Below are 144179 nucleotides of genomic sequence, written 5' to 3'. Positions count from 1 at the left end.
GCCATAAGCAGCCAATACAAGGTATGCACAATAACACACAAGGTAGCAGCTGATCCCCTACTGGAAAATTAGACCTGGGTTTAGGTACTAAAATTTTTTAGAGAGACTTAATTCATTCTGCAACCTGACTTGAAATTTTTTTAATCAAATTTGGATTTAAATTAGGGCAGTCAGTGGAACTACACTGATTTCTGCCAGCTGAGGTACTATGTTTTAATACTACATTTTTGTTCCTGTGCAAGAATAAACAGGCAAGATTTCAAACCCAAAGAAGCAAAATACTATTCAATGCCAAGTAAAAACATGTGTACTGAATCCAGAAACCTCCAATTGAAAAAAAAAAAAGACAAAACAGAGCTGATTTTCTCAGTGTGGAAGTCTACAGAATTCAGCAGAAGGCCTTCAAGCCCCAGCAAAAAGAGATGCTTATATCTAAAGCCAGTCAAAATCATCCACATGGTGTTTCCACCTTCAGCCCTGTGTAAACACCAGTCTTGATTCTTGGATTCCTTTAGCTGACACCTCTACAAGCAACAAAATCATTCATAGCTAAGCTGTATAAATGGTAACTGTTCATCCCCATTATCTGGGAATGGTACATTGCTTCACAGAAATGCAGTTCCTTTACAATACTTTCAGTCCTAGCAATGACTGGCAATCCTTTTCTTCAAATACCCTTCCTCAACACAGCTGTCATGCAGAGGAGAAAACAGTGTGTTAAACTTATTAGAGTCCATTTGATCTGAATTCACAGCAAGGCTAATTTCTAGAGACCCCCATTTAAAAGCAATTTCACTCTAGAGTTTCATGGTTTCTGGAAGCCTTGAAGCTGGGCATGCTCTGAACAAATTTGCATCTGGACAAGAACACTCCAACACAGATAAAATGGTGGGGTTTCTGTCACATGGAGAGTCCAGTAGTAACTTGTTTTCAGCTAGTGATGTGTCCAGAAGAAGCAAATGCTGGAAGACCTTGATAAACCTTATGCTGTTTGCCTTCTAAGGATAAAGAGCCAATCCACTAAACTCATTAGGACATTGATCTAAAGATTTACATTGCAATTCAGCCCCTATTTACATTTTGCACAGGACTAAACAGTATAGTCCCTCAACAAGAAAGTCATTACCAAGCATATTCTTACACAGAAAAAAAAAATTAAGTTAACATTTGAAAGGAAAGAAGTCAGCATGCAAAATTCAGTCTGCTCTCCCAATATCAATCTCCCTTTAGATATACAATTCAAATGAAGCCCAAAACACAAGCAATACAGAATTCCTAAATGGGAACAGTGGAGAAGTAGAAAAAACGTATTTCAGTCTTTTTTCTAGAGGAACATGAAGGGATTTCAGAGAGAACTTGAAGCAATTAAATTGTACCTAAAGAAGAAAGATGCTTCAGCAAACAAAAATTTAGTCAATTGATTTAATGCCTTATTCTACCGCAGCACAAACAGATACATTTCATGTAATAGTGCACCTAGAATTCCCTGTTAGCCTAAATATAGGGAAGGAATAGCAACTAGGTAAGATCAATACAGCAATTTCCTCTTAAAGGGAAATTTCTTTCTCGCATACACCAGAAATGCCAGCCAAGACACTCAGCTGGTAAATCTGTATTCTGATGCATTGATTAGAAAGGGTTGTTTTCTGACAAACAGCAAAGAAAAGTTCTGCCTGAATTGATTGCCCAGAAAACAATCAGACGCTCACCTTCAGCCAATGTGTTACCTGTTGAGGATACTTCCTTAGATACACAATTTGCTGTTTTCTAAGTAGCAGCTCCATTTTGGAGCTCACCTGGGAATATGGAGAGGAGCCATTAGGCCATGGAGCTGGTTTTTCCTCACTTGTCATTAGGGATTCAGAAAGGAAACATTACAGAAGAAAAGTAGTTGAGCTTTTTTGTCCACACCTCTGAAAAGAATTACTACAAATTTAGGGGATGTACTCATAAAGGATCCATTGTTCAGTTTTGCCTTGCCAGGAATTTTGGGGACAGCAACCTTAGGGGGGTTATTGTATTTTAATGCTTTTCTGGTACTCCATTAAAATGTACCTTCATGAAGAAACGTGTGTTTTTAACATCCTGTGACTCCCTCCCAGCAAATATGGGAAGTTCTTGTGCAGCAGCAACTAGAAAAATTTCAAGCAGACATCTGCATTTTCCTGACACAGTTCCCAAATAAAAACAAATAACTCTTCAGTCAGTGACTTAAAGAAAAAAATGGGGTGATACTGGAGTATCTACATTTTTCACATATTTGTAAAAATTATTTGAATAAAACCTGAATTAAGAGACAAGTAAAGGTCTATAGACATTCTTTCACTTACTTATATGAAAAGTAAGTGTCAGTGCATTCTTGGTAATGCATTAAAATGAAATTCTGCAATATTGAAACTAAACCTTCTGCTTTGAATCCCTGCCTCATTAGCTTTATCCTTAACCCATAAGGAAAATAAATCTTCTGGAATGAACAGCTAAGAATATAGTTTAAAATCTACTCTACTAGTTACTCAGATCACATTTTACCTGTTATGCTTGTAACAAGTCTTTTTTATCTCCAATTTACACTTCATTCTTGTTTTACTCAAAAAATTGTACAGTTCATTCATAACCAGTAGCAGGTATGCACACTCAGTAGTGGGCCAGATTTACACCTAGAGAGTGAATATGCCATCTCTGGGGCACCTAAGGCCTCTATTGACCCAAAGATCAAGCAGCACAATGCCATTTTTCAGCTTGGAAATCTTTGAGTACAAGTATTGCTGAGCCCCTGGCATTTTAGCATTTAGCTGATCATTCACAAGGATCATAAATGCATACCTTAAAACATAGGTGGGGAGAAGTAGAGGAGATGAAGGTGTACAGTTAAGATGTAGCAAAAAAAACTGAGGAAACACATTTAGAATAGAAGTTAAATAGGAATGTGAAATATTTAGAGTAACCAGTCAAGCACAAAGCACCACAACTTGTGCTCCTAACCCAACAGAAAGGCTGGCATTAGACTTGGGGGCCTGGGAGAAGGCACGATTCATGTACTAGCTAATGTATATTGTAATAGCATCCTGAAACTACTGGCAACAGCAGAAGCACAACAAAACAAGCAAGACCACTCAGCTAAATATGCCATTACAATGCATGCACAGTTGTTTTATTATACACAGGCCAGCAGATTAGTACTTATCACCTAACAACATATGATTAGGTTCACTTCAGAAGCAGATACAGACAGGCAAGGTGGATGCCCACTGAAGCTACACAAAGCAAGGAAAAGCTGCGTGCATGGGAAAACTGCAAACTTTGGCCTCTGACAGATGATGTGTGTGGATAAAGGCAGCCTGATATTTCCCCTCACCACATGTCAGGGGATAAAAGGTGTTATAAAATCTTCCATTCCTTGATTACACACAGACATAAATGACAGCATGTTTTAATTACAGGGATGGAACATCAGCATTTAACAAGGTTTAGAAAAACTGCTTATGAGAGAACTTCCATTCACCTTCTGTAATATGACACTTACAACAATGCACATTCCCCCACACCACATGTGAAGCTCATGTTTCTCAGCACTGCTATTTGGGGCTCCCAGCATATTTGAAGTTCCACATAAACTAAAATAGTGAGCAAGAGGATACAATGCTTTCCTCAGTTACCTGCCCACAGACTCATTGCACCCCATTTACTTCTGTGGTGTTGCACTCACTGCCTCTGAGAAATTCTGTCTAAAATGGTTCCCCTAGAGCAGAATAAAAGATAATTTTTTTCATATCTGAAGGAAGCTGTTGCTAGTCACCAGCCTGGCTGTAAATATTTGTTGTCCTTATTTAACAGCATTGATGATCATTTCCTTCCATAATTGTCTTCATTATGTGAGCCCGTTCTCATGCCCTCAGTCCACCATTAAAGTTTCTCATGAGTTCAGATGGAAAACACTTTTTTCCTCTACTTTGTTTTCTTCAATTAATGGTTTTGGGTGTTTGAAAATGCTAATAAATGTGAAGAGATTAATTTTACAGTATAATTTGGTTCACACTCTTCAAAAGCAATTTTGATATAGCTAATAGAAGCAGACAGAGACCAAATGAAATAGCTGATTATTTTAAATATTTTTTAAAAATAAAAATAATAATTTAAAAAAATCTAATAAGACAATTTTTACAAATTGACCAGGGGCTGTGAGCCAGGTCTTTTGCAGCTGGTACAATAAGTATAGTGTCACAAATGTTCAAAGAAACAAAAATTACGATTCATGTTTCCAACAATCAAGAAGCAGTTGGAAATGTCATCACTGTTCACATGACTTGGGATATGTTTTTTTGACTGCTTGAACCTTTTTTTTTTTCCAAACTTCTTCCCAAAAAACTAAACCAAAAATCTCTGCTGCCACCTTGAAATAAGTGGAAAGGGATTAACATCAGATACTAAGATTCAAGATGAAAGCTGAAAATCTGGAAACACCAGCTCTTCCTTGTAAGAGCGAGAGAGATGAACCTACTGAAAACAGCCCATGGTAACATTTCTGCAGTCAGCAAGTAACATGTTTTCCACCTGGTACTCTGAAGATGCAATTAGGAGCCAAATCTTCAAGTATCAACTCCCACTCTACCCTTCATTTCAGGCATTTCACCGGGGTTTAAACAGCAAGTACAAAACAGAGTAACTGCTACTATGCAATGTAGCTTACAAAGTCCAACCACCTGCAAGAATGAAGTTTTACTTGACAAATGACACAGGCCTCCCCCACTCGCCGTGAAAATTTGGCAGATATGTTGCCAGGCAAAAGAGAGAGAGAGAGAGAGAAAGAGAGAGAGGGGGAAAGAAAAAAAAAAAATGAGAAAGAGAGGGATCTCACCATCCACAGATCCAGCAGCGCCCGGAGATCTTTCTTCAGGGAGGTGATCCTGTTCCAGATGGGGCAAAGGGTGCAGGGTGGTGGGTCAGTGGTGGACAACAACCAATGTACACTTTGGTGTTCCTTCTATAAACCGTTTCCCACCACTCTCAAGGTTAATTCAGGTCCCAGGAATTTCACCTCTCTGGGGGTCCCCTCACCCCACAGAAAAGGCCATTGCTGTCCCTCCCATGGTCATTAGCAGTCGTTATCACTCATTTGCCTGTTTGCTGGCTCCACCTGGGTGAGAAATTTCACCAACATTTTCAGTCAATATGAGTCTATGCCCTAATATTCCACTTGCCATATTGTCATTTGAGACAGGAGAATTCAAAAATTCCACTTGAATGGAACCTTACAGTAACAAAATACACAAACCTGGCAGCCAGCAACCAGACCTTCACCATTAACCAAGTGAGCAGTCTTGCTTTTTCCCTAACCTCAACCCATACACAATTGAGATTTAACCATAACAGCATAATAGTTTTGGGAATCTCTGAGCCCTTAGCCTCAGTGCTTGTGGCAATGAGTTCTGTAAATTAACAGCAGGAGTGAGGTAAATCAATTACCTACCTCATATAGTCAATCTTGCTTATGTGTACATAAGTATGTGCATATATATACAGAAATACTTTGGCATGGCCTTCATCATAAGCCACAAATTACTGAGAACTCGGTGCAATGAAAGGAGTGTAGTCATGATGCTGTAGCACGTTAGAGCAGCCCCAGATTCCTGAAGCACATCAGCCTGGAATGACAGCCCAAGGCTGTACACAAGACACATTGGTACAAAGTATGTACCTTCTTCTTGTCCATAAACTCTCCTTTTAGCTCCTGACATTCAACCACTGCCCTGCAGAGCCCAGAGGGCAGCTGCAGTTATACTCACCAGCTCAAACACCTGCTGAGTTTATATTTCTTCAATACACTCTTGAAATAGAAAAAAGAAGAATGAAAAAAATTAAAAGCATACACACATTGGGATAAAGTTGAAAACAACTAAAAGCAACAGCAGGCAGGAACTGCTAGGTTCTTTCTGCAATTCCATCATCAGCATTCATTCCTGCCTTTCCTTCTAAATCAGACGCATGGTTATTTAAATGCATTTATTTAATTTAGCTATGTACTGCTCCTTCCTCTTACAAGGTAGATAAAAATCAAGTTGATAGTGATCAAAGACTTTAAAAGATCAGCAGTCAGAAGAACAGGCTATTTTTTCCTCCCTTCTCTCCACCCCTTCTAGAATAAATTGTAGAGACTTACTGAGATAAGTAACTCCTAGGAGAACCAGAGGAAACTGGGACCCTCCAGTTTCTTCTGACCTCTTGATTGGAGCAGCAGAGTAGAGCTAAATAAACCCTGCTTTCTATCTTTATGATCTTTGATTTCTGACACTGCAACACACTCTGAAGAAACACTTTAATAAGAAAATTCCTAATCTGAGGGAGGAAAAAATGAGTCTCATTTTCCCCTTCTGCTTCTGGCACATTCGTTTGTTTAGAGATGAGAATTTGTGACATTTCTGTTCAAGAAACAATGTCCCTTTCAATTGTGATGGGTATTGGGTACTTCATATTACACTCTTACTCTGTAGTAACTAAGGGTATCTTCTGAGTCTGAAAAAAGTTCTTTCCAAATGTCTCTGAAACAGTTGTATTACATGTAGTGAGCAACATGTTCTCATTTTCTTAATTAAAAAAAGAGTTCTAATTGACTCAAGAAAAACTATGCAATAAAATATTAGAGGAATAATATGCTTTAAAATATTACTAATGGTAATTTAAATGGTTCTATTTCTCTTCTACTTAATTTTGATGTAGTCTTGTAAAGATTTTTAGGTTCATTTTTAAACTGAAAACTCCTGTTTTTTCTGAAAATTCTTTAAATGTAAGAAAAAAAAATAATCCAGCTAGATTAAATCACTGAATAGGATCCAAATTTGTCACAGTTTTAGTTAATATAGTTGGATTTTTTAGTAGATTTTATGGTTTTCAAAAGCAAGTCAGTCCACTTAATACAGCTCTTTATATAGACTTATTTGCAGACTCTGCTGCAACCTGCAGACATTTTTTTTTTAGCCTCTGTTCTGTTTGCATAAAATCTCTGTATCAGAGAAAACTTTGAGGCAGATCTTCAAGTTGGTATAAACCAAAAGGACTCCACTACCTGGTACATTTATGCTGCAGGGAGATTCTGGTGCTTCATATCACCAGCAGGTACTTCTGTTGTGATTAGTTTAGAAAATAAATTCTGTAGAAAATTATAATATTTATAATTATAGTTGTTTAAATAAACATTTTAAATTGTAAAGAGCTGTTTATAATTATTAGCTGTTTTAAAAATAGAGCTAAAATTATCTCTTGAAATTCTTCCAAGTGTACTAATCCTTCACTAATTCTTCATTTTCATCAGGAAGTGTGTGGTCCTTGTTTGTATACTGGAGACTCAAGCATAAACATCAATGAATGGGCCAAACCCAGAGCTAACAGCAGAACTAGAGGTACCAGGAGAATATAATATGGATCAATAATCTTATTCTTCTCTCTTCTTTCCTTCATGCAAATCTTTACCTATGATGCATTTTCAGAAGCTAATTTTTAAGATATATTTTTTACATTACGTAAGGCATCTTTATTGGCAATATACTGGATGAATAACAGTAAAGCATCACTTCTCACAGGGCCATCCAATAAACAGCCGTTTTCATCCAAAGAAAAGCCCTTCATTCCTCTCAACAACACAATAAAACCTCCCTGAAGAGCTTCATGCTACTTTGCAGTGTGTCTAAAAAAAAGAGGAATTGCAGTTAACTTAATCTCTCGGCTCTCCATTGTTATCAGCACCCAAGTTCTTTCTTTACCCATTTTCCTCTCACCTTTTGGTATTTATATTTACTCAGATGGAATTTCCTTGGGTTTTTTAAGAATGGAGAGACCTATCTAGTTCATGAGCTTTCCAGAGGTAGAAATAAAAAAATTCATAGAAAAGTAATTTTAATTTTTACATGTTACTGTAACTTGAAGACACTTTTCTTCTGTATACCTATAGTTGCATTTTATAATAGACAGACTCATGGCATAGGAGTAAAGTTTTGTGTAATTACTCTCCCTACTGCTTGTTCCCCATGAAGCCCTGAGTGATGCATTTACTCTGTGTCTCATACACACCTTATTCTCCCAAGTTGCCAGACACCTTAGGCTTTTTTTTATTAATATCCAGTCTCTGCCCACTCTGAAATGCTAAAATGAAGCAGGTGAATCTCAGTTTTCACTGGTTAAAACCAAAGCTCATACTCCGTTATAATTTTTTAGACACAACTTAATTATTCCCATTTAAAAATCACAGTTGTGTTGATAATGCTTTCAAAGAAATAGTAAAATAAAACAAAAGTCACAAATCCTTTAATTTGTCTATAGGTTGCATTTAAATTCAGGTATAGTGGGATTTAATGTAGACTGAATATCTCTGCTCTCTCACCAAACTCTCAGCTGAGATACTGGCTGCTGCAAAGTAATTGCATAGTCTAAATAACTAAAAAATGGTTAAAGAAAGGACTGTTAGGTGCCAAAAAAAATTATCTGCTCCGAAAGAAATGTTTCTGCAGCCTGAATGACCAATTCTTTCCAAGTCCAAAACAAAAATTGTCTAGATGCACTTTGCTGCTGGCATCTGACACATACTACATTTTCACCTTTGTAAAAATACAAGATCAAAAGAGCATAGCCAAGGGGTATAATTTTCTCCTCCTTTGTCACATCCCAAAATGTTAAGTACATGTTCTTTTCCAGCAACTCCCATACAAAAGGATAAAATGAACAGCAGTGAACTTCAGTCTATTAAATGTCACCCCAAAATAGGTAATTACCATTTGAACATTAAACTGATGTACTCCTCTCCTTACAAGGTTCCTTTTTACTGCCTACAGATATTACCAGACCTTAATTGGTGTAGCAATGAAATGTCTTGGAGCTGCAATTTGAAGACCTCCAAAATTTCACCCACAAAATTATTCAAAACAGTCTTGACAAATTTGGGCAAAAATAAACCTAAAAAAAACCCACCCCATAAGTTAGAGCTAGAACTGCATGTAGAATTTCTGAGTTCCTGTCTAGGCATATGATCTACATGAGTCATTTCTCAGCCAGGAATTGCTGGTCTGTTCCTCTACAGAAAGGCTTTCTTCACCCCGGTTGGTGTCCTCACCTGTGAGCTTCATGTGAAATACGGATAGACAAGCATCAGTGTCTTGTAGGCTACAGGAATATTTGGTATCGGCACCAGACATCAGCTGAAGAGTTCAAACAAAAAACTACAAACTTAGAGTGGACATGAATCTATCACTTGTGTTATTCATTAAGGGGAAGAGAAGAAAAGAATGCTTTCTTTTTTCTTTTTTTTTTTTTTTTAATTCCTGTTTAGAATTTAGAGACATTTGGTTACAATATGGTTTAGCTTTGTCCCAAAGAAATACTTAAGAGTGATTCTCTTTTCTTTAATATTTCCTTCACCAGATCTTTCCTAAAATACAGAAAAAGAGACAGAAGCCTCAGAGCAGTTGACAAGGACCATGAGCATGGTTGCATTCATGATACATCAAGGACAGCCATGAGAAAAATCTTAGAATTACATATTAAAGGAGAAAGAATGCCCAGACAGTCCAAAGTACAACACACCACATTATTTTAGTTCCAGGTGTCCTAGACAGTTTTGATTCTGTACAAACTGACAAAACCTCATTTTTCTGCTCATATAGTACATAAAGTAGAGGGTCCGTGTAAAAATACACACAGATGTATGAGAGATACATCTCTCATGCTGAGAGACACACACAGATGCTGAGAGGCTAAACAAACCCTGGCATGTTTGAGTGGATGATCTGCATTAACTTTCAAATATTCATCTACATGCTTCCCAAGATAAAGCAACTGATGTTTATCATGAACCAAGAATTTATTTTTTTTCTAGAGGAGTTGAAGAATCTGAGAAGTTTCTTCAAAAGGAAGAAAACATCTGAAAAAACACATAAATGGTCGGTGGTTTTGAGATTGTGTCATTGCTGATCAGTCCATGTAATCAACATGGAGAAGTCACAACTGAAAATACACTACCATCTTTCTGAAAAGGTCTCTAATAAATCTCTAATAACATCCTTCCATGGAATAAGCAGTGTCTTTGATGCTCAATATTCAAAACCTATTGCTTGTAAAATTATTCCCACCAAGCCCACAACTTTCTGCTTAACTACAAATTTTCCTTAATAAGTGCCTGTGAGCACCACTGTGATCACACTGAGAAATGTGTTTCCTTGCTTCCTCACAGCAGATTCTCATGTAAGAAAAACCACTACAGCCCAAAAACTGGGGAAAACAGGGAACGATGCATGTCATAAAGCTGCACCTCTCCAAAAGCTTTCACCACAAAAGTGAGCATTCATATTTCTATGCCAATTTGACAGCTATTTTCTCCATTTGTGTCAAAAGAGGAGTCTCTTCCACAGTCTCATGGCAGACCCAGTCCAACTGGCACTGTTAAGCTCACACAGGCTTGATGTACTCAGCTACCAACTCTGACATGAGATACTGTCTCTGCTCTACAGACCTGCCAGAGGAGCAGGACTAAAAAAAAAAAACCCAAAAAAACCAAAAACAACAAAAAAACCAACAAAAAAAAAACCCCAAAAAACAAAAAAAAAAAAAAAAACGGGGCACCAGACTGCTTGTAAGGGTTTTCTTTTCCATTCCTCAGTATTTGACACCTAGGCATTTATTTGTTGGGACATTCACTGATATCATCCTGTTAAACTGATGGAAAACTGGGATTGCTGATTTATACCCCCTGCAGAAAGATTCAAGAGCAGCAAGCATCACACCATACAGCTGAACAGCAGCACATAACTTCTGCACCCAGAACTTTATAGAGAACATCATCTCATCCCACCTCCCTCCCAGATGCCACAGATCTCCCCTCTCCAAGCTCTCTGTGGGCTCCTGGGCCCCAGCTCCCTTCCATCTGCTCAAGCCTGTGGGAGGCTTGGAAGTCAACCCTGAAGCAGCACAGATCTCATGAGCACTATTTCCATACAAAGTTTTACAGCTGCTCTGCAGGATCTTGGCCACAACTCATGGTCTGATTCATCTGAGAAGATACCTTGCCTGCTCCTCCACTTAATTCTGACTGAGGAGAGCAGCAGCAATAAAAAAAAGTCAAGTCTATCACTGTTCAGAATGCACACGCTGAAATAATTTTTGCAAGAGTTAGCATAGAAAGTAAAAAAATTCCCTGATCCAGGAAGCTGGCAAAGAAAATTATTCCCTCTATCAATATGTTGGCAAGGAATGTTTTTTTTCCCCTCACACCAATGTTTTCAGATTGGAAATTTTTCCTTGCATCAGGATGCTGGCCAGTCTAACAGCCCACAGGAACACTGAAGTTATTTCAGCACCAGCTTCATTACCTGAGCTAGGCATTGGTAAGGATTACAAGCAATATATGTATCTTCACCTCCCTCACCATCACCTGCATACAGACAGATTTTTATGAATAGGAGCCATTTCACCATGAGGTTATGAGCTAGCTAAGAGAACACAGGGAGTACTTTTGTGCTTGCACAGAGAGATTAATTGGGTACAGTATCTGTCACTCACTCATGCTGTCTCTTCAGATCAAATTTCTTCTCCAATCCAGAGCACAACCTTAATTTTGAAGCAAAAGTATTTTCAGTTTTGCTACTAACATGCTACAAGCCAACAGGCTCAGGGAAAAATAACCTCCACCTATAATTATTTCTTTTAAAAAGGATGATTTGAAAGAGGTGATTTTCACACTCCTTAGACATTGCCTGGCACAATAGACACAGCTCCACATTTATAGCACATACTTGCTGCAGCATTAGGGAAGTTGCAGTGGAAGAAGGAACTAGCCTACAATTTTACTTTTCTTAGACCCAGAAACTGAAACTCCTGGAGCCTGCCCACAGCTCCAGAGACTCCATATCCACAATACCACACCCCTAAAGTGTGTTGTGCACTACTTCCCAGCAGGGTTTATTGGCTTAGGTTCATTATCAACTCCCAGATCAAAACATGGATTTTAAACAGAAGTTTTGGGACATGGCTACAGAGCCTTATGCATCTGGCCCTATTAACTGATACCTGTTTTTATAAGCTTTGCACATGGCAGTATCTACCAAGTGCCTCTTTTGACTTCAGGCAGAACAAAGTCATGGTGAGTTTAGCAGCAGCATTTCACAGTCAAGGTCTTCATAAACAGTTATTTTCTGTATGATGAAAGCAAGACTCCCTGGACAGCAAGTAGCTGGCTTCCTGCAAAGTTAGTGCTCTATGCTCTTCAGATTAGGGAAATTGCAATTTGTTTTCATTATGAGAAATAAACTGATTAGCAGATGGCTATTAATTTTTCCCTCCTCTGTCAACTCTAATATAATATAAATGGAAATCTTACTTCAATGAATGTTCAAAGAGCTCTCAGAAAAATCAAAATTCCTGGACATGAAGTGTATGGTTTTTGCAAATGAAGTAAATTAGTCTTTTAAAAACGAAGTTTGCTTTTACATTTGACTGATAGCATGCAATATGATTAAAATATATTGATCTGCAAGCTTTAAACAGATGATTGAAGATTAACTTAGACATTAGACCCACTTAGCTACGTTTTACACACTGAGTAGATATTCTTCAAGCTGTGAAAATGCCCTTTGTGGTCTTTATTTCAAGTCAGTATCCTTATCAACATGGCAAACCAAACTAGGGTGTTAAAGGATGAAGACTCAAGCAAGAAAATGCCACTTTCAACTTGCCTGCAACTTGCCACTTCAACCTTCAAGGCCAAAAAAAAGTCAGAAGTTTTTGCCTAGACTTTAGTTCCACATCTATGCAGTGTACAGTGGAACACGCAGAAAGCAGCTTGTTCAGGAGGCACAGAATCATATGCAGGGAGGCCTGAGCCCATGGCTGGAGGGGAAGGTGGAGGTGACCTGTCACCCTGGATATGCCATTCCACATGTCTTTGTCTTCAACCATTTCTCTGCCTGCTCTATTTTGGTTACAAACCCTTGATTGGGGATGTTCCCTCAGTGGGTCCTCATAATAGCCCAGGGAGATCTTGGCTGCAAGGGGCTGCCCAAGCACAGCATGACGTAAAAAAAAGAAAATTCTGGAGGAGATTTACAGGACTATAACAATACAGGAGAATGCTTTATTTCCTCAAAGCTATTGTTCAGAAATCACTGCAAAGACCAATGTCACCATTACACTGGTGCCCTCCATTACCCGTTCAGCAGATGCTGCTTTAATAACAATGTTATCCAGCCCTGACATTCCATCATACAAGAAATACCACAGCATTTTAGTGTATTGCTATCATGCTTTCATATAATTTATGCCTCCTTGATCCCCTCTGTCACCTGTCCAAGGACTTGCCATCAGCAAATACATTCTCCCAGATCCAGGGAGATTAGGGAAAGTGATGCTGCATTGCTTACAAGTTTCCTTCTCTTGCCTGGATCCAGCAGTCAGAGCAGTATTATGTCAGGCTCCAACACACCAATCAGAAAAGTATCACATACTAGTAGCAAATACAAATCTGGGCCAAATAGAAGACCTATGGAGCAATGCATAAAGTCAATGAGTGCTTGCCTCTCACTGGGAATATACCCCTAGTCAACAAAGCACTTAAACATATGTGCAAGTTACATCACAGTCAGTGAGCCTTAAAATAATTAAGTGTTTTCCTGAACAAGAGCTTATAGAGGAAATACAGCATTCTCCTGTATTTTTATAGTTTGTTTCAGAAGAAGGTCCCTAGACTGAAATAATACTGTTTTCCTTGTAACTATTTGGCTCACAGCTTGAATTTCTGCCATATAGACTTTCTCCAGAGAACACCTGGAAATAATGAAATAAAGATGTGTCTTAATCATAGAATGATTTGGGTTGGAAAGGACCTTAAGGATCACCTAGTTCCAACTACCCCTGCCATGGGCAGGGACACCTCCCACTAGACCAGGATACTCAAAGCTCCATCCAACCTGGCCTTGAAAACTTCCAGGGAGGGGGCATCCACAACTTCCCTGAGCAACCTGTGCCAGTGTCTCACCATACTCATACTTAAGAATTTCCTCTAATCTAAATTTCTCTCTAATTTAATCTACCCTCTTTCAGATTAAAACCATTACCCCTTGTCCTCCCACCACAAGCCCTTTTAAAAAGTCCTTCCCACCTCTCCTGTAGGCCCCCTTCAGGTACTGAAAGGCAGCTAGTGTTGGTAGAGCCTCCTCCTCTCCAGGCTGAACAATCCCAACTCTCTCAGCCCGTCTTCACAGGAAAGGTGCATCCAGACCTCTGATCATCTCTGTGGACCTGCTCTGGACTTGCTTCAACAACTCCATGACCTTCCTGTTGTGACTCCAGAACTGGACACATTACTCAAAATGAGGTCTCATGAGCGTGGAGTAGAGTGGGAGAATCATCTTCCTCAGCCTGCTGACCATGCTTCTTTTGATGCATCCCAGGATAAGGTTGGCTTTCTGGGCTGCAAGCACACATCACTGGATCATGTTGAGCTTTTCATCAACCAACACCCCTAAATCCTTTTACTCATGGCTGTTCTCAATCCATTCTCCACCCAGCATGTAATGCTTGGGATTGCCCTGACTCACATGCAGGACCTTGCATTTGGCCTTATTGTGGAATGGGCTCACCTCCCAAGTACTTTAAGAACTTCTTAGTTATTTCACACTAAGTTAAACAATTTTAAAGCTAAGAGATCAGATTTTTACTGTGTGAAATGAATTCAACCAAACTCAGCCATCCAGTGGAATCCCGAGACCTCTTTAAATGAGCCCCTACAGCAGATAATCTCTTCTTAATCAGCTTGATGCTCTGATAAATCGGCTCCTGTTTCCTAGCAGGGAGAGAAAAGGAGCAACTGAGTCGATGTTTGTTTTTAACATGGGATATTTTGAGACAGGGCCTATTTGTATATGTAAATGCCATAAAGCCTCTAATTCAGAAACAAAGGCAATTAATTTCTATTCCAACTCCACAAGTCTGTGCTTTTTCAATCCTGAGATATTTTGAGAGATTTAATTTTTTTTTCCATGTGCATATCATTCCACTTGCCTGCACAGCAAAATTTGCTTGAGTACACAAAACATATAGCAACTTGTTGGGCTGAGTAATAGTAATAATCCATCTAATCACAGTCAATTCAGCTGCTGGTTGCTTATGGGCATCTTCTACACATTAATTTAAAGACTGAATAAGCAAGATCAGAGCAGCTATTTAACAAAAGTGTACTCATAAAGCTCCTCTAAGCACCCAATACTCATTTTCAGAGGCTTGTGATCTGGGAGCATGCTTTTAAAATAAGTTTGCCAGCTTTAGCGTTTCTGCCTGTCATCAGAAAAACTCTCTCAAGTAAGGGAATTTTAATTCATTTATTACTAAATAAAATACATTTCTTGTCACTAACTTGGGCACTGAGAAAAAGGACACAGATACACAATCATGCAGTGGGGTGTTTGGTTTTGTTTGCTTTGGATGGGGCAGGGGGGTTTTGTTGTTGTTGAGGTTTTTTACATAAAAAATTTCTTGTGTCCATTCCCTACTCTCAACTTGCCTTATTTTCTGGGAATTACATTTAGTCAAAATTATGCCAGTGAAGCAACAGGCAGCACAAGAGGTCTTGCTGGCACAAACAGTTTCTTTGTTAAGAAATGTTTCTTGTTTAAATATGTTTGAGTAGGGATACCATATGCTCTGTCTGAGGTTGTGCTTCATGATGGGGTTGCCACTGCTGTTCCCAGCTTCTTCAGACCTGGCTGGCAGCAGTGGTGACCACCACAGTGCAGTTCATGCCTACTCAAACAGGTCACCACTACAAGGCCTCACTACATAAGCTTGTAAACTTTCCCTCTTGTGTCCTTGTGCAACACCAGGGAGATTTAGTTCACTAGCTTGAGGCTTCAAGGATGAATGTGGAAGAGCTAAGGGTCAAATTCTATCAAACTGGGTGGACATTCCTGCATGGAACAAGCACTCCCTGGCAAGTGGTATTGCAGACATTCCAGGAGGAACATCAACAGTGAATTGGAAGTTGGTTTCATGAAGGCAGCCGTGGTCTGTGAAGACATTGCCCCCTACAAGGGGAAAAGAAGCACTTGTATCCACTGAGAAAGAAATCTCCATATATAAGAAGCAAGAACAACTCTTCCAGAGAAGTTAGTTCTGGTTTGGGTTTTTTTGTTGGTTTGGGTTTTTTTTCTGTTCTGTTTTGGGTTTTGGGTTTTTTTGGGTTTTTTTGGTTTTTTTGGGTTTTTTTTGCTTGAAAGGCAGAAACAGTGAGTGCAGATGAAAATTCTGATGATGAAAAACAAATACTTGCCAAAAAGGAAGTAGTGAAAGTGTCAGTGACCACAGATGTGTCTATTTCTGCAGGAAAGTAGGTCTTCTGAAGAGTGCCTGGAACAAAACCAACAAAAACCATTAAAACCATTTAAGAATTAGACTTTCTGGAAATAAAACTGTACCAGTCAATACTGTGCTTCTCTACAAACCAGGTGATTCAGGGAAAGCACAGGTCAATAGAAGCCATGGTATTAAAAATTAATGAGTGGTGATTTGGGTTTTTTTTAGTGGAGTATTTGACATGACAGGTAGGTATGCATGGTGAGGTCACTGGCTCAGCTCCAATATCACATAAAGATCCTAAATTTCAGAATTTCATTTGGAAGGTGCAGTTGTATATATTACCTTTACCCCTTCTTCTAACTAGAAAAGAGATAGTATAAAGATCCCCAGTACTTTTAGAACACCACCTTTCTTTAATAGCCCTTATGTACACATGACTAAGGATGGGCTAAGTCCTTGACTATGCACGTGGTTATTATAAATTTGACTTGTCAATGCAGAATTCACACTGTTGGCTTATGAAGCAGAAAAGTCTCTGGGCAATGAACTCTGTTGGTACTGGCTACAAAATTTTCATGCACAATTAGAATTTTCTAAAAGTAATCACTTTTGTTACCCCATGCACTAATCACCATTGTTACATCATTCCATGGCATATTGCACCCAGGTTTCTCAAGGTGGCTTACTAATCTCATAAGCTTCATAATACTCCAGTTTGATGTATTTATGGTATACATACATTGCAGAAGTAAACAGAGATTAAGAAGCTACATTTCTTGTCCTCAGATCCCTTAAAGAGTCTGTGGCAGATTCAACGTTTTCTTTATAACAATGAAATAGAAGGCTGCTTAATAGCTAAGCAGCAGATTGATACTTGGGAGATCTTAAGTTACTTCTTTCCCACACACCTTTTGTTTTGTGGCTAGCATGTTTCCATATATCTCCAGATTCATCCCTTGTAGAAGTGGGTGAAACTAATTAGAGAGGAGCAAGATCTGGGACTCCTTAGATAAGAACAGAAAGTATTAAAGTAAGGAAGCCATACGCCGTGGGAGCAACTAACACTGTTTTCCATATGGGAAAAATCTCACTCCTCTGAGTTGCCAACTTCTTAGCCTTAGACAATAGAAGCTAAAGTACATGTTAATCCAAGGAGATTACACACCACCCACAGTGCAGGTACACCTTACACAAAGCAGCTTATTCCACCTTTCCTTTCAAAGTATAAAATGACTTTACATCATGGCAGTCTTGGAGAACATGGGTAGGCTTATGCTCGTGCACTGTAGCCCTACATCACATCTTACTGCTTTTGCCCATCAGTGCCTTATAGGCTATTCCACCATTCTCTATTTCATGGCAGTGAGGCATCCAGGTACACAAGTAATAAAACAGAATACTGGGGAAAAAATTAAAAATGCCCATGTGACTCACAACTAACCTCTGTCAGTGAAGAATAGAGAGGCTATGGGGTAAGTACCCATTCCTGTGTGCTTCAGCCCCAGTGCTGCCATTCCATCTCACATTAACTGGGAGGAAACAGTGACGGCAATTTACAGAAGCAGCAATATAGATCCAAGTCTTATGGAATTAAAGATATCATAGCAGAGACACAATAAACAGATGTTGGCTTTGAATTCATAATTCCTTTGGTTCTGTGCTTCAATACTCTTATTTGCAAACTTGCTTAATGCAACACACCTCATGCATATGGGGTATATGTGTTGGTTTCAGCCTTTTTTTGATGTGTTCCCAGTGCCACCACAGTAAATAATAATTCATATAACACATTAGCTTCAACCTTTTCATTCAATCAGCTGTCAAATACCTACTGTATCTTTAAATGTCTTCCACTCTCTGCAAGAAAGTAAAATTCAGGATTAACAGAAAAGATCCCTGAGTCAGAAAAAAGAAAGTTAGAAAAAAGGTACAGAAAAGAATTGACTTTCCTCTACAGCCTGTAAATGTTCTTCCACAGTTCTCTTAGTATCAATAAATCTGTTCATCTCAGGGGAATTACATTTGATAGCATATTTAGTTCACAGGACTAGCAAAGTTACATTAAACAGAGGATGCTAATAAAACATTACATCTGCCTCCCCCCGGCACTCCATTTGCCACGATGTAAAAGGCAGACACCCCATAGAGAAATTAATCAGAAAGAAGGAGAATGAATGTAAGGAGTGAAAATTAAAGACCCCATGACATCTACATCCATCTACTACATCCAGATGAAATGGTGTCCCAAAACTCAAGGATGTATTAAGATCCTTCTGAGAGATGGAGGTGGTATAGAATTCAGCATATTATCATCAATATAAATTACAGTTATTTAAATGGAAATATTTCTCTTTGCTCATCACTGAAGCTCCATAGAGAACACAATGTCTTTTAGAGGAAAGAACACCTGTATTGCTTTGCAAAGTGATGAAAATACTTACAGCTTCCAGACAGATCCTGTAGAGGCAGTGCCAGTCTGACTTCAGTAAAGCCATGCTGCTTTACTTCTAGTAAGGGTACAGCCTAAGAATCTATATTTCTCTCATAAAGGGCAATCTTAAGAAGTGCCTGTGTTTGTAGAAAGACACATAACTGGGTTTTCCCCAAATCTCAGTTCTTCCCCAGTTGTTCTGACAGCTCTCAAAGCTTTCCAGGACCAGAACAATTTCAACATAAGGAGTGCCTAAAACTGTCTTAGGACATTTCCATTTAACCCTTAACCAAACACTCATCTCTCGGCATACCTACAAAAAAATGTTTGCAGAATGTGTTGAGGCTGTATATGGGAAAGACCCCAAATGTCTGATTTGGATCCCAAATTTAGCTGAAATGGATTAATCTGCTTAAAATGCAAAAGAAGCAATTTGGCTCTGAGCACACATGTACTACTCTGAGCTTTATAGACTTGTGGTGCAGAGAAAAGCTTTGACCAACAAGGGAAATAGTAAGATGTGGGGTAAGTGCATTATGCTGCATGTTGTAAACAACCACGCAGACGTGCAGGTTTTGCAACACTCTAAATGATGGGATTTAAATCCCATGTGAGCAAAAGTATATGCAAGAAAAACCTCATGAACCTTAGCTCTTACAGACAGTAGTAGACTTATGAAGCAATAGCCAGAGTAGAGCTTCCTCAAAAAGGAATTTAGTTGAGCAGGACATGAAAAGCTACCTTTAAATCTGTAATACCGGATTCAGGTAGAAGATCCGAACTTGGAGTGGTGAACCAGGAGAGATAAAGACTATTAAGTAAATTCCATTCTTCCACAATACAGAAAAGAGAGTAAACACAATATCCTTACTGCAAAAGTTAAGCTACATGATTTCAGGATTTTGCAGATGAATAAATCTGAATCCAACATGCAAGTGTAGGCTTTTTACCAAAGGCCTTGTTTTTTAACAAAATAAAAGCTTAACTTTATTTTAAATTTAAACTCACTTCTTCTAGACACACTTAGAAATCTTAAATCACCTAAAGGGAGACTGCAGAAATCCCAACAGGACAATAATTTTAAGTAGAAAGCTGCTTCTACTCTCAAACAGACATTATTCTGATCATGACAGCTTTGGATCAGAGATAGCAACTGGGTCTTGAGAGATTGTTAAACAAGAATTAGAGTAAGATGAGGACTGTATTACATACTCATGCTAGACAGTCTGATACTTCCTATGTCAAAGGAAGGATATTTCTTTTCATCAAGTGGCTGTACACAAGAAGTGAGGAAATGGTAAATTTAGCAAGAGCTGACTTTCAAAATGCCCATCATAACTGAGACTGAATGGAAGAAGATTTTCCTCATGCTCATGTGGACTGCTGAGTTGTAGAGAACAATGACCTCACCTCCTCTTCAGGACTGATGGTAGAATCATACTGTTTGAAGGTGGGAAGGACCTTCCCATGTATTTAGAAGTCCTGACACCAAAGTACCAGCAGGCAATTACTTTGCTACAAAATACAAATCTGCCTTTCTCACTTTGTTCCTCCTAAGTCTCCTTCTATTTCCTCTGTCTTCACAACAGGATACTTACCTTTCACTATTTTATATGCAAAAGAAAGCTAAAAACTACCTAGTTGCCCAGGCCCTGTATTTTCCAGAAAAGTCCCTCTGAGCCTCTCAGCTCACAAGGAGTGCTCTGCCCAGTGCCCAAGCAGCCTCTTATTATTTCAGCTCCAGTAAAAGAATGCTACAGATATTTCATTTAACAAATGTCACTAGATCATAGAATTATTTAGTTTGGAAAAGACTTTTAAGATCATCAAGTCCAACTGTAAAACTAACACTGCCAAGTTCACCACCAAACCATGTCCCTAAGCACCATATCTACATATCTTTTAAATACTTCCAGGGATGGCAACTCAACCACTTCCCTGAGCAGCCTTTTTCAGTGTCTGACAACCCTTTCAGTGAAGAAATTTTTCCTACTATCCAACCTAAACCTCACCTGGCACAACTTGAGGCCATTTTCTCTTGTCCTATTGCTTGTAATTTGGGAGAAGAGGCCAACACCCCCTTACTCCAACTTTCTTTCAAGTAGTTGTAGAGAGCAATAATGTCTCTTCTCAGCCTCCTTTTCCCAGACTTAACAATCCTAGTTCCCTCAGTTGTTCCTCATAAGGGCTTGTTCTCCACAGTGATTTGTTCACCAGCTTTTTTGCCCTTTTTAGAACTCCATCCAACATCTCAATGTCTTTCTTGTAGTGAGGGTCCCATAATCCAAGACAGTACTTGAAGTGCTGCCTCATCAGCACTGAGTACGGCACTGCCCCTGATGGCCACACTATTCCTCATACAAGCCAGGATGTTGGTGGCCTTGGCCACAATGGGAACATTGCTGGCTCATAGCCAGCCAGCTGTAAAAGACCCCAAGTCTATTGTTCCTGTCAGCTTTTCAGCCACTCTTTGCCAAGCTTGTAGCATTGCACTGGGTTGTTGTGACCCAGTTGCAGGACCCAGCACTCAGCCTTGTTGAACATCATACAGTTGACTTTGGCTCAGACCTACAGCCTGTCCAGATCCCTCCGCAGACCTTTCCTACCCTCAGGCAGACAAACACTCCCACCCAACTTGGTGTCATCTGCAAACTTACTAAGAGCATACTTGATCTTTGCACCCAAATTATCAATAAAGATATTAAACAGAGCAGGAATACTACTTGCTTATAGTTCAGATGCTTGATGATAACATTCCTCCCAGACTTCCAACAACACCATCAATAGAATAACAGTAAACCACATGAAAGTACCATGGCTATGCCAAACACTGTCCCAGTATTTCCTTTTCTAAGCAATTAAATTTTTTAAATTAAGTTCATTTAATTTAAAAAATTAAATTTCTCTTGAGCTGTGGCAACATCTGTGATACGAAGTTATCTCATTCCCACACTACAGTGAGAGAGTAAGGTGCTATCATGGTTACATGATAGGAAAGAACAAGTACAAAAAGAGTGTTTAAGTAACATGATTTAGTAAAATTATTTATGCTGCAATGCCTTCTGGGAGTTAAGAAACATTCTCAAATACATCCTGTAAACCTTATAGTGCCATCTTCATAAGAGATAGGAAGGAAAAAGATGAGAAGATTTTGTTACAATTGTTTCATGACAGATTACATCAAGATGACCATCTATACTTAAATGTTATTTGGAGGATGTTTCATTTAGCTGGTAAAATCTCAGAATGGATCAGCACTAAACATACAAACACTCTGCAAAATATTAACTAGGTGAAATAAAGTGAGTTCAAAGTTGCCATGTGATTCTGATTTTGAGTAATGACAGATTTTTTGTAAATTAACTCACATTGGCTTACCCTTGCCATTTCCCTTTATTATTTTCCACTACACCCTTATGAAAAAATAGACTTTACTTCATTACTATGTTTAATACTGTAGTTTCCTCTCTTCTTAGGATACCATCACAAGAATAGTAGAAGGAGGACTATTCCCTATACCTTGTAAGAAAAAGGTCTGGCCCCATAGGCTGAATAGAAATGTATATTTTTGCCATTGGCACATTAAACCATTCCCTAATACAGCAGGCAAATAATAATAAAGGCCTGGGTATAATAATAACTTTCACTATATGTTAGATGGAAGTCAAGGGTAACTTCACTCAAGAGTTAATAATCTGCCCAGTGCTGAGGCCTTTGTAATGTCAGGGTTTATCTGAAGCTGTAAGGGACATTTGTTCTAGCTTTCAACACCAGCAAATAAAACACCTTATTTTAACAAGTTCACAAGCAAAGTAATGCAATTTTCTTGCTACCACAGTTTTCTGCCTGGATGTGTTTCTGTGCATGTAATAAAATGAATCATTTAGTCCACATCAGTTTTCCCCAGGAATGTGACAATATTCAATTGTAAAAATATCGGTAAATTCCTACCTGAGGCAAGTTTAGAAGAACTCAGATTTGCTAGTTTTACAGTGGCAGAACAAGTATCCTTTTCTCAGAAGCACATTTTTGTACTGTAAATAACATTTGAGCATTCAATTCAAGATGTTTGGGCAGGTCTGGACATTATTAGACTCCGGTAGCTCTGGGATTCCTCACAGCCCAAGTAAGGAACAAGGAGCCAAGTCTACTACCCACTACTCCCACTGACTTGTGTGCTTTTGGTCTTCCTCAGTTTACCCTCAACAGCACCCTTCTAATAATAGCCTCTTACAGTGTTTGCAAAATATACTGAGCACTAGGCACTATGCACCTAAATACATATACTAATTTTTCTTCTTCACAGCAGGGTGCTCAGCTCTAAAAATGAAGTATTTTGGCATAAAACAGAAACATGAGAAAAGGCTTAACTGAAAACCTTTTCTAAGGGTAAATGCTTCAGTTCAGACCAACAATTTACAGTGAAAGAATTGACATCCACTTCAGGCTAAATTGTATTTCAAACATAACTTTTTGCACCTCTGTGAGAACATGCAAGCTCTAGTAGGAAATGTACAGGTCAGCACTTTCTTCTCCCTTTAAGCACAGGGCAGACTTTGAAGTAGCAACAAATGAGAACAGGTGTATTTTGTAAACAAAATTTTACATCAGCTTGCAAGATTACCATGCAAAGTGATTAAAAGACTTACCATATTCCTAACTGTAGAATAACATAAATTATCATTTTTTTCCCAAAGATATTAGGTTGACCAATTAAGCCAATTGCAGAAAAACTTATATTAGTCTGATCAGTCTCAGCTTAAATTCAGACACAGATGCCTCACTTCGCAAGACTTCAAAGGCTGCATTCACCAAAAATATTGGATTATGCATACTTAAGACAATACCTACCATTTACCCTCCCCACAGCAGATGGCCCATACAATTAGTGACTTCAAAAAATTCTCACTAGAAGTCTTCCAAAGCTGAGACACGTCTGCCCCCCCTTCTAGAGACAAAGGTATGTGCAAGCCATATTTTCAAATGTCCTCCTCACATCAGGACAGAACACACAAGTCAAGAAAGCTATTAAATCCATTTACACAGAGGTGCAAGTCAAAATACAGTGCTTTCATGTTCCCAAAGGAGTCACCCATATGGCTACTAGCAGTATGGGAGAGGCAGAATAACAATAATAACAGAGGCTTGGAAGCAAAAAAAAATCCACATCTCATCCTCATAATGCTCTAGCCAGCACAAACAAGGGAGAAAGCCAGGACTCAGAGACATAAAATGGCTCATTATCCACCCCAGAAGACACAGCACTGCCAATGCTGCTCTTTATCAAGTCCTTAACAGGTGTAAAATTAGCACTTGTTATTAAAGACAATGGAGTTACATGTATTGCCAGCAGCTGAAGAAATGTGCTAGAATTGTTTTCACCTCCAGTTAATTCTCTACCGTTCAATAATGCACACAAAGCCTATAAATTAGAAAAATACTTTCTGAACCATGGCAGTGAGTTAAGCCCATGTGTAAGCATCCTTTCCAAACACAGGTGCTTTCATGAATGAAGGCCTGAGGACCAAATCACTGACATGAATTCAGACAAACTAAATCTACCTGGGTGTACTCTCAAGTAAAGCTGTGCTGATATAATCTGTAACCAAAATCTGGAGCCATAAGAAATCCTTGTAAGCAAATTCCAGAACAATGTTGTTTTCAGCTTTTCTAATCCCACTGAACACAGATCCACTGGCTGCTCAAATATCCTCTCTTATCAACTACTTAAAATTAAGTCCCAAAAGCAGAGATGGGTGTTACTTAGTGAGAAAGCAAAACCCTATTTCAGATGTATCTCATTATGAGAGATGACCTCAGGTTTAATACTAGAAGTCACTGCATTACTCAGGAGTGTGTAGCTTCATTTCCTATCTGTCTGTTTTAATACCATGCTCAGCTTTGAAACCAAATTATTTAGTTTTGTACTGCACATAGGAACTCCTGTAACCGCTGAGCCACTGTACAAATCACCACTCGTCCCCTTATCCCCAGTAACTGGGAGGAGGCTTGTCTGACATCAAACAAATCTGACCAAGGGCAGAAATCTCCATGATAATTACATTCCCACGGGGTTTCACTGGCAGTGAGATAGGGGAGGAAATTAACTCCTCCACTATGGGAAGGGCGGATGCAAGTCAGGCATCAGGCAGGCCCCGTGGCAGCAATTGGCCAGGCAGCCAGCACAAGCATCGCTCAGCACCTGCTCCAGCACACACGCTGCCTTTTGTCTGCTGGGGCTGTCACTGGGAATGTGTCAGGAGCTAGACTTCAGTGGGAGGGGATGGAGGTATTCATAAGTCCATGAGAAATCATGCTTCACTGCTGCTCCTGACACACACTATGCATGGCCTGAAGTGTGAACCGTGGACTAAAACTCTCTTGCATTAACATATTCTGTTGTTGGTGTGTGCAGGACTGGTACTGGTCTAAGGAAGAACAATAAACTCAGAGATAGTTGCTAAAAGCCACACGTTCTCTCCTATTAAAGTTTTTCTGTACTTCTCCTGTTGTCGTTTTTTGATGCAGTCAGAACATGTCTGAATCACCCAGTATAAAAAGTAAAATGCTTCTATTCAAAAGCCTCTCAACATGTTCAAGTTTGGAAAAAATGAGGGGGGAAAAAAAAAAAGAAAACATTGTTTGTTAAGGTATGAAACATCTTACCACTCTCCTTGGTTCATCATGCATCTTAGACAAGGCAAAAATAAACATGAAGCAAATAAAAAGAGCAATTTGCCTTCATACAGAGCAAATCTCCAGCTCTGTTGGATTGAGAGGTGTGGTGAGGCACAAGCACACTGCCAAGGCTGTCAAGACATCACTTAAGCTGGCTACAGTACAAAACTGTATCCATGTGGTCACCATTCCCCTCACTGTGTGCAGAAGAGCTGCAAAACAGGACTACAGCCTTTCCACTCCTTATCCCAAACTCACAGTGCAATCTGTTATTTCATTACGGGTCAATCTCACGTCCCCCTGGGCAATGGGAGTGACTGTAATCTGATGCATGTAAATGCTAACAAACTCATGTTTTGACATTAAGTTGTTTAAAACTTAAGGTATGAGAAATAGCAAATGCAATAAGGAAAAAAAATTGGACAAGTTCCTGGTGGTCCACAGGGCCCTGTGACACTGGCACCAACATCTGTGACATGGCTAAAACTGGACCTAGTGCTTTTCAAAGACTGTGAACTAGTAGGACAACTTGAATCACAGTCTGGTTGCCACAGATATTTGGGTCAACCAGTGGAGTTGCTCAGTCATGCACTGACCCTCTCCCCAGCCTACACATGTGCACTCCAGAAACGAAAAGCAGCAACAGGTCCCTTAGAAGAGTTATGTGCCAATGTGCTGCAGGCAGGAAAAACACATCAGTCATTTACTCTGATAAGATGATAGCACAATAAAGGCAAGGCTGATGCAACACATTTGTAAACACAAAGCCACACTGGCTTTGTTGAACTATTGCCACATTTTAAACTTACATACAAATAGCAGTACTGCCTGTGCAGCTTGTTGTGGGAGATTACAGCTAAATCACCCCTTGCAAAGAATCTGGAGCTCTGTGTAAACAGCAACACAGTGGGAGCCACTTGAAATGCATGCAACAACTTGCATGGATCTTAGAGTGCCGGGAGCAGTCCCCACATCTTCTCAGTTACCATCAGCTGGAAAATTATTAACTAAGGGGCAGAGAGAGGATTTTGCCAGAGAAGGAAAGGCAGGGCACTAGCATTTTCAAAGGTTCCCAGCTAGTTTGCATATGGTGCAGTCAGACTGCTGTGCTCATTTCCAACCTGATTATTAACACTGCTAATGGAGAAGGGCCTTGGAGGGTGAGGACTGCACAGCTGCATGCCTGGTGCATACAGAGCTGGAATTCCTGGCCATATTCCAAACATACACAGACCTATCTATTATATTAACTGATCTTATAACATCAATGACTCAGATACCACATCAATATCATGAGCACCATGGAGTGGTAAACTTCATGAATCTTTCAAACCTGCATTTACAATTTACAAGCCTCAAAAGGTATCTTTGGTCCCTACGACAAACCAGTCAGTGTGTTGTCAGTACATCTAGAAGTCCCTCTTGACAGAGTTAATCAGAAGAGCTTCCCTAGTTTCTGATCTTAAGGAAAAAGTAAATGAGGTGTGTCTCTGAAGACAATGTTTCCACGCTATTTCACAGCTTGGCTTTTGTCTGGTCTGTTTTCTATCAAGCACAATCCCATCAAGTAACTTCAACTGAAGAAGGGAATGTTTCCAAAGTCATGGCCTTTTGAAGGCTGTGGGGCACCCCAAAAACGTACCAGATCTTTGTTGTTCCACTGCATTTGTGGTTTTTTCCAAAGAATAGATTAGTAAAGCAGCATAGTAAGCTCTGAACATGTAAGCCAAGACAAATAATTGGTTTCCACATTCAGAATTTCCCCCAGTAGCCTACTGAATATCTTATAAATCCCATACAAATGAGGAACTTGTCTCTTTGGAGTACGGATATTTGGTGCATTCACATTATTTCATTAGCTGTCTAAAATATAATCTTAAAAAATCTTAGCAGTGTGACATTCTACCTTTTGAACTTTGATTTTTTAAATGATTATGGCTTATTGTCAATACCCAAGAGTGTGATGAAAATATGACAAAAATCTGAGCAGTTCTCAGTTCCAGTTGAAATACAAGCATAGCTCAGTAAAGCTCAGGCAGAAGAAATTTTAGGCCTAATATACAGGAAGATGATGAAGAAATGTCTCAGCTGTGCATATCAGTATTGCTGGTCCAATTCTAAACATAACCTCACTGGTCCCAACACAGCTGAGTTGGAGACATCCTAGAAATGACCATTCCCATTTTTCTACCAGGCAGCTTTTGGTTACCCGACCATTCTTATGCTGTATCCTCTCCTGGCAGATGCCAGCTCACATAGCACAACACGTAATGGCAAACTGCATTCACAACAAGAATATTTGTAAAGAAGAGATGGAAGAAAGGTGGAGATACTTTCTCTGACAGCAAATCAGAGACTGAGCAAGGCCTCCAAAGAGGCAACAGCAAGAAGACTAAACAATGCCCTACAGAATACTAAGAACTGGGAAAAGAAGAAATCAGGGAAGCCTGAATCAGGTGCATTTCTGAAAGTGTTTTATAAAATTGCTACATCAAAGCTATACATAGGGGTTTTGTAAATTATTTGTCTGGGAAGAGGCTAAGCAGATATGGGACCGAGGATATGAAAAGGGGAAGGATGGCAGGTACAGCACATGGCTGCCCTTGGTCTGTGCCATCCCTTTGTGTCTGCCTAGAATGTGCAGCTTTTGCAATGACAGAGTCCAGGCATTTTCTCTCTTTATGAATATATTTGTATATATTATCAGTTTTTCCTCTTCCTGTTTCTCTCCCTAAAACCTGAAAGGAAGCCTTTGTTTTCCCTCATTTCCTGTCATAAAAGTAAATAACATGCCTCGACTGTGAAAACTGAGCACTTTGAAAATGGCATCCTGCCGGAGCCTGTCTGCAGGGTTTCAGCTGCTGTATCTGAAGGTTTTGCTCTGTACTCAGCAAAGGACTTTGCGAGAGGCATAATTTTAAGAACTGTTAACATGTTCAGTTCCGAGTCCACTTTGTCCTTCCCCCCCATACCCTCTCTATTGAGGCTAAAAAATTGTATTTCTACAGCACTTAGCCCCATGCGACTGAAGCCTTTAGGTACAAATGTAACTCATTTAAATGGTAATGTACAACAAAATGAGTGGCACCCTTCAAAACAAGGGGCATTTGTAAGTGTATCTGTGCCAGGGGCTGACAAATGGAGTCTCCTTGTTCCAGGACCAGGGAAAGGTCTCGGTGAGCCAATATTTAAAAGTCAGTTTTTCCAGTCAAAGGCCAAACTCTGAAATGTCTGCTTATTTCTCTACTTCCTGTGCCCTGGGGCACTATGCCTGCCTCCCAGAGAGCAGCACATTAGGACTTTAAAGGTATTTCCCATACAAGGTCAGATCAATTAAAATGTGCTTTTATAATACAGTCACGTGAGCTCAACAGCCCTGATTAGGTCCCTGACTCTCTGAAGGGCAGAATCTGAAGCAATCTCCTGACCTGGGGTAGGAGAAGCAGATAACAAGGGAGCATGCACCTGCTTTTATGTGCCACCCTGGGACTGAAGGCTTTGCCTCCTCCTGGCCAGGCAATATTACTGTAACACCAGCGATGCCAGAAGTTAAGTAATGGCCTGCTTCTTCCCCAACTGAAGTACACAGCAGAGATCCATTTAGTTTCAGTAAAAGACAGCACTGTGCTTTCAAAATTCAGGACAAGCTTTTTCAGCCATCCCAGAGAGACCAGGCAGTACAGTGTCTGCTACTGCCTTCCTTTGCCAGAAATAATAAGAAGCTCCCTCAGAAATGTTTATAATAAAGAAGTGAAGCAAAACCTTTGTAGAATAATAAAGTTGTAGTGGCTCACACCAGGGCCTGGGATATCTACTTGGAAGGCAAATCAATTTAAAAAAAAAAAAAACTGTCTCAGAGAGACCTCGTTACCACCATCATCCGAATAAGGTCCTCATCACCATAGAATATATTTATATAACAGTATAAGTGACCTATGCTACTGCATAACTGTTGCTGCAATAGATGGAAAGCAGAAATGTTACTTGTATTTGCTATATGAGCATCTCATCACTGTCCATCGCCCCGTGAGATTTAGTCAAGTGACAGCCACTCCTCCCTCTCACCTGGGTGTTCCAGGAATATACCCAGAAATTACCCATCTCAAGGTGCATGCAACAGTCAGAAGCAAAAGACATATAAAACCAGGCCACTGAGGTGTACATCACCCACAGTCCCTGCATGGGATAGTCTCAAATATTCCCCTCCTTTTGACACCACACGTATCCTACCCACCACAGATTGTGGGGAGAGTCTCAGGAAGGGAAACAATAAGTGAAAGAATGGGCTCCTATGGAAGCTGTGGTAAGGCTACTGCTGCCAAACACCCGATCACCAGGCAGTTCCTCTGCAGGTCTGATAAGAATATTCTCTGGAGATTTACACTGTCAAGAGTTATGTCTTATTCTATGTATTCCACAGACAGATTTCTGCAAGTCAAATTCTCCATAAAACCATAAGATGCTACATAGGGGAGCAGCCTAGGAAGCAGCTTCTGCTTTCTAATGTGTATTCATAATCACACTGCATGTTGAGAGTATTAGTTGTTCCCTTTTCCCGAATACCAGTGATGAGCAAAGTATTTGCAGCAGGATCTTTACCTGGTGAATGTCAGGATAGCTCCACTGAACCACTGCTGAAGCAGTTCACACCACCTGAAGCACTGGAGAAACAAAGAAAATCCAAGTTAATCGAAGCAAAAACTGGAGAGTTTTGGTGGATACAAACCAGATTTACTTACTTGCTTAAACAGGTGCCTAATTATTCTAGTGAATTGGGGCCCAAATACAGCACCATTTTTTATTTGTGTTCACTTCTGTCAGCTTGGACATCTGATACAGATGTCATCTTATAGCTAACATTTTTGCCTTAAACCCTGCCTATAGCCACCATATGAACAGCTGCCTATCGCATTAGGTTCCACACATAATTTTAAAAATAAAATGCAAGTGACTGGAAAACATGGGTTTATAACTAGGAACAGAATACATGGTTACCTTGAAATAGAAATAAATGAAACACTTTCTGCATGCTGAGAAAAGACCACATAATCTATTTTTATTGCATACTCTTTTTACACTAACATTTCAATGCTGCAGTTAGAGTGTCCCAGAAATGCCTTAGCTGGAACTGGTTAGACCAGAGGCACTGTAAGGGAAAAGGCTTTACACATACACGAAATGAGTTTTTGCCTACACACCACCTGATTTCTCTACAGGGAATCTGAATTTGTAAGAACTGCATTCCAAAAACACTCCTAGTCATGTAGCAATGTCCCCATAGATGCACACTGCTTGGTACATAGCTAGCAACAGCACAGCTTACAGGAGGGGCTGTTGATGCAATCGATCCAATGAGCAAACTCTGATGAGTTGAACTCCCAAGTCCCAGGAGTAGTTTTATATATTGGACCATGACCACTGGGTGAGAAAAATGCTAAAGTAAGCTTGGAGGCCATGTCCAGAATGCAAGGTTCTCCTCACTTTCCCGAGGACACCAGGTAAGAGTCCTGCTTTCTCACTTGGTTTCTGCTCCAGTCCATACGTCATTTCTTCCTGAAAGGTGCCTGATCTCCTGATTGAGGTAGCTGCAAACTCTCCTCTTCCTTCACCCGTGGCCTCATGGTGAGAGGTGGTGTTTGAGGAAAAGGGAATATATATCCTATTTCCTGACCTTTAGGCTTTATTTAGAGTCACCATTGGTCTAAAAAAACAGCAACTGTCAATACATTTTTTCCAGCTCCCAGGAAGTGTGACGTGAGCTGCCTGGTAGACTGTGTCACCATATGACCTATATGGTCTTTGGCCCAGCAAGGAGAAGGTGAAGGATTTCATGAGAAAACCTGCAACCAAGGGAGAAATAATTTTAGTGTGAATGAGCTCTGGCAAAAGAAACTCAGTTATTCAACACTACTGAGTTTCTAAGGTTTTATTTGATACCATAACAAACCTGACAAGATCAGTTCTTCAAGTGTGCAATAGCTCTCTTAAATCATTAAATCTCAGGAGAAAATCAATGAAATATAGCATTCAGATTCATTTTTCAATTGTAATTTGTAACCTTATAAAGTTAAGCCTTCTGCAAAATAGGCTTGAATAATAAGCTGAGCATATATTTGTATGAATTTTAACAAGACAGAACTGCAAAAGGAACACAAGAAAAAGGAATATTGCAGACTCTGAGGTCCTGAGATATGAAAAATAATTTACTTTTCACAACTACTAATGAAAAACAGAATTTGCATTGGGAAAAGTCTGCTATTTCATTTATCAGTGTCTCACCTTACTTTGCCTCCCAGGTTTGGTTTGTGTCATCAAGCCAGAGGCTAAATGGATCTGCTAGGTGTGCTACTGCCTTCTTGCCATGGAACTAAGGAGGAGCCCTAAAACATCTCTTTTTGGTACTTCGCGGCAAGAAACCATAGTTGGAACCTAACGAGAAAGTTGCAAATGATGCAAGACTGATCAGCAAAAACTACAAAGAAGAATATTTAAACAAATTGTCAGATTTACAAAATGGGTGATGCATAATTACTGGCTTGATGTTTGGATTAAAAATTGCCAGTGGAGGAGAAAAAACCTCTGAGGAGAGGATGAAGTGGCTAGCAAATGAGAGAAACAAGAGGGAGGTACAAGTTACCTTAAAAAGTCTGTAAGCCCAGCTCCACTGTGCCCAGGGCATGGAGGCTGCCACAGATCCACCCACCTTGCAGCACCACTAAGATGTGCATCTCCAGATGACCACGCAATGGCAGCCGTGAAAAGCCCAACACCACAGTGTAAAGCTCCCCATAAATTTGGAGGCTTTCCAGTTTTCTGAGAAATACTCTTCTCTCAGCTTGCTGCTGCTTTTTGTATTTCAATTGCATTTATCTATATATGTCAGATAATTACATGATCCTTGCTCTGAAAAAGGCCCTTGACATACTGAAACACTCCACAGTTTTGATTCAATCTTTGGAGGAACTAAATTTCTGCACACACAGAGGATGTAAACATAGAAGCAATCTACAATAAATACATCTGGTATTCAAGAGTATCAGCAAGAGGACCCTGCAGAAATTCTAGATGCTGCATTCCCCAGCATACAACCCAGCACAGAACCAAATGTCAGGAAGCAAGCAAGATTCATGCTGTTCCAGGGATAAATCACAGAGTGGTAATTAAGAGCAGAGCATCCTTTGTAACCTATGCAAAGTCACAAAGGTATTTCAGCATCAAAATCTTTCCCTTTCCTATTCTCTACCTGCAGAAGAAGGAAAGCACTTTCCCCCTCTCACAGGCCTCTTCTGGGAATAACAGGATTTGGTGCTTTTAGGGATATGTAAGGAGAGAAAAAGGAGGGGGAAAATTCACACGTAACAGGACATTTGGCCAAGTAGCTGGAAAATACTCAAGATGGTGTCACAAGAAGCACTAACAACATTCAGTCTGCCTGGACTTGGTTCACCTGGAATCAGAGAGGCAAGGACCAGGAATGGCTACTGTCTAACCAGAAAGCAAATGCAGCAGTGTCAGAGAACTTAATGAACTCATTGGCCATGATGGACTTTGAGGGCACAAGTTTTGATTCCAGTTCCCAAAGTTTTCTTGTGTTTCTAGACCCACTTTTAATTGCTTTTTCTCATCGGGGAAAACAAGTCTGTGAACTTGTCTTTGTTCTTTAAACTATGAAGTGCTAAGAGAATATAAGTATTATCATTGCTATTTATTTTACCCTTTGGTGCTCTGTCTCTCTTTCCTGACTGGTTTATGATAACTGATGTCAAAACCCTGTTCCCAGTTATGTCTCTTGGGGAAAGAAATAACATAATATTACATTTAATACAGTGTACCACAGGCCATCCTCTCTTCCAGATATTGAAAGCATGTAGCAAGGAGCAATCATTAGCAATAGATGTATCTTTTATTCACAGATAAAAACTGAAGCAAGCTGTTATAATACATATTTGTACAAAGGATTCGAAAAAACCATAAAAAGGAAGATGATTAGAAAATATGAATCATTATGAAATGTGGTATTACATACACTATTAAACCTTTTCAAAAGTATTTGTTTGGCAACAATTTATCAATAGTTTCCACACTTAAGTGGCCTCCTTCAAAAAAGCACAAATCCCATGCAGCATGTATAAACTTGATCCTGAGGGTTTGCCTTCCTTAGAAAAACTGTAAAAAGATATACTATTTGTCTTAAAAGTTCAAAATGCAAATGCTATATTTATAGTCAAAACTATATAAAAATATGGACCTAACTTAACATTTACAAAAACTTTTTGTTCCTTTTTTTTTTGCTTGTTTTATGGTTTTGGTAATAAACATAATTCTCAATTCCTGCAGTCAGAGAGGAAAAAAAAAAAAAAAAAAAGCACAGTGCCCTTTGTAGACTTCCTCACAGTAAGTTTACAACTCCAAAAAGACCAGGTCTGTGATAAGTGAGGTTAGTAACCAAGAAGTAGGTAAGTGATTAATATATATCTATATATGCACATATAAATCAGAAAACAAACATTTATTTTGATCTGAAAAAGTAATAATACAAAACTTGAAGGTAAAACAATAATCTCAAAATGCCATAATACACCTTTTCAATAGATAAATGTTCATAAAAATATCTTGAACCCTAACCAAGAAAACAATTATAATACAATTTTAACTCTGCTACATAAAACAGCTTTTCTATGAAACAAGAAGGCAAGTTCAGGTATGAAAACATAATTTACTTATTGCTTTTGCTACAATGTTGTTTGTTTTTTACATATAGTCATAAATACACTATACAGTATAAAATTTTTTTTGCAGGAATACATTTTGTGGTCTGCTTAGGTTTGCTGGCTTTAATTCTAGCACCAAATACAAAAATGAAAATCAAATCAACTTTAAAGGCACTTCCATGTATGTTCTTTTCTTAATTAATATCTTGGTTTGTAGTAAATTTCTTCACTTCCCGCTGGTAGAAGCAAGATTTGATCCTACTTATATCTTTGTACAGTTCAGGTCACGTTGAGGCACCAAATGATTTATGAACATTCCCAACCATTTCTTTCTCTTACAACACTTGTTGCTTTTTACTCTTCACCTTTCCTCCTTCACTTCCCAGCTACTCAGTCTTTTTACTTCTCCATGTCAGACGATCCAGCTTCACTTCCTTCAGTCCCTTGAAAAACCTCTCTTCAAACCTCCACTTCCCTTACTCCATCTTGTGCATCTGTTATTCCAATATCAAAACACGTCACTATCATGATATGTGACTTGCAGAGATTAACACACTGCTCCAGTTCCTCTGTCACTTGTTCCAGTGCCTCCAGGTACTCCTGTGACTCCTTATCAAGATCAGGATCCACTTCAACTGTCAGACAAAAAATTAGTGAGTAAGGAAAAAAGCTCATAGCAAAACATTATTCTACCACAAGGGAGACAATGACATGGAGTATTAATTGTATTTCTCTTAAAAATTAGCGAGAGAAAAAGCTCATAGAAAACATTACTCTATCACAAGGGAGCCAATGACATAGAGTATTAATTGTATTTCTCTTAAACCAACAGGGTTTTTTTATTTCATTCAGCAGATGCAAAAATTCTACCTTGAGGCTCCAGTTAAGCACAGCACTCAGTCTAGGAACAAATCTCATGCCTGTTTCCCAGCTATAACGTGGATATGGAAACATTTTTTTTTCCTTCTTTGGAAAGAAGGAAAATTAACTGTTATCCAAATTTTTAATGTTAACATATATCACAGTGAGACTCTCCATTGTTTTTATATTCTCCTCTGATTGGAGGGGTTCTTTTGTTCATTTCCTGTACTATTCAGCAGTGAATAAATCCCCTACCACAAAAACATAAATAGAGTCAGAGTATTCTAGGGCTCATTTCAGCAAAGTACCTTAGCAAGAGCTTAACTTTTTCAAGGGAACCACTCACGTGCTGAGAATTTGTTAAATGCTTATCATATTGCTATTTTTGTAGAGTACTTACAGTCTTCTTTCCACTTATTTGGATCCATCATCAATCTGCACTTTGTCTCTTCCAACTCTTCCTTCAAAAATTCATGCTTTGCCTTCACTTCTCTGATGCGCTGCTGGCGCCTTTCTAGTATCTTCAGATTGGTATGGAAATACATCAGACCCTTTTAAGACAAAGACCATTTTTTTGGTTTTGTTGTGCTGGGTTTTTTTACCTCAGGTTTCCATTAATGGATTCTAATCTAGAGTAAGAGCATGCTGACTCACTCGAGCATTTGTTGCACTTCTCTGAATTAGCAAACCTCTCTAATACATTCTAAAATTACTACTGTTTGTAGAGGATATTTTTTTTCCACCAGTGAAAATTATAAACTCAGCCTAATAATAATTTGTGAGCTATCTTTAATCCTAAAGCATGTCAATTCTTATTTTCTTAAAAGCATTCCTACTTTCCCAGCATCCTGGAAAGGCTATTATGAATGAAATGGGGAAAAGGCATCAAAAGAATATCAAATTCTGGTCTCCAAAAGAGAATTAGTTGGAAGTGTTTTCTAATTAACTCAGTGCATCCCTGATTTAATAGAATTCTGTAATTTACATAAAGAGTTAATGGCCCTATAGATGAGGGAGGTTGTAAGGTTTCATCAGCCAAGCTAAGATTATAAAGTCTTCTCATAATGTATTCATTGGTAACTTCCATTTACACCATCAGTCATGTTAGACACAATTAATTTTAGACAGTAATCATTTTCATTTTCTATGTTAAGCATACCCCAACATATGAATTGTAAAATTAATAATTATAGTGCTTTAATTACAATCAATTTCCTGAACACCATTCCAGCATTCAAGCAAGGATTCTGTCTGTATACTGTAATTTAAGTTGTCTACAGTTGTTGTAATATATGTGCTGACCTCAGTTTCCTCTTGTCTGTGTCGCTGTAATCGTTCCACATCATCTATCTCATAAACCTTAATTTCAAATGGCTCTTTTAAAGTGCCTGGCAAAGGTGGTAGATCAACCCATTGGCCAGCGACGCTGGGTTTTCTTCCTAGGGAGGCAGCATCTGGCAGTGGAGCAGGGATCAGTCTACGACGCTGGAGACCTAAAATACAAACAACAAGCCTTCCTCAGATTCCAAGAGACTATCCTAAAAGAAAATACTTTCTTATAGAAAGATCTAGGTTTTCAGGATAGTTAGGAAGAAATGCTTTTCTTGATCTTTTCCTTTTAGTAGAATACCCCCAGGCTGCTGAGTAACCGCCTTGCCAAAGTAAGCTCCACTTGGTTCACAGATTAGTAGTTCCTCATCCAAAGCAGATGTCTGAACATCTATTATCTCTACTATCTCCTTGCAAAAAATATTTTGCCTGGATTAATTTTAATTTGGTGAGCTAAAATTGTATTCATTACCTAGCAATGGAAATGAGATAATGAGGAATTTTGAACCACTAATGACAGTGGCAGAAGACTGGAAATCTCCTGCTCTTCCTGTTAAAGCCAAGCAAGGCTATCTAAAATCCCTGTCCTTATATTACCTCTTTGCAAAGAGCACACAATTCTCTCCAGAACTACTACCAATGCTTTAAAGATGCTAAATACCAGCAGTTTTCAATGGATTTGTGCAATTAGAAGGTATTCAAAAGGTAGCAACCAACCAAGCTGCAACCTGAGCATTGCACCTCTAATTTCGAGGGCTGTCACCACCCATTTACATCAGTACTCAGAAGCTCAGAGCATGACAAACCTCATCAATTCCTCAACAGCAGGGCACCCAGATTTACAAACAGCATACTATCACCTTAATGCACAAACCAGGGCTCAAGTTTTATGAAGCAGAGCCTTACTCGTGTCCTCCGAAAATGCTAGTGCCTTTGTATGGAACGGTTGGTACTTTGGTGGCCAGCATTTTTTTTTTTGCAATTTAAAGCCTCTCTTCATTCCCGAGAAGGCTGATCTTTCCACTACACATGTCAAGCATGAGTACAAGGCAATGTTAAGGCTGCAGACAAATCCCTAGTAAACAGAAGGGCTGAAAGCCACAAGAAACAAGCTACACTACATGGTAGCTTTAAGTATAAGCAGTATAATTGCATCCTTGCTAATTTCTAAGTAACAAGGGAAGGGGAAGACTACTTCTACAACACCTGTTTGCTATTCTCGCAACCCCAGTTTATTTAGCCTGAATCACCACTATAGCCCTGCCTGATGAAATCTCCTGCCATAATTGTGTTCCTCTAACCACTTTGATGAAAGCAGGGTCCCTCTGAAGAGGACAATGAACACATGCAGTTAAACACATATACTAAGCAGAAAAATTTCATATCCTTCCACTGTATAAGCCAGGGTCAACATCATTGCTCCATACATGAAGTTAAATGATAAGGGGACAAGGTTTTCAGTGACATATATAAGACTCAGATCTGTCCTTAAATTCAGTGACTTCATAACTCCAATACAGTTTAGAGCAACATAAGCTACTCCAGGAATCTTAACACTTTGCAAAAATTACAGCAAATACTGGGCCAATTAGGTCTGCATGAAACATTTCTTATAAGAAATATTTCATGAACTTCCTAGGAAACTTCATTTCATGTATAAAACATTATTGTCTCAAAGTCTACAGCACTCAAAAAAAGTAATGCATTTACTGATATAGAGCAATTTCAATTGGAAAAAAATAGGTTGTCATTTTTAAAGACCTTACAAGCATTTCCTGGGGCAAAACCAAATACAAATCCATCATTGGGTAATGCCTTCTCAATATGTGCAACTTGCACAGCTGTTAACATTGATTTGTAGGAAAGGTTTAAAAGGTTGATATGCTGTGGGAAGACAACTGCAGCAAATATTGCACTAAATTTCAAAAATTATTTATCACCTGCTGAAGCAACTCAGTTGCTTTGACCAGAAAGCACCATGAGATCTCCATCACTTTAACTCATTTGGTTTTACTGTCAGAATCAAGCATTATGGGTGCGTGTCTACAGGGATTACAATAATTACCACTTTCCAAGCAAAAGCTCAGATTCAGCACATTGCTGGTATTAGGTTTTACTATATTTTCAACAGTGTGCTTAGGTTGCTGAATGAGACTGCTGGTCACTAGCTACATGGCACTGATTGCCATTAGCTACATGGCACTAATTCTTTACAATACTACAGGACTTCAACTTAGATCACTAAAAACTAATACTGTAACAGTAGCCACATGGGCCTGATTTTGAAGCTAGCTACAACTAGCAGCACTTATGTGAGCAGCACCTGCTAATGCAATAAGAAAAAGCACTGGAGCACAGGAAAGAGACCAGGTTCTTGTATGCCCACTTTTGTATGGCATGGTTGGACATCTTTGCCTTGGCACAGTATGTGAGTGAGAGCAGCCTCTTCTGAGTGACTCCCTCAGTCATTTTTCTATTGTTTACAGTATCCACATAAACACACAATATTTCTTTATAAAACTGCTATTAAAGTGCAATACAATAAATTTGCAATTAGCTGGCAGCGTTATCGTAAGAGTCACCGCATCTTACATATGTGCTCTTCTGTTTTACCCCTAAGACTTACCTTTGGGTAATTAACCCACATTTAGCAATCCTCATTAATTCATCAATGCTATTCTGCCCTCCAGGCCTATTCCCTTGTTTCCAAACTACAGTCCCAGCTTGTTTCACTGAAATTCCCTCACAGATCCCTGGCAGCAGAGCTCCTCCTCTCCTCATCTGTCTTTCCTGACACTCACTTAATCCTCACAAAAACTCACCAGCGCCCACTCAGCACCCTCACTCTTCTCAACCCACCTATAACACTCTCCTGTTTTGGGCCACCGTGGCACTACACCCACTGCCAACGCTGCTGATGGAAGAAGGAGCATCCCCCTCTCTGCCAGCGGCCATCTGCTGCCTCCTCCCTCACATCGAGATTGCCCCCGGGGGACCCAGCACCTCTCCTGCCCTCTCCACTGCAGCACCTGTGTCACACCTGCAGCTTTGAAGTGAAATAAATGACATGTAGCTGCTGTCACAGCGATACAGGTGTACACACAAGCGCAGGCAGGCAGTCCCCCTCCCTGCTTTGAGTTTCCCCCAGATTTCCTCTCTCTATCTCTCAGAGACACCATGAAACACACGCCCTTCCTCAGGGACAGCGGAGCCCCAGCAGACACCAGGTCACCTTCCCCTCCATTTCTTACCAGTTGATCGTTTCTTGGGGGACTTGAGGCTCCTCATACGGCCCGGTGAAGACATCCCACTTTCACTCATGGAGTCGTGCGCTGAGGAGGCACTGCCAGTGGCCTCGCTGTCCCGAATCATGCTCTCGTAGCCACTGCTGCCCCCGCTGTGGTAAAACAGAGCCGTCCTCCCCATGGCTGGCGGCAGCTCCCCACTGAGGACGCTGCTGTTGTCACTGCCGTGCCCGCTGCTGTACCGCTGAGGCCGCCGTGGTGCAGTTATCTTGCTGTATGGAGACGGCAGCACAGGGATCTGCGACTTCTCATCACTGAGGTTAATGCCGCTGTCATTGCCACTGTCAGAGTCAGTGGAGCCTCGGAAGTGGCCCACCTTGCCAGAGCCACCTGACACCAGCTCGTTCACGCGGCTGTTGGCTGCTCTCAGGGCCTGCTTGGTCCCCATGATGGTCCCTCGGCCAGGTTTGCTGCTGACAGGCTGCACAGAGCGGGGGGCTGCCTTCCCAACAGGCGCCATGCCAGAGCCCTTCCCTGCAGGCTGCACCAGGGACTTCATGGAAGAACTGAGAGACTTTGACCCGCTGGCAGAAAGGCCCCGGTTTTTACTCCCATTTGCTTGTACCTTCTGGTTAGCTGTGGGTTTTGCCTGGCTGTTTTTACCAGGCACAGGGGAAGCGAAAGGCGGTGGTAAACCTACACCAGAGGCAACAGGGGGGACCCCCAGCCTGGGGACAGAACGCCCTGTCCGGCTGCTGCTGGTACTGCTGTTCTCCCTCACCATGCTTGCTTTAGATCCAACCGAGGTCAGGCTGTCACACCTCTCCAGGGACATGTGGCTCCCATAACGGTGCACAGCTTCGCTCTTTGAGGATTTCACCTTTAAGCTGGATGTCATCTTGGGAAGAGAGTGGTCACCTTTCAAGTTTATTTTGCTGCTGGTACTTTCACTGAAGTAAGACCCGACTTTCAACCGGGCATCTGCTTCGTCTTCAGCTTTTGGCATGACAGCTCTGGCACAGTCCATGCCCGAGGCTTTTCCCCCACCATTGCCCAGACCAACAGGTTTCTGCTCCAGGCTTGACTTGCGTATAGGAGGTGTTGGAGGTGTCGGACCACCTGTCTTGGGCAACACGGTAGATTTCTGTGGTGTGCTCTTCTTTCCCAGTGATGACTTCAAACTGCCCGTGGCCAAGGGGGTATCCAAACTCCCTCGAGTCGCAGCCTCTGACAAAGTACTGTTAGCATGTGACACTGGCATCACTCCCAGTGTGGTGGCTCCTCTTTTCAGCTGTGGTATCTTCATTGCAGCTTCTGACTTCTTTGCAGCTCCACTGGAGGATTTGCAGGCCATTTCACAGCCATCCACAACCCTCTGTGAACAGGTGAGCATAGTCTGTGACTTTGTTGGCCTGGAGGCCGCATCAAAATACTGGGCAGCTTTTCCTGGCTGCTTCTCAGTACCAAATGTGTGAGATTTTGGAGACAGCAGGGAGTCTGCAGGTTTTGCTTCCAACTGATAATCAGTGCGCAACAGCCAGGGATCTTCAAATACACCATGTGGATTCTGTAGCTCTCTATAGCTGAGGACAGTATTATCATGGATTGGAGACGAGGTAGTTTTTGTTTTCCTAGGAAGACTAGAATGTATTGTTTCTATCACAGGCATATCACGAGAATTACTAAATTTTATTTTTACGGGCTGATCAGTGACACAAAAAGCATTTTGTATCTGAGATGCTTTGGTACTTTCAGAGGTCTGAGGGCTTTTGCTGATGCCTGAGGACAGCTTGCTGGAACTCAAGCTCTCATTCTCCAGTTCAGAGAAGCAAAATCCACTGTCATTCAAAGCGCTTTTCAGGGGAATGGAGAAATGTGAGGTGTCCAAGTTGAAGGGTTCCTCAGACTTATTACAGCTGTAAGATGACTGTGCGATAAAACTGTCACTGGACTGGGCTCCGTCACTTTCAATTGTACAGATGCTGACTTCACTAAGCCATGAACTGATGGAGGAACGTCTGCTGCTGGTAAAGGGATCCTTAGCAAAGGGCACAACAATATCAATATTTACACCAGTAGAAGTCTCCTGTGAGGTATAAGCATCAAACTCATCATTTATGCTGCTGATAATACTGACCGGCCTCGAACCCGAGGCAAGTGCCTGAAGGGAGCAATCACTGTTAAAGCTAATGATACTGGAAGGTCTTCCATTATCCATAATCCCGCTAATGGATAGTTCTTCCACTACAGTGAAAACAAGCTCATCCTCTCCGTTCAGCTCAACAGGCTGCTGCAAAGTCACTGTGGTGGTTAGTATATCCCGATCAAAACATTTCCCTCTGAATGCTGACCTGAAGCTGTGTACCTCTATCCCACCTGGCTGATTCTGGGCATTGCTACCAACCAGGAATGTGCTTCCTACTGGACTTTGCTCAGGTTTGTTTCCCATCTGCTTGCTCATTCCCACAGGAGGAGTTCGAACTGCACTGCTATTGTTTAGCTCCAAATTCTCAGCTCTGGAGCTCGGTGTGTGCTCTTTCTGCTGTGGAGGTGGAGGTGCTGGACTTGGCAAGGGTCTCTTCATGTGCAAGGACTTTTCCTTAATGACACATTCAGGTGTGGCCTTATTCTGTTCTGGATTTCTTGAAGCACTACACCTTGAGGGTTGCAGGGGATCGGTGATTGTCTCTCTCTCTCCTTCCACTATTAAGTCCATTGTTTTGTTGTCAGCTCTGCTCTGTGGCTTGGAAAACTCTGTCTTCAAGTGAGGTGTGTTCTTTTCATGACAACTGCCATTGCCAACCCTTGGTGCAACAGCCTGGAAAGGAGGGTTATGTCCTTTTTTGGGAGATGAAGTTTCTTGGGGAACCGGTTTCTTAAATCCTCCAGAAGGAGAAGATACTTTTTCCTTTACCAGCTTAGACTGTGTATTTTCTGTACCTCCAGGGACTGGACTACAATTGGACACAAGAGAGATTTCTCCACAAGCAAATTTGACGGGTTCCTCACTTCCATCAATGCACTCTAACCTTTCTTGCAGTTCAGCAAAAGTGTTGCATTTAAAATGGTCCTTGTCAGAACTCCTACCAATAGCAGAATTGTCTTTACTTCTCTTCTTGTTTAGGGATGGAATTATGGGAACAAACTCTGGAGGACCTTCATTATCTGTCAATTCCCTGTCAGACAAAGCTGCACCATTGGGACCAACATAGATGACAGTATCACAAGACTGTTCACTGCTGGATGAATAATCAGGATCACTAGATATACTCAAGACAGGAATGTCAGGATCAAGGGCAACAGTTCGTGGGTGGAATGGTCGCAAATGGGGTGGTCTTCGGACATGTCCTTCTTCACATGAACTCTCTCCTCCAGACGAGCTGGAAGCATACTGCAAATGATCAATTAAGGAAAAGTTTTTATCATTGATAGATATATGTGTATGTGTATGTACATATAATTGATTAAAAGGTGAGGTTTGCTATATATTCTGTTCCTTGTGTATACTATCACAACTACATCTAGTGGAAAAATTTTAGTGTGAATTAAAATAATAAGGTCATGCGATGTGGATTTTACTGTATTAGGAGTAATATAACAACTACACCTTTTCAGATAACTTCCATTAAATATTATGCATTGTACTTCTCCTCAACAGTTTTCTGTTCCTTCCTTGTTGTTTTTAAATTAATATAAATAGGAGGTTTTGAGATAGGTCCACATATAAGCAAAGGAATAATACGTGTTTGGAACAAAAAGAAGGGAATTTCAGGATTAAGGATTGGAGGTGGGACGATGGCTCAGTGCCAAGTCATTAGTCAGTTCCTCTCCTGAGGTTTTATGCATTTTGTATTACTTCTTACCGCCAAGAAATCCCATGGTCCCCCAGCAAGAGGTCAGGAAAACTCATTTTCAAATGAATTAATTTCTGCTTGATTGTGAACCAACCTTGGATTTCTTCTTTCTCATTCGGTGGATTCGTGATGCGAGCTGAATGGTGGTAAGAGTTTCTGCATAATTGGCTGGAGAGTCAGAAATATGTGCAATCATAGTAGTTCTGCAGTTGATGTTCCCAAGTGATTCCCTCAACAACATTGTCAACTTGTTGTCCCTGTGTAACAAATGAGAATATTAGGACGGTTTAAAGAAATCTCAATCTTTTCTACAAGATTTTTACACCACAAGCTGTTTTTTCACTCTCAGGACATATGCATGCATGGCACACGTAGATAAGAAATACGCTCTTATTATTTGATGACACTTAAAAAGTGTCTAAATGTACACATACAAAGATACCAATATTTTAATTATTTATCTGGCTTTTTATTTGCAGTATGATGAGTCATGTTATTTGTTACTTAGACAATTGTAAAATGATTGATAACTAGTCTAGTTATCTCAGGTTTAGCTCTTATTACCCAAAATGCTCATGAGCACTGTATTTTTAGTTAAGCAGGCTTAGTACATGGATAGATGAACTCTGTGAGCAATATACAAACAATTCTGATAATGAGAAAAAAATCAGCTAGAAGAAATGGTAAGAAAACTCTGAGTAAATATCACAATGTTAGATATCAGAAATATATTATCAGTGACACCCCAGCTAAATTGCTCACATTCTGCCTGCTGTGCTCTGCTGCTCTGACATAGCAAACAGGAAGCAGAATTTGTCTCTGAAGACTTTCCCGGTGATGTCCCGGTCCTCCACCATGGACAGCGAAGCTGACAAGACAGGTGACATTTTGTCCTTCACTGGTCTCCAAGATACCTCTCCCCAGGGCTCCCTGTAGGCTGCTTCCTTCACCACCTTGAGCTGGCCCAACATGTCAGGAACCACTGTCATATCTGCTCACTAAACCATGGTAGGTGACAAAGTTGAGGATCTGGTCTTCCCTATTCCAACCCATCCATCCTCTACTTCATCTACAAACCTAGCATCTACCCTGATGAAATTATTTTTCTGTCTAATATATAAAGGAAGAACACCTCTTCTGGATGCAGCTCGAGATAAATATGTGAAAGGATACGACTGATTACAACAACAAAGTTAGAAATTAAAGGCAAGCAGATATTATATTTAAGGACTGAAGGCAAAGTTCTGGTAAGGATGTTTACAACATGGCTGTTTTCTTTAAGATGGACTCCCCACACGTGTGTTTAACATAATATTATCGTAAAGTACACTCCACAAAAGAATACACCTAAATATTCGACTGTGCTAAACAAATGTACAAAAAGATGGTCAGTTGTTGGTGGGGGTTTTTTATTGAAAAGATGCATTGTCCAAAAGGCACAGAGAAATAACAACCTTTGATGATGATAGCAGATTAAGTCTCTAGCATTTTCTGAAATTTCAATTAAATTTTTAGATTTTGAAAAAGGAGAGAAAATCCTATCAAATTTTGATGAAATTGTTTACTGATGTACAGCTGGCTGAGATCAGTCTGGATTCCAGATCAGGGAAACAACGAGGAGACAGAAAGAAAGAAAGAAAACATGTAGGCCATTTTCACATTTTTTTCAACAATCAATCAAACATTTCACCTAACTTAAGTATATACCAATCTGTATATGATTTCTGGCCATGTAGGTAAGAACGTCTGTTGCTATGTGATGTTTAAAAAGTTATATAGAAAAAACATTATGTAGAAAAAAGTTATATAGATGTATAGACAGGTAGATGAATAGATATATGTATCTTTAGTATAGAAGGGACCTTAAAAGAAGACAGACCCCTCTCTGACAAAACTTCCTTTATAACTTCATATTAGGTAAAGAGTCAATTGTTGATAGAATTCATTGCTAACACCAGCTACAAATTTAAGATAATGGAGAGGATAATTCACTTACTTATATGGCACATGCTTAGCACCATTAATTAAGGCCAAAATTACATTGCCCAGGGCAGAAAGAGACAGACACAGAGAGCCTCCTCCTTCTCGGCTTTTGCTCAGCACTTTTTCACAGCTCCCAAGATCAATGAGATGCAAACGGCTGCGTCCTCCAGACACTGAAACAAAAAGGGGAAAAACAGTTGTATATCACATTATTGCATGGACTCAAGCCAACCTTGGTATTCAGAATGTATTCAAATGTGGAAAATAATGAATACAGCATGGGATAATGAGCAAATTAAATATTGATAGTAAGGAATCCAGATATTAGCCACAGCTACCAAAGTTAAAGGTGACTTGCCTGGCTTGAGGGTTCAATTCATTTTTTATTTTGAATTTTATTGAAAATTATTGTTTAACTCAACAATAAGTCATTTAAAAATAAACAATATGGTAAGAAGATTCATACTTCCTCCTTTGCCACTCTTCTCCATGCGATACTGGTATATGTGAAGGGTAAAGAGCATATGTGAATTCCTCCTATCTTCTTCCTCGCACTCAGGTTTGCTGGTACTTCTGGCAGCAATTGCAGCATCAAGGAAAAAGGCAGCTTTCTCTGCTGTAGGGGCCCTTAGCTCACTTTGGTTTTGAAGCTTGAATATAAACAAGAAAATTACTAATTAGGACAGGGGCATTTTTTTATTATTTTTTGCTGAACTGGCTAAATCTCTAGGGCACTAAAAGAAACAAATATGTGCACAATGGGAGAAGAGCTTATAAATGAAAAGCAATGGGTTTTTTTACTGTCTTAAAAGTTGGCATGGTTGTTGTAAGATAAAAGGAAATAAAAAGCAGAAAAAACATCAGGCTTAGAAAAATCTATGCTGTGATATCCATTATACCTGGGTTCCACATATTGGATCTTCTCTCAGATAAACCCCGGGAGACTGGCCATCCTGAAGACTGCCAGTGGCTACTTCAGCTAACAAGTCCTTAAGGTTTTCATCTTTGCCACTGATCTCCACAGCAGATACTCTAATAGAGAAACGAGTCCCCGTTTTTTCTTTACGTTCATTGATTAATTTGAAGAGCCAAGAAATTGCACAGGGGATGATACCGAGGCTTTGTGTGGAGTTATCTTTCCCAATCATGGTAAAAGATTTTCCTGGAATGAACAGAAAAACATGAACTTAATTCACCTTTCTTGTACAAGACAACATTTCTTCATATCACTGCTGTACATTACATGCAATGCCATGTGCTACACAGATAATGGGAAAGAGATGCAAAAATGCAAAGTATTTAATTATTAATTCATTATTATTCATTCAATTAGTTTTGCAATTTTTGTAACTCAGACCTACAGCAAATTAATGTTAAAAACATCTCTGATCTTTTGATTTTCATCATAATGCACCTATATAAACTTGCTCTTGAATATGTTAATCTGATGTTACATTTTACCTTTTCAAATTAAAATTTACAATTCCAGTGTAGAAATAAACCATGATAAGTTTGCAAAGCTAATTAAAAAGAAATTCCAATCTATTCATATGCTCCAGGTTTATTGTTCCAGGAGCTGACAGCATGTAATTACCAGACTGACATAGTAATTAACTGTAACGAATTTGGGAGCTCACCAAGCTTGACATGACCAAAGCAAAATATGCAACCATCTGCACCATTCACAACAGACTGGATTACTTCTGCTACTGTTCCAGAGCATACCTCAGCCTGAAAGAAAGATTGGAGACAAACAACTAAACGAGCATATACTGCTATGTTTTTTTCTATTCTTCTGTAATGAAATGAATGACTCATTATTTTTTGAGGTGCAATATTCTCCCCATTTTTATGGCACCAGTCCTATTATTTTAGTAACTATGCTATCTTTAAAAATAATAAAATATGGTACTACAGTCTAAAATAGTTCTCAATTCTATTAAGCCAATTCTCTTGGAATATTGATTCTATGACTAATGTAGCAAACTGAATGCTATCCAACCAGGCTTCCTGCTGGTATAATAGCTTTGACAAGGCTATTCAGCAATAGTAGCAACTCCACTGAAATTAAGCTGCTCAAGAGTGCTCACAGGAATTAAAAAGACATTTATATTGGAGAAAATGCATTAAGATTCCTGAATAAAATTTCATAGTATCAAATTTTCTTTTTCCAGAGGCAACACCATCATCAATAAAGAGAACTTTCTAAATAGCTGAGTGTACTAAAACCAGTTTATCCATGTCAGTGACGGTTTCAAAATATGCCATAAGATGATCTATTAAGTATGACAATAGGGGGCAGGGGAGGGGGTTGGTGTAAATATGTAACTACAGTGAAACCATAAGACTCTGTTTGCAGGTTCATGGCTGCAAACTTGGCTCAAGCAACGACATCAGCACAGACAGCACGGTGCTGGCCAAAGTCACCCAGAAACACCAGAAACAGCCCACCCAAAAGGCCCACCACAAGGACCTGGAAGTGCCTAACCCAAACCAAGGGTCAACCAGCTGAAGGACTGATGCCAAAACTGAGGGAGAATTAGCCTGTGAACAACCACCTTGAAGAAAGGCTGGCAACAGAAGTAAGACAAAGCCACATCCAGTCCTGGACTGATGTTGAGATAAAAGTTGTATATTTCAGCACAAAAATGCCATTTGAGCTTATGCAGAATCTTAAAACGACTCTCCTGTCATGGTTACCACTGCTGTAGTCACTGATCTGTAGGGGAGGTTATTCTCCATCTTTAGTGCTTGGCTAGAATTTGGACCTAATAAATACTTTCATAACTCTAGTGGAAGCCAAAAAATTAAACAGAATCCTATCGGAAGATCTCAGCATAGGATTCTGATCTAGATTTTGACATGGTTCCTCAAAATTAATATATCATTTTCACCTTGAATGCCTTGTGTTTTATTTTCCCTTTATCAAAACCTGTATTTTTTCAGGCAGTTCAAAAGTGAAGTAGTTCTTCATCTTCTGGTTAGTACTTTTCCCCTTTTTAAAGCAGTTCTAGGATTTTTTTTCGGAACCCAAGGTTTTTCCGAGAAGGAAATTTCTCATGTCCAGTCTCACCAAATAAGGTGCAGCCCACAATCCTCTCAAACAGCAGCCACCCATCCTACCTGTGTATCAGATTTCAGGTCTTAAGACTACTTCTGTATAAATACATTCTTTTGCAGGACAACAGAAGAGCATGCCCCACCAGCATATATAAAAAATAATCATCAAATAGAGTCTAAACATATGGCAAAAGGCAAGGAAAATATAAAAGCTCCCTAACTGTTTCAGTATAGGAATCCTACGAGGTTATATGCATTTCTTCTCCTAACAACAGCATTTAGTTTAACATTAAGCACATGTTTATTTCCCACTGAAAGCAGTGGGGAAGGACTTCCAGTGACATCAAATGTGTTAAAACCTAACTGGATGGAAAAGTGAATTGGCTGTGTGTCTTTCTCTAACAAGAGAAAATGCAAGAAGATAATTTAGTCAGCAAAAACATCTCCCCAGCTATTACTCCTTAATTTTATATCTCAACTGAAATGAAAATGTAAGAATTTACCCACTTGTCTATTAATTACCATGCTTTTCCAGGCATTAAGGCAACTCATTCAAATAAAATTCCCCAGAAACCAAAAGAACTCTTCAGGCAATCAAATGCTGCTGCCATGAGAAGACTCAGGAGGTTTATGTGAGTGACTCCAGTACCTGTGAAGCATCCTGGGGGAAAACTGCATCAAAGGCAAACATCTTTGGGACAGCAACAATGCCTCTCCTGTGACCTGCATTGGAAGGCCCACTTGCCGCTGGATCATAAAATGTGATTTGCTTTTTTCGCGGGTCTACCTTTAAGAAGGACATGGATTCAGATGTTTCATGTGCTCCTTGAGAGGGACAAATCCTCACCATCACTTTCACCTGCAAGAATTCAGAAGAAAGCAACGACTTGAGTTAACAGCTACAGATAGACACATGCAGAGCATTCCTCCCAAACCCACTCCCCTTCCCATGACACATTCATTTGTAATATTTAGGTGTGTCTGAACAACCGTGGGACAAAACTAGAGCCAGATTTTCCAGCCTGGCTTGCACCCTCAGGTCTTTACTCAAGTAAATTTTTAAGTTGCACTTTGTCCCTTCAACTGACTCTGTTCCAGTTTCAGCATTTCATTTTATAAATGTCTAATCTGCAGGTATAGTACACTGCAGGTGTAACACCAGTCCTAAAGACAAGGAAACTCCTACCTTTCAAGTACTTATTGTGACCAAAAGTGCAAACCAATCTGCTCTGAAAATCAGAGTCTAAGTAATGGAAGTCTCAAACAGCTAGTGCATTCAAACTGAACTAAATCAAGAAACTTTAAGTTCCTGGTTCACATTCTAATAAAAAGCTGCTTCTCATATAGCTTTTCCAGATGGACACCTTAGTGCTGCCATTGCTAGGTTCTTTGGTGATTATTTGCAAATTTAATCAGGAAGAAGGGGAAAAAAAAGAAAAAAAAAGAAACCAACCCAGTATTAAAAGGTCAAAAAAAATGAAAAGAAACTACTCATAAAGCACATTTCTATTCCTCCATTGCAAATGTCAATTTCCTGCACATGGCATTTTATGACAGCATTTTTAGAGAGCTCAGACATGTTGGCTGTGATTTCCAAAGCAGCTTATAGAGCCAAGTGACGGTGTGTCACTAAAGTTCAGCAAAGGCTGCACACCTGCTTCTTTTAAGCTTCCTGGAAATCATACTCTTCCCTTGAAAAACTGAAATACTGCCTCACACCCACTTATGACCATTTATCCTTATGAAATGCTTCCAGCTCCAAACCAGTGTGTTTTATGCACCTTGCACTGAACTAAATGACTTATACAGGCACAGTGAATCACTTTATCCATCTTCAGTTCTTCACTGCTTAGCAGACCAAACTTAGAAGAGAGGCAGTGCTCAGCCCAAGTGATCTTCCATGGCCAATATGAAATGTTTCAATAATAACCTGAACAACAGCATCTCCTTATTCAACTTCTGAAAAACTTTCACAGCTCTAGTGTTAACCATCAAGCCTCAGCAGGTAAAGAGCCTCCATGCCTGTAATGCAAAATAGCCTGTAGAGCTGCAACAATTTAGACTCAGACTCCCCAGAGCACCCATCATGAGTTTCATTTTCTGCAATGGAACTACTGAACCACAAAAACACCCACTCCTTTCACAGCACTTGTAATTGTTTTGGAAGGGGAGTGACAGATAGCAACCTCTGCTGCAAATCACCAGGTGAACCCTCCAAACACAGAGCACACTGTGCTGATCTGAGTCAGGCACACCTCTAGCCCTGAGCTGAATGCTGCATGGGGAAGCTGAGGGGCTTTTTTTACAAAATAATGCACTCGGCAGTCAGCTTTGCCCTGTCGCTCCTCTATATCCAAAGGAAGAACCAAAACTAAAAAGCTACTTCAGCAAAGATCACCATTGGAAACGTAGGAAATGAACACAGATCAGAGCAGGCAGAGCCATTCTTTAGGGCTGCCCTTAATATCAGGCAGGATGACAAGGTGACAGCACACACAACTGCACCCAGTGCGTGTAAGTGAAATGTGGAGTCCAAGCCATGATGATGATCCACAGCAGATGGGTGGGTGCAGCAGCAAGCGCCATGCTGCATTGTCCCTGCCTTTAAATTGCCCACCTCCTCTCACTGATTAAGATTTCATTTAACTCCTAAACCATTTCATTTTTCCAGCTTCTACCTTTTACAGGGGCTAAGTTGCACACTCAATTAAGCATCCTCATAGAAGATATTTTCCAGAAAGTGGCTATAAAACCTCTACCCCAACATTTTTTCCAAACAATGGGGTTAAGAAACCACCAACCCCTCCAGCAGACACTGCAGGAGACTCCAAAGGCAGGAGGAAATTCTTCCACTTACAAATTTCAAACTCAGTACTGAATCAGTCCCCTGGTTTCAGCGCTTTCTTTTCTTTCCCCTTTCATCGTGATATGAATATGTAAATACAGTCTCAGAACATAAGTGAACCTTGGAATAAATGAAACAGCTGCTTCAAAAGCAAAGTGCATCAGAGGTGACACACTCAAGGCTGTTTCCCCATAAAAGCTCCATGAAGCCAGCTTTGTGTATTAGCCTGCTAGCTCAACCTTGACATGCTACCAAAGTGCTCAGAAAAATAATCTCCCTCAGGAAAAATAAAAAAATGAAAATAAAAATAAAAACAAAACAAACAAAACAAATCCCACACAAAACAAAACCCCAACTAAATATATATATGGAAATAGAAATTCCCATTTCAGGGGTACTTTATTTAAATTAATTTTTAAGTATATTATGTTCTCAAAGCGCTTCTCTAAATTGTTCTTTCTGTTCTCTCTTCCACCTATTATTAGATTATAGCAGCCAGAGCTTGGATAAGAGGAAAATTGGTTTCCTTCTGACCTAAACAGCAAGTTACCTCCATCAGAGCATTGGTCCCCCTAACACAAAGATGGCTTCACCCCTAGAAAAGCCTTGTGTGTCAAATCAGCTTTTTTATACCACCTCTTTGAGGTAGAAAGATACTAAAGCAGCTTCCCATAATAGATCAGATCCCAAACTTAACAGGCCTCAAGGGTCATCTTCATTTTTACTGTGGAAGTGAGCTTTCACGACAAACGGGAGAGGGAAGAGAAAAGCAGCTCAGGGGAAATTCCTCTTTTAGTGTTTTGTGCATAAAACCTGATTTGTAGAGTAGAAGAACACTGATTTCAAATTCAGTTTCTCTGACCACTAAATCTACTTACAAGTGATGCCTACTAGAAACTGTAGGGTTAGAATGTGTCACATTCACTTAGGATGCTAAGCCGGTCTCTGGCTTCACTCAGAAATACTCATGAAAGTATCAACAAGACAACTCAAACATATCCCTTTGCAACCATAAAAACTAAGTGCATGCTCACGCTTCTAAGTACGTAAAAGAAAGGTTTGGCATTACACTATTTATTCTTATACTTCTTGCCCTCCTGTGTTTCAGGACCAATCTTAAGTGACAGGTTTATATTCTCAGCTCTGAAGTACTCTCAGTACTCTTCTCAGATAAATACTGCAGAAAAAGCAGCATACTATGGATCCAGGCTTAAGAATCAACTTAACTGCATCTTCTCTGGGGTCTCTTTACCCAGTCCTCATACAAACAGCATGCTCACATGGAGAGACAGCAGTGTGCAGTGCAGAAAATCATCCAGATACAAGGGCTTGCAGTGAGGGAAGTATTCAAGAAAACACAGGAACCTGCAAATTTTAGAGTAACTTTGGTCCATAATTGGGGAGCATAGCAGAAATACCCACACTGCTCCAATGGTTTTATTTGCTTATGAACATAAATGACCAGAACTAAGTGCAATGACATTACTTTCCAGCCCATTCAGGATCACAGCCTCTGTGGGTAGTTATTCAACAACATGGCCAGCCTTCTGGTGGTCAGTTCCAACCACAGCAGTACCAGCTACTGGCAACATGTGCACAAAGCAGTCAGATGATAAGGAATTTAGAAAAGAATGAACAAAGAAATGGAAGAATAATCCAGGTCTGAAAGAATAAGAACAGGACTGGGGGCGAGGGAGGGGAGATAGAGCTAAAAGGAACAGCAGGTGGGTCAAGGGGGAGAATGCAAAAAGTAAAAGACAATATAAATCCAGCAATTCCAGAAAAGTGATCTCAGGCTTGAGCTATCTCTGTCCCAACCACTTTTAGACTCCTTAAAGAGACCTAAGATAGCACATCATTCCTGAGATGTGGATGACTATTCCTGGGGCTCTTTAGTAAGTTTTTTTTATCCATGTTTTGCATATTTCTTCAATGTCACAGAAAGATGCAAAGAAAAAGAATTACAAGGGGAAGTACATCACTATCAAGGATACAAGAATTTGTGCATGAACACTCATATAGACATTGAATATTGGACAGAGGACCCATTTTAATGAGGATGTTGATATAAAGAGGATAGGTTTGTATTTAAGCTCCATTTCTGCAAATAAAAATAAGATAAACACAAACATCACAATACTTGCTTATTATTAACATTTTTGTCAGTGTCTAAAGACAGCCTAAATCATGTAAACTACTGAAGCATCTAATTAATTAACTGACTAATTTGGTGGGGTTTGTGCACTGAGGGTTAACAGCCAGCACACTGAACTTTCCAAATTCATGTTTCTGCAGGAACTCAGAGGTTAGCAAAATTGTGGAAGGAAATCCTATTAAAAAAGTGTTTGGGAAAAGAGGATGGCAAATACACCCTGAATATTCCATTAAAAGATAAAGAATATAAAAAGTAAATAAACAAGCACATAATTTGGAAAAGCACTAGAAATGGGTGGCATAAGGTCAGAGGCCCACCCACTCAGCACATAAATGGCTGTAATTTTAACCTTCACTGACAAGGATGGGAGAGAGATTCACAGCAATCAAGGAATTTCTTGGGGTTTTTTTTAAAGCTTATCTGTCTGTCAGCCTCCAGTGGAAGTCAGGAAAAAGAAAGAAAGGCTCTAACAAAAAATATCTGCAAGTCAAAATTCATTTGTGCCTGAAGGCTAAATCCAGGGGATGGATGTTGTAGACTAAAAACAAAAGCCATATTGCAGTTTGATGAGCACATTAAGATTGAAGAGACACAAACTGGCAAAGGGCAGAGTTCTGAATAAAATAAGAGGGGTAGAAAAGAGTCCCCTGCATGGAGGACAGTGGCTATGTGGGGGACTATGGGGCTAAACCCCATGAAGTTTTGGAAATATCTGATAAGACCACTAGAGAACCACAGAATCATATAGTACACTCAAATATCAGCAATTTTTTGGAGCCCTGAGCCAAAAAGTTAAACCTTGACAGTACAGACCCTTATGAAAATTAAATATAGATGCATACTTAACAATTCTGACCTAAGCAATTAAACACCTTGGAAACTGAGGGACGTACATCCTGGCTGGTACTTGCCTTTCTACTCTTACAGTTCTACTCCTCCATTGCCACTGTCCACCCTGTGTCACACCTAAGGAATCCAAGGAGAGACCTTCTGCCTCATCACAACGTGGCAGTTGTTGTGCCCACACCGTGTCCCCTTCCAGGACAGCCCCCTTTGTGTGAACTCATGATTTCCAGACCTCCTCTGCACACTAAACCATCTGGAATTGAAGAGAAGGGGACAAAGGAGTCACAGCAACCAAAACAATGGGTTGGCTGCAGGACTGGTCAAGAGAGTACAAAACACGAAGCACATGTCAGTGTCAGAAAGAAAGTTTGGAAAAAGTAAGATAAAGACCGAAACCCCATGAAAGCCAAGTTTCAAAGCAGCTCTCTGACATGAATGCAAGACTGATGCCAGAGGCAAGCTACCAGTTTTGTCTAATACAGCCCATATATTCTGGATATGCTGAACTGAATGGAGCTAAAGCAAAGCCATGCACCACTGAACACAAAACTCCAAGACCAGCGAGGCGTGCATCGTCCCAGAAGAAATCACGTCTCAGGCTGAGCTTGCAGGTAAAGAGCCAGTGATAACAGAGAGAATGACACAATCCTAACCAATTTTAGACAGAAACAGGCAGAAGACTGAGGCAGTCAGGTTCACATTGATTATTATCCCATAATCAAAAGAGACGGGAGGGCTATTGATTCCAAGACCAGACAAAGGGGAAGGACAGTCTCAAACTTAAAAAACCAGATGATTTGGATTCTGTTCCTAAGACTACCATGGACTTCAATGACATGTTTTGATAATGAATACAAAAAATACTATATACATATCTCATAAAGGTGGCCCTTCATCTTTCAATGGAGTGAAATGTGCTAAATACTCTATGCAGTTTAATTTGGGGTAGACATGTAGACAGAGAAGACTTCACCAATTAACTAAATAATGACCAGACTCCATTTTGAATGCTGTGGAAATTATGACCCAGACAAGTATATTAGCACAGGCAAAACTGTAACATATGATACCTCCTTGGAAATCAATGGATATGCAGTGTTCATGTGTTTATAGTGATGCTTTGTTAGCATTTGATGCTTATGTAGTTGTAAAGTTTCAAATTAGAATGAGAAGGAAAAAATGGAGAGAAATAATTTAAAAGGATGTAAAATTTTAAAATACATGCACTCGAGCCTATTTTACTAAAATAAATTCTGACTTTATCTGTTTGTATTTTGGGAAACTGCTGGCACTATACTGGAATCTGTTCTAAAAAAGCTGGTCATATTCTGCATTACAGCAGTATCATAACCCTTAAATGAACAAGCAATTTGGTCTTTAGCAATAAATGTGATTATATCAAATTTGAATGGACACTAAATATTCCCTGGAAACATACATCCTTGACAGGCATCATGCAGTCAGAAAGTTAATTTTTTCCAGTGTTCACAAAATATCATAGAACAGCAGGTTAATTAAATAACTGTTTAGGCATCCACCATTCTGAATTAAGGTTTCTCAGCAAGAAATTACAAAGAATTTACATTTGGTTGAATAAAGACCATTTTCCAATGAAATCACTTCTTTTTCAACTTCAGTGTAAATCAAATTACGAAAGTCCTAGTTCAGAGCCAATATTTTTCATGGATTTAATTGTAACTGACAGATATATAACCCTTGCTAAATTGGTTTACTGTGGGTAGCTCTTACATGCCTTTCATACACTGCCACTACCAATGGATGGCAAATTTATATGCAAAATTGCCATGCTAGCATAGACAATCTAGCTCTCCTGGGAGAACCTAGGGGGAAAAAAAAAATCACTTCTATATTGTACTCCATTAAAGATGAATTGATTCTGTAAAGGTGAAAGCAAAGTAGAATAAACTGTGTTTTTTTTTTTTCACATTCCACTTTAAGCAGTTCAAGGTATTTCAGTGGGGATGTATGTACTTTGGATGATGTGGCACTACACACGTGGATAGACAAGTACTTAGTGTGATACATGATTTATATCAGAAATAACACTCTAGTCATTAGGAAACAAGCAGCAATAAAGATGACAAAATTAAGTACCTATTTGTTATCCATCATCAAACCATCGTAAGAACCAGTAAATGGGACATACAGCACACTTAAGAAAACCCTGCATGATCTGTAAATCATATTAGCAGTACCTTAGCTATTGCTTCATAAAGCATAAATGAAAGTAAATGTCTAAAATGTAAATGGAGAGCAGTATGTATATACCTGTCCAAGAAACATGCCTGACTATTCAAGTTCTCTTTCAATGCTCCACTTCAATTTTCTCACATAGCAGGATTCTGTCATTCTAACATAAAAAATTGACAGGATCCTTGGAAAAGACAAGCACTTAAAGTTGCTGTTGTAAGTGATGCAGTACTATAAAGAATGAGCTGAATAGAACCCCAGAAAAACATTTTGCATTAAAAAGGCTTCCTACCATGCTAAAGAAAAATAGCAAATTAGAATGCTACACAGCAGCCACTGTAAAAAGGATGTCTTTTTTAATACCACAATATGATAAATTATCTTAAGTAGCACATTAATGTCAGAAATTGAGCATAATCTAACTTCTTTCCAGTGACAATATTAAATGGCTTTCAGACATCTTTCCTACTATTCTGACATTAAATTTAATAACACCCAGAGAGACCACAAAAATTATTCTGTTACAAGAATCATACTGTACTGGATCATTGCCTTTTAAGTAGGATTCAGCTAAACGATTTGGACTCTGATGGGCCTGGCACATTCAAGAGTAAGGTATGAAATTTGCTACATAACACTTACCATAATGAACAAAATTCCTTTCAGTAACCCATTTGCACTGGCAGTGGCATTTTCCTTTGGGCGTGAGAGTTTGATTATTGTTGATTATATGAAACAACAGTCCCAGACAGACATGCTGTTCTAAATTTTTATTTATTTTTTTTAACTTTTCCCTGCTTGGTATTCCTAACACAGACAAAAACTGCAAACACCTGGGAAAGTGTATATTTTGTACTCTGAGTAAAGAACATTAAGCAAAAAGCTTAATTAAATTTTTGTATCACAGGACAAGTCCACACACTTCTGATGAAATTATTATATTGGAATACTGGTATTTGTGAGATGTAAGAAAAATTAATTTAAGACATTTATATCCCACTTCCCAAGAGTACTTGAAACAATGAGAAATAACAAATAGAAATTGCAAAACATACATTTATAGGTTCTCTGCTGTAGTCTCTAAAAAAAAATATTCTATTCAACCATAAGAAGCCAGATAGCAATTTCACCCCAGCAGAACTGTATGATATGCATGGAGAGGATGATGTGAAATTAGGAACATATTTAGATCTTGGGCTCAAATAATCAATAACTGAGTTCAAGTACAAGAACTGGCAATCACAATCTTTTCACATTCCTTCCTCCTCCAGCAGTTTTGGCAACACAGTTACTGCCTTAGCTATCGTCATACAGCCTACAAAAAGGAAGAATTGAAACCTCTTCCCTAAATGTCCATCAAGCTCAGAAGTTCAAGACAAGGTCCCACAACCAGTGACAAGACCTGTCAACCAGACTGACTAATTCCAATTCTAGTCACCACAGAAATACCCAAGATAGACCTGATGCTGCTCATGCTCAATTCAACCAGTTTCTTAGATTCAACTATCCCTAACCCCAATTCAGAGTATTTCTTACACCTGCATTTAACTTCAAAACAAATGAAAAGGACTTAATGCATGGGGAAGCTCTCCACTGAATCAATGCTTTGGCCTAAGGGAGTTTATTTGGCAGGAAAAACCAATAGTGACGGTACAGCAGCTTTGCAAGTGCACTTCAAATAAGTTAAGATTCCAGGTACAGGTGTTAATCTGTTCAGTAAGGTTTATTTTCGAAATGTTTAGGCTTACTGGGGTCCAACTCTGTACCAGCAGCAAAACAGCTTCTGCTTCCACTTGTTGGAGTCTTAGGATCCAGCTCTTTCCTTGCTAAGCCACAGCAATAGCTCCCCTCTCAGAAGGTAATTTAGAGATACAGACATGGAGAGGGAGGGGAAATCTTTACATTTCTTCAAGGAAGAACACCAGTAATGAAAAACACATCAATGAGTGACTGTTATTTAAACAGTATGAACCTGAAGAGGAACATGTATTTATATCAAATACTGTTAGAAACCCCCCTAAAACTGAAAATGCTTTAGCTTGCCTTTTAAATATTCAATAAAGCTTTTCTTTAGAAACTCAGACTCATAACCTGATGCTGTAGCTTCCACGATGGATAGTAAAATGGGTCATGGTCATGCCTGATTTCCTGACATCTTTCTGTTCATGATTGGCTCCTTTTAGAGGGTTCCTTTTCTTATGTATATTACCTTGTATTAACCAACACTTAAGTTCAAATACCTCTTTATTCACTCAGTAACTTCAGTGCCATGACAATTTTTTGCAAGCCTCCACAGTCAGTTTTAGCTTTGGCCACTCTGAATTCACAGCTTCAGCTCCTCATCCAAACTATTCAGGAAGACAGTGAACATCATGGACCTCCATATAACACCACTGCTAACTTTGCTCCAGTGTGGATTTTGCCCTATAGCTTGCTTCCTACCAGTTATTGAACTACTAGAGAATACATGACAGCTATGGGTTTTTTTAAGAAATCTGGGTCAAGGCACTTGCCAAAAGCTTGATCAAAACCCAAATGCACTCTAGCAACCAGACCAACCCTATTCAAATAGGGCACAATTAAAATATTGTGCCAGGGGAAGTTTTGGTTAGATATTAGAAAGAATCTCTTTACGGAGAGAGTGATCAAGCATTGGAATGGGCTGCCCAGGGAAGTAGTGGATTCTCCGTCCCTGGAGATATTTAAAAAGAGACTGGATGTGGCACTCAGTGCCATGGTCTAGCAACCGCAACGGTGGTTCAAGGGTTGGACTCGATGATCTCTGAGGTCCCTTCCAACCCAGCCAATTCTATGATTCTATGAAATGCTTGCTGACTTACCTTCACAGAATGCTAACAACATATTTGTTCCAACTTTAAAAGGCTTGTCAAATGATCCCTACATTAACTGCTGCCTACTAATTCTCTCTTTATTGTTGTCTCAACCACTTTGTCTGGCTGCGTGGTCTGCAAGTCAGCCTTATAACACTGTAGTCCTACATTACCTCGCAAGCCTTTTTTTTCCCTTTTGGCCCCAAAGTGACGTCACATTTTCCACATTCTGTTCATCTGATGTACTGAATACCGCAATGAAGGGATCCACATTGCTCCCATTGAAGCTTCCTGGACATTTCATGGCTTTCCAGTTTTTTACTCAATTTTCCCTTCTCACATAGCTTACACTCTCCTCCTTAAATTTTATCTCTTCAGTCCCCTGCACATTTCTCTATGGAATCCTGTCCTGCTCTGGAAGAGACCACTTGACAAGACTAGAACTAAATTTTCTCAAGCTCTCTCTGCTCAGAGAAATCAGCCACTTGAGAAGAATAAGGAATGGTCCTCAATGGCTCATTCTCAGCTAAGGAAAGTGAAACTAGGTGGGACTTGGGCAACCCATCAAAACTACTACATTCCTCTCCGTACAGCAGACACCAGCAAGGAACCATTCTTCCACATGGTAACTACCATTAGAGACAAAACAGCAACAAGCTGGGAGGTAAGGAAGGAAAAGGTTGCCCCACCAGCTGCTTAACCTACAGTAACCACACAATAATAAGAGAGCAAGGAACACCACTGCCCTGAGAATGATGACACAAACCAACAAGAACACCAACCACAGCCACAGATGCTGTGGTAGGAAAAAGTAACTCCAGAATCTATCACTGATTCTGTTCCCTGTGTTGTTCCCTGTTCCTACTATTGGATAGGCTGGAAAAAATAAATAAATAAAATAAAATAAATAAATAAATAAATAAAAGCCATGGAAAATTATAACCAGGAGGCATGTAAAGTAAAAAGCTGATAGAAAGAAAGGCACTGAAGTTAACAAAGAACCACAGCACATCTGCCAGAGTTTGTTGATTCTTCTCTCAATTGCTAAGATACTTAAAGCAGTGAGGAAGAAGGGTTATTACCTTATTCCCATCATCCTCATCATGAGATACTAGCTGGCTAAGTCTTGATCAGGAGAAGCTGCTGAAGAGGAAATTATAATGGAGATTCTTACTGCACAGTGGGCTAAATGCTACCAAAGGCTTCTTGGTATTGCAGAGAAAATTAAACTATCAGTGTTTAGTACCAAAAGAACACCTGTGTAGGACTGACACTTTGACCACAAGTTCTAAGAACTAAGATACATGAGATTTCATTTGTGTTGACTCATAACTTTTACAAAAAGCTGTATTGCTGGAGGTTTTCTCCATGTGATGCAAAAGATGAATGGTTAAGAGAGACAATTAATAGGTATTGCATGCTTTGAAGTGTGGATCACAGAAGATGTCTAGTTACTTTATTTTGGGGGGAGTATTTAAACCAATAACTAGTACATCCCATCATCATTTGGGTGGTCTACATCTTAGCTCAAGAACTAAAGGGCTGGCTCAATGATCAGAGAGCTCTTATCCTCTCCAGCAGAGCACAGAATTCCTCCAAACTGTGGTCAAGAAGTATGCATTGAGGACACAGGTGGAACCCTGGGCCAAAATAAACACTATCTTCAACAATGTTTCCACCTGAGTGCTAAACTCACAGAGACATTTGAGGGTCAATAGCAGTTTGTTGACCATTGAAGTCATGCTGTAGTGTGCCAGGCAGGAGAGAAATACCACCCACAATGCCAACATGGGATACATCTATATCCCAACTCGGAGGAGAAGCTCACACAGCTTAGCACAGCTGATAAAGGTCCTGGCATGCCCCTTTGGTAGAGCTCTTCCTTTTGAACGCCCTCTGCTGTGCTCACTAATGAAAAAAATAAGGCAAACCAGATAAACCAAGGGATATAATCTTCTGCCATCTGAGATTATGCATTTGATATTTATTAGATTTTGTTGATCTATTTGACAAAGCCACATAAAGCAGAGCTCTCCATGAGGCACAAGGCATGCTAAGCTCCACCAGCCAACCTCCAAGTGTACAAAAAAGGCTGAAGTCTCCAGACTACACAGAGCTGCAGGTACATAAGGGCATGAGGTGCACAGACACTTTTATTGAGCTTCAGGTACAAGGAGATAGAAGCCTGCTTTAAGGGTCACCCTAAGGCAAAGAGCCTTGGAAATGCCACACTCCCTGGTATTCCTTGTGCCATGGCCAAGTGCTAATGCCCCTGGGGAAGATGCAGGCACAGCAAATGGGCTCTGCTAAGACACACCCATAGGAAGAGTGCTCCTTTGAAAAACCTCCTCCACCTGGAAATCTACAAATAACTGTACCAGGTTTGCAGTATTCCATCATTTACTACTACTGTCTCTTTTTTTTAACACACAGGAAAAAACAGAGAAGAAACCACATCTTTGAGTTTCCACCTGCTTAAAATAGCCCAAATTACTCCTCTTTTTTCCATTTAATACAAATGTACCAACTTAAGAAACAGTTTTCTCTGTGAAAGACTGTCAGCTATAGGTATTAAGGCTGACAATCTCCTTATGTTAATACTGATTTGTATGGTTACTCAGGGTGTGTATTTTCAGCTCTCCTGTGCATATTACAGACTTCAATTCTGTCTTCGAACACTTATGTCTTGTGACCTATGTAAATAAGTATCCAGTCTTTGCTGTGTGAGTAATTAAACAGTTAAAAATATGAATAAAGCTCTAAATAATTGGGTTGTATTTTAATTAATTTTAAATAAGACTGGCTCATATTTTACAACTTGAAAGATGTTGTATTTCCTAAGTTGGAGAGACATAGGGAAATAGCCCCCTCAGTCTACCCCCTTAACTTCAAGCAGACAGCACCAGCAGCAGTGGCTGAGCCTTGCTGGCAGTGCAGAGACTGCCAAAGGTGAAGCCTGGGTGTGCATTGGTTCTAGACCAACGCTGCCAAAGAAAAATTTGTCTCTTGTTTTAATAGAGGGAAAGAGAAACCAGCAATTATCATAGAATCATAGAATTGGCTGGGTTGGAAGGGACCTCAGAGATCATCGAGTCCAACCCTTGAACCACCGTTGCGGTTGCTAGACCATGGCACTGAGTGCCACATCCAGTCTCTTTTTAAATATCTCCAGGGACGGAGAATCCACTACTTCCCTGGGCAGCCCATTCCAATGCTTGATCACTCTCTCCGTAAAGAAATTCTTTCTAATATCTAACCTAAACTTCCCCTGGCACAACTTAAGACCATGCCCTCTTGTCTTGTTGAAAGTCGTCTGGGAAAAGAGACCAACCCCCATCTGGCTACAACCTCCCTTCAGGTAGTTGTAGAGACCAATATTGTTGTCAGTGATGTTAACTGGCTCCAAAGAAGCCAGCATTCCAGTACTGAATCTGCTCTGAGGCTGCCAACTATTTCCAAAGCCAAGATGTGGTAACAGCTCTGAGGCACACTCATACCACTGTGGCTGTCTCTCTATCCCAAGATCCTTTCCCTTGAACCTCTCCAACTCTTTTCTAGGCTGAAAGCTTCCAGCCTTCTTCAAATTGTTCTAGAAAACTATTTTACAAAATTAAAATCCGAAGTTACCTTTCCAATGCCAGGGTTGTCCTTGATTTTGGACACAGCTCTCAGAAGGCATGGTGGTGCTGGGGGAGGACAGAGCTGCAGGATGCCACTAAAGTTAGTAGCATAAATAGAGAAGTCGTGTGTGTGTGGCAGGGGCGGATGGTATTTCTTTCTCTTCGAAGACAGGTTAAGCTTCTGTGCTGCTCTGTATAAAAGTAATAGCAAGAAAGGAAAACATTACTAGGTGTTAATGGATCTCTGGACCAGACAAACTTATTGTCATCACTACCTGCTTAACAAATCCAGTCATTGCATTCTCATCTGATTTCATACGGTCAAACCCTCGAGAGATTAATAAAAGGAAATATAGGTGGAAAAATTATTGGCAAAATATTCAGTTAAATTCTCCCCCAACAGAGTTTCAATTACAATCTAATTTTCCCCTCTTTCCCACAACAGCTTGATAGCTGAATCCCAAAATGTTAAAACCTCACTGACGTAATAAAAAGCTGAAATAAGCCCCTTGTCACTGGACAGACCTGATGGACTTTATTGGTGATAACATTATGAAAGTGCTCCTTTGTACTCTGCCAGTTACATAAGGCAGAGAACAGCACTCCAAGTCAGCTGAGCTCAAGATCCTCTCTTGTTAGCTGCACTGAAAATCCTTAGATAACAGAGACTTTCCTTTAAGACAGATTGGTTTTTCCTCCTCAATTCCATTTTTTCACATTAAAAGGGAAAGCTGTTAAAAAGACATGCTTTAATGTTCTGAATGATAATGGTCCAGCTTTTGAAATGCAGAATTTCAAAACATAGAAGATGAGGAAGAAGGCAAAATTAAAACATACAATTAAAATCGTAATATTTTCCCTTGTAAGAATAGGAACATGGTAATTTTTTTCTGCTGTTGCCCATCAGGAACACCAAACAGTATAGCAAGAAATAAAAGCTCAAACTCAACTCTACATCAAAACCCACATGGGAAAAAATCACCCTGCAGAGTTAAGTAGAACAAATGCATTCATGAGCACATTCTGGGCAGCTGGAGGTAGGTGGCAATGAAGGCAAAATTTCAGTTCTGCCAATGCCAAGGAGAACTTTGCCACCTGAAAAAGACATGTGTGACCTGACCCTGAGGTAGTCAGTAGACAGCCCACCCTTGGGTACATATCATAAGAGTATCTAACATGTTATCTTTTAACATTACTTTGAATGACTGAAAAGCCAGCAACAATGTAAAGTGTTTTGCTGCCAGCATCTTTGGGCAACCTGAGACCATGCTACCAATGCCAACAGGTCTTCCAGGGACAAAGCACTACTGTGGCCTGTGACTGCACTATGAAGCACTTTGGACAAACCAGTTCACAAATACATGATGACAAAAAGTCTCTTTATACAATAGCTATTTTATATTTTCAGGATGCCTTCCAGCCTTAGATCTCCAAGTACTTTTCAGTGAGATCAGACTGGCACTAGCATCTGTGAAGTATTACAAGCAGCAGACATATGGAGAAATGAAGGCAGTACTTTGCTGTCAGACCTAATTCAGGGTAATTCTAGTGATCAGGCAGCCTCAGGCTGAGTCAGCTTAAGTAAGCTGATCAGAGAAGGAAATTCTTCTTTTGCTTATATTTATGGTAGGTTAGGAGCAAAAAAAAAAAACCAAAAAAAACCACCACTGAGAGCAGCCAGGTTGCACAGTCACTTGGAGCAGCACTATTTGCCTCAGATGAGTAACAGTACAAAGAACTGGTGATGCTTGAGGAGGAGCAACAGTTGGGTCAAGATTAGACAGCTAGTCAATACAAGGAAAAGGACTCTCAATACACACCTCCAAAATTCCTTGTCCTATGCTCTATATTCCCAAAACTGTTTGTTAAAATCTTGTATCATTTTATTTCATCAGCTTGTAGAGAGGCAGGCTCCCTATGTGCTTCCTTCTCCTTCTACAAATACTGCAATGCTTAGAAAAATACAGATACGTGGGTGATATAAAAATAAAGTTCTATTTCCAAACTCAGAGAGAGCCAGAAGCCCCTGTCTTGTGAGGGACAAGTTGGACTTTTGCCTCTGAGGAAAGAATCAGCTTTTCACTCCTGCTGAATCCTGAAACCAGCAGGAAATGCATCCCACAGTGAAGCAAAACACAGCAAGCATGGGTTTACAGAGAACCTTGGGGCTTTGGTAGCAATGAGAACTGATTTAACTGCCTGAATCTCAAATCCCCTTGCTAATACCTCATTCAGTATGAAAACATATGACTGAAATAGGACACCAGGCAAACAGTTGTACAGCTTCACTTTGGTTGCAGCTGCACATCAAAACCATAATGCCTCCTAAATTATACACAGTTTTATTGTGCAGAAAAGAGTCTATCTGTCGGTGTTCCCATCATCAAACTCAAGACAGTCATCATCCTCTATCTCCAAGTACCAATTAACAATTGTGGTTATTATTTAATCATCTTGTTGATTAATACAAAAGATAATGCTTGTTTCTTTATTTACATGCTATGATCCCTCATTGAGATGATAAAAGCTCACAAAAACATCTTCAAAGTGCAATCAAGATATACATCAAATCTTCATGAAATAATTATTCCTTCAATAGGTCTGACTGAAAGACCTCCTCTGGGAAACAAATATGAAAGAGAATGAGATACAAAGGACAAATTTACTTGGGAATTCTCTTCAAGCACCTAAGCGCTAACAATTCAATGAGTAAATGCATCCAAAAAGGCAAAGATAAGTAAAATATATAAACAAATAGTTGGAAAAGTCAGCCTTTTTTAAAGTATGGCATCACCCCAAAATACCTCTGTAATATAATTTTGGACCATTTCAAAAAGCAGACCGAAGATACCAGATCCATTACCAGTTGTCTTAACTTCCTCACCAAGACAGAGCAACCTTCAAAGTGATTCACTTCCAACACTATTCACACACTTTCTGCATCTCCACTGTTCAAGGGACAATGCCATATACCCATTAAAGCAATTAACTGCGACAGTGCTGATAAACCCTCTTCCTATGAGCCTGGAGTGCCATGATTTTACAAAGAAATTTGGCAAGGGGACTGCTGATGTCCATGTGAGATAACAGGAAACTGAAAAAGCAGAGGAACTGCAGTAGCTGCTGTGGAAAATAATCATTGCTTTGATGGGCACCAGGCCAACTGCACTAATAATGATGATGTATGTGGTTCACATCTAAAAAGTATCTCTTGTAAGGTGGCAGTGCACAAAGCTTAATTACATCCTCTCTGCCTTTGAAAACAAGAATTACTTTGTCCAACATTACAATTAGGTTGTTTCTGGACTTGAAACATCAGGCATCTTGCACCAGCAGTATCAAACAGGTTTTTGGGTTTTCTTTGGTTGGGGTTTTCTAAAAGGGAAAAGTTAAGGATCTAATGGAAAAAATAGAGCCATTGAGGCAAAATGAAACATCACTAACAAACATCACAAACAAACTGTAGACTCAGAATATGAATTTAAGTAATTATCACCGTCAGCTCCTACAAAATGCACAGTCAGTTCCTGGATTTCCACCAAGCTGCTGCCCAGCTGGTCCAGGCAAAGAGCACCACATGAGGACTCATCAATCCTTACACACTACTTGCAGCACCAGCAAGATACTTGTTGGCATCCCAGCCAAGCACTATTCAGGCCAAAATACAGGCCAAGCTGGCCTGGACATAGGCCCAGCTACATTAAACAAAATCAGACTTTCTATCATTCTATGAAACTTCACAAAACTACCTACTTCAGTAAAATTCACCAGAGTGTGTATTTATAGGGAGCCACTTCTGAGACACTCCAGAGTACTAGATACTCTGCAGTCCTTATCCAACAACACATGACTGAATTTAAACCCAATTTTCCAGTCTTTTTTTCTCCAGAATTCCTTTTCTCAGGGGCACTTTGTCCCAAAAGACAGGGAAGCCTAAGCTCTTGAAAACTGGGCTCATTTTGACTCCTACCAGAATGAGAGTGGGCTATTATCAGATCACTCTCTATGGGAGGCTAATTAGGTTTCACGCCTCTGTACTGATTTGCCTCTTCTTGTCAAATTTAATTTTGCAAAGGAGGCCCTCGCATCCATCTTCAGCCCCACAGCTGGCTGTCTGACCTTCTCCAATATCAAATTCTATTCCCTCACAGGGAAAATTATGACCTGTAGGGAATACTCTGTAAAACTTGAGCATTTCAGTAATTTGTTTTTCCAAGACTTTTGTCACGGCTTGGACACAGATGCGTGTTTTCCACCTACCTTCGCTTTCCCCATTCAGCCTCCACTCCCTTCTTCTACAAAATATTCCAGCAAGGGAAACTAAGCTCCACACTTTCTGCCTCTCTTCCAATTAAAGCATGAGACACCCCCATGTATATTATTTTTACCTCTGGCTGTGAGATCTACTGTCTGTGTTTTGCTTAACTCTTTTCAACTTTAATTGAAGATGCCTTTTAAGATACTCTAGAGAGCTCTTTCTGATAGCTAGGTGTCACGGTAGAAAATAAAACTAATATATGGCACATACAGGGGCACTCAAACACCAAGTGACAAGGGACAGTCTCTAATCTGCTCTTTCCCACACACAATTTACAGATTACTAGGTTTTCCGCCATGCATGGATGAGACCAGTGAAGAAAAGCATGGCCGGATCAATGGCATAATGCTCAGCACCTAGGGAAAAAGATTATGAAACAGCAGCAGCTACAAAGCCTATCTATTAAAAGAACCATACAATTTTTTAATTTTAAAAAATTGGTTAACATGACACAGGTATTCTGCTGTACTGCAAGCTGCTTCAAGCTTACACTCACTGCACATGTTCTGCACATAATAGTTATAAAAGTAAACAGCACAATTTAAATCCCTAAAGCATAGGGTTCTTTCCTGGCATAAGTTCTGAATGAAAAAGAAAATTACATTTGGAACTTTTACAACTATGCACAATTATAAAAATTTTGCTTAACATTTTGCGGAATTTAAGCTTCAGAAGAGTGATGTGAAAAACACTCAGGGACACATAGTAGAAAGAGGTCAACTGAGAAAGACAAGGGATTTAATTTATGCAGTGGGTTTACAGACAAACCACAAGTCAGAAATAGAACTGGGAGTCCTGCTTCCCATTACTAAGCTCCACTAACAATAAAAGAAAACTTCTGCACATTCATTTCAGCATGACTCATTACATATTAACAGCTTTAATGTTATTAGCCTTATCTTTCAGAGATCACTGTCATTATTCAAACTGTGAGAATGCTCAAGGGCTTCCCTTCAAGGATAAAGAAGTGTAGAGTCCAAGCCTTTAATACCCTGAACTTTGGCATCTACTCACGAGTACCCTTACTCAAGAGTTTTGGTTTGACCTTGACAGCCATCACAGGAGCAATATTTATGCTGGTTCTGAAACTGCTCCAAAGCTTGCAAAATTCTGGATCCAGGTTGACGCTATGAATAAGTCTACTCTTCCAAGCTTTCCCATTTACCACCCCAGCAAGCCATCACTCTTCTACCACATAACCAGTGTTCCAAGACTTTCCCACTGCAAACCAGCTCCAAAGGAAGCAGTGGGAAAGTCACAGTTTGTCATTGTATCTGCAGTTCCAGTTATTGTTTTCTTAATTATCTGCCAATATAGACAACAAATCAACGGATGTCCTACAATACACCCTCCAGCACTCTGTCCTGAGCTTGCCACAAGTCACAGAATAAACTTGGCTGGCATTATTACTTTTGTTATCAGTATTACTGTTTGATTTGCGGTTCTAAAAATTGAAAGGCAGCCTGCAGTTGCTACCCAAAACCCAAAGCAAACTTAAAAATAAACAAGGTATCTATTTCCACTAATGGCATTCAATTCTCAAAATTTCATCTGGAACAGAAAGTGCAATTTTTAAACATGAAACTGGGAAGGTCTAAATCAGTCAGAAAGGTTTGGAAAGAACGGGCACCATCTGCATGCCTACAGTAAATTTTACCCAAGAAGTCACTTAGAAAGTATACATTAAATTTTGAAATTTTGGTTTGTTCTTCCCCATAGAGAGAATTTACTAGGTTCCTGTGATGCATATAAATATAGCTTCAGGAGGATATAACAGCTTTTCTCACATTAATACCATTACACAAGTACACCACCAAACCTTTGTTTGCTTAGCTGTCCCAGCAATGCTGTAGAGAAGCACTGCCAGGAAGAACAAACAATTAATGTTTCTTACTGCAGTGGTTCAACTTCCTCAATAAATTATTAGTTCATCTGGATCACAATGCACAGTCTCACACAATGCCATTTGTATAATGGGTGATGGTAATAAAGTTACAATAGAACACTACGATTCTGAAACATTTCAGAATGTCAAACCACATTTAATATTGTGGGGATATTACTGAGGCAATATTATGAGAGAAAGCATCTCCAATATGAGATTAAGTTTGGGCCTTACCCCTTGAACATAGCATAATCTTCCAATTGAGGCTCTAATTTCAGTCTCTCTTAGAGTGACCTCTTAATTCTCTTACTATCTCTTATTAAAATCAGCAAGGCAGAAATAAAAATCAGCTATGTTGGCATATTTAGGAACATCATCTGCTCACAGCTGATCAGAGAAGATGGGTCCAGAAGGGATTTTAAGAAGCCATCTACTTTTTCCAAGTATTTCACAGTAAACTTTACTTAATACATTCCCAATATGTATTTGTCCAACTTGTTCTTTAGACACCTCCAGTGAAAGCAAGTCCACATCCTCCCAAGGAATCAATTCCAGTTTTTAACTATTCTTACGGTGAGAAAATTCACACCTCATATCTCTTGTAAGCCTACCTTGCTGGAAGTTATGGTCCTTGTTTGCCTCCAGCAGATATGCAGAGAATTGTGCTGCAGCTTGTGCTGGTATCTGTATGAAGACTACTACCACATTTCAGTCTTTTCCAGATCGAGAAGTCTCATTCAAGCCATTTGGGATAAATTCAAATAGACCTCTGGAGTATGAGAAGCTAAAGCAAACCTGGAGGATACCCCCAACATCTGAAGAGCTTCCTCATGCTGTGCAGACTCAAGTGCTGATCCCCTCTCTCAGTTACGCATTACTCTTGAAACAGAAGCAACCAAACAAGCCCATTTTCAAGTGTTCAAGTATGATTTGTATGCGGGAAGCCAAAGAGGAATTTTCACAGATCTTCTCTCTAATTTTTCCCAAGGTTAAAGAAACACCAAAGATCTTCACTGGTATGAATTGCTACACTCCAACCATTTTTTCCACACTCCCAAACCAGAAGTTTCTGCTACAAAATTGTTCTGAGTGATGTCAGCTCCATACCCTCCTCAGCCTGCAGATTTACAACACTTTTCTCACCAAAGAACATTGCTTCAGCAGCCAGGACCAGGGTTCAGGAACTGACATTTTTATATTTGTATATGTGTATATATATATATATATATATACACACAAGCATATAGTCACCACAGCCTGCCACATACCATTTCCAGCTCTCTTCACTAATGATGTTAAACAAAGCAAGAGCAGATGAACACATTGCTGTGCTTCCATACTTGCCATTTACAATTGTACCATATGACAAACAGCTGAAAACCTGTGCAGGTTAATCTTTATGTAAGCAAGACTGTCAACACTTAATATAGAAATATGTCAGTTCCAGGGCTGCAGGCTGCAGAGATAGCTACATACTGAAAATACAGCTACCTGAATGCCAGCAATATTTCCTCACTCCATTTCATGAACTAACTGAGCTAAAACAGACAGAACTACATCAATCTTAGCACACTCCTTGGGCAAACATGTTGGACGTATTTGTCAGCGGGACACAGGCTCATGAAACAGACAGGTTGAGGAAAATAAAATTCTACTCTCATTTGTATTCTAGGAAGAAAAAGTAATAAAGACATTTCTAAAACTACAAAGTAATGAAAGAGAAACAATGGTGCTAACTAACCTTTCATCATTAAAGTAATTCAATAGTTCACTTAAAATTTTACTCTGCAATATCAGTACCCAGTATACAGAAAGAAGCCAGTATCAAAATTACTTACCAGGCAATAAAATTATTTTTGTACAAAGGATATTACAGTCCATGCTAGTCATCAAAAGCATTGACATCAATCTGGTACAAAAAGCAAAAGCATTCTGCTCATTCAAGCTGCTCCAGGGAAGAAATAGGCACATTTGTGAGTGGAAAGGATGAGACAGAAAATGCAGGACAAGGCTAACAAGGGTTTAAATGAAGTACTAGATTCAGGTAAATATCTGACAGGAAAGAGAAGACGTGAACAAGGCAGAAATTCAGTATTTTCACATACCTGATCTCATATCTCAGTCGGAATAAATATTAGCAGCTGTGACTGTAAAACCTCCCTCAGCATAGAAGCTCTGGGGTGGGTTATGTTTTCAGGTTACCTCCCTTAGCCCCTCCACACCATCTCCACAGAAGTACCTTTCTCATCACATCCAGCTCTCTCAGCTCCACATTTTAGTGCACATCTAGAAAATCCACAGAGGATCCATTCCTGCTTCAGCTGAGTTTTATTTCAGATGCTTTGTCAAAGCCTTGACACCTATACTGCCAAGCAAATAACTTCTCAGGGGGGCATTTACTTATTTTACTGTTAGTGAGTTAAACAGTCACTGACAGCATTAAATGATGCAGTGGAAATCACCCAAGTACAGAAGTCACATGCCCACACAATAAGTATTTTTAAATAGAGGAGGGACATATGGGCTTCTTAAAGCCCAGCATTCCTGTGATTTATTTAACTGACATCAGTTCTGAAACACTACTTCTCAGAGGTATAAGAGGCTGAAATTGCATCACCATTTAAAATAGCACTTCACAGGAAAATGTGAGATGTGTGTTCTTCCATCACTGCAGATGGACAGATTTGACTGTTTCTGACCCAAAGATGTTAACTTCAAATTTCAGCAGAAATATGCAACTTCTGAAGACCTGCTCAAAACACATTATCAAGGAATATTCTGCAGCTTGCCCTGAACTCCAACTAGCTTCACTAATAACATTTAGATTAGATTCATTTTATGCTGATTAACTTCCACTGAGTCATTTCCTCCCAGTAAGAACTCTATAGGGCAGTGCTTCACTGCTGAGGACACAAAAAGCCCAATAAAGCAGAAACTCTGTGGTGACTGGCAAAGCAGCACTGACTGATGCTCAGTGAGGTACTGGCTAAGATCTTCAAAATGTCCTGCCAAAAAAAAAAATAATCTTCCACCTTCCAGCAATGAGTATGAGGGAAGTTTTAGGAAGCCAGAATTCACTGCTATTTCAAAGAGAATTTAAAAGTACCTTCAGAGTAATCCTGCAGCTGATCAAGCACTGCTGTTACAGTGCAGGTGCAATATTTTGGCTTGACATTTCATTTTTGTTATAAATGATAATGTGGGACATCTTACTTTGCCACAAGCACAAGCAAGCAAGGCAGTCTCAAATTAGAGAAAGTGTCGCTTGGAAGCCCATCTGCCCTTCAAAACACATCCTGCACACAACAAACTGAGTGTTAGAGAGACTGCAAGTCAGCCATGAGAACTAAATATTCAATTTACTATCAGTCTGATTTTACTATTTCACCTGCTAAGTCTATCTGTCTTAATGAAGTATGGAAATAGTTAAATATATTATTGGAAGAGTCTGAAAGTCCCAAATAAAGCAGAAAAACAGGTGCAAACTGTTAGATTACATCCCCACAGGAAAAGTCACCATTATCATTTTACCTATGGAATGCTCCATCCCTACTGCAGCAAAACCAGCAGCACAGCTGCTACTGCTGCCAAGCTGAGGAGCCCCTCGTAACTCTGTTATTTACAGAGTCTGAGCAAGCACTGGTGGGGTCCAGTGGGGACCAAAAAACCAGGCAGGCTGCAAGGACTGGGGTGACAGGGAGGAGGGAGAAGTACTCCTCTGGAGAAGCTAGGAAGGAAAGAAGGGAAGAAACAAAAGGGAAAAAGACTCTGGTAACTGGACAATGGTGATATTCAAGAAAACAGAATCATCAGGTGCATTCAGCTATGGATGAACACCAAAATATAGAAAGATCATAAGAAAAATCTTTAAATTAAGTGATAAATTATTAAGCTCAGGAAAGCAGACGATCAGAGATAGGGAAAAGCAAGGAGAAATATCTGTACAGACTTCTCTAGTTTAAGATCCCTTCAACTGACCACCATTTAATCCCACAAATAAATGCATACTTGGGTGGCTCTGAAAGCACAGGTTCTTCCCACCAGCATATCTGTGAGCACATCTCCTTTAAATTATTCTGCTTTACTCTTCCTCCCGGACATCATGAATATTTAAGAATACAGAGCTAATCCAACACCCAACTGCTAGAACAACAGTCTGCAGAGAAGCACCCAAAGCAGTCAAAAAAGTCACCAACCTCTCTTAGGGGGGATGCTGCCTCTAGTATTCCAGAACCTCCTCATCCATCAAGGCATCCCAGGCTGACAAAGATCAACCCTATTCAGGGGTGGCCTCACATGAGTAAGATCTTTGAGGCATCTGATGAGCAGGAAACATTGCAAGTTTTTTGTTGCACTCCAATTCTGTTTTCCCTGTGCAGCCAAAGTAAAGACCTTGAACATCTACGCCAAAGTCCTAGTCCCACCATGAAGTCCCAACATCACTAGATCTGTTTTTTACCCTTTATCACTGTTGCCTCCTCATATTTCCTTCCAGTCTGTTTGGCACCAGGCTCCCTTTTCTCTTCATTTTGCCAGCACAAGAATCACAGAATTGCAGAATCACTAGTTGGAAAAGACCTCTAAGATCACCATGTCCAACTGCCAGGCCAATATCCCCCCAAACATCCCTTGTGGCCTGTGCTATCCAGGTAAGACTTCTCCTTTCAAACATCTCCCTGACACTGATGCCTTGCACAATCTCCCCTTGCTTCACACCAAGATCCCTAAACCTCTATACAGGGGAGCTTCCTCTTCCAAGGCAATGACTCCTAGATACCCAGTGTTGCTTCATCTGATCACCACCATCCCCTCTTTGTCAGTCAGTTCCCTTCGAGGCTCTCTCAAAGCCTTGCCACAGGTTTTCCACCTTGACAGATAATTCAGTGCTTCCCCCTTCTAATTAAGCAGCTGTATCCTGATCACAGATCTATTGGCCTTTGGGACAACTTTCATGCTTTCAGCAGTGCCAGTGTCCAAAACTATAGTGTGCCCCTCCTCTTGGCTACTGCAATTTCTTTACCTCCTCCCTTTGCTCAGCTACAGCTCTGTCTCATCTTTGTTTGCTCCAGCAGCCTCATCATCATCATCATGGATGATTTGTTCATAGCAGGGAGCCTGGCTTACCATATGCTGATAAAGCACTCTGTAAATGTATGATGCCATATTAGTAATGATACCAGTAATGATGTTCTGCTCTTAAACATGCTGTCCTGAGAGTCATTTCTGTTTCCAAGAACAAAATCTACCAAATTCAAGCTTATCTCCTAATTTATCCTCCTTATCCACGAGTGTAACATGAAATGGGACACACCTAAAGCATGCACTGTTTTGTTTGTCCTTAATTATAGACAGTATTATGCTGCCACAGCAACTAGGAAAGCTTAAGATGCCTCAAGATGACACAAGATACTGCACAATGCTGCACCCCCTGCCCTGTCTCCTGTCCCCACACAAAGTTGTGCTACACACAGGTCATGTTTACTCTCTGGGGACAGCTGGTAACCACATTCCAGCAGCCGTGACATGGCACCAGCAAGACAAAGCAAGCCCTCTGGTGGCACCTGCTCCACCTCCACTTGCATATCTGCATGAAGGCTTTCTTGCTTTCCCCAGACCCATGCAGAGAGGAAAAGGGGACCCAGAAAGCATCTGCCACTCCAGCACCATGCAGTGGGGGAGCGGACATGGCAGGGACCAAGCTGCTCGAGCCCACTAGATTCAGAAGAGGGATTCATTAATGGGGATAAGCTAATTATACATGTGGCTCCCCCTGAAACAGCTGGATGCTCCACTTCGTCTGCACCTCAGTAGCTCTCCCCCAAGATGCAGACTACTCACAGAATGACAGAATGACTGGGGTTGGAAGGGACCTAAAAACTCATCTAGTTCCAACCCCCCTGCATGGACAGGGACCCACCCTTCATGATCAGCTTCCAACAGTGACCAAATGGTAGCAAGAGAAAGTGGGGCATTGCGGGGCATTTAACAGAGAGGACCTGAGGTACCAAGCAGCTGTTAAGCTGCATTAGTGCCAGAGTCATCACTTCTCAAGAGACCCACACCTCCTGTGATACAGCTGACTCTGCAAAGTAGGGACAAACCATGCACGGCTTTTGGAGGTATCTGCCAGTAAGGCAGTCTTGATTGGGAAGAGCTGCTATCCCACTGTCCTAGCTAATAAATTAAAACTTCATTTCCCCACATCACCTCATCACATGATTTCTTGGGCATGGGTTATGCTTAAGGAGGAAGATTTTATAAGTGACTTCACTTCTTCCCTTGAACCATCATTTACCAAGAATTTACTACAGTCACCTGTAACCAGAATAAGCACTTCTCTTTCAGCCTTACAGACCAGCTTAACTACCACAGGTCAGGATGAAATCAGGACCTAGTGAGTCACACATGTTTTTTCACCTTTTGGTGAACTACTACACACTGAACACTGTTACCCACTTTATCTGTCAAAGAGATTTAATCTGTGCCATCTCTGCACAGGATACCAGTGCATCCCAGCAGGGTACAGGGCAAAAGTTTACAGCTGTGAAACAGAGAACTGGTAAACTACATTACAAGCTTTGCAGAAATATAATTCTTGCTTTGAACAAGACAGATAAAAACAGACTGAAGTGATTTAGTTAGAAACATCTTAAACATGGCAACTTAAAAAAAAAAAAAGTTTCTCTTTTGTTTTCTTTTTTTGTTTGTTTTTTGTTTGTTTGTTGGGCTTTTTGTTTTTTTTCCCCCTGCATTAAATTCTGAAAGTACTGATAGTCATGGAATAATCAGGTTTAACAGGTTAGCAGTAATATATGCCTCAAGTGTTCCGAATACATCATAATCTTCTTTCACATAATTTTTATCACTGTCAAACCAAACTACTGATTTTCAGTTGATGCTTTTAACATGTTTCTATGGTTACTTTCCAAGGTCGCATCACAGAAGCCTGAACAGCAGTTCAGAAAGACAAAAGGCATTTTGCATCCTTCACCATATTAAATAATTTATCAAAGTTAAAGCATCCTCATGGAAAAAAAATCATAAAAGAAAAGGTTCTGAGGTTATTTTCTCAGCAAGTCTGAAGAACAGTAAAATCAATATTTCTACAAAAGCCTTTAAGAACTAGACTATTTGATTAATGTTCCATATGGTACAAAATGCTAAGGAACACACTCTAGGTTTAGATCTGTATGCACAAGTCTACATGAACTGCATGATTGGACCTTAAAGCAGAATATGTAGACATCTAATCTGCTGCTGTCAGCTTCAGCATTTAAACTAGGTATTGACTCAGAAAGAATTCTACATCTAAAAAAGGCAAAACTAGAACTGAAAAAACAATGAAGTAAAAATGGTAATGACAGTCTTTATTATTTTCATCATTTTCCATTCAAAGCCACACAGATTTCATCTGTCCCTGAAATGTTACAAATTTTGACTAGTGTAATGAAAGCTTGTACACAAAATATCTGAATTTTCTGCCTACCACTACACTAAATCAGAGTTTATTGGAACTAATTGAAGTGTCTGATGCTTGGAATAAAAACACATTAGTCATTTAGTGGTTGTGCTAATATTGCTCTGCCTTTCCTGCAGTTGCATTAGATACAGACTGCTTCAATACCCTAATCATATGCTCAGTCACAGCACAATCAGTATACAGAGTACTGACAAGCTGTCCCACCATGCCTAAAGCTGATAAGGTGTCTGCTCTATGAGTAACCTCAATTATTGACTATATTTTATGGTCAATCTAATGACCAAATGCTTATCAGTGAACCATCAGGTGCCTGTAATAGGATAGTGACCCTTAGTTTATATGTGCCATTACTGCTCATTAGTGAATAATTAGATTCTTTAATCCACAACTCACAGGCATATGATAGAATATCCTGAATCTAGAAAAAGACAACTATGCTTATTTTAACTCCTAGGATGTTCAATTACATTACTCAGAGATTGCATGTTATATCTTGTTAAGAAAAGCTACTTGTAGGAAAGCATATAACGTGTAATGTTTTATATCATGTCTAAATTGACAAAGCTGTCCCAAACATCCAGGGACATCATGAGAGTGGAAAGATAATGGGTGTTATTCACCACTGTTATTCTCCAGATTATCATAAATGGTTTTAATCTAGCAGAGCCCAGCAACACTGCAAATAATTTAGAAAGCTGAAAACCAATGAGTGCATAGTGACTGTTATGTTCTGAAGACTTATTCATCAAACAAAAGCAGGTGGAAGCAAGGAAAGTAGCTGCTATTTCCCTGCTTAAAAAGCAGCAGTCCCACAACAGCAAGCGCAACCAAACCAGTCTGAAAAGATGTGACAGTAGCCCAACAACAAATAAGATTAAAATTTTAAAAGGGAGCCTTAATACAGTTTTGCTAACTATTGCTCAGGACTTCTTCCTTTTCTTCTAAACAGCTTTGATTCCTCCTAGATACCCTGTTGCTGCTCCAATTCCCAGCCCTTGTGACCCAGGCCAGACACCTCTGCCCTCACTCAAACACCACACTCCCACCCCGCTGCACAGGAGGTGCTGCCACCATCATCATCAGCCACCAACAGGTGGAAATGTCACCTTAATGGTGATGGTTTCGATTTCTTGGAGGGCCATCACTGTCCTCCCAAGGGAGAGGCATTTTCTTTTTTGACAGGTAGCCCATTAACCCCTTCCCAAGTGCGTGCCCATTCTCCTCCTCACAGCCCTTCTCCTGCCTGCTCTTGGAAACACCATTTCCTCTCTTCCCAGGTGTCCAGATGACAAAAATCCCAACAGCTTATTACAGTTTTATAGCAGAATATGCCAATATTTACTTAGTTGAAGCATAGCCCACAAAAGAGTCCTGTAACTATCTCACATATTTTCATTTAGAAAAATAAAGTTTGTTCAGGTTCCTCATATAAAAAAAAAAACCCTAGAAACAGGAATAAAGTGTGGAGTGCTGAGCAAGACAGCTCATGCCACACCAAGGGACAAAGCCCAGCTGCATTCTTTTTAAATCTGAAGAGCACAAGATTAAACTTCTCCTCCTGCACTGTAAGGGCAAACTGGGAGCCTCTTCACAGAGATCCATACCCAGGAGCAGCATTTTCTGCTACAGCTTTCATACTCTGTCAGTGACCTACTGAAAAGCTGCATTTTCTGCTAAATCCTCTGGTTCTTTGGTAACACGACCACTGGGTAATGTCTGGCAATTTGCTTGTGTGACACAGTCAGATGTTAATCAGAGCTTTCCTCCTTCTGTGACAGAACAGAGCAAGGAAAAAAGCTTAAAACTTATTTAATTTCTTAATACGCTTCTGTCTGCTGGCTGTAATAGTTGGCTTTGATTTTGAATACTTAGCACTTCCTTGCTAGACACTCTGCATTTTTAGGTCGTGAATGAAATAATTTTTTTCTTTTTTAAAGCAGATCATAATTAAGCTTGAAGAAATTAAATATGACATTCAAATGAGAAAGAGCCTTGGATGAATATGTAGATTTGGTCTGCACATATGCTTCATAGAACCAATGTATTCACTGCAAAGACTATCTTTAAGATACTCATTTTAACCATGGGTATTTCTTATCACCAGCTATACATTTTACTGCAGCTATTATTATTTTTCAGGTGAGGGTATGTACTCTCTGTACCATCCTTTGAGTTTGTGACCTTAAAAAACACAAAGCTATTAAGTCAAACAGGAGTAAAAACCAAACAAACCAACCCCAAAAAAATTGCACAGGCCTCTTCCCTTCTCAAGCACAAGGCAGCCCACAAGCAAGAGTCAAAATGTATTACTGCATCACATGGAGGCTCTAGTTTTAATGTGTATTTGCTGCCAGGAAACCATGCCACAGACCAAAAGCTAATTGTGCTAGTACCTGTACAAACACAGTTAATGCTATTTCAAGAAGAACAAGACTGGAATCCTTTACTCCTGTGAAAAAAAATCTTTATCTGGTGTTGCTGCTACTAACTAAATCACAGATGCAGTTTCCACAAGCACCCTACAACGGCTTTGTCTTCAAAAGTAAAACCCTGTACCCCAACACACAGAATGTTAACAGACAATCATTTTTCTGCCTAGCTATTTTATTTCTATGACAAAACATCTTCTTTCCCAAGATAGAGTTCCAATCACAACCTCTTCTACATAAGAGCTCTTGTCATAAGATGGTAGATTGGGTCAAAAAGACGGCAATGATTTGAAAAAAAATAGAAACATAAGTGTGTGTGACTATCTATAGATTAATTACATTTATTCCATTGGAGAACAAGGAACAAAATGTGCCAGCCTCTGCATAACACAACTATCACACTGGTCCTCCTATGCTGTTCAGAATTTAAGTGGTTGAGGAGAGAAACACAGTAAGGAAAGCATCAGCAAACATGGTGAGTAGGGACTATAGCATAATACAAGTGCCATCCTCCTTCATCTCCAGATACTTGCTGAGAGGAGATCAGCTGAAGAGAGAGATGAAGGACAGAGAAGTGGATGCTGCTGCAAAGGATTCAAGGCCTGGATGACCTTCCTCAACAGCTTGAGGCTGGATGGTGAAAAGGGAAAGAGGAGGAGATAGAACTGGAAAGGCTGGAGCAAAGAAGCCTTACAAGCCTGAACAAAACCAGCCAAAACTGTCAGTATCACAGTACTCACTGTCTGGATTAGCTACTTCTACACTGGTTTCTGCCAGCATTTGTTTCTTACTTGGCCTTTTATATTACCCATTCTTCCTCTCCTCTCCTGCTGAGGACTGCACTGTTCAAAGGAGGGAAGACTCAGCATGGCAACTTTGATCCATAAGGTCCCCATGGCAGGAGGAGTTGGAAGATAAGAAGGAACAGTGGAAGAGGGACCCTCTCCTCATGCCAACGCTGATGGTGGTGGCACAGCCTGGCCAAGACTACACAATGGTACCCACCTGAGGACCTGCTCAACATATTTATGATTGCCAGGGATCAACAATGGATCTCTCTTTCTCTGACTAAGTGAGATTTCTGCTTTTCAATTTGTGTTTTTAATCATAATCATAACTGAAGTTGTATCTTAAATGCTTGCTTTAAGGGAACCAAAGATTCCTAGACAGGCTCTGGAATACTGAGAAGGAAATGCTGAAATGCTATGGCGAGCAGAGTGATGAAAGAGCATGAAAATGCCTCAAAAATAACTCAGGTAACTGATAACTATTAAAGGAAAAATTTCTCACTGAAGTCTCTCTCAGAAACAAGAACCACAAAAAAAAAAAAAACCAACAAAAAAAAAAAACAACAAAAAAACCTAACCCACCACATAAGTGCTTTGTGCAAAAAAATTTCCACCAGCCCTTGGCTGTTCTTTGACTGAAAAATTGAACAGTATCAATTCTGAACAGAAGAAGCATGGGTAGGGAATAAGCAAGTTCCTAATGGATTTTAAAATGTTTTAGCTAGCACATAGCTGCTAAAGCTATAAAACTGATTCACTCAAGGCAAAGACAGATTCATGAGAAGCAATTAGGGCCTGATCCAACATACAGTGATGTCATTTCCAGTCTTGCTGCTGAAGTCAAGAATTTTCGAGTCAAGCAAATGAAAACCACTAGTAAGGACCTGTCACTTTACAATAAAACCATAACTGTTTTGCTGACCAGTGACAGAGCATCACCAGGTTAAAATATTTTTGGTTTTATTTCAGATTATTAAGCATGAATTTCTTTCTCTCAATTCCAAGGAGAGCATTTTATCTTCTATACTCCCCAGTGAAAGTTACAGTCCTTACATTTGGTTATGACATATAGATTCACACTGAAATAAAACTGAAGCAGATTAAGCTAAATCACACTGTTCATAGCCATAATATGAAATACAGTAATGAAAGCTGTGCTGCTAGCCAGTCAAGGTACTTTGGAGAGGATTCATCTATCCTTATTTGTGAAAAAAAATAAGAAAAGAGACATCTGAGCTTTGCCCCTTAGCTTTCTTCTTCATTCCCACCAATTCAGACACCCATCTTAGTATTAAAGAACTCATCCTCTGTGGGCAACTACTTCTCTCTGTTGACTTTAAACCTGCAGCACTTAGCATGGAGCCAAACACCACTTTACACACACCACTGCTGTGGCAGACACTTCTCATCCTCTTGTGTACAGACAAGGCATGGGCACAGAATGCCTGAGGCTCACTGTACTATGTTCTACAAAACTGAACATGGGAAGTTGAGCTCCTTCTGAGGTCAGACTGTAACTTATAGTAAACATAATCTTTTTTAATGGCAGAAAACTTAAAGATCAAGGAAAAGGAAACAATACAATTACCATAATGATTACATAAGAAGAATGCTCACTCAGTTCATAAATCTGACTTTAATGCCATTCTCAGACATACGTTTTTCAATACTGTCTCAAAACATGTTCAGTTCTAAATTAAAAAGGGACTTTGGAATGCAAGTAAAAAGCCCTGAATCTTGTTGTTTCAAATACCATCTGCTTGACAGCCTATTGCATTTAATCAACATTGCTAATTACAACAAACATTTTGCAAACAAAGCTAAAATATAATTTTCATTTTAAGACCCAAGAATGGGGGGGAAAGACTGTTCTAGGACACTGCTAAAAAAAAATAATAATGTCTTAAATTGTTTTAACTGTTACCAACTATGAAAAAACTTTTATTTGCACACAGAGGCCATGTTTCTGAATAAAAGTCAAACTTTTTTTTATTCATATCTAAGTGAAAAAACTTGTTTCTTCAGTTTCTTCTCCAAGGAAACCTACAGAAGAACAGACTCTGCTACAAGTAACAAGTTACAAGCTACTACCATTAAGACTAGACAAAGATCAACACACATTGTATTGGGTTTTGGTCAATAAAAGTTCCTGCTCATGTCTCGAGAGAGATAAATGGAGCATCACCACCACAGCCCTGCTCACCAGTGGCACTGGGAAGCCACAGTCACAACCAGGTGACCAACTCTACCTCTCAGCAACCAGCACCATATACACGTTCTACCCATAGCAAGGAGACCCAACAGCATTTCACAAATGTTAGAAGACCCAGGAGCTGTTACAGAAACCCATAAAGGTGGAAAACTACCTTATGAAGAACGACGCCGCAGCTGAGGTACCCGCTGAGACCCCGGCTGGAGCAACCAGGCTCTGGGAGGCTGCCAAGCCTCCTGCTCCCACCGAGTCAGAGGTGTTCTGTCCTGAGCTGATCTGAACACTGGGACCATCCCGGCCACTTTCTGGTGTTGTTTCTGCCTGAAAAAAATAAAAATAAAAACATATATACAGGTTAATACACTTGTGAGTGGCCATGACATGGAGCAATCTCATGCAGCACTCCCAAACAGTGTCTGCAAGGGCAAAGGGGAAGACAGGAGAGGATGAGGAGTGATACTGCCAGGCAGGATACTGCAGAAGGTCCTACAACAGAGAAAGTAAAAACCATGACCACAGCAAACAAGCAAAATAACAGAGTCCCTTTGTGATGGGTAATGCACAGTTAAACAGTTTGACAGGTATGAAGAAATAGAAAACGATACGCAGAACCCTTTTGTTTTACAGTGTTATTTGGGAGCTGGCAGAACTGTTTATTTGGTTCAGTTATAACTGTCAGGAATTATTTCTCAGTGGCACATCATCTACAAGACCTATCTGTTTAAGAGGAACTAGGCAGAAAGTCACATTTGTAAGATATTTCCACATGAATAACCCCAAGAACTAAATTTTTTTAAAACTGTTTTTTTTTTTAAATATATATGCAGCCCTGCTTTTTGGTACTACCTGTCTTAGCAGCACAAGTGGAAAAACAGGAGTGACTGGAGATGCACCTTCTCCAGTATATGCATCTGCCTTATCTGAGAGGGAGGTGGGGTGGGCAGGGGGTAGACAGGGTGATTGGTTTGATATTTTGCCAAAAATAACAGATATCTGTATTGTGAAATTGTGTCATGTCGATATCTTCGTGCTTAAGCCACCAGCTTTCTCAGCACCAAGTTCAATTAAGTCCCATCAGTCAAATGCTCATTGATAGTGCTGGGAAGGCCTTCTTTTAGGAAGAACCTGCTCTGTGTCTAGTAATACTGAAAATTTAATTAAAGATGACACCACAATAAATATTTGTCAAAAGAGTTAATTGCTTCATGTATGATAATATATGATGTTTCTGTCATCTGAAATACTATGTTGACATTTCCACCTAATTAGGTAAAATAAATTCTAGAAAAGGAGACAGCCTTGTAATGAAGCACAAACGCAATTAAGTGCTTCCTAGGATGCCATCAAATTTTTAAATTTTGTGCTGCCATAGATCATGTAGTAGCAGCACTTGTAGTTATACAACTACAGATATGCAGACATGGTAATCTTGCCTTCCCAGTTACGTACACACCCTCCACTTTCCCAAACACTGACTACCCAAACAAAGTTTTTCTCATGAGAATTGAGGCAATCGCCTTATTAGGTACCCAGTAATGAAAACTCTGCCCAACTGAGCAATGCTCAACTGCTGCATGAAAGGCTGTCTGGATTTTCATCTGCACTCATTCTCATAGGCTGAGAGTTGAATTCAGTTCCCAGCAAAGTCAAGAAGAAGGAAGCACACGCAGCTCTTTTGAGTCTGCTCTTTAATGCTATTATCAGTATTATAGAGTGGCTGACTAATGCTTTACCATGGCCTGCTACACAAAAAAAAAAAATATATAAAACTTTTATAGAGCTCATCTAAGAGATCTGAGGCTGAAACATGGAATACTCATGCGGATTAACTTAATCTTGGTGAAGCTACTCACGCTAGATGTCTTACAAGAACCTCTGAACAACCCTCTGCAAAATCTTTTTCCTTGTAACACAAGTCTCAGGAGACTTTCAGATGCAGGCAAAAAGGGCAGAGCGGTCACAAAGACTGGTGCAAAAAAAGGTTTAGGTTGGAATGGACCTTGAAATCATCAACCCACTAGACCAGGTTGCTCAAAGTGTCATCCAGCCTGCTCTTGAAAAATTCCAGGAATGGGGCATCCACAACTTCACTGGGCAACCTCTGCCAGTGTCTCAGCACCCTCACACTAAATGATTTCTTCATACTATCTAAGCCAAATCTACCCTCTTCCAGTCTGAAAGTTATTCCTTGTTCTATTGCTACATGCCCTTGTATGAAGTCCCTTCCCCAGCTTTCCTGCAGGCCCCCTAAGGTACTGGAAGGTCACTGTAAGGACTTCCTGGAGCCTTCTCCTCTCCAGGCTGAACACCACCAACTCTCTCAGTCTGTCTTCACAGAAGAGGTGTTCCAGCCCTCTGATTATCAGCAACAAAAACCCTCTGTCACATAAACTGTTGTCTCAGACTAAAGACTACAGGATCAAGATGACCTTCCAAGACACATTTTCCTAGTTTTCCTCTTTCAACAGGGGCTAATGAAGAAAAACAGTACATTGAAGGAAAACATTGAAAAAAGAAGGGAGAAGTAGCAAAATGTTTAAAACTAAGTTTCTTTAAGTAATGCATAGTCTAAATGATGGCATAAACTAAAACTAAATATGGAATCTCCAGAGTTAGCAAGAAACTTCAGTGAATCTTACAGCAAAGTCTAACAGATTTATAAGAACTGCCTGGAATCTGTGAACAGATCAATTACCAGTAAAAGCCAGTCACACTTAAATATATGAGTAAGGTGTGACAAAAATTCCTTTTTCACCCTTTTTTTTTTATTTCTATGAGAACTTAGCCTACATTTCTAAGAGACCACTGACTGTGGCTATATCAGGCACCTAACTTGAAATATCTAAATCAACCCTCGTGGTTGAGATAACAAATGGTTAATATACTTTCCAAAACAACATATCCAAGTTGGATGTCTGCAAATTTCCCATTCCCACATTACACACTTTTGAAAACTCAAATTGTAATTTCTAGGTAAATCAGAAGACTAGTGCAGAAGACAACCTGTGTCTTTTTCATTAAGTCTTTGATTACCTGATTAATACTCATAAGCACAGAGGTAACATCAGTTTTGCTGCTTGGTGAGAAGCTGAAAAAGCAGAAAAAAAAACCAATCTTCCAAGTTCCATTTCAAGGATTGTTTGCACCACCCAAAGTGACAGAAATTCCCAGTACAACTATGTTCAGCTCTCCCTGAGACAGCTGCATCTCTCAGCTGATGAGGGGGGGCTGAGGTATGAGGAAATTGGTCAGGTCAAAGTCATTTGCCCTAAAGCAGGAAAACTGAAGACAGGTAATGGAGGACACTCCTGGGCACTCTGGTTTCTCACACCATGCTTTCAGTTTATGTCTCTTATAGCTGCTAGAGAGGTACAAACAAGATAAGGGAGCTTTGGTTTTAAACTAAATGCAGGAACTTGTCACCTTCATCTCAACCCAAGCGCTTCTGGGGATTGTGTGTTCAAAATGTAATTCTCAAGAGGAACAGGAGCAACTTTGCATGACTTTTTTACGCACGCAAGTCTGCACAGGGAGAAGACTCCAGTCTGCAGCTGAGGGGAACTCTGCTTCACCATTTACTAAATTTTCATCAATCACTCACGATCAAACACAGAAATCACAACCTTGTCACTATAAAGTGTTACTGACTGCACTGAATATTTAAAGTGCCATAGGCCTCCACATCCAGAGATTAATGTTTGTTTTGATTTTCTAAGAATAGGTTTGCCAGACAAAAGTCATTAACCCTCTGGAATCCAGCTAATCCTCAAGGGAAGAATTTCCAAAACTGCTCTATAGGATCCCTTCCTTCTATTTGATCTGAAGTCATGTGAAAACTGGTACCAGCAAGAGCTCAGCAAGGACAGCACCTGAAAATTTCACACCAGGTGTTTTCCATTTGCCTCAGTGCTTCATATCAGTGCCTCCACCATGGATGGGGGAGTTTCAGCACGGGGTCTCCGCACTCATCCTAAGGACATGGGAGCAGAGCTGGAGATGCTGTGTTTTGCCTGGTAGCAGCCACACACACAGCTGAGGCTGGGAAGGCCACAACCAGCAGTGAGAGCATGAATTGTTCCCAGTGAAGATGGCCAAAGTCTGGGGGAGAGGGCAGGAAGAGACAGAGGTGACCTGACATCCTCAGGCTGTGGAGGTCTGCTGGGCAGTACAGGGGCATCCCCTGCCCCATCCCCATTCCCAGCACACAGGTTCCCTGCTGTGACCTGATGGCAGGAAACATCTGCCCAGGTTTACACAAGTTGGCCCTAGATTAAATTTCCAGGTACACAATACACTGCCATACCATTACAGTCTAAAGGACAATTACAATCCTAACAAGGTCTTTACAAATTTGAAGTGCAAAGCCAAAAACTAAGCCATGTTTTCAATATCCCACATATTTCCATTCTCTGGACATCGACCTTTGCCCAAAGGTCCAAAAAACCCAAGCTAAATGCTGCCACATTGTCTCTGCAACTAGTGCAAAATATGTGTCTGGTGACAGGCAAGAAAAACAAGGGTATTTAAAAATCTAGAGAAAAATACATCAGTTCCAGGACTGCACTGTGATGGTAAAAGAAAGCCAGAATTTTGGACCAAGCTGCAACGGAAAGCAATCAGATATGATACCTAAATGTAAGTATCAAGAACAGATTCATATAGGAGGGAATGAAGAAAATTACCAAAAGCAAGTCTGATAAAACATCTGAGTAATCAGTCAGAACTCAATATATTTTTATTTCAAAAAATTGGTCCCACAATGACAACATTCAGAAGGGATTCAACAGTGAATTGCAGGGGAAGCTCAGCAAGAGCAACCCTGAGTCTTTAGTGGGGTTTAAGTTTTATAAAGTTGTTGGGTTTTGTTTTGTTTTAATTTGGTTTCTGAGTAGCAGGCAGGCATACAGAATTTCTAGTATTTGCTTTAACTTACTCCATTCCTCTTTTAGACTGGAACATCACAGCCAACTAAATTGTAAAAACTGCTGGATCTAATGATTTTGCAATATATCAAACCTACTGTTTGTATATGATAAAACAGAAATTTTCCCCTAAATGATTCATGCTAAGACTCTTACGACTACTACCACGAACTGGAACAAATGTGACGTAAATCTCTATCTAGATAATGCTCATACTATAAACCCTTCCTTCCCATAAGCATGGCTAAGTCCTGCACGTGGCTCCTATGTGCAATTCTACACACATTATGTAAAGTTAAGTGCACAGTATACGTGTGCAGGATACACCAGGTCGAAGTGAAACATGTTTCGGATAAACTTTTTACAGCCTTTTGGATAATGTTTCTGCCCAGTCTCATTATAAAATAACTGGAGCATTTTATAACTACACTGCTGTAGTCATTTTATAACCTGCAGCTGCAATGTGGTAACAAGAATGAGGAAACCTGTAGTTTCAGACTTTTATGTGCATCTCGTGTTATATGTGAATCAAATGTAGAGCATAATGTCCCTTCCCCCAAAACAGGTTTTCAGCTAATAGAGCTGCTAATGCCTGGCTTATCATTGATCTCTAAGGATGAGGCAGGAGAAAAATCACAGAGAAGTAGAATTAAATGGAAATAGGAGGGCTCATCTGCTGCCACAGACTGGAAAGCAATACAGTAGATCCAAAGGCAACCTCAGGGCCCCTGCTTTTTGGATTAATATACCCAAATTACTAAAACAAGTTAAGGTTCACTGGCAGCCTATGCTTCATGCACAGAAAGGACCTAATCTGTCAATTGCAGGGAACATGCTCCCAGCTGCATCCAGAGCTGATGCTCTTGATAGAACAAGGAAGGAGAAAAGGCAGCTTGTTCCCCTCAGACCAGCAGCTCCTGGTCTCACTTGGGCTCACGATCTCTCATAAACCATTCTCTTTGGTCCCTGAGAAATTTATTAAGGCCTGGGGCAGGCTTTGCACAGGTCTCTCTCATCATGCCTCTTCCTTCCTTAAGCTTATCCATGTTCCCAGGCTGGAAGGTCTCTGCAGCCAGGGCTCAGGTAGTGCAAAGATGCCACTGAGCAGCGATTGACCAGTTGCTTCCCAGTTCAGGCACTCGGGACAGTGCTACCAAAAGAGGCAACAAGTGATGCTTTTTTTACCTTCTTCACAGATATTTGACCACCAGTCACACTATCTGCACCCTTTTATCTGCGCATGTACACCCTCCACTTAGAAAGTCAGGACATGAAAAAGGGCTACCCAAAAGGCTGGAGATCCTGCTGCACGTAAATACTCTTAAATTGGGACTTTTCACATGCAGTGGAAAAAAAGCAGCCAGGCTAGATGAACTGTTTCTTCCAATACCCCCAGAAAAACATCAGAAAGTGTTGTCCAGAGCCCCCCATGCTGACATGGATTACAACAGTTGCAGCCTCCAAAGTCAAAACCATACTGCTGTGTACTGCTCAGAGTGTTTTAATTCACCATTGTGGTCAAAATTAAAAATGAATCATTTATTCAAGTGGACAAATACACATCTGCATCCCTGCTTTTTATCAGAGGCTGATATGAGCAAGCAAAGGAATTAATTAACAAGGGCATAATAATGCAAATTTCTGTCAGCTTAGGATTGTGTTTCTTTCAAGAAGACAAATGCTTTTCAATTAGGACTGACTTCCACAGGCTAGATGTATCTCTAACAACAAAACGCAGGACACATAACAAGCTTTGAATCAGGAGAGCTTGTGTCACCTTCCTGACTCCACAACAAAATTTCTCAATGACTTTAGATAACTGAACCAAAATCTCAGTGTGCCTTAATTACTCTCTATTCACCAAAATGGAATAACCATCTCCTCTTTAATTACAGGTCCTACAATTTTATTATAATCATTATATTTTTATAATGGTTGTCATTAAATATCAGCAAATAAAGGCAAAAGTGGACAAAGACTGTCATACCTAATTTCTATTTCCATCATGCTTGAACTGCTTATACATTAGATGTAACTGCTTTATAGAGAACACCCCTTGGGACCAATCTGCTAGGCAGCTACCACACACTAGGCACCCATTGCCTAGTATCTCTCTCAAACCCTCATTATATGAAGGGGAAGCTGGGTCTTTAGTACATCCACATCTACAGAAAAAGGTTCAATTACAGACAAGCTCATGATGTAGTGTTAAGTTCACAGAGATGAGGACAGCTCTGACTAGGTGATAATTGCTGAAGGACACCCAGCTTCCAAATTAGGGATGGAGCTGGGCAGATGCTGTTCTTTTTTTCTTGTGGCTATTCCCTGCTGACCTCTTGTTTGCTCCCCGCATGGAAACCAGGTAACCCAGGGGTACAATCATGACTCACTATGACCTGAGTGAAATCTCCAAGTCTGCAGATGTTCCAAAGCTCTTTCATGAGGTCAAATGCCATGGCAGTGATGAGGCACTCCAGGAGGACTTCCCAAATGTAAGTGGGCAAACAAATGTCAGGTGAGATTTGACATAGATAAAATCATGCATTTAGGGAAAAATAATCTAAACCACACCTAAACAATGCTGAACTCAAAACTGGAAGTTAGAAGATCTAAAGGTCATTGACACTACCTCTGAAATCACTGCTTCAAGGTGTAACAGAACCCAAAAGAAACCCAAAGAACCAAAAGAAACTCAAAACAAAGAAACAAACAAACAATCAAACAAATTTTGGACATCACGTAGTAGGGCACTGTGAACAAACAGGAAAGGATCCACATACTGAGCAGTACCATGTGCAGTCCTAGTCCTGCATCCCAGAACAATGGTAGTGGAGTAAGAGAAATAACAGAGCAAAATGGTCAAAATGATGAATCAGCTGCCTTAGAAGTAATGATGGAAGAGGCTGGGATTCTGGTTTGTAGAGGGGAAGGCCAAGGGGGATCTGACAGAGGTTTACAAAGTCATGAAGGTGGTGGCTAAGCTGAAGGAAAGCGAGTATCTCTTTGCACTGAGATAGTGAACTTGGGGAACCTGCTGACACAGAAGGCTGTGGAGGGTCAGCAGGGTCAGAGAGGGATTAGACAAATTCCTGGACAGCATGTCCATAACTAGATACTAAAAGGAACAGATATGGATACAACCCTGAGGCTTCCCCAACTGTGCATGACTGAGAGGTCGAGCAGACTGCAGAAAGCAACCACACTCCATGACTCTCCCTGAACACCATTTCCAGCTCTGCTGCTGGAGGCAGCCCTGGGCTAGATGGGCTGCAGCTCAGACCCAGTAGAAAATTTCTTAAGTTGTTATCATTCTAAACAGTCTTTTTACTAGAGTCTTTCTTATCTTAACTAGTAATAGAAGGTTGCACTATTCCCATAGACCCCCATGTGTACTTCAGAGTTACCAGGAGAGGCTGGAGAGACCCAACAGGATGTCTATACAGTAACTTTGCTTGGACCAACTAAACCCAGACCCTTTCCAAGGTAGGCATCACAAGGGCCACTCTCTCCTTCTTCATCCTTCCACTCTCATACACTTCCCTACAACAGCAAACTGCCTTGCCCAGCTTTACCACCATGACTCTTGAGAAGTAGGTGGGGTTATGAACGGTAGGAGCATCCTCTTTGCCTAACAGCATCAAAAATGCAGCAACAGACTCCTGCCTATGGCACTTTCCAAATTCTTCCTTCCACTAAGGTATCAGAAAAGAACAAACTCATCCAGTTTTGAGATTGTGGCAGCTCTGCAAATCCAAAGGAAGTAATTAATAAGCACTTGGGCACCAAAAGTAATAATAATAACAGGTCAACTGCAGAAAATGCTTAACCACAACAGCAGTTTGTATAATAATTTATATGGACTCAATTGTCTACAAGTGTTTCATGCTTGAATCTTTCAATACTACTTTCAGATTCAAAGCAAACCTCTAATTATTGATCCTTCGTTACACTGGGAAATTACCTCATCGCAATTTTAAAGTCCTATAAGTCTAATAATCTTATCATTGATGACGGTGACTGCATCCTAATTATAAATCCATTATCCCCCTCAACAATAATAAAATCAATAATGCACGTAGATGGGAAAAAAAGGAATTTAAATGCATACATTAATGTCATTTCAAGTAGCACTATTTTATGCACCATCTCTAACAAAACTGTGTCACATCATTAGCAATAATGTGAAAAATCTTTTTCAATTAACAGAGCTGATTTGGTGCTATGCTCAGTAAAGTGGCAATCCATTTCATTAAACACACACATATGAAATGCTTGAAACATCCATGAACCCTATCTATACTAGATAAATTCTCTTTCAACTGCTGAAAAAGAAAAGCAGATACATTTTCTATTGATGCTTTTTAAACCTCCTTTCAGCAGCTACCACCCAGGCCATTTCAGTGCTTCTCGTTGCAAGTAGCAAAGAGCATCAATATTTGCCACGTGCTCAGCTACTCATGCCACAAAACAACAGGAGATGCTTTTGGCAGTGCTCACACTGTGCACAGCTTGACTACCTGGAACCTCACAACCTCAATATACCTCATCATTCCAGTACACAGCCTATGGAACAAACACTAAATTCAAAGAGCTTTACAAAAAACATCCAAAGTTCAACACTATTTTATACAAGCAGGACCACTGGGCAATCTACACTTGCATCCAGACATGCAAATCAGATTTATGAAGTTCTTCTCAACTTTTGGGTGACACTTCTGAGCTCTAACCCAAAGAGTATAAGCATTTCTTATAAAGGGATTTCTAATATTGGGGTGGCAAGGGGTATTTCCATTAACAGTAAGTTCACAGGCAAGTTTATGGTGGAGAATGTGAACAGAACAAATGGGCCAGCAGGAAGTAAAAGAATCTCAAAGTCACTTTGAGTGAATAGAAGAGGCCATCCCAAAGAAACTAGTTCCAAGGTGACAGCAGAAAATTTAAATCTTTTTGTTTTAAAAAAAAAGGGGGATTTTTTTTATCTTAGTCTATCTTATGATACACTTGTGGGATGACAGAACTGAGAGAATGACCTGTGGGACATTCAAAGGTAAATCTTGTGGATTATCATTTGCACATATTCTCCAAAGTCTGCTTGTCTAAAGTCTACCCCTTGTGAGTACAGGTGAAGTCTGGGCCAACATTCTTTATATTTGCCTGTTGACTTCAATTGTCAACAAAGGCGAGTATGGGCTTGATCCCCTGTGAGAGCTGTAATAACAACTGCTTAGCCTGGAGGGGTGAAGGATCAAAAGAACTGTTTTCAGGTGGTAATTTGAACCTCCAGAGGGTCTTAGTCCTGAGAACAGTTGCCTGTCCCACATCGTGAAACCAATAGCATGGCAGAATTGACACATACACAATACAAAGAGATGAAGCCCACACCACAGGAAATGCTCATTATCATCTTGTGGCCAATAATCTGTCAACTCTTCTAATTTTTCCTAAGCCACTCTGATAACTGAACACACTTTAAAAAGTAACTTCATTTTTACCCACAACATCCTGAACTGAGAAAAACCTAGAAAAAAGGAGCATGAAGTCCTTGGCACCTACCCAAAAAAGAGGGTTCCATTTTTATCTGCCTGTTGAAGGCTGAATTTCCAAGCCACCCTTTCTAAGATGCTCTGCTCCCTGGCTGCTGGGGCAGGGTCTCACTGACTCTGAATTCTAGGCTCCAGGAGCAGCAGCATCCTCCCACATCACCCCCTGGCTCTGCATTCACTGAGGCAGCACAGTGCAATGCAAGGCCATATGGCACAGCTGAGATGCAACAGTCCTAGAAAAAATCTTTTCCATGGGATATATAACGTAGGGTAGCATAAGAAAAGCATTTAGTAACATGGATCAAAAGGTTTGCTTCTGCTGTGCAGACTTCTTATAGAGGAGTGACCAACACTAGCTTTGAAGTTTTTATTATTTCTTTTTTCCATCCTCTTTCCTTTATATACTTCCTCTACAAAAGCAGTAGAAAAACACTACTAAACCTAAAAGAAAAACAGAAAAGCCTCTTAGCAACCCTGGCCCCACCACCTGTCTGAGGCTTGCTATTGACTTCTGCAGAGCAAATAGGTCCTATGCAGTGGCTGAGAAATGTCTCAAAGCTCAAAGTCATCCAGATGTCTCACAGACAAAATTTATGGCCAAAGCACTATATTTTAATTGTTTTGTTTCAAAATATATTTCATGCATTGTATTAATTAGAGGTCACTGAGAAAGCTATCAAGAAGGATTTAAAAATTAATTTTAAAATCCATGTGGTGTGACATTTATCAAAATAAAAAAAGTAAATACTAGAAAGTAAATCTTGTAATTTCTCTATTTTTCCATGTCAGCTTTTTTATTGGATCTTCTAAGCAAAACATAAGTCATCCTTACTATAAACAAACAAAGAGGATTTAAGGAAAGTCAGCAGAGGCTGAACTACCCCCAGATGAATCCATCTGGTTTACATTAGGGTAAGCAGGAGACTTATTCCTAAGAGCTACAGGAAAGCTTAAAATGTGACTAAAATAACTTCCAGAGATTTTTCACATAGAACAAATGGGCATAACTCTTAATTTTAGAGTATATGCACCCATTTACACACACTATGGTGAACTTTCCCTCTCTGAACCTCATTGATTCTGGCCACAAACTTACACCTTAACTTCATATTTGTGAATACTCTCAGGGGCATATAATGGTCTATTGATAAACTTAAAATTTGATATACACCTGCTTTAAAAGTTTTCTTTAAGTCACCTTCAGTTTTGCAGTGCTCCAACTTTTCCAGTTACCTAAGGTGGTATTTTTTTTAAATATATTTTAAAGCAAATTAGCAACTGCTAGAGATTCAATTAGCCACAATACTTTCCCTTGTAACCAGTACCATTCAAATATATTTGAATTAGAAATATAGTTTGACAAGGATTTAATTTTGCATAAGATGAAAAAAAAAACAATTTGCAAAGCAAGCACTATTTCACTATGATGTCTTCATAGCACATGGCAATGGCTACTTGACCACTTTTATGCAGTCCATAACACTGCATACTAATAGCACACCCAGTTGAAAGCATGCAGCAAGGCCTCTTTTTTCTACAATAAGTGCAGATAGTTCTAATAGGTGTACGAGGTATTTTCAGTGGTTTTAATTTTCTGCCTCTCAGTCAGAGCACAACACATCTAGGAAGCCTAAACTCCCTGTGCTCCTCCACTTCTGTGTTAAGCTGGGTGGCCATGCTGAGCACTGCTGATGTCTTTTCATTTGAGTAGGAACCTCATTCATTTGTCAGGTCTAGAATTTAAAACATCAGCATAAAAATATTTATCAATTAAAGTTGTTGGTTGTCCACTACAAACCAGCTGTCTTACCACCCCTCCACAGCACTCACTGTCTGGTCAGACTATTTATCACTGCTATTGGTGACTATTTTTTCTAATTTTTCACAAAAGGACACTTGGGTAAAGCAGTTCATTACATCTTCACCTTTCGCTCTTTGGTGGCAATCATAATCTTCCTATCTCTGGACCTTCCTCCAGGTCCTTAGTTACTACTCCTCTTCATGGATCCCAAAGTTGTTTTGGTTTGAGCATCACCCACACTATGCTTCAAAGACACATTCCAGTTCAAAAAATTTATAATCTATATAATGGATTTTCACACTTGAACTCCAAACATGTATTAAAAATTTACGATCTCCTGCACTTCTGACCCTCAACACTCAGCCCAGAAGCATTTTTGCAGTTGTGACATTACAATGTAATACATGAGAGTTTTGGGGAGGGAGATGAGAAGAGGAGAAATCAATTTATTACTTTTTCTCTGCAGATAATTCTACTATTAGAATTAACCATAAATAAAAAATATGACTCTTGTAGAAATGTTTGTAGGTAAGAGGTGTCCAAAGGTTCAGCAGCCTTATGCCAGGGTGTACTTTCACCCCTGCAAGGCACGGGGCAGACAACACCCCACACTGGCCACCTGAGCAAGGGTTTGCTTCATGTCACCTGCCTGGGCTTTGCTAGCTCCAGCAAAAACCCACAAGCACCTTTGACAGACAAGGAGAGCCAAGAAGGACAAAGCATGTCTCGAAGGTGCCTGTTACTCTCCCACAACTACAAAGGAACCCTCAGTGATTACCTTAGAATAAACATCTTTCTTTTTGGTGCCTAAAAATAGTTGAGATGCTCTTTAGGTTTTATCTGTGTCTGTCTTCCTGTCTTGAGAAAATTAATCACACTCAATATGTAAGTAGCGCTTAGCTAAATTACTGAGAGGCTAAGGCATTTGGATAACAGCATCCTACCAGGAAGCTCAGCACTTGTTTCAAGAATAACTCTTTGGTAAGAAAACAATTCTGAGTGAAATGAAAGTATTTACAGAGTGGTCAAAATAACAACATCACAACTGAGTGTAAACTCCCACGAGACCATCTTTTCCTTCTGCTTTCGTGTAGCACCTTACCTAGATGGGTCTGTAGACTTCAATCAGCAGTCACTTTTCACATAATAAATAATATATTCAGAGCTATCATTTCTACAACAAAATTTTATGCGAAGGTTACTGAAGACAGACACCTCCAAAAAGCAGGTATTTCCACAGCTCTTTCCTGGGTTAAATCTTAAACCTAAACCCTGTCTCCAACTTCAGAAAAGAACAGTCAAAATACACAGAAGAAAAATACAACCTGACAACAACAACCAAACTTTTTCAATTTTTGTAAATTGTAAAACTGTAGGATGAAGTGAGATGAGCATTGGACAGGAATGTTCCAGGCAAGGGCTAGATGAGTCAATTAGTGAAATCCTCCTATCCTATTTCCTTCAACACCTGTGATTCCTCTGGGGAAAATTGCAGGGGAAGCATTTTCTGCCTCACCCACCCAAATAGCTTCATCAGACACAAGGCTCTTAACACTGAAGGCAGCAGGGGAAATTTAGACCAACACAGAAAGCACAAGCTGGGAGAAGATGCACAACAGAGTCTTCATTTGGGCTTAAATGAATAGAAAAATTAGGAGGGGAAAAAAAAAAAAAAAAGCTAAACAAAAAAGCCAACACCAACTGAAGCCTAGCTTCTCTCTGAAAACTGCTCCTAAATCTGAACTGTCCTTGCAGATGACTGGATCACATCCAAGCAGCCTCCAACACTCACAGTCTCACAGTGTTTGTCCTTTCATTAAAGGTCACTGTTTTCCAGGCAACTGAGTTTCTTTGCACATTTCTAGATCACACTTAAGCTCTGTTGCATTATACACATTTTTCCTTCACAGGGGTTAAATGAGGCAACTCTGTTCTATCTTAGAATAATGCAGTGGTTAGAAAAAAACACATTTATATCAGTCAGCATGGTTAAGCAGGAAGAAATCTGGAGCTCACTGCTAGTGAATTATTTAAGACAAGAATAAGGGCAAGCAAGGAATTAACAGAGAAATAGAAATAACTTCTGCTTTCAGAAAGTGCAGACTTCTTAATCCAGTATGGTTACTTTTTTTTTTTCATTTCTACAATATGCAGAGAATTTAAAAGATAAAAGGTCACATCATATGCTGTACACTTGCCAAACTGACCCCTAACACATGGATCAACATTTTAGAGAAAGCACTCACAGCAGCAGCTTCTCAAAAACCATAAAGAGCTGAATGGACCAGTTTTCTCCCTTTTCTCAAATTAAAACCAGAGGGTGATCTGTCATCAGCAAAATATCATCACTGGATTTTAAGGGGCACCCCTCAGAGGTGGGAGGTATGTGCATTCACAAATTTCCATATGAGAGAGAAGTATGGGAGGGAGGAATCACATCTCCAAGCCACCCTGTGAAAGCAATGTTACTCAGCAGCACTCTTAAATTATATCTGATTATTTAGTTATCAGACTAGGGCTTAGTAGTTAGCTTATGGTGTTGGCCAAAGGTTGGACTGGGTGATCTTGGAGGTCTCTTCCAACTTAAAACACTCTGTGATCTTGGAGCTCAACCAGCTCCCCAGCAACGTTAGGTAGTGTTTATATACAACAGCACATAAGGCATTATGTTAAAATTAAATCTGTCCAGCACAAACATACCTCATCTCACAAGATCTGCTACAAGGCCTTTAATTGAAAACTATGACTTCTATTCATACACATTCATCATTACTCACACTCCCCTGTGCATTACCACATGAAAATGCTTTAGGAATAAATCCTAGTCAAAATCAGTCACTCTACTCTTCCTCCTAGCACAGTTCCTCAGACAGTCACAAGTCTGTAATGAACTTGTTTTTTAAAGCTAATACATACCTCTATAAAGCTTTATCATTTCCCATAAGAGTTCTTAAAACACAGAGAATGCAGGAAACATTTAAAATCAACATCAGTGCTCAAAATCCAAGTGCAATGACATTTACAGGCATGTGGCTCTGAAGCCACTGCCTCTGACCACCCTCCTTTACAGCAAATTGCTTTGCAGCACATCTAACCTGAAAATTAATGCTCTTCATCACTGTCTATCAACAGCATCTGCTGAATTGAATACAGCTGTAGAAGTTCAGCAGACTTGAGGGTCAAATTCATTTTTGATGCAATCCCAGGAAACTCCCAGAGTTTCAGATGTGACATACTTGGCCTTTTATGTTTTTCTGAAGGGTTGACCAGGTATGAGACAGCCAAATAACACCGCCCGCCAATAAGAAGCTAAAATAGAGCCAAAAACATCTGAGGAATGGACCTCACCATCTGAGATAAGAAAGCAAATTCTATGTGACGTCTAACAGAACACAGCTCAAAGCTCTTTTTGCACTCTTCATTTCTTGAAACACAGTCTAGAATCCCATTAGCTGATCCCCTCTATGATAAATATATACACATCTCAAATTATGGCTTTATCTCTGTGTGTATCCACGCACATGTAAACAAAATCTGCATCTCAATTATCACTACTTACTAGACAAGCCTGAGGCAGGAAGCTGTTCACCCTGGAGATACTCCACATGCCTTCAAGATACTGCTGAGCTTGGATGGTGACCGAGCTCAGGGCACCGCTGAGACCGCTGGGGGCCACCGTGACTTGAACGCTGGAGTTCGGAAAACTGCCCGCACCTTGAGACCATCCCAGTCCCTTCTTCCTCTCTGCCCCAGAGAAGAGATTTGGTGACTTTCCAGCCTGCCTGCCCACCTGCCCAGCAATGAGTGGAAGGTCTCTCTGGGAAGAGACAGTGACCATCCTGGGTACCATGCTGGTGACTGCCCCGGCGCCAGGCGGAAGGTCGGGCATCTCTGGGTAGCTGCTTTGATGGAGGGTGTGCATCATCTGGATGGCTTCCTGCTTCAGCTGATTCAAGTGAGTGGCACAAGTTTCACATCTGCTCTCTCCTTCATTCCTGTTTTTCTGTAAATAGTCAGGCACTTGAAGCTTGTCAAAAATTAAAGCTGATAATCGTGGGTCCTAAAGAAGTGGGGAAAGGCAGAAAAAAACAGTGAGTTAAAACAATGCAGAAAGCAAAAAAAAAGAAAGAAAAAGACAAAAGTTCTTTGTGATTTACTCTCCACACACGGAAGTACTTTAAATCTATTCTCTCAGCGTTTTTTCCTCCAAATACCCTAAAAGACTGTCAAGTAACAGCAGATTAATAAACCATAAGTGAATTCATTTGTATTAGACCCAGCATGAAAATGATCATCAGAATTAAACAATGGAGCTGTGGTGTACTTGATAGCTACTCATTTTTCTAATTAACTCTTCTTTGGAGACATGTAACATGCTTGTGCTTCCCATGCTCAGGAATAACATTAGTTGAGATGCTGGCCCTACAAATACTATAATGTGTTTCACAGGCACATCACCACTTTATATGCAACAAAATTAAACTTTAAAGTTGGGTTTTTTTTAATTATTACGTGACCTGGTAAATGTTTTGTTGTCCTCACCCTCAGAAATGACTAATCAAGTGGCAATAAAAACAGTTTACATGGTGTTGCCCACAGCTGGCTCCTCTGCTAGCAGACTGCTATTTCTGATCTTTGCAACCCAGATGGTCACAATATTCCCTTACGCTACAGTTGCTTTGATGAGAAATAGATTTGAGCCCACAGCCATGTGTGAAGGTGTGACAACGTGCACACTAAGAAGCTGATTTTAAAACAACACCTATTTTGTTTCCACAGAGCAATTCCCCCCTCCCCCCAGCGAGTTCATTTTAAAGCTGCCAAGAAATTTTAAAACCCAGCTCTGTGTTTCCACTTCAGAGATAGTTACCTGTCTCCTGAAATACACAAACACCTTCCCATCCCAAGCCTGATACTGTAAAGATTAGACAGGAGATTAAATCCAGCCATGCTGTAAATCTGCTATCAATACTAATGCTGTGCAGTAAAACTGACCCAACCTCACACACTCTCGTTGAGCTCTCTAAACAATTAAGGTTTTAATGAAATCACAGCGCAGCCAAAGGTTTATTTGTATAATTATTTTAAAGTGAAAATATTTAATTTGCTTGTTAATAATGAGGGCACATAAGGCTAGTAAATCAGCCATCCAACATACGCTGGGGGTATCCCCAGATCAGGGCTCATTTTAAAAATGTATTACTTTATGCCAAGCTGCAATTGCTCTCTCGGAAATGAATGTCCTATTAGAAAACTAACTAATTCTGGTTTTAATTACAGCACACATCAATAAAACTCTTTTAAGAAGTCTTGGCACTGGTGCTTTGGCTTTGCTCATTATTCTCTTCCAACTCTGCCATTTCCTTTTTCTCTGAATTCAGAAAGTCCTAAAACACCACCTAATTTCTGCAGCAGCACCAGCATGGAATTTATCTCTTTTTCAGCTGAGGGACTCCTCCTGCAATAGTTTTTAATCTATGTAACAAGACAGTACAGTGTTGATAGAAATCACTGTGAGTCTATCTAGCATCACATCATTCTGCAGCCAAAAACCATTAACAAAAGTTGCTTTTTCTGCAGCAATCTAAATTATTGTTTATTTATTGACTTGGGGGGGAGGGGGGGGTGGGGAAGGGAAGGGAGGTACTTCTCAGGCTAAGGGCAGCTACTCCTGTTGCTGACTGAAGAATACATTGCATTTGCATTGGTGAACCAGTTTTTAAAAAATCAAGTGAAAGACAGTGTTTCATTATTCCCTCCTTTCTCTTTATTGACGTTTAGATCCTTGCAAAAATGCCTTTGAAGTTGCACCATTTGCTTACTCTCCTAAACGAGAATATTCCTTGCCTCCAAACCTCCCAGAAGACCATAACACCAAATTAACAGATATTAGTCAGAAAAAAGAGAGTTATTAATATTTTAGAAACTTTTCTCTCATCCTGCAGCAGAAAGAGCTACTACTTAGACTTAAAAAAAATACAAAATCTCAGTGCTGTGAGCACTATTAAGCCTCAGGCCAAACAAAGGCCATGCAGCCTATCTCCCAAGAAAAACAAACAGCACCGTGCTCCACAGAAACTTGTCCAAGGGAGAGCCCCCTCAGCAAATTCTTGCCAAGGCTGACACACAGGATCTATTCAAACAGCCCCAAAAAAGCAGCACCTCCCAGTGTCGGGTGCCCCATCCACAGCCAGGCAAATCCCTGGGCTCACTCCTTTGATCCAAGCTGGGCACACACGGAAGCACCTGCAGGTCCCAACTGCGTGAGCCTCATCTGGCAATGTTTAAAATTCCTATCAAATGTCAAAAGTTTCAAATAAGCAATTAAAGCGAATTACTGGGTGAAACAAGCTTCCTATTTAAAAGAAACTACTTCTTTTGATGTAAAGAAAATTAATGACCCCAATTCTTGCTCCATAAACACAGTTTACAGTGTAAGGCAGATCAGAGTCAGGCCTGTCTTGAAGTTACAAGGAAAATGAGTCGATGCCATATTAAAGGGTGGAAGAAAATTTTAAAAATTTTATTTATTTGGAAAATTACACAAAGCAAACTATAAAAGCACACAGCAGGCTAAATTTAAGCGTTCTAATTTATTTAAAGTAAAAAAATAATTATTTTTTTTTTTAAATCTCATTTCAAGTTCTTGTATTTTGCCAACCATTTACCAGGAACCTCTTAACCAACTCATCCAGCCCCTGTGATCCCCAGTTTGCACTAGTGGCCAGCCTCCTCCAGCACCTCACTAAAGCCCCAGCTGTAGGGTTAGATTACTTTTATTTTTCCACCCTGTACAACAAAAACACCTGGCTAATGGTTGGGCGTGAAGGACAGAGGAAACACAAGTTACTGTTAAAAACATTAACTGTAACTTAAAAGTTAAGCCAGCCCCATTAAAGAGGTTTTACTGCCTGGTCCAGAGAAAGCCCCTGCTTCAGCAACTTGCACCCTAACGAGGCTGGGCTGAAAGCTGAACTCTCAGGTTTTACAGAGGGAAGAAATAAAACTTGAGTGACCAAATGTCTCAGGCACTCACGTGGGAGCTGGGGAAGCAGTTAAAGCATCCCCGTTACGACTCCTCTGGTGGAGAGGGAGCCAGACAAAGGGGTGTGCCAGTGGCTGGGGGGGTTGACACAACAATTAAATATACAACATACAAGCCTCTATTCTAAACTGTGCTCCAAAACCACTTCAGTCTGCTGTGCTACAAAGAAAATTACTCCTTTATTCCTGCACAGCATAAACAAACTGTCCTTCCTTTGTCATACCCATTTTCCAAATGCTGTTCCTACCTTCTGAACAAGCAGGATAAGCAAAATACTGTGATACTATAACATTCACAGCTTGCCCTCCCACTACCGAAACTAACACCCTAATTTCAGTCTCAGCTTGTTAAATTTTGCATTAAAATTTTAGATATTCAAACATCGCAGACTGTTCGATGGGTAAAATAAATGGTCCCACTAAGGACAAATGCACTGGAGACCCCAACAGCCCCCAGAAAGGTCAAGGTACAAGATAATTACATGCATTTCTATGAGGAAGAATTTTCTGAAATGTCCAAATTTACAACTATTTTTTAAGCAAGCAATTCTCAAAGACACAAGCAAGCTTGCAAACTGCTGCTGGGAGACTAAGCACACACATGCAAATTGCCACACCACCAGAGACGTGGTCTGCAAGTCCTTCCAAGCTCAACTGAGCAGGATGGTTAAAATTTGGGAAACCAAAAAAACCTTGGGAAACAAAAAAAAAAACTTGGGAAAGACTGTGCTCCCACCAGAACACATAACAAAACACCCATTTAAGTTCAACACCAGCTCCATTTAGCCTGGAGTTTGCCTTCAGGCTTTCCCTCTGAAACCAAGAGCACAGAAAAAGAGCTCAGATTTGAAAGCACATCCAGCAACACAGAACAGAAGGAAAGAAAATAATTTTAATTCATGCTTCCCTCAGATTTTCATCTCAGCTGTTGTGTTGCCTCCCTATAAAACCCCACAAGGACCAAGCTACACAGATCACGCTGATGTGCTGCACGTGGGGCACACAAACAAAACCCACATCTCACAACTGTACAGCCTGACACAGTTCCCCTTGAAACTACAGACATGCTCAAAGCAATCGGGATGTGGCCGAAGGCCAACAGCTCTGAAATGCCCCGCTACAGCTCAAGCACCAAATTCACAGCCAAGTTTTCACAAGCACGCAACACCAAATGACCTTGCTGAAACAGAACTCTTTTGAAAACCTGAAACAGATATTGCCCTTTAAAAATTAGACTCCTGAAATTCTAGTTCAATCTGTAATTTCCCAGGTGTTTCAAGTTTGCCATTAGTTTGCTCAGTTAACAAGGAATAACAGAGCACTATTCCATTGCAAAAGAAACAAAGATTCCAGCTTTAAATCTTACCTTCAGCCACTGACTTGCAGCTTCCAAACTAAGCAAGAGGAGAGGATGCAGGAAAGCATCTGGATTCTCACTTAAGAAGTCCCTGAAGTAATACCCACTCATCTGTAACCTAATCCTTTCAGCGAGGAACTATCCACAGAGTGAGAACAAACGATGACGAACAAATGATGAAAAGTCAAATTGCCAACAACCGTCCTCAGTAATTACCTGCAACCCTTCCTGGCACTAGTTTCTGCAATGCAAGTGTATCTGGAGCAGTATTCTGAATTGAATTAAATTAAATTCTTGATATCAAGATAATTAAAAAGAGAGAAGGATCGCAGAATGTCACACTGAAATATATACTTAAATACAGACCTAGGTAAACAACATTTTTAAAGGATGCTTTGGGAGAAAGGAATGTACTTTCACAGTGCAAAAAAATCAATGTTAATGATTTTTTGTCTTAATCGTCTTTCTAGGTTTCTGCCACACTGCTTACAAATTATTTTTTATCTTACATGACATTGTGAAATATCCACTAATATCTTCTATATTGACAAATAAATTTTAAGGCTGATGCTTGCTTTCAGCTATATAGCAGTCATTGTCAGAAAAAAAAAAAAAAAAAAAAAAAGACAAAGAGAACACTGTTTTTAGAAAAAACAGACTGCTCAATGTAAGCAAGGAAAAAACAGTTTAATGAATAATTTTGGTTTTTGTTAAGGAAAAGTTTCCAAGTTGCTGACCACCTCAAGGGAGTGAAAATATGAGCTCTAGGGCTTCAAGTAACTCATGTTGTGAATTCATTCATTTACTGATCTAATCTTATCAGAATATAAACAACCAAGGAAAAACAAACACACAAAGCTTTCACAAAAACAGAATTCACCAGAAGTCCCATCTTCTGAGAGGCAGGGTATCTGGAACTCGCAGCATAACTTTACTGGCCTTGAAAACAGCCCCCAAGTAAATACAGGGGAGCAACATGTATTTCCAAAATGCACATGCATAAAAAAAAAAATACATTCATTTTTAAGGCCAAATTCCAGTGAGCCTCTGAACCCAAATGTTTCACTACCTTTAGGTGGAAGATCAATTCAAGCCAATGGACTGTGGTCCTTTTCCCATGTTGTCCACTGGCAAGATTTCTTCAAATCTCCAGTCCCCTTACTCTGTTTCTAACCACAGCCTCAGGTCCTGCACATGGACAGATCCCACTGACTCTATCCTGCTGAGACTCAACCCAATTCCTTTTCATCTTTGCCATCCCAAAGAGGTTAGGGAAAAAAAAAAAACCAAAACCTGAGAACACTTTCTTTCTTATTTTATAAGTATACTGCATCTCTTTTAAACAGCACCCATCTTTCTAACAAAAGTCAAGCAATACAATAAATCTGTTAAAAAACCCATGACCCCACACTAAAAATGACTGCAGCATGTTTAGTTATTCTGCAGCCTCCACTGAACTCTATTTATTTCCATTTCCTGCCCACTTTAATGTACTTCAGTGGCCCGCAGTAAAGTTGAAGCAATAGGTGTCTGTCATAAAGATGAATAGTGCTATTGGAATGCATAATACAGTGGAAAGAGGAAATGAGAGCAATCTGGTTTATTTACATCTCAGACTCCCATCAGCACCTCAGCCCACCTCCCCATGGGTTCAGTCGCCTTTCCTGTTACCTTGCTGTGTAGTCCCCTGCAATCATTTGGCTTTTAACTTTGCAGAACTGGAGGGTGTGAGCTGATTGCACAGATTTGAGTTCAGCAGCTGGCAGAGTATGGGAGCAAACAGCCACACAGTGTAGCGCAAAGAAAACAAAATAAAGGCAGTGGTTGCCATTTAAAATAATTAAAGATGCAAAAAAAGAAGAAAAAAAAAAAGAAAAAAAAAAAGGACCCCAAAGAGATCTGCTATCACAGTTAGATTTAGATCAACACACAGGAACCTGACTACTTCTAGAAAACAGTAATTACCATATGAAAAATATTACTTTTAATCTCTTTTTTTTACAGCCTAATTAAACAGATATTTTACTTCCTTTGGAAAATGTTTTTCTTAATTTCATTCAATTTTAACATTTGGTATATTCCATAAACTATACGTCCAAACTAGTATGTAATTTTGTGCTTAATTTTAATAGTGTATGACTTCATTTAAAAATTAGGACTTTTAATTTGCATGTTTATTGTTGGTTTTAAGTAATCCTTTAATTTTCCCTCTTGGATCTGTGGCTTATTGCAATTTCATGATGCAAATTCAGTACTGATTTTGTTGATATGAATACATTGTCTTCCCATACTCATCATCTTTTTTTCTCTCTCTCTCTTTTTTTTTTTTAATTTTAAAAACCTTCATCAAGCCCTTAGCATTTTGAACAGCAGCAAGCATTTGGGGAAATAGCTGCATACTTCTCATCACCACACAATACTTTGGTGTCTGAAAAGCCTTTGTTTCGAAAATTGCTTTCAGAAGTAGCCACTTACATGAAGTTACCTTTCAGAAATTCAGACAAAACCTTTTGATAGAAATTAGACACTTTTATATAAAAGATAATTAACTTCCCATCCTTAATTATTTCATCCTTGAAACCAGAGAACAAATTTTGTTAATCTATAAATCAGATTATGGAAGTTCTGCCTATCAGAGCGTATAAAAAGTTACAATTTCCCTTTCCTCTTTAAAGCAAATGCAGTGCTTATGAAAAGTATTAGAATGACTACTCTGGAAACCAATGCTCTCTGGTAGCTTCATCACATGAAATGCTACCTACTGCACAGACAGGTTGAGTTGGGTCAGGCATGGATAATACAGTGGCTCTGAATTTCAGCACAGGGATGAAAATCAGATGGCAGAACCACTGCAGGGAAAACACACTGCCTTGTCAGGATGCCTCAGGAACATCAACTGGATGCATTGTACTGGAAACCAAAGGACGTGTCCACTATTGCAGTTACTTAGGCAACAGGCTATGTTTTCAGGCTGACAGATTGCAATGGAAAGCCTTGTGAGATGGACTATCTCACTGATGAAGTCTGGCTGGAGACCAGCAACCCAGCCCAGACAGCCCTATGGACCAGGAAAGGAGTAATGCCCCAGATGAGATCTTCACTGTGCTTAAGTGATCATAACTGCATTTGTCCCCACAGAACCATGCCCATTTGTATCAGACAGACCTTCAGTGAGGAAGTTCAAGAACATCTGGACACCAGCCACAGTCAAAGCAACTTTGGCATAGGAAAACTGTATACAAAGAAAAAAAAAGTGCTTGGAGCACTCAGGAAATCTGTATACAAATCCTACAACTCTTTCAGTCTGGCCATCTGAATCCAATTAAAAGAAGGCTCAGGAGCAGAAGTTAGGGAGTGGACACATTTTCCAGATGAACATCATTAGCATAATGTAGATTTAAAATCAACTCTGAAAACCAGTGCTTGGCATTTGAACACACCCTCTCAGTGTCTCTTTCACTTGCTCATTTTATCAATTATTTGTTTGGTAAACGAATACTTGAGGACTGTACAGAAACAATTCAGCTTTCACAACCAAAGGACTGCCCATTCTGCACTCCTCTTGCAAGCTACAAGTTGCACAGCACACCAGGTAGTCTGTCTCCAGAAACAAAACATACATTTTGTTCTTTATCTTAAAGGTGCCTCTGCCACAAAAGAGAAAAAAAAAATCTTGGCTGAAAAATCTTGTGTTTACATCTGAATTTAAGAAGTACTATAGTGGATTAGATTTTTTTCCTCTTTCTCCTTGCTTGGGCTTAGTCAAGAAAAAAAGAAGGAAAAAAACCTGTAGGCACAGATGAACAGAAAAGGAACAATGAAGTGTATTTGTAACTCCTCAAACTCAAGCCTGAAGAGTTTACTCTAGATCCTCTGCTTTTTGGGTGGCACATGTGCTAGACACCACCTCCCTCTCCAATCCTTTTATCCCATGGAAGCTCTTTAAAATGGATTTCTGTGTGTCTTTTTTTAATACCACTCTTCAGAAGAGGAACTTTAGCAAAGAAATTCACAAATTTGCCATCAGCTACCTCTAGAAAAGTAAGGTCCTTGCGTATGCAGTATCTCTGGAATTGGATGGAAGTAAGGTCCATGGTTGTCCCTTGGTTTTGGTTAAATGCTGGTGCATAGAAGTAATTGACTTCATTCTGCTGTCCCCATCATGCATTAGAAAGAAAAGATAAATATGCACATCCTAAGAGTCACTCCCTAAGGTGAATTATGAGCACAACCATAAAAAACAGCAGATAAAGAGACAGACCATGAAGGAGTTTCTACAGGACAAAAAGCAGTTTAGAAAACAAGAATGTGGGAAGTTCAAAGGAGTGTAGCTTATTTAGCTTAGAGGAGAGAAAACTGAGCCTCCTCCAGTACACAAAAAGTAGTTACAAAGAGATTGGTGACCAATCACTTTCCACATCCACCTCGGGAAGGAAAAAATAAGAAATCATGCAACTTTTCAGCAAAGACACTTTAAGAAAAACTGTCAAAGGTGAATGAATGCTGGCAAGTGCTGAAAAACAGTGTTGAAAAATCTCATTTTTCATGACATGTTCTGAAGAGCTGGTGAGAAGCATCCCAGGGTACACGATCCAGGTGATTCCATTTCAGCAGAGGAAGCTGGAATACTTTTTAAATATCTGAAGATCCTTTTCCAGCCTTCTGTACTTATGATCCCAGTTTTGAAAAGACAAGTAACACATCTTGAGACAGACTTGTTGCTTGGGTTCAAGTGCCACAGACAGACAAGGAATACAGACTTCAAAATACTCTTCTCCTTTGATGACTATTCAGTAACTTACACTACCTCGCTCAAAGCAAGTTTTCCATCTTGCGCCATTGCTTTATTAATTCCATACCACTTGTCCTAGTTGTGACCCCATGTATCACCTTGAATAATTCCTCTTTTGCCAAATATTCACAGCCTGTCACTACAGTACCCAAAACATTCTTTATCATTAACCATACTACATACGTATTTCCACTTTCAATGTACCGTTACAGATAAAAAGAATAGAATCATTATATTCTGCTCTCTACAGGTTCAGGGGATAATTTTAGGAATCTAAATGAAATGCCTAGATGAGATGGTGTAGGTCCAACCACTTCTACCTGTCCATAATATTCTGGAAATAAATATAATAATAAAGATGAATTAAAACCTCAGAAATGTGAACTGGGAAAAAAAATTTAATTTAAAAAGCATGAAAAAAACCAACATATTGGACAGTATTAATTGCATTACAGTAACTAGATTATCTCCTTGCAAAGTTCAAAAAAACCTCTTTGCAAAGCCCACTAAAAGGGGATGTGGAGTAACACAAACTAGCCACTCCAGATTACAAAAAGAAGATATCTCAGGATGGCATGAGAAAGATGAATCCATGGCCACCTGCAGTATTATCTGTCCAGATGTTTCCAGAGGCTCTGCCATCAACACATTTCACAGCATCTTCCAGAAAATTTTCTCAGTAAGCCTCTTGCTCCTCTGACCCTGAGGCAACTCTAACAGGATTTCAGGAATAACAAATAATCACACACAAAACAAGGTATGGTTTCCCCCAGAAACCCACACAAATGACAAATGGACAGACATATAAAAAAGCCTAAATATATGCTGAGCAAAGAACAGTAAGGACTAGTTACTTAAATAAGTCCTGAAAACTTAAAATAGTCCAGTATGTTCTATGGCTATAATTTACTTACAGACTTCTGCTATTTAAATAGTTTCTTTAGGTGAGAAGTTGAGCAACGAGCACCTCAATATCATGGACCAGGAACTAGCAGCAGTAAAACACTATGCAGAAACATAGAAAGAGCAAGTTTATTATTACTAGTAAGATACTCATGCTGCTGCTTTTGTTGCCTCTGTCGGTCTTCAAAAGCCATTACCTGGCCAGTATTAGATAATCCTTTATCAACAAAAAAGTTATTTCTAATAATCCTATGGCATATCAAACAATTGCTTTGCATAAGGGTACTTTGGCTTCCCATAAGAATACTGCTTTTTTCAAGTTGGCTGCTACCCTTTGATTTTACAGTCTGTAACAAGCCTTTCAATGGCTACATTGAGTTGTGAACAATAAAGTATGTATCCAGCCTTGAACCCTTGAAATACCTGACTGGACACCACCAAAGGACACTGAATGTCTTCCATACAACAAATAAGAACTCCTTCTGGCAACCCAGCAAATCACACTCCTGTAAGCAGGACAACAATGGTCCTGTAATTAATACCCCCCTGTAATCCTCATGGCAAGAAGCCCTGCAGTGGTCCTGCGAAATGTCTTCCCATCTAATAGGATGGTGTAATAAAAGAGCAGCTCCCTTTCCTGAAGGTCTGCCTTCTACAAACATAAAATCAATGTGGCTATGTCCACAGGCAGACAAAACCCCACTTCAGCCATGCTCAGAGCATCTTGAAAGCCATGTTAATAGGGTTTATAAACTCTGCTATGACATGGGATATAAACTCATGGGCTTGTACCTGTGTATAACATGCATACATGTAGACATGTCCACAGATGGGTGAATAAAATACTTCTTTAAACTCCTCACACACAAAAAGAAGCCTTATCTCTTAAGACACAGAAGCAACCAAATACCTGGCAACAACTTTCAAAACCCTTCAAGCCAGATCCTATTAAACCAGTAACTAAGAGATGAAAGGCTCTAACTTGTCCTACCAGTCACACTTCCAGGGTCCTTAAACATTTATGATGTCTAACGTTGCTTCTGTAAAAATTCCACAAATGTAGACAATGCCTAACATCATAGGATACATTTAAGTTTCCATTCAATTGAAGGTACTACATAAAAGGATGTTTTTATTTTAATTTGTGTTCTGGGACCTTGGAAAAGAAACTGCCTCATCACCTGATGGAAAAGGTCAAATACAGAGGAGAAAAGGGTCCTTTTAAGAGAAATTAGAGTTCCCGACTAAGACCTAGGCCACGAAGAAGTCCATGGCAACATTCATACTCAATGAGAAGTCAGTTTTTCCACGACTAAGTTGATGCACTCCTGCTCCTAGCTTCAAATCAGCGATGAATTCTTTCACTAACCTACCTCTTCATTACATAAAATGCCCATGAAATGGATGTTTGTAGTTGTTGGCTTACAAGTTACTCTATCTTAGTGTGCCAGTTTCCCCCTTCATTTTAAAACAAAGTTCTGTGGCAGTTAATAATGTGTCAAATGTGCAGCAAACCACAAAAAAGTACATATGCCACCCAAGTTGCCATATTATTTTTACAGATCTAAATGCCAATTTAAAACCAGAAAAATGTGTAATCACACCTTGGTAACATCTTTACAAAACCTGACAGCTTGTCAAACAGCTCCCATTGTGGGCAGAGCAGAAGCAGTTGTGCAGATCATTAAAGGCCAGTGAAGAAACCACCTTGTCCAGCCTGCTGCACATCACAGCCCTGCTAATTTCAGTCGAAGTTGCAACCCCAGTTGGCTTATTTAATAAAAATAGATGCTTTAGTGTTTTAAGAAACATGCACCCTTCCTTAAGCATGTGCCTTCCAAAGCCACATTCCTTCTGAAATCATCACATTTTTGAAGTACAAAGTATATGAATAAAAAAACATACCATCAGACAGCACTTGAGGTGATATAAATCCAGAGCTGACACACATTATTCTTTGCTCCTCTGCCAGTTCATAAAAGCTGGGCCAGAAACTCCATTCCTAATGTCGATGTGGGAAACCCAAGTGGTTGATTCCAGGACTCTCAGCACCATCCTGAACACTGACTGTGTACTGCTAATATTTGATTTACACTTGCAGCTCTAGTCTCAAAGAAACCCATTATGCAGGTTATGTTAAAAAATGTGTGGTTTACTTCACAAGACTGATGCTGGGATTCACAGGGAAAACCTGCACAGACAGCACAGACTGGGATGTTACCACTCCAGCTCCAATACTGACTGAATACTCACTGAAATAAATTAACTTCATCTCATGGAAGTCCATGCATGAGGAAGCTGGGCAAGATTTATTCAAGATTACAACCTCAGGAGCAATGCATCTGAATCAAAGGTAAGCCAAAAAATAAATAAATGAAAATGGGACCAGCTAGAAATAACAAAGCAGCACGGCCAAGGCAGCAGTGACACGACAGCCAGAGGCATCTCCAGAGCAATCAGAACAACTGTCCACAGATCCTGCCAATGAGCCAGATGCTGCTGCTGGAAGAAGGCTTGTGTTGATATAAACTCAGAGATGTGAGATGCTTAACACCAAGAGCAATCAATCGTCACGATTCTCATGTGTCTGCCAAGCTTCACTATTATGCCACAAAGAGATGAAAACAAACTTCCTAAAACACATGTCGATTTTACATGACATCAACTCCCCCAGCCCTCCCCTTACTACTCAGAAACAAACGAGCAATTTGGGTGTAGCTATAAATGACCTGATGCTTTTCCTGAGTTAACAACAGAACCAGGAAAGAATATCTTTGACTAAACAGTTCACTGTGCACACGCTGCCAGAAAACCGATGAACTTATCATACTGTATAGGAAATTCCTATCTTCCACACCAATTAGTGCCCCAACAGTGATTGATTTTATAATCCCAAATTTGACTTACAAAGTGACTTCCTCTGGGGCCAACTTTCCATTACCCAGCATGTGGAAAATTGCACACGGTCAGTGCACTACAAAAACTGAGGGAAAATAAGTGCTATTTAAACCCCAGTTCTACTGTGCCTCCACATTCCTTCTTTCCTAAGGGAGATGCACTTTTGACAGTTACTTCCTCTCCCTGCACCAACATCCTATCTCCACCATACACCAGCTGGGCACTCAATCAAAACAGAAACAACAGGAACTAGCAACTACTTATTACAATAGGATCAAAACATTTCTAGGCACTAATGCTCCGCCAAGTCACTGTCCTTGAAGACCCTGCCAAAATCCACTGCTTCCCTCCCATCGCAGACACCATTACTGAGTGGTTCCACTTCAAGCTGAAGCACCATGTATTAAAATAAATTTTAAAAAAAAATTATAAATCAGAGCTTTTTAATCAGAAGTAACTCGGTGGCAGGCATTCACATCTCAGACCTGCAGGAGGCAATGAAACGGGGCAGCAGAAAGGTGAGAAAATCAACTGGCACATGACATGGGCCAATGTTTATCCTTTATTTTAATCAAGCTAACATCAGCTCCAGTCTATAAAACCAGAACTGTACTGCACACTAACTACCAGAGTAATCACAGCAACAACACCACAATATGATTACTGGACGCTAATTATATCTTATAAAGAGTTAAAGACAATCAAGTACATGTAATGAAGATTTATATGCAGTTTTCCACTGACTTGGAAATAGCTTCATACATTAATAAGTTAAAGCTACTGCCAGGAACAAAGCAAACAGTTACATCTACATGACAAAACGCATGTAACGCAAGAGCCAGATGCTGGGTCCTTTCATCAAGGAAGCAGTTATTTAATTCCTGGGAAAAGATTTCTCTCTCTCTTTGTTCCATCAATACATAATATTAAAAGAACCAGTCCTGGCCTCGTGGCCTGGTCTGGGTTTGAACCTGAAGCACTGCAGAGGGGCATGAACCAAGGGTCTCCTTTTCCTGCCGCACAGATCTGCCTGGACAGTAAGCACAGGGAAACTGGAGACACCCTAAGACCACATCCAGGTCTCCCAAATCCACATACAACAGTGCAGACCCCAAAGTGTCTGCCAAGGGAGACTGTGCCTCCTCTCACACCTTTCCAGAAGGCCAGTTCTCAATGGGTGAGCATAATAGGGAATGCCAGGGAGCTGCCCACACTTTCCATCACAGCTGCTGATCTCCAGCTCCCAGACACAAGGGATCCCTTGGACAACAACTTAACAGCTCCCTACTCCAAGAATAATTCAGGTTGGAAAGGACTTCTAAAAATCACCTGGTTGCAATCCCCTTGACACAGGCAGTGGTATCTTCAAGTAGATCAGAGTGCTCAAAACTCCATCCAACCCGACCTTGAGCATTTTGAGAGAGGGGGCATCCATACCTTGCCTGGGCAGTCTGTGACAGTGCCTCACCACCCTCAGAGGAAAGAACTGCTGCCTTATATCTAAGCTAAATCTATTCTCTTCAAGTTTAAAGGCATTACCCCTTGTCCTATCACTCTATGCTCTTGTAAAAATCCCTCCCAGCTTTCTTGTAGGCCTCCTCTAGGTACTGGAAGAATGTTTTAATTTCTCTCCAGAGCTGTCTCTTCTCCAGGCTGAACAACCCCAACTCTCTCAGCCTGTCTTCACAGGAGAGATTACTCTGAGGCTCCAGATAGATAAAATAACCAGACTCACTCTGAAAATACCAATTGTGAAGTACACTCCTGAACACAACACAACAGACAGAAGCACTTATAAACTGATCATTAACCAGGCAACACCCCTGCAGCAAATAAAACTTTGCAAAGTACTGCAATGCATACCTGGTTGTTGTGACATCTGCTTATGTTTTCTTTGTGTTAATAAGTTGGACAAAAGAGAAAGATAATTGAGTTTATGTAGACACCATGGCAAAAATTACAAGGTACTGCTAACTGCTCATGAAAAAGAGCATAAAATCTCAAATGAAGCACGTATACTGTCTGAAAAGCTTAAAAGTTACCACATTTTATAATGAACCATATACAACCAAATGGTGTTTGCTGACGATTAATTTTATTCTGAACCAAGAATCCCATCATAAAACGAAGGAAAATTCATAGTCTGAACATCGCAGTTGTTCTGAGCACATTTTCAGGCATATGGCAATTTTATAATGGTCATTGGGGATGAAGAGCTAAAATTCTCTTGCAGACTCTGAATTTAAGATATTTCACATAAAATTACATATCTCAGGAAGAAAATAAATTGTTGAGTGTGCAACCTCACAACATTACAGCCAATATGCAGTATATATAAATCTGACTACCTCTCAATATGAATCCAATTTTTAGTAAAAAGACCCAAATGCCTTATAAAGGGTACAAATAAGTAAACAAAATAATTGTTTGAAGGTTAATGAAGACATTAGAAGAAAACAAATATAATGAGAAATGCCTTAAGTTTATACAGTCTGAGTTACCTCAACATTATGCAGCTACAATATGTGATCCACTGTTCCCAAGTACATGCCCTAATTACCATTTTAAGTCTGTCATTTAAATAGTTCCTTCCTGTTTAAAATGGAGAAAGCCACATGCATTTTCCCAGCGCTAAGCATTGTGTAAGACTCCTTTCTCTTCCAACAAGCTGTCTGAAGATGGATGAGGTTCCAAACTGATATAATTTTTAATTACGCATTTTTCTCTCATTACTAATTTCCTAAACATGTCTCTAATCTGGCAGTGAAATCTCTGAGCGCAGTAGGTGTATCCACATACATCATGCTCTAGAAAATTAATATGAGATAATGATCATGACTGCCATCACAACATAACCTGAAACAAGCAAGATACATTAGAGGTGGTACATACTCATTATATTCTGATCTCAAGTGTTTCTGGAAAGCAGCCGTTAATGGATACTTTTGCTCCTTCCTACATCTTGGAATCAATAATGCAGCTATTTGGGTCCAAGAGAGGGAGATGATTCAAGCAACCTCCCCTTTGCACTTACCACCAGGCAGTTACAAACCCATGATGCCCGATGCATATTCACCCCTTCACACCCTTACCCTAAATACTCCACTAAGCAGCACTGTTTGCATAAGGAAGCCACGATCATCTGCTCCTCTACAGAAGGTAAGCACTGGTACCCCAGCTCCCACCTCCCATCAGGGATCCAACAGCTCCCTCCACCTAGGATAAGGTTTCTTGGTGGGGTTGTCCTCTCCAAAAGCACAGGAAAGCACCCACCAAAGCAGGAGGAAGGCACATGCCCGTGCATCAGAAGGAATCACAATCCCAGCAGCCATTTGCATCAGATGCTCTTTCAGAGGGCAGGAATCAGGATTATGCTGAGCCTCATCAGCTTAGGTCAGCCAAGAGCCAGCCAGTTCCACAGCCAGGATTTCCCTCATTCCTCGGGCCTCTCTCACTGCCTGAAAGCTGAACAGCTGGCAGCACTCTTCTACCACTAAGCCAGCAGGGCAAGATGGCAACTTTTAGGCTAAAAAGAAAAGAGCAAAAGCTAAGGGCACCTGTCACTGGGCCTTCTTCCCAGCTAGAAACATTACACACCAAATTCTCACAGGAGCCAAACTTCCAGCATGCCAGCTGCCTTCTCATCAGCTGACACTTCCTAAATAAAAGGGGGAAAATCCTAGGAACTGTTCAGAGAAGCTGACATTTCAGGAATCAAATAAAACAAAACAAGATGAATCACATGCACTTAAATAAATTTATATCTTCAAAGTGGTCTTGAAATATATGACAAGTATGACTGCCTACTCAAAGAAAAGGGATCACTGCTGTTTCACAGACACATGAAGGCAGAGATTAGCACAGAGCTGAAGCATGTGCACTACAGTAATGCACATAAAAACCAATGCATACATAAAGAACACCAGTAGGAGGGCTCTGGTGTACAGGCATGTAACTCATTAGTCTTTAATTCCACACTGAGCAAAATGCATATGCTAAATAGGGTAAGCATACCTAAAAATGTAATGCTAGCTGAATTGCCCTAGGTCCCTAGGGAAGTCTGAGCACAGACAATGCGAGAAGACTGGAGCTGGGATGTTTCACTGTACTCACAATGAAAGGTGGTTGACAGAAAAATTAGACAATTTCACATTTTTTATCAAAAAAAAAATAAATCTACAGTTTCCTAAATATTCCACCAAAATCTCATCCTGTTTTTCTATGTGCTGGGCATCTGCTGACCAAGAACAAAAGCTTTAAAGCCAGCCTTGACTTCCCCAAGAACTTAAGAAATTTGACCTCTTATGAGAACACTGGTTCTTCTCGAAAACAAATACTTCTATTCTACTAAACTTCATTCATTCAGCAAAGGGAAGGAAACACTGGGTGATGCCCCATTTTCTCTTTCCCACAGCATCTTGAAAGGACCAGGAAGAAGACAGGTACAAACCCAAGGCTTCACCAAAGCTTTGCTGTGCACCACCCACCCCCTTGACTAGAACTGGTGCCCACACAGCATTCAAGATAACGCTGAGCTGCACAACACAACCCTGCACCACAAGACAGGAATTCACTGACCACTGAAGTCAAGGCAAGCCTTTCAAATGACTTCACTGGATTATGACTGGGCTTCCACTTCTTTTTAGTTCTCGTTAGCATTTGCTGACAACTCCTTTACAACCAGAGGGACGGGTTCTTTATGAGAAGCTGTTGCAGCTGCCCCAGCTAATGCCTTAATCCACAGACTGAAGCAAGTCAGATTATCTACACCTATCAAAAACATTATGCTTCATAAGCTATTTTTCTGCTTCAGTAAGGAGTAAGCATGTTTTTATTTCTTACTATGTTTACCCATTACCTCATCAAGTGGCATTATTGTTACTGTTTCTGAGGTTCTCCTAGAATAGGAACATATAAAACAGGATTTCCTCCGGCTCTGCATACCTACTTATTTCAGAGTCATTATTGACAGAGGACTAGATTGAACAAAGACTTAACATCAAATAAGCATTCAAAACATCTGGGAACAAAGATATACCTGCCTGGAACACTGCATCTCTAATTTGTCTTAAAAAAAAAAAAATGCCACTGAGGCACAAATTGGCTTTAAAGATCACTTTGACAGTAACATTTTAATGAGAAAAATGGAAGAGCTAAAAACTTGCATGTGGAACACCTAACCTAGTGGGCTCTAAATTAAGTTTACTGCAACTTTAACACAGCAATCTTCAAATAAGATTCTCTTTTTTACTGGAGATCAGAAGCACATTCACTACTATCAAAAGGAACTCTGCAGAAAAGATGCAAGTCCTGCATAAGAATCCTCCAAAACCCCAAACCAACTACATACAGTCTTCCCTGTGATTACAAGCAATAGCTGAAATATCCAAGGGTAGGTAACAGTACTCATCTCTGAGATTTTAAAATATCTCTAACCAATGTGTTAAAGAAAACTTATACACATCTTTATGTGAGAAAAATACAAACAATACTGCTCCAGAATAGGAAGTAGTTCGTTCCTCGTGGTTTTTAACACCATTTGGATGTTGGATGGGAACATTTATCAGAAGAAATTGCCTTGCCAGAACGTGGTTCCCAGCAAAGCCAGCACTGTGCAGCAACACGTCCTGTCCCCATCACACCGCCCCACAGGGCACACTGCTGATAGCCCAGCACTGAAAAGCAGCACAACCTGCTCCCTTCTGCCTTCCCTCCCAACCATCCTGCGGGCAGACACACTAACTCAGGGGTATGCTTCCAGAAGTCACCCTGTAAGCACATCTTTCCCGAAAATTAACAGGAATTTGGAAGAAAATCATAGGCAAACAATGAAAAAACAAACCAGAGGTTACAGACTGTCCATATAATTCCTCTCTATAGGGCCAAAGCCAGTAGGACATGGAAGAAATAACCCGAAAGCTACAAGGATACTTCTTGGGCTAAGAGCTTAGCATCCAAAATTACCCTGGCAATCTCTTAAAGACCTCCATGCCTGCAGTGTACACAAGAGCAGAGGCAGCCAGCAGGTGAGAGAAGCGCACAAGCCATGTAAGGATGCTTGAGGAGAAACACTACTGCTCTGTTTAATGCTATCAGCTCCTGCCTGCCTGAGGACATTTCCTACCTCTACCTACAAACACAGATTCCCCGACCACTAAGTAAACAGTCTTTGAAGATAACAAAGCTTATTCTAATCTCTCACTGATGTCACTCCTGTATTGTACTCAGATGAGCTACAAGACTCCTGGGTTAACTAACTCCTCTGTAACATCAAGATTTCCTTAACTCTTTGCTCTTGCACAGATTTAAGGAATCCCATTGAGGTACAGAAAGGAGCAGATTTTTCACACAATGCATCTACATTTTTTCTTGTTGAATAATCAGAGACATTTTTCAGCTCAGTCTTTTAGATTCGGGAGAACTGGTTCTGAACCATCAGGTTTAGTGAGATGACCTTTTACCACTTCCAAAGAAAGCCTTTAGTAAGAAGAGGATGCCCTGGATTACCTTCCAGCACTGGCAAACAGGGCTCTATTGCTCCAGTGGCAAGAAGAAAGAAAAACCTGGACTAGCAAAAGGAATTTAAATGGAAACTACAGAAAGTAAACACAGAAAGGCAGGGAACTTCCAATGCCTCACCTCAGAGAACAATGTCTTAGTGCTCTCACCTGTGTTCACTCCACAGAGCCAAGTGTTTATTCTGCATTCAGTTCTTTAGCTATCTACTCATTGCTTTTCATTGCAATCCAATCCTACAAGAGTTAAGCCCTCCCACAGCAATACAAAGATCAGGGAAAAATTCAGGGTGAGTCAGAAAAGCCAGCCCTGAGTGTATAGTATCTTTCATGTTATCATTCAGACTTGGCAATAAGAAGCTGAAAACCAACTAAATTCTTACAGCACAAATCAGAGCTATTTTGCTCTTGAGCAGCATGTGCTTACAAGTGGCCATGACCAGAATAATAAAAGGATATACTGCACAAATCTAAAAGGGGATTCAGTGGTGGCCGAATATTAAAGCTCAGTGTCAGTCCCAAGGCAAATTACTTTTGGAAGGTCTGAGTATTCTAAGCCTGGGTTGTTTGCCTCTTGCATAAGCTATGCCTTAGTTATACCAAACAGATCCTAGTGCTATTTCTACAGATAGATATACAGGTAATTATGCTCTCACTGAACACAAAATGAACAGGATGTGCTCGGAAAAAAAAATAAATAAAAACAGACAGAGGTAATGATACCTACACAAAGAGATGGGTTTGGAATACAGACATTAGCCCAGTTCTGCAGTCTGGCTTCCATTTTACCAGAGTAAATCAACTGAAACTACATAGCACCAACAGGTTTCATTTTCCACCTTTTAAAACAGGTTTTCAGTTCCCCTGCCAATAGAAGAACCATGATGCAAACTGCTATGAAATTAAAATCCAGTGCCATATGTAACTGAAGACAGAAGTAGAGAAACTTACAGCCAGATTCAGGACAACGTATTACTGAAAATACACTTCCCTAAACCCAGTCATGGCTCCCCAAAGGGTTGTTACCAAAGTCACAACTACTTCTCACTGCCAGAGACCCCACAGGGAGCCATTAAGGCCATAAGCTGAGGTCAGGGTGTTGCTACTCATGATCAAATTGGCAAATACTGAGCACAAAGTCCACCCTTCCATTGCAAGCACCAGAGAAACCCATCCTCAGCCTGTGCTTCACAAGCACAACATGGCACAGTAAGAAACTCTCTAAATCACTCAAGTATTTTTCCTAATCACTTAGCTTCTTGTGGAGACCTCAAATTTTAAACTCAAATTAAAAGTATCTTTACCAGAGGTCAGTCAAGCAGCAATAAGACCACAGAAGCTGGAAGGTTAAAGCATCTCATATTTATAAGAGTATAAGCATGAAATTCAGAAAGGGCCCCCAGGGATCCCTAAGCAAGACATGAAGGTGTAATTAAAAACCATAAATCCATCAAACGAAAAATATGTAAACTTAATACATTAACTCATATATTTTTCTTCCTCAACCACATTTGTCTTACCCTGCACTCATTTGCAGCCTACAATAAAAAATTAACAATATGAGAAGAAATATTTCTGAATATGTGGAATGTGAATATCAATAATAAATGCTTTTTACTTTATTCTTACAGGTAATTGCTGAAAGCAGCTCTCTCAGCAGACTGCTGAGACTCTGCATATTATAAATTACTTCAACTGTATCTCCTCTTTACAAAACCCACAAAAGGCCAGTATCTTACAGAGTTTCCATGCCACTCAATCATCCACACAAAATTACCCTTGTGAGAGCTTGTTGGAGGAATGTGAAATGTACCTGCCTCCTGCAACAGAATCTTCAGAGAATGACAGCAAAATAGCTCACTTCTGCATTCAGTTACACAAGCTATACTAACACCTGAACATTTTAACTGGAGATTCTGGGTTTAACTTTATATTTAATTACAAGCTACAGGCAAAATACTTCCAGGCCAAATCAGGGCCCCTGATTCACCCACAGAATAGTTTTCAAGCCATCTTAGCTCACAAAAGCTCTGCAGCACCTGTAGTTCACACCATGGCTGAGCTACTTCTTCTGAGAGGGGTACATGGGACAAGGCAGCCCTTCCATCTTCTGCTCAACATCCAGAAGAGCAGCACCAGCATTGCCCAGAAGTGACAGCAGAAAAGACACTTGTGCCTCACTTCTTATAACTCAAAGGGCAATTTTGTAGAGCAAATGCATTTCTCATTACTATTGTGTTTCTTTGGGACCAGATGGCCCAGGGCCAGGCAGCGGTACAGGAGCACCTCTCTCCCTCACACCACACCCAGCATTAGGGCACAACCATAGGGATTATGTGATATTTCCATCAAAGACTGAACGCAGTTTTCCCTCTGTCACTGAAGAACTTGTTCTTAGAAGTGGAGCAGCCAGGTCCCTACATATGTGTTTAACACAAAACTGATGCACCACAGCAACATAGCCAGTGTTTCTCAGATAATACCCAGGCCGGCCAAACTTCCCTTTTCCTAACATTTAGCCATCACTTTTACAAATCCAGGCCAAAACTCTTAACACAACTCTGTAGCTCTTTCAACACAACACACAGTACAACATTGGCAGAGATTGGCACGCTCTTTACACTTGTCCTAAGCATACTTGACACACCAGAAGCAAAATCCCCCTTGCCCTGGATGCCAGGGATTAGCTCACTCAACCATCTCCTTATCCTTTCTTCAATCATTTGGACATCAGGTGCTCCAGCATCATTTGGCCAATTTTCAACTGCTGAACATAAGCCAGATAGATCTGTCCAACATCTACTGACTGTTTACTGCAGCTGAAAATCCTTTATTTGCATGAATCAGGCCATGTAGGATGCTTCCAGTCTTGGCTGGTGACTGGTCGGTCACCCAGGCTTGGCAGTGGTCTTGGCTTCTGGAGCCAGTTCCATATCAACATCTGCAAAGCACTCCACAGATGAAGAACTTTTTTTTAAGATTGGGCTCCTAGCCTCTTAAGCCTCCTGGGAATGGTGCCATTGGTTGCTAGAGCCCAGCATCAGTTGGGCAATAGATACAAGCAGTTGGCTTTACACTCCACACAAGACAATTTGGTGTTAGAGAGGATCTGTCACAACACCAGCACATTTTGTCCAGAGGCTCTCAAAGACTCAACAGTGCAATGTTACACTGCTCCTTACCTACCAGTACAGAGAGCCTTTATATAGGACCCCAAAGCAAGAAAGCCACTGAAACAAGGAGGGGCCAGATTTCTTCATCATCCAAGCCACTTGCATGGTATTTCCAACAACCATTGAAATTATCACATCTCTGCTTGTTGCAGTCCAGAAACAACAACAGCTCCTGGTGCCCTGTTTTGGGGTGTGTACCACCAATCCAGCTATTGAGCTCACCTCATCCAAGACACTCAGCACTGAGGACTGCATGATGTACCCTGGCCACAGCCACCACCTCTGTGCTGCTCAGGAGACACATCAAATGCAACCTCAGTAGGCAACCCCCATGAAAATTTTTACTTGCAAAAGGTACAGACAAAGGTGTAGGAGGCCGCTGTACTCTAAAGTCTGTAACAGTAGCAACAAGGCCAAAAGGAGTAAATACATGCTACAGCATCCATTGGAGTGAGAACAACCCAAGGCAACAAAAAAGGAGTACAACACAAACTGAGTACTTCTAACTTCTGAAATTACTTGAAACACAAAGCTCATCACTGCCCATTTACAGTATGATCAGTACTGATCAATATACACACACAAACCATGCTGTAACAAATTGTCTGTTGTGGTGAGACAGGAAACACATTTAAACATAATCTTTTGAATGCAGTGAGAACTAAGACTAATCCTTCACTTTCACAGGCAGTGCTGAAAGCCAGTCAATGCCCAGCCTAGACAGAAGTGTAACATTTCAGTTCTGTACAGAAGGCTTCCCATACCATTCACTGAGTAGTGTAAAAACCCTCAGCAACATTAGAAGAAGATTTGCTAAGAGCTAAATGAAAACTGATCATTCTCCCACAGCCATCCAGCATTCCAATCAATTCTGCACAGGTACTGATGTATGGTAATGCTGGACCAGCCCCAGCCAAAACTGAGAGCATCCTGACAAACCCCAGGAACGCTGACCAAGGAGGCTGATTTTTCAGGCTTAACTCAGAAGGATAATTGTGCACACCTAAGTCTTTTTTTGTGAGCAAGTGCTGAGATTTCTCTGATTCACTGTATGTTATGGTGATGCATACAACAGTCAGACTCTTAGAGATAAAACAAACATGCAACAACAGCATTATGCTGCCTAAAATAGGTGGATGTATTTATACCGGTTGAACAGTCTTTCCTCAACATGAAAATGAACATCTGCCAGCTATGCCTTAAAAGTTCACACAGCTTCAAAGCAAAGTCAGGCCAAAGAACTATGCAGCAAAACATTTACATTCACTTTAACGTATCCTAGCAAAGAATACATCACTCCTGCAAGTGACATATTCACACCAAGCCACTTTCTTGGAACAATAATTTGAAGGTTTGTTCTTAGGTTCCTCTACAAAATTTTCCATTTTCTATTTAAAAATAAGATATTTTTAATGAAAAACTAGTTAAAAACACACTTTGGCATAAGCTTCAACAGTAGTATGAGGGACTGAAACCAATGAAGAGTTCCCAAGTTACAAGGCCACACCACATTTCCACGAAGCAGCTTTCTAAGTTTCATGGCAGGGAAGCACAGCAAAGAAACTCCTTTCAGACAGCATCATCAAAGCTCAAACCCATGCTCCCTGAGCTGGTACCTGCTATTTAATCAAGCTCCACTTCACCTGGACATACACCACAGCACTTTCAGGCCCTTCCACAGCCTCACCACCCCCCTCCTGGTGAACTGGCAGATTATCAGGTCTGCCTGTTCCTATCTTAGTTTATCTGAAGCCCCTGGTTTTGTTTGCCACTTCTGCTGTTGCATATACCCCAGCCCCAGACCTCCCTCCCCAGTACCTGACCTGAAAGTTCAGTTTGCATGTCACGGGGTCTGCTGCTTTTGCATTCGTGTGTTATTATACATTATCATTGTGCATACTGTGAGAGCAGTCAGCTCTGCTAAGAACAGAAGTCAATGATGATCAATGCCATACAAGCACACCATTAAAAACTAACAAACAAACAAAAAAAAAAAAAAAAAACAACAACCAGACAAAATACAGAAGCATTTTCTCTCTGCTGAGGAAAGGAAAAATAAAGCACATGGGTATTAAGCAACTTGCCAAAATTCACAGAATTAATGATAGATCTGAGGATTAAATTCAGGTCTTGCACCTCTGAAGTAGGACAGAATTCCTCCTATTAACAAAGGCAGCAGAATGCATGATTCTCCTGAAAGTAAGGCCCATGCTATCTCTCATTAGCCACTCATCTCAAAGACTATACAAAATTAGTAGCCACTTATACAAGAAATCAGCCAGTTCCTCATCACAAGCACAACCAGGGACAGCCTCCCACCTTCCTGAAGATGCCTTCCATTTGGGGATATACTGAACATGTAAATGCAAAACATGTATTCCAGTGCTGCAGGTCTGAAGTCAGAGGACAGGGAAACAAGTCCAGACACATTAAATTCTGCAGATCGCCAGTAAAGAAATAAAAACGAGGATACAATACTCCCAAATGGACAGCTGCTCCCATACTCAGTGTGATATCCAAATAGATCTAGTTCCTGAAGGTAATCCAATTTTGAGGCAGGCAAGAGCATCATCGTGAAAAAATCTTCAGAAAGACGTGCACATTTGCATTAGATTCTCCTCCTCTAGCCAGGGTGAAGCAAAATCTCTGCTCACTTTTCACATGTTTATCAGCCAACTGAAAACCCAGAGACTAACCAGCTCTTCTCTACATCAGCATCCTCACTGTGGGAAGAACTTAAACCTATAGAACGAAGTTACCACAGGGTACATGAGCAGCAAGAAACCCAGGCAGCAACTGTGTACATGAGGGTCTGATCCTGAAAAACCTCTTGGTTTCAGCCATCCCTGCTCCAACAGCCTGCAGTGCCAGGTCCAGAGCAGCAGCCACTATCAGCTGCTGTGGGCTGGGGAAGAGGAGGATGACTACTGACTCCTACAGCCTCACTGTGAACAAGTTAGAGGTTGGGATGACTGTAGGTGGAAACTTGGCAAAAACAATAAAGCAGCTACTACATATTTCAACAGGTTCAAAGTAACCTCAGATGTTAGGAGCAGATGCTCTTTTCCACCCCCTGGGATTTTGAAATGGTTTATGTGTTTCCTCCCTTTTCCCTCATCAGGCAGGGTGCTGAAGGAATTAGCTACAAAAAGAGCCAGAGCAATACTAATTACCCTCAGCTACCCAGGAGACCACAGCACCTTCAGCTAATTGTGCAGTCCCTGCTCCCCCACTTCACACCCCCCACCAGTAAGAAGATGTCTTGCCTCAAGCATCTGAACTGCAAAATAATCCCACTCACCTGTACTTTAAAAGGGCATGCTTGAAAAGCCTAAATGTCTAAAGCAAACTTATTCCAATTAGTATCTTTGGCCTATCACATAGCATGAGGCCTGCTGCACTGACTGAAACAATGTGTGTCAACACATTTGACACGGTGTTGTCACTAACCCCATTATTAGACTGCACATGTACCTGCAATCCACATCTGAGCTCATAGCCTGGAGCACTCCATGGCCAAGTCTCTGCAAGAGCCTCTCTCACAAAATTAAATATTAAACAGGCATCTCAAAAAATTGCCCCGTAGTTTCATATTTATTAACTACAACGTTACTTTTCCACTTAAGCATTTTTAAAGGCTAAATATAGAACATTTTACGGTGAATTTAGCACTTGTAAAGAGCCCTGAAAACTGGATTCTTCTTTAGAGAAATCTGTAAAAGAAACAGTTCTCCCACGCAGTTCCCCTTATCCATGTCAACCCAGTGCCAGAAAGGCCACTAATGAAAAGAAAAAACAGCCCCTCAGTAACAGAGGTCCCTAAAGTTAGACAAGACTCAGCAGAAGGTTTCTAAACCATCACCAGGACTCTCAAATTCCAGGGAATCATGCTTCTCAGGAGAAAGGACTGACACATTAACAGAAAACGATGAGCACAGGAAGAAAATCACCACAAAAGGTCAGAAGTTACTTCTAAAAGCTTAGACCAATTCCACATGCACCTCAAATGTTGAGATAAGGCCCACATGCTCCAACACCTTGCTCTTTCAGGGAAACATGACCCTGCAGGAAAACACAAAGGACACAGAGCCCTCTCCCCAGCTCCTCCATGCACAGCACAGGCTCACTCCTGAAGCACCCAGCAGTGAGGAGATGGGTACCAGCAGCCACGGATCATGCAAGCTCTCCTTGCTCCTAGCCCTGCTGATTCCATGTGCTTGGGTTCCCAAGGTGGGAACAACAAAGTGTAGCCAGCCCTCACAGATCAAAACCACAGTCCTCAATCCCGAGCCTGTCCTCTTACATTAGTTTCCCAAAGCAATGAGAACTGCTGGATTGCTCCTTGCCATCCTCCTCACTACCAGCTCTCCCAAACAGCTCTTGAACTTGCCAAGTGATGAGAAACTGAAGTAGAAGGCCCAGAGGAAGTTCCAATGACTTCCAAACTGGCAGTGAGAGAAGTTGGGCAGGGCCCACTTGGTATTGTTTGACAGAAGCCAAATTAACAGGGAGTACGAGCTTACTATCAATCACACAATATGTGTGCATCTCTAAAGATGCAGAGAAGTTCCTGCCTCTTACCAAGTCATCAGGGACAAGGAGGGTACAGCTGGGATTAATGCTGAGGGTTGGGAAGGGCAAAGGGGGTGAGTAAAGCATCCATCCTAACAAATCATCCCTTCTTAGTTCTGCTACTCACAGAAACATGCTGGGGGTTATTTAGCATACAGGACAAACCCACAGGAAAGAGCATGCCCGTCCCAAAACTTTGTTCTTCATCTCCCCTTCAGGTGATGCAATCAGCAGCACAGACAGGTGTACCCAGAGAGCATTACTTTGATCAGAAGCAGGCATGGTGGTAGTTCAATCCAGCAGCACTGTGTGGCATCTGAGCAGCTGAGACATGTCAGAGTAAACAGCATCTAAAGCCACTGCTATCCACACCCCCACACCCTGTTTTTTCCAGAGCAGCTCCAGCTCTAGCTGGTGTAACAGAGCCTTGCCAAGGAGATGGGGGCTATGACTTGCTTAGCTCCCTGAAATTCTTCATGGATCATTAGCAACCAAAGGCATGACCTGTCCTGGTCACCTAGACTCTCTGCAGACCAGGGCTGGCAGCATGGCTCTCTGACTCTCCCTCCAACACCCACCTACACTGGCAATAGGTACTGGAATAAGGGTAGATGAGGGCAAGTGAAATGAGATGTCTGAAACCCTGGGCTGGAAGAAGCCAAATCTTCAATGCTAATCAATTCCAAAGTGAACTTCTGCTGATCTTGGCCTCCTTTTAACACCGATTTAAAAATTTTTATTCCAGTATAACTAGGTACTATTATTATTCTTCTATAACCAAAGTATTTGTACATTTACAAAAATATTGCATTTTATATACTTATATAAAACCCTTCAGTGGATGTAGCTGTGTCAGTGTATGTGTTCCTCAGATTAAGAGAGCTTTCTTCCTCTGCTGATACGGGATTAGCTAAAACCACTTTACAGTACCCATATATCCTTATGCTACTGCCTGCACTGGAGGGAGTGCAGTTAGTCCCAGAAATGCCTCTGCAAGAGATCATCAGTCATGTTGGAGAGTCCCAGCCTTTCCCCTTCCTTTCAGAGCCACACACCCTGCTCTGACACACACCTCTTTAGAAATGACAGCACATCTGGGTTTACTTAACAGAGGCATCACACAAATTAATTAATTAACATTTGTGAAGCACTGTGAAGAATTTAGGTGCTAAGTATTATTATTACTAATTTAATCTGTGTCCCCATTCAGTCCTCAGCCTCTCCTGTGAAACTGCCAACAGTGATGCCAATTAGCAGTAATTGTTGTGGTGGTTTTGTGACAAAGGTATTTGGCAATTGGGAGGGAGACAGAGACCACCAACTCATTTCCCATGGATTGCCCCACAGCTGCCAACAGCAACAACTTCCAGGCACAACAACCTGCTCTCCAATCCAGCCAGAATCCTGGAGGTAGGAGATCCTGTAGCCCATTACCAGCTTCCCAGGGACACAGCCTGCCAGGCACATACAAAACTTTTAATTAGGGATAAACCGAGGCACCTTTTCTTTTTTTTCCCCCCTCTACTAGGTCAGTACATGACCCAGCAACTAATGCTGAGACCACAATACCAAAAATGCTAATCTGGAATTATTTCTGATTTTTGCTTGTTTCCATCTTTGCTTGATGAAATCACATTTTGATTCACACACGGGCCTCACTGTGGCAGCAAATGGTAAAAGCAGCAGCAGTAGTTCACAGAAGGGAACTGGCAGTGTAGGGTGCAGTAAATCTTCTACTTGGGAGAACTGCTGTTAAAAGAGTTTTAACATAAGCAAAGAGATGTATCTTTTTATCAGCTGTCCACAGAGATTCGGAGAACTTTAAAGAGACACAAACAACAGTGTTCTGCAATCAATGCGCACCATCTAAGCACCAAAACTTTGAATTATTTATATATTTTAAATAAGTTTAATTGAAAGGACATCAACACATAAACGGTATGAATCATAGCCCTCTCAGGCAATTAGATTTGTTATCCCTGCAAACAGTAAATTGGCTTTTTATTCCAAGGTGAATTCAATCCCTTGTCAGCTGCCCCACGCATGAGAATACACCTCCTCTCTTTCATCAGGAAAGATACCAACAGCAGGAAACTGGCCCTTCTTTCATCTCTGAGGCACCCACCCACCTTTCCAAAGGGTTTTCAACCAGGTGTGGAAATCTGTCTGAATCTGTGCTGAAAGATCTCTTAATTATTATGGCAAAGGAGGCAAATCCTTTGAGAACAGCATGCTCCAAGCAGTAGCCTTCTGGTGTTTACTTATCCAGTAGTTGCTTAGCTTGACAGTACGTCAGAAGAGCTTGTAAGAAACTCTTGGATTTTTATTGTATGGGCATGAAGCGCTTATGGAGAGGAGCTGCTTTTTCAGATGTCTTGTTATATAATTAAACAAGAAAGGAAGGGGGGGGGGGAAGCAAGCTGCCTTTCTGGCACAAACATTACACAGTGCTCAACCTGCCAGCATATTGCATCAGATTCCCACTGCAAGGCCAATTCGCAGCAGCTGAGTAGCAGAACCCCTGACTGTTATCTCCTGCTAACCTACTTCACACTCAGAAGGCAGTAAATAGGACTGTTTATTGCATCTTCCTTCCTGAGGAGATGCTCACTGCACCAGAAGGAAGGCTTTGAGCTTGCCATGAAGCTGGAGTTCTCACAAGCATTAGGAAATGTATAAAAAGTAAACATTCAACACAACTGTATGCTACTCAGGAAGTAAAGTGCAGGTACCTGTTACTCTTGGATCAGGTCTATTGTCAAGGTTCTGACATTGTGATGACTACTATTTTATTGCGTTCCTAGGTATGCTTTGAAACCCTACAGAAAAGAGATTAATTTACCCATCATCGAGTGCTTATCAAGGAAGTCCCCTGTGACTTGCAGGAAGGAGACCACACAAACAGGCCTTTGCTCACAGGTCTCCTCACCTGAACACCTGGCCAAACCCCCCTGACTCTCCTGCACTGGCAGCTTTTTTTTTTCCCATGACAGAGATCTGCTCCCAGATAGGACACTATTCTTTACAGCTGAGGCCCACCACTACAACACGAAGAGGGGTTTATGTGCTCCTCGATGAAGCAGCCTATCACATGTGCTTCACAAGGGGAAATTAAACTTCTTTTCATTATTTGCAGCAATCCAGAAAACAAAAGGTCCAGCAGTCCTGAATTCAATGAGATATATGACCTTTTACACCATAGAAATGAGAGCCAGCTTCCAAACCAAGTAAGTCAACAGAGAGACTCCTGTTGATTTCAAAGGGCTTTGGATCCAGCCCGAAAACACAAATCTCACTGCGCATTCGGACACTGCTCCACAATGCACTTCCAAACAAAACTATATTTAGATTCAATGGGAATTCTGTAGATCGTACAGGAACTCTTTGAATTAAAATCAAGGTCAATAGGGTTTGGCTTCCTCTTCAGACCCTCCCCCCTATTCTTGCAAACATCCCGATAAGCATTGTTTGGAAAACAATACATTACTTCCAAATGTTATCAAAAACCCAACACACGTTTTGTGTGCCCTGAAACAGAACCTCAGGGTCTTCTGTGGCATTTTGCCCCGTCAGCTAATCCCAGGGATCTCTTCAGCTGTCTAAGCAAGACACTGTAAAAATAACAAGACTCTTCAATTTTTTTCACCTGTACCACCTTTTAAAAGTGGCTCTGTCTAAAGAAAAAGGGACAGGAATAATCAAGGCCTCTGATATACAGCAAACAAACAACAATATATGCAAACAAAGCTGCAGATGTGTTAAACCTCTGGTGGGCTCGTGCACTTTCTCCATTCACTACCAGATACGAAGGGACACTGAGGCACAAACTGGAGGAAAATGGCACAGCCCTAGTTTGCCTGAGTGACACAAAGGACACGAATGAGCCCATCAGCCGGGGAGGTACACTCCAGCATGCAGACAGCAGAAGCCCAGCGAGATAATCCTGCTCAAACTTTCCTTCAGCGCCATAAACACCAGTGTGTGATTTCCAGCTGCATTTTATGTGCTCCTCGGAAGGAGGAGCTGAACCGCTGCTCCCGGCAGCTTCTCATAGTCAGGATGAAGGCGCTCCAAAGACCATCAATCTGCATCGCCAAGTCGGCATCCCCTAAACGCTGTCACCACGGCCGGGAGGCACCGGTCAGCGGGAGCAGCTCCTGCAGAACAGGATGGGGAGCTCCTTTGGCACCGGGGCTCCCGGAGCAGCTCCGAGTACGCGTCCCGGACTGCACCGCCTCTCTTCCGCTCTCCCGCTCTTCTTGACAAACTTACTATTATTTATTTTAACTGTTTCTGTCAGCCAGTGACTGTAACAGAGGGTGAGCGTCCAGCCGCACGGTTTCGCTTTCTGATAAAGCCCAGGATGGGAAAGCCTTAAACTTCTGAAGAACCCTCTTGGGTTGGAAAATCGCCGACTTTCCCGTCACGGTCTCCTCCCAAACCCGTGGGGATGTACACCTGACCCCGCCTGGAGTGGGGGCCAGACTCCCGTGGCCCTCGCACCCCCCACACCCACCCGCCGGTGCTGGGCGCTGTACCCGGTGCGCACTTACCGGAGAGGTGTTGGGCGGGCAGCCGCCGGCGAGCAGCCGTGCCGCCTGCCTCCTCAGCTCGGCCAGCTGGGCCTGGCAGCTCCGGCACCAGCCCCCGGCCGTCGCCCGCTCCAGCGGCCGCGGCTCGGCCCCCGCGGCGGCCCCCGCTCCCTCGGGCGGCGGGCGGCTGGCGCAGCGCTCCTCCTCAGCGGCGACCGGCGGCCTCTTCCGCGGAGAGAGCTCCCGCGCCGCGCTCCCCTCCGCCACCTGCGGAAGAAAGCAGAGTTCAGCGGCGCGGGTCGCGGAGGCAGCGCGGCTCCCACTCCCCTTGCGGAGAGAAAAAAAAAAAATTTAAAAACACATTCAACAGCCCAAACGTGGGGAGGGAGTGTGGCAACAACTTACCCCCAGCGCCCGGGGCTCAGGTCCCAGACCCTTCCTGCCAACGGCAGCGATCATGATCGCGGGGAATGCGCCCTTGCCCCGCGCCCCGCACAGCTAGTGCGGTGCCCGGCGGCGCGGCCGGCCCGCGGCGCCCATGGCAGGGCGGGGGTCGGGGAGTGCCAACAGTGATCCCCCGCGTTCCCCGCCGTCCGGGCTGCCGCGCTAGGTGATGCTGCCTCCCATGTTGAGAAGGGAGTGAAGTTTGGGTTGGGAGAGGGAGGCGGAGTGTGCTCCCCACGGCAGCACAGGGAAGGACGCGGAGCACGGGAGCACGTCGGAAAAAAGCTGGAAAAGTGCTCGGAGGGCAGGGGAGGAGGGGCTGGGCGGGGGCGGGTAGGGTGGGGTGGGGTAAGCGAGGCGGGGGAGCCTCGGCCAGAGCGGGATGAGATTTCGGTTTGGGGTACTGGGGGGCGGAGGGAAATGCCTTTTCATAGTGACCCTACAGTATAGGTCCCAAACCGGTGTGACTGAAGCGTGGGCACTCCGGCTGTTGCCTCCTTCACACCCAAACCCCCAAGTTGCTCGAGGGTGGGGAAAAAAGGGTCTCGCTAGGGGTGTCGGTCACGCTGTAGAGCGCGGTGGCAGAAAAGCCGCGCAAGCGTTGGCCCCTGCGGCGGATGCGGGCCAGGGGCAAACGGAGGGTTGGAGGACTGGCGAGGGCCCGCTGCCCTCTCCGCCCCCGCTGCTGGTGCTCTCTTGTGCGGGTTGGGGAGGACAGCGGGCAGATGCGCGGTGCCGCGGGGCACAGCCACCCCTCCGGAGCCGGCTCCCCAGCCGCTCAGCAGGCGCAATGGGATGTTCCTACATGCGAAAATTGACCAGACAGATGGAGAAATTAACGTTCGCAGCTAATTGCCTACTTGGCTGCCGCTCCAGCTCGTATATTTAGCGCTTTTTTTTTTTTTTCTTTTTTTTGGGGGGTCTTTTTTTCCCCCTCCCCGAGAGAGAGGAGTATGCGCCACTCTGGCATTACAGCCTCGATACGGTTGCCCCCGCCGAGGTTGGGAGGGCGGCTGTGGGCAGGGGCCGAGCCAGGACGCTCCCGGACCCCGCCTGGTTCGGCCCGGCCTCCGCTGCCGTCCCTGTAACCACAGCGCCACCTGCCGGCCCAGCCGCGGCTCTGCACAACGGAGGCCCCGGTCCCGCCCGGGACGGAGCCCGAGCCTCGCGGGGGAGCGGCGGAGCCGCGCCGGGAGATAACGGCAGCGGTGGCTTCCCCCAGCGCTGCCAAACGCGGCTCCTTGTCTCCTTCCCCGTCACCGCGCCGGTGGGTGTCGGTGGCACTGAACCGGGGGATGGGGTCTGCGGTGATGTGAGCAGCGATGAGCACAAAGAGTGGGGAAAAATATATGAGCGGGGGTGGGAACCACTTCTCCAGGGGGTCCCTATTCCGACGGCCTAAACTTTTCTGTACCTCCGGAGCACGCGTCTGAAGCGTTCCCTCCCGCCTCCCCCTCGCCCCCCCTCCCCCCCAAACGGGTGCATGCCCCCGGGGGGGGGGCTGGGGACACGTGCACCCCCGCCTCACGGGCAGAGCCTCTGCGGGGGGCGCTGGGGCCGCTGCCCCCGTCCGCCTAGAGCCCGAGAAAAGTGTAGGTCGGGAGGTGAAAAAGAAAGAGGGGGGAGAGCGGGGTGTTGCTTCGGGGCTACTGTCTGCCTCTGTCGTCCCCTTCGCCTGGGGGAGTGGGCGGGGAAGACGGGCCTCCAGAGGCACATGAGGTGCGCCCCGTCTCCCTTCTCTTGCCTGCTCGGAGCTCTGCAAGTCTCCCGGGAACTTGCTCAGAAATTTCATGTGTCCGAATAAGGGCTGCAAACCCCTCCCTTGGCTCCCAAGTCTCAGGTTGGACGGGGCGGACGGGGGTGTGGTTGGGCAAAGAGGTGAGGTCCCCGGCCAGGTTGAGGGCTGAGCCGCGCTGCTAGGCTGAGCCACCGCCTTTTCTTACTAAGTAAAAAAAACCTCCTGGAAATACCGGGACGCGGTGTTTCCCCTTCCCCATTTCAAGCCAAGGACACCCCAGGAAACTGGGGAGGAGGAAGTGTTCCCCGGGAGGGGGACCAGCAGAGCGGGTCACTCCGCGCCGCTCCGCGGGGCTGCCAGGACTGTTCATGGTGCTGAAACCCGCCCGGCACTGCCGCCGCCAAGTTCGCAACGCTAAGTTTGACATCCCCTTCCCGTAAACCGGCCCGGGGCAAGGCAGGCAGCTGTCCCCTATTCCTCCCTGCCCTCCCAAGCCTCCTCCCCTAGCCCCCTGGGGCCGGGGCAAGGTCCCCTTACCTTGGCTTTCCTCCGCAGGAGGTGGCTGGTGAAGCCGAAGATGATCTCCGAGTCCAAGCACAAGGCTCCGATCTCCAGCAAGCTGGGGTTTTTCCTCGTGACGTTGGAGGCATCGGGCGATTTTTGAAAAGCCATAGTTTGGGGTTGGAAATATCCGGCTCCCTGAGCGGAGGCGATGTATTTGTATACACACACGCACACAGAGGGAGAAAAAAAAATAGCGAACACCTCCCACCCCTTAAAAAAAGAGGGGGAAAAAAGAAAAAAGCCAGACGCGGGTGAGTTACTCCGTCATCTGTCAGGATGCGCTCTGCCGGGATGAGGTAGCCAGCAGACCCACCATCCTCCCTGCCTCTCTCTGCGTCTCTCCGCCGCTTTCCCTCCCTCCCGCTCTATCCCCTCTCCAGCGCACCTTGCCTGACAAGCGAGCGCGGTACGGGCCCCGCTCAGCGCCCCGCGGACCCCGCGGCCGGGGCCGCGGCTGCGCTTAGTGCGCGGGGCCGGCAGCGCCCTGCTCCCCCGCCGCCGGCCATCAGCTCGCCGAGCGAGGGGGCTTCCACCGCCCGCTGGCCAGGAGCCCGCACTGCGAGCCTCCTGCCTCCCCCCATACACTGCTGGGTGGGTTTAGTGGCTGGGTTGGTGGGGCTGGTAGTTGTGGGTTTTTTTCCCTCCTTCTTCTCCTCCTCCTCCTGGGTGAGCTCAAGGAGGGAAAAGCTGCCAGTGAAGTCAGTTTAAGGCGGGGGGAAGACACAGGGAAAAAAAAAATAAAGGAAGCGTGGCGGGGAAAAAAAAAGGAAGGAAAGCCTGAGGAAGCAGGAGTGAAGCACTTTCCGAAAGGGATCAGGCCTTTCACTGCTCTGAAAAGCTTTCCCCACTTCTTTTTCTTTCTGCTTAATATTATTCGCAGTGGGTGAGGGCGGTAGCGAGAGAACGAGCTCCTCCTCACCGAGTGAGCCGCCGAGAAGCAGGTCCCTGATGGCTGCCCCGGAGAGAGGGCAGCCCGCCCTGCAGGCAGCCTCCCCGGCAGCCCCCCTCCCCATCGCACTGCTGCCCCCACCTTCGCGTGTCCCCACGCGTGTCCCTGCCTAGGGGCCAGGTCAGAGCTCTTGCACAGGGAGACTCTGCCGGGGCGAGGTCGCTCCCGTCGGGGCTGGCGGGATGGGTCGGGCTCCCCGGCAGAGCGAGGTAGGGGGTTCTGGGCGGACCGTTAATCCCTTCCCGTGTATTTTTCCCGCTAAACAAGTAATTCACGCAGGCGTAGTGCCTGCAGTGACAGGGTGCTCAGCTAGCTGTCTAGCCGGGCTCCGCGGGGCAGCGCGCACCCCCCGCGGGCTCCGCGCCAGCCGGACACCGGGGAAGTGACGGGGGGGTGACGGTGCCGCTCTGCGCTCTGAGGTCCTGCCCCCCAGGAGTAGGGCTGTGGGGTACGCTTCAAGGTGTGCTGGGGGGAGCGGGGGCGGATGGATGGGGGAAAAGAGGAAATTAGGGATGGAGATGGAAAGGGGGAGGCGAGGAAGTCTTAAGTCTCTGGGATCACTAAAGGAAAGCCATATATTCTCTTTGCTCAGAATTTACTAGAATCTACTCTGAGGTTCCATCTAATGATGAGCAGGTGTGTTAGATGAGCGAGGTGGCTTAATAGGTGGCTGTGTACGATGCAGGTGGGAATACAGGTGCCACAAGCAGGCACAGGAGGGATGCTGGGAAGGAGGAGAGGATGAAAATGGTGAGATGCTTACAGCAAAGGGGCAAGGATTTTTTTGGCTCCTTATTGCCTCCTTCCGACCAGAGATCTGCCAACATGTCAGCTGATCCCTGCACCCACCTGGGAATTGAGTCTGCAGGGACCCACCCAGCCCTTGTGTCACCTTGCACAGACTCATCCTCTGACAACCACACCACCACCATCCCCTAACCCCATCCCTTCCTCCTTCCTTTCCTGTGTATTGCTCCTCATGTGAAGTGCTCCACCACTCTCCCCAGAACATTCTTCTGCCCTGGAAGGAGATTCCTGTGCTTGGAAGGTGCCATAGTACAAAGGGAATGGGAATAGAAGGGTGAAAGAGAGGACAGAGGGAGAAGCAATTCAAACAAACTGGTGATACAGACAACAGGTGCCCAGATAAAGAGTGTCCCACACAGGCCCTCAGCCCAGATGCTCAGCAAATGGAAGACCAGTGCCCATCACCAGAACCCAAAGCATCGAATGCCATTTCCCATGTGTTGGGGAAAGAGGTTTGGAAACATCCAAGGGCAGAGCCAAACATGGCCAGGTTGGGGAGGCCTGTTGCCCACTTTGGAGATGGCCTGAAACATCTGTCCCCATCCTCCACACCTTCAGCCCAACTCAAGTTTAAGCACTCACATCCTGCTGGTCTAGAGACCAGGAGAGCATGGCTCTTCCCTCTCCTCAAGACACCTCCAGCCCACCAAGTTTCCCTTTGCCGTCACAGTTTTCCCCTCTTCCCAGGCTCTTAGCAAGGACACTAGGAAGGTCTGGGTCTAAAAAAATCCCTGAATGTCAGGCACTGAGGGTTTCTGTGCAACCCCAACCTCACCCCTAATCCTGGAAAGCCTCTGTTTGATCATCCCTATTAAAGCAAATATCTCCCCACCCCACTGCCCTCAGGTGTCTTGCCGATAAACAAGCTGAAGGGAAAGTTATTAGCTTTTATTCATGGTGTCTAAACTAAAGTAAAACATCAATGTGTTGACTGTACATAATAATAGACTAGATAAAGTCCATTTTTCTTGGGCCCTCTGAAAGCGATCCCCAAGCATTAAAATGGGTCTCTTAATAAATATCTTATCTCCCTGCCACAGAACCCCAGCTGCAGATAACCAGACAGCCATTACTGTACCTCTGAAATAACCCCATTTCCATCAGGGCCACTTCAAACAGGCTCCTCTTTAAAGACCCTCTCCCTCACAGAGGGGAGGTGGGGGCAGGCTTGAACCTCCCTGGGTGGGGGGGAGCCAACAAGGGGCAGGCATTTAGTCCAAGTCCCCAAGCAGGCTGGGAGGTTACTGCATTGCTATGCATCCTCTTCCATAAGTCACCATGGAGTGAGGTATCTCTGGCTCTGGAAGCCAAAAGCCTAAATCCAACATTCCCCTGTGCCCTACTCTGTGGGGGAGCGGTGTTGTGTTCCCACAGTCCTGCTGTCCTGGGTCTGCTCTGCAAGTAGAGAGAAGATTGGGCAGGAAAGCAGGGACACAGCATGCAGCTGCTATCTCCTTGGGGGAAAAGGCCTTCCCAGCCTGTGCATCCCAAGCTGCAAGGTAATTCTGTACAGGTTGGACTGGACTCCTTTATTAATACACCATATAGGTGATAGTGGATTTATTAAGTATATTGCTGTGATTTCACTATTAACTTACTAAGAATACAATGGTTTGGGCTAGAGGACCCAAGGGAAATCTAGGCAACAGTGAGCAAAAATCCATGAAATTCAATGTAGCACACTAATCATGGAGCCATAATAGTATTAATTGCTATAATGATATACTTCTAATCCTATCTTACACCACACCACATAATTTCATTGGGTAAAAGGGAAAAGGAATTAAATTTAGTTCAATACAGGCAAGCGTGTAACTTAATAGAGTAGTTTGACTCTGCACACTCAGGGGTTTAGGGCTAATGTCACGCAATGTGGTCCGCTGCAGGGAAGAAGGATGGCACAAGACTTCTGACACCCCCACCAAAATCTGGAAGCAATATGGAAAAGTGTTAGATTTCTGCTTTTCAAGAGGCAGCCCAGCCATCTAAAGGATAATTAGAATTCGTTGTAAAGATGATTTATCATGTCTATCATTGTGTTTGAAAAGGCTAGGTCACCCATGAATGCTGATGAAATTTCAAAGATCTACTCCCCAAGGACTTTCTGCATCTGCTGCCCTCTGAGATGGGGAAATAGCCCAGGGCAAGCTTCCCATTAATACGGCAGGAAAATATAAGCATTTTGTCTGACATAACATTTTTCTTCAGTATTATACCTGACACAATCAGACCTTTAAATAACATGGTAATAGGGCTCACTTTAAAGTTCATGTACTTGATGTCGTGTGCTCCCTCCCTGTTCCTCTCCCTTCCCTCCCAGGTTTCAGCTAAGTAGTAGCTCTCTCTAACAAGGCAGATTTGGACCCGAAACACACTTTCTCCCCTAACAAATATTGTGTGAGGTGGGCGGAGGTGGTAAAAGTAGCTTTTGATCTTGTTTGTATAATATGCAAAAGGACATCAAAGTGAGGGAAGAGGGGGAGTGAGAGAAAGGAAAGCAGAGCAGGAATAGCCCTAGACACTGGAACACCAAATAGCTCATGAATAGCTAAATAAAACGTAATTAGGAAAACACGATAAATTAGTGGTTCTTTAAAGAGATGGATGGCGGAGTGGGTTGGGAGGGCGGCCAAGGGAGGCGGGAATGTCCCGTTTCAAAGGTGGCCCTGAGGGCAACCCAAGCCCAAACCTGGGAGGGGGGGACAGGCAAGCCCCATGGGCACCGCTTGGCAGGACCCCCCCTTCCCTCCCACTGCCCTGGGGGAGGCGGCTTCCCCTAGTCCCGTCGCGGCGGGGAGCCCCCGGAATAGCACACACCACTGGAGGGAAGCTGGGGAAAGCTACGCAGGGGGGGTCCAGATTTGCTCCCCGTGGCAAGGTAAAGGGGGGGAGCTGGTCTCCCCGTGGGGAGCTGTAGGTTTCGGGGCGTTGTCGGGTGCTCCCCACCTCAGGCTGCGGGGAGGGGAGCGGGGGGGGGTGCCCTGGGAGCCGCGGGGGCGCCTGTTTGTTTGGGGTTTGTTTGTTTGTTTGTTAGCTGTGTGGTCTGTCCTTTAATTTGATCAGGCCTGGTTGCCGGCGCTGGGTTTAATCGATTTGCGGGGCAGGTGGTTGAGACCATCAAGGGAAACTTCAGCCCTTGCAGACTGAGGAGAAAATAACGATCGTATCGGTGAAACCGGCCTGAAAAGCAAACATCGCCCCCCTGCCCCCCTCCTTCCCCTTCCCTCCCACCCTCGCCCCCACCCCCTGCCCCGTGCGAGTTCACACGCAGATGGCTATGTGGTCACCCGGCCACCTTGAAGATCTCGGGGTGCTCTCGGGGTGACCCCCCAGTCACCAACTGCCTGAGACACCTCTGAGGTCCGAGGGGGGGGAGGGGGGGCACCCAGAGAATCACCCGTCCCTCTCCCAGTTACCAGCTGCAACCTGAGGGCTGCGGTAAGGAAAATACCGGCTCCGCAGTGGATCCATGGGTGGGATGCGTCTGCACCAGAAGGGCTGGAAATGACACGGGGAGAACAGTGACCAAATTCACCCCCAGGGCAGATTCTCTTCTGTCCCCCAGGTGAGCTGGGCTGGCCAACTCTGTCCTGCCTCTGGGCACCTCCCCTTCCAGCTCTGTGTCTGGGTGCCTCTTTCCTGCAACACTGGGGCTCTGCCCTCTGCTCTTTTCTCTTGTGCTTCCTTGCCACTCTTGTGATCTTGGAGGATCCAGCCCAGCCTGCAGGATCCCACCACAGTAACAGGGCTCCCTGCCGTGCCAAGACTGTGTCCCACCCACACCTGAGGCAATTCAGGCCGCAGAGTGGATTTCACAAGCCTGGAGCAAAGCAGAGGCTTAAGCAAGTCCCAGGTCATGACCTGCCTAATAGGGGAGGGCTGAGTAAAACATCTTGATGTCACTGCCTGAGCTTGGCAGCTCAGAGCTGATCTCGCACCTCCTCTGGCTCCGTTCCTTGCCTCTTCATGACCCTGCTCTCTGAGGGGAGATCGAAAGCTCTCCTGTAAACAACTGGTGAAGGTCAGGGGAAGGAAAGCCTGACACCACTTAATGGAATACAGTTGCAGACAATCTTTTGCTCAGTTGCCCGTGTCTGGGAGGCGTGGGGATCTCTGTGTTCAAGCTTTTTAATTTCCATTCTAATTTGCAAGCCATAAAGATAGACAGTATGCAGTCCATGGTCTCCCATTTAATTTCTTGTCACCCTAATCATGCCTGTTTAACCCTCACTTGCTTGTCTGGGTGTTTCTTATATCTCCAGCCCCAGCTACCATCTCCTCTGTGAAACAGTTTACCCAGGTGCATTAGTGTCCTGCTTGCCCTGCAGATCTGTGGTTCTAATACTCTTTCAATTACCTTTGCCCATATGCATTTCAGTAGCAGCACCCCATAAGAAAAACGGGAAAAAAACCCAAATCAACCAACCAACCAAAAACAACAACAACCAAAAATTCCCCCAGCCCTGCCTCCTTTTTAATATTTGGTTTCGTGGTTTTTAAAGGGAGGCGTGGGAGTGAGGATTACTTTTTTCGAGCCCTGGTTAGAATCACCGTTTCCTTTGAAGTACCGGGGGTGGACGGGATGGGGGGGCGACAAAGGGGACGAAGCCTGGGCCCCTTTAGGTGCTGTCAGGGCGCGGGGATGCCGCTGCGCCTCTCGGGGCTGGATCGGTGTGAGCAGGGAGGCGGGAGCGGCGGGAGCGGCGGGGAGGGTGCAGTACCCTGGACAGCGGCACCGCTCCCGCCGCGGCTCCAGAGCAGCCGCCGCCTCCTGTCCAAGGGCGCTGCCGCTGCACGTGTGGGGAAGATCTTGGGTGGGGGAAAAAAAAAAAAAAATTAAAAAAAAAAAAAAAATTAAAAAAAAAAATGCTCCTGGCAGCAGCCGCAGGCCGTGTGTGTGTGTGTTTTAGTCGTCTTGTGGCTTCGGCAGAGGGATCGCATGGGCTGCGAAGGGGTGGGTGGGTGGTGAGGGATGCTCCTGCAGGAGCATGTGCTCTGGGGACTGTTCTGCTCTCTCCCGGGACAGGTTTGTGCTACCGGGCCCACACAAACAGCGTGAGAAGCAATAAAAATGACCTGTGCCTTAAACAAGGTAGCAACCCCCCTGCTGCTGCCGTGCCAGCAAGGTGCCATGCACAAAATTCACCCAGCTGTAAGGGCATCTATCAGAATCAATCGAGCGTCCTCCTCTTCCTCTTTCCCCCAGGAGCTGCGAGAGCCATGGGCAGCAAACAAGACCTAAGGGAGACTTCGTGGGTGTGGGAGGGCAAAGAGAAAAGGAACAGACCAGCCCTGGCTCGTAGCTGTCATCAAATAGTTCCCCCATCTCTTCAGTAAGGTCCATGTGGAGGCCTTCCCAGGGACACTGCCTTGTGACAAACGACTCATTCAAAAATCAGCCACCAAGTTCTACAGAGCCATTTTTTCATCAAAGGTAAAATATCACAACAAACATGAAAATATCCAAGAAGTTGAAGCAGAAAAAATCAGCTTTGCTGGCCACACACAGCAGAAACCTTTACAGCTTTGGTGACATATTGAGAGCCCTGTAGCACAGCCTCCTCGCCTCCCTTGTCCACCTCTGCAGAATGAAGATTATATTGTGAGGATCAAAGTTTGAAAACATTCTCCAGGGAGTTCAGTGTGGCCATTTCTTGTATCTCCTCTGAACTCATCAACGCCTTGTCTTACTGGAGGAGATGCTGTTTTATTTTCTTCACCCCATTGGGTCTTTAGTGCATTTTTCTTACTGCCCCAGCCAAAGCTGAGTGCCTTACTAATCCTTCAACTAAGCAGAAAGACTCAATTTTCTAAATTATTTTGTTTTAAAACGTATTTGATTGGAAAGAGAAAAACTGCATCTCAACTAAAATGGGGCTGCTCAATCAGTAAGAGACCAAGACCAAACCAGGTGGTGATTTTCCAACAGCCTCGTGGCTCCACAGAGCAGATTCCACTCGCAGCAACAGGCAGGGAAAAAAATACCGGCAATCCTGAGAACTACACCGGAGGAGCTCACACCCCAGGCCTTGGGTAGCCAAACACAAGGCAGGGACCATTTACCAGCCCCCCAGCAGCACCAGCACCAGCACCACCAGCACCACCAGCACCACCAGCACCACCAGCAGCCGCCGCGCTGCCGGAGCCGCCCCGCAGAACGCTGCCCCGGGCGCCCGGCAGATGGCGCTGTTGCGACAGGAACCGCCCGGCAGATGGCGCTGCTGCGACAAGAAGGGCCCGGCGTCCGCGCGCTCCCGTGGCCCCGCTCCTCTCCCCCTCTTCCCCCCCCACCTACCCGCCGCCGGACCCGGTGCGCACCTGAACTGCAGGTCCGGTACCGGCAGGGCGGGAAACCCGGCGGCCCAGAGTGCCTGAAGTGGAGAGGAGCAGGGGATGGATACCTGCAACTGCTGGCATTGAGCCACGCCCTCTTGCACATAAGGATAAAGTCCCAGTGAAACGCAGACGATCAGAAACAAACCCATCAGGGGACCATGGGGGTTCGCTTCTCTTCCCCGCCCTCCCTCCCCGCTCCCTGAACTCATCCCGCTTAAAAGTGCTTTACAAAGGAAGTTTAAAAATCACATGTCTTGGCCAACAGATGCACTGCTCTTCTTCTGAAAGCCTTTTGCGAGTTACTCAACTTCTGCACTGGAGTTTGGCCGTGTACGGTTTATTCTCTGTCCTAGGAAAGGATGAAGACCTGCACCAGTATCAGGGCACTGACAGCCTGAGAAGGCAAAGGAGAATGAATACAGTTTTCTGTGAAACGAGGCAGAAAGGGGGTGTGAGAGCATCAATCTTGCACAGGGAAAACATTGCTGAAGAGCCTATGACACAAAAAGTGATGACAGGTTCTTGCATAATATGACACTTAAAAGTACAAATGGTTCGCTAAACTGGAAAAGCACTCCCTCTGTACCCACTCATACCCAGATATTTGCAAGCTACAACCACTTTCCTGGTACATGGGGCTGCTATGGGCTTCACAACCTTCTTGCATTTGTATCTCTGGGCCATCCTGAATCGGTCAGCAACAAACACGGAGGAAACAAAGAGCATCTCCAGCTCCTGGCAAAGTCAGCAGTTGTCTAGAGCAGCAGTCAGCAAGACGTGGCAAAATGACCATGGGCACCAACGCCTCTATTCCCTTTGCCAGAGCTCTAGAAGGCCAGGCCAGAAGCCACAGATCCTGCTGAGAAAAAAAGAGACTATCTCTTTGTCTCTCCCATACAGGCACATTTACCCCACAACAGTAGGGACACCAAGCCAGAATCTCTCCCCAGTATTTTTCCTTGTAATTGCAGAAGACACCTGGCCCATGGCCTTGTTTATAAAGCAATGTATTAAAATTTGGCTGCTTTGCCTGCATAGCTGAGAGGCCATCCCTGCTGACACACATCAAGCCAAAACAGTCCATCACACACCAGATGCAAATTGATCATTCAAACAAAGGAAGAGTTTGCTTCCAGTGAGGGAGGAAAGAATTCAGAAACATCTTCAGAAGACTAAAACAATAACTGGGAGAGGCAATGTTCCTGGTTCACTGATTCTGCTAACTAAACTTTAACAGGGATTTACCTGGAAAAACTATCAACACCTTTGAGCAACTAAGATTACTTTCTCTAAAGACCCTTCTTGCCGCTGGGAATAGAGGAGGAGGTCAAAGAGGATTTTGGAAATGAAGTCAGGAAGATGCATGAAGACGAAAGAGAGGGAAATAGGGAGAGCAGGAGAAGGGTAAGAAAAGGCCAGAAAAAGTAGCACTCCCACACAGAGGCAGATACCCCACTGGGACATAGGTAAAGAGGCAAAACTTCATTGAAAAAGAAAAAACACCTCAAAGTAAGCTAATACCTAAGACTACCTCTTTTCTACCCTTTTCCTAACTCATTCATCCTAATCCTCCCTCTCCCACCAGAGCACCCATCACCTTCTTGCCTTCCTTTCAACTCACCTTTTTTACCAAACTCAGCCAGAAGCATGATCCTAGTACAATGAGCACACTGGTTGACTGCTTTCCTAGGCCAGCACCTCCCCACACTGATCCTGCAGCAGATGCCCCATCCACCCACCACCTCTCCACCATTCCTACACTGCATGAACAGCAGGAGCTCCCAGCTCCTCTGGCAACACAGCAGCTCTTCTGGCCCCTATTATTTGCAGCTCCTTAATAGGACTTGTTCTGTTTCCACTGCACAGTCAGCAATATCTTCAGTTTATAGAAGGTTGCAAGTACTTACCCCAGATTCCCAACCGCTCAGAAGTCAAATTCACAGCTATAGGGATGGTGACAGCAGTACCAAAGACTTCAACTATACTACTTGAACTAATCTTTGCAAAGATTTACCTTCCATTTTGTCAACACCAAGTGACCCCAAACCCATGACTGATAACACCCTAAATGAAGGAGTGAAGACACCAGGCTTAAAGCCAAAGCCACTGGGGCTTCTGCAGCTCTGTACTCTCTACAGGTTGGATACATAGGGTGACATGGTACATGCTGCCACCAAAGAAAGGATCCTGTACCTTTTTTTCTTTTTTTCCTTCTTTTTGTTTTAACTAACACCCCCCACATGAAACAGAGGGACATGGGAGTGGACAGTTTGCTGTTACAATTATGGCAGCTCCCAGTATTATTTTGGCTTAACTGCCTCAGTTATATTAATGCTGGTATAGCTAAATATAGCAAAAAAATTACAAGCACATAGGTCCCAGAGGTGTTTCCTCACATCTCTGAATGATCTTCTGTCCCAGGACTGAGCAGTTGCTACTAGCAGTAAAGGCTAGCTCTTGTACAAGGGTTAGCTGGGCTGCAAAGTCAGCTCTTAAAGGAAAACAGGCAGCAACATTTTTATTACTACTAAAGTCAGAAATTTTCTCAAGAAATACTATATAATAGCTAACTATAATCTAAATCTATGTTCCTTCTGGAATTAATAGTACATGGAAGACTATTCATACTTGTTCTCAGTAGGAAGCCACTTGAAGCCAGGTTAGTTATCTTTCTTTCTGTAAAAAAATTACAGTTTTATGCTAATAAATTAGCATTTGCTTTGGTTGGTTAATAAATAACAAGTAATCATAATTCACAGCTTCATGGAGCCAAATCCACAGGCTGGAACTTCTATGATGGAAACACTGTTCACTGATCCCTACGGTATCACTAAACAGCACCTAAAGTCACAGCTGTGTGGGTTCTGACTGACACCAGCCCAGGTGTGATGAGTATTGGGCAGCAAGTCAGTACTGGCAATGTCCATCTTCCTGGATGCCAACTGGCTGAAACATGCAGTATCTTACATGTTGACTTTCTAGACCACTTACAAATAAGTTTAAATATGGATTTTGAAGCCAAGTTTAGGTTTTGGAGCTGGGAAGACATGGCTTTGCAAGGTGCTGGCCTCTTTTGGAATATTAGATATTTAATACACAGTCTGTACAAACATAAAAATCCAGTGCCTGTTTTCAAAGGAGTGTGGTCACTCTGCTTTTTCTTTAAACTCTTATTACAAAATTGAATGTATCAG

The 144179-nt window shown here is 41.7% G+C and overlaps 1 protein-coding gene across 1 annotated transcript; it reads right to left on the bottom strand.

Moving 5' to 3' along the window:
* Positions 1 to 34181: 34181 nt before the first annotated feature.
* KIF26A (kinesin family member 26A) lies at positions 34182 to 133001 on the bottom strand. The gene is made up of 15 exons (XM_030452579.1): positions 132867 to 133001; positions 130169 to 130414; positions 97921 to 98421; positions 82250 to 82416; positions 62991 to 63174; positions 49125 to 49334; positions 47053 to 47146; positions 46315 to 46577; positions 45882 to 46065; positions 45429 to 45588; positions 43527 to 43689; positions 39585 to 42969; positions 36307 to 36497; positions 35405 to 35555; positions 34182 to 34778 (listed from the first exon to the last, which is right to left on the bottom strand). The coding sequence occupies exons 1-15, from the start codon at positions 132999 to 133001 to the stop codon at positions 34603 to 34605; spliced, it is 6210 nt and encodes a 2069-aa protein (XP_030308439.1). The 3' UTR covers positions 34182 to 34602.
* Positions 133002 to 144179: the final 11178 nt, after the last annotated feature.

This window comes from Calypte anna, chromosome 5A, assembly GCF_003957555.1.
Source record: "Calypte anna isolate BGI_N300 chromosome 5A, bCalAnn1_v1.p, whole genome shotgun sequence".
Classification (NCBI taxonomy): domain Eukaryota; kingdom Metazoa; phylum Chordata; class Aves; order Apodiformes; family Trochilidae; genus Calypte; species Calypte anna.
Note: the sequence above shows the minus strand (reverse complement) of the source record. Positions and strands in the feature narration are given on the sequence as shown.

Bases quoted from the DNA above. Each gene is read 5' to 3' on its own strand.
- KIF26A (XM_030452579.1), bottom strand. From the start codon at position 133,001: ATGGCTTTTCAAAAATCGCCCGATGCCTCCAACGTCACGAGGAAAAAC. The intron at 47,147-49,124 runs GTACTGGAGTCA...TCTTTCTTTCAG, and splicing joins TCCCCCAGGATGCTTCACAG to GCTGAGGTATGCTCTGGAAC. The intron at 43,690-45,428 runs GTAAGTGAATTA...TTTGTTACACAG, and splicing joins GCTAAGCATGTGCCATATAA to GGACAACAAGTTGACAATGT.